The sequence below is a fragment of the Vulpes lagopus genome, chromosome 22 (genome assembly GCF_018345385.1).
Source record: "Vulpes lagopus strain Blue_001 chromosome 22, ASM1834538v1, whole genome shotgun sequence".
Taxonomy (NCBI): domain Eukaryota; kingdom Metazoa; phylum Chordata; class Mammalia; order Carnivora; family Canidae; genus Vulpes; species Vulpes lagopus.
This window is the reverse complement of record NC_054845.1, coordinates 10979678-11101573: the sequence shown is the minus strand read 5'-3', so window position 1 is coordinate 11101573 and position 121896 is coordinate 10979678. Positions and strand designations below refer to the sequence as shown.

Sequence of the window (121896 nt, the reverse complement as noted above, 5' to 3'; positions counted from 1 at the left end):
TTTATGACTGATAAGTATGACTGGTGAAATTTGGCGAAATGCTATTTGACCAAATGCAGAGCCCTGGCTAATGTCATCTGTCAGATACCCTTAATATGTGTGCATGAGGAGTTGGGTAATTGTGGGTGAACTCTTTTTCCTTTGTAGTGGGATTTCTTAAGGGTCTGAGTTAAGATTCTATGTCATCTTCATGTTGATGAAAATTACTGCTGTCATTTTAGGTTTTTCTCAGTTCACTATGTCCTTGTCAATTCTGATGATGAAAAAAGCTCCCTTGAGATTTTTTTTTTTAAACAAATTTCCATAGAACTCAAGCAATTGCTTTTTTTTTTTTACCTTCTTTGGGAGGCTAGAAAATGTTAGTCTGAAACACTTAAGTCTGACTTCAGTTTATTAATTGTAGAAATTACTCGTTTCTTTTTGTTACTTTTAATAAGTTCTAAAACCGATGTCCTTGAAACCAATGATCATGTTTTTCTCCTTTTTTCAAAATGGTCTCAAGAACAGCAGAAATAAAGGGAGAAGTTCTCTGTAATCATTCCTAAGAGGTAATTAAAAAAATCACAGCCACTAGATATGAAATAAGATCTATTTTCTTGTTGATGTTATTTGAATAATTCACATTAAAGCTAATGCACACAGGAAGGGAAGAATTTCCTAAAGATTATTTCTTTAATATACTTGCACAAAGAGATTTGGGGCTGTTAGCAAAGGATGGAGCCTTTAATCAAATGTAGTCAAATGATCTGTTTGCACTGTTCAAGGGGAGGTGATAGGGTCCACTTATCAGAGTTCCCTACACCAAACAGTGGGAGACCTCCCACACACTGCCTTAGAAAAAGAACCCAGTTTGGCCAAACAGTAGATAAAAAAGGGGACTCACCACTGTCTGGGCTGCTGCTGGCTAGGCCGAAGTTTGAAAATGTCTAGTAATATCTCATGTTTACATAGGAACATCTTCCTGGGGGCAAAGTGCTTTACCAATATTATCTCATTAACCTGTCCTCTGACCCTAAAAGCAACCATATTTTATTGGGGCTGGGTGTGAATAGAAGAGAGAAAGAACAAAAGAATTAAATGGCAAAGCTGGATTTGGAATTCAGGTCTCTACATTTCCAGGCTATGTTGCTCTGCTGTGGTTCATTATCACTCTTGGATGAGCCATGGAAGTCCATTCCAAGTGATGGGAATCTCATGGTTTAGCATGGCCTAATTTAAAAAGAAGAAACAATTCTGTTGCATTTCCCTGTTTTCCATGTGTCCAAAGAATTGGTGAAAAGTCCTAAATATTCTACCTGTATCTCTAATTTAGAGTTCTCTTGGTTCAATGAGTTTGGGGAGGTAGGAGCAAATTGTCTGCAATATTGGGGATATATGACTGTAATCTGTGTTTTTCTGGGGACTGAGCCCATATTTTCCAATCAGGTTTTCAAAAGGATCTATGATTTCTTGAGAACCTTTGTGTTCTTAGTTTTGTCCTCTAGCTATAGTGAGGTATTATAGCCAGTTTACAGAAAGATTAGTATTTGGAATTCCAACTATACATTCAGGCCTAATTTAGTTACAGGGTCATGGGGCATTGGGAATAGATTTTGGTTGATAATCTACAAATCATACCTCTAAGGATACTAATACTTTCTTTGGCTCCAAATAATTTTCCACATGTTATCCATTCATTTATTTTTGCATTTATTTATCCAACAGATATTTACTGAGTGTACTATTTTCCTAGGGTTGCTGTAACACACAAGAAATTTATTCTTTCTCAGTTCTATAAGCTAGAAGTCTGAAATAAGATACCAATAAGACCATGTTCTTTCTGAATTTGTTAGAGGGGGACACTTCCTTGCCTCCTGTAGCCTCTGGTGGTTTCCAACAATCCTTGGAGTTCCTTGCCTCATAGGCAGATCACTCCAATTTCTGCCTCTTTCATTACATGGCACTCTGGTGTGACTTTCTACCTCCTCTTAAAAGGACAACATCCTGGGGTGTCTTTCTACCTCTTCTTATAAGTACAACAATCATATTGGATTAAGAGCCTATCCTATTGTCATATGACCTCATTTTAACTTAATTAACTATATCTGCAAAGACCCTATTTCTAAATAAGTTCACATTCTGAGGTTCTGAGAAGGACATGGACTTTGGCAGATGGGGCGGGGGTAGGGAGCACTATGAACCCAGAATACTGAGCATCTTTATGTAGTAGATACTGTGTTGGGTCCCTGGGTGGCTCAGTCAGTTAAGCATCTGCCTTCAGCTCAGGTCATGATCCTGGGGCCCTGGGATCAGGCCCCCCATTGGGCACACTGCTCAGTGTAAAGCCTGCTTCTCCCTTGCCCTCTGCTACTCTCCCTGCTTGTGCTCTCTCTCTGTCAAATAAATAAATAAAATCTTTATTTAAAAAAATAGAGGGATACCTGGATGGCTCAGCGGTTGAGCATCTGTCTGCCTTTGGCTCAGGGCATGATCCCAGAGTCCTGGGATCAAGTCCCACTTCGGGCTTCCTGCATGGAGCCTGCTTCTCCCTCTGCCTATGTCACTGCCTGTCTTTGTGTGTGTCTCTCATGAATAAATAAATAAATAAAATCTTAAAAAATAGATATTGCACTCAGCATTAGAAGTTAAATATAAGACAAATCACTGCCTAGGCCCTCATAGTACTTAATGCTCTTGTTTGATTCTTTTTTTTTAGTCCAGTAGGGTTTCTTCTTTTGGGGTTTCCTTTAGTTGTCCCAGGGTGATATAGGAATGTCCCAGGATGATGACGGAGATATTTAGCCCTTCACCCTGATTTTCTTCTGAATCCACATTCCTGTCTATTTTTGCAGGAGCAAGAGAGCTGGAGTGCATTCAATACAGAGCTTGATTAACTTTCTGTTGTCAAAATGGCTACAAATTCTCCTTTCCCTTAAAAAAATGAATTTGTGTGATACATGAGTATGTAGGGCAACTGAGAGCAGATCAACATTACCAGAGTACTCTCCAAAGAGCAGGAGTGGTGTGAGATGAGGCTGGAGAGCCGGGCAGAAATCATGGAAGGACTTACATGCTTTGCTAATGGCTTTAAACAAAGAAGAGACATAGTCATAATTACATTTACTGTGATTCTCTCTGGGACAGGGTGCAGATGAATTGGAGGAGGGACCAAAATGCAGGCAAGGAGACCAGTTAAGGGGCCATTATCATGGTCTAAGCAAGAGATGGTAGTCATGGGAAGGAATTAGAATCCAAGTTAGTTGGCCAACTGTAGGGGTTAAGGGAGAGGACAGAGCCAAGGATAAATTGCAGTTGCTGGCAGAGTAAAATATATAGCACCAGCTGTTGGATCTCAAACCACTGACCTTGTCTTAGGGGTCCACGGTGCCTCTTAAACACACAGAGCTTCCAGAGCTATAGGGGAAGGCTGACAACTGCAGGGAGAGTGTGATTTCCCTTGTAACCACCCGCTCTTTCCTGAGGCAAGTCCCATAGAAGGAGCTACAACTGGCTCTCTGATAGAAAGATGCCTGCTTTGCCTTATTCTTCCAACAGTGTTGGTAGGGAGACTTTTAAACATTCCGGGATGCCATGGTTGGGAAAAGGGACATCTCAGGCTGAGAGGAGACAGAGCCTAGGTTGGCTATGAGACGTTCTTATTTCCCTTGACCATTTTAGCACCTTGCACTCAACAACTGAGCCGAAGTCTTTTCCCCAAATCAGAATAACAGTGGTGATTTTGTTTCATGCTTAGAGCCATTAACTCATCTTTTCCAAACAACTCCCTAACGTCTTGGAGAATCTGTCATTGTTTCTCAAATCTCTCATCTTCAGGGGGAGACTGGACACAGGGTGAATACTTGAGGAGCACATGCAGTGAGTCATCTGGACTTGGATGTTGACCTTCTTGATTCACTTTGCCCCAGGGAGGTTCTTATCGGGCTCCTCTGCAACCCCTTTTATGTAAGAACACAATGAGATCAGCTAAATCCAAACCCACTTTGGCTCCACAAGTCTATAAGCTTCCCCACTGGTGACCATGATCCTCCTGTGACACCCCGTCATGTGAGGTGAGGTCATTAAATATTGATCATGGAAAAGCAGGATCTAATTCCCTGCTAACAAGTAACACATGACTTGGAATATATGTATTTCACAATCCCAAGAGACATTAATCACAGTTTTAGTGATATTTCAAAGAAACAGTTGATTCTATGGATACCCACAATTCTATAATCAGGGTTGGAAAAAAAAGCAGAAAGAGGTATGCAGTACGATATAGAAATGAAGGGGCCTTAGTCAAGTTACTTAACTTCCTGGTATCTCAGCTTTAGGGAAATGGGGATAATAATATCTCTCTCAGAGAGGTTGGGGAGAATCAGATGAGATAAGAAGTGTACAGTGTTTAGCACATTCTACATATGTGTCTGGTGAATCAAAACCCTCGATTAGTGTTATTGCTTATTATAACTTTGGGATACAGGGAATGGGAGTAACAATGGAAAGTCAACTAATATTTGTCAAAGGAATGACTGAATCAATGTGTCAGGGACTCAAAAGTAGGGCCGTGTTCAGAATTTTCTCCTGCTATCTTGCTCTTTTTCTTTGCTGGATTTTCCCTTTGATCTTTTTCTTTTTTTTCTCTCTCTCCCTTTTTTAAATGCTTTCCATCTTTGTGCTTCCTTTTTCTTGCTTCAGAGTGACAGGTAAGAAAGATCTCTGGGTTAAAAGAAGTGTCCCCGAGGGGAATGAGGCTAGCTCCATTCTAATTTTTCTTGAAGGATGATCCTATGCAAAAGGCTAACTAATTCTTTCATTTTTTAAATAAAATGGCCAAGTTAAACACAATAATGTTTACCTCCATATATGCTGTAACTGCTTTGGAGGTGGAAACTGTTGCATATTTCTATTTTAAGCAGGGTCCAAGCCTGGTGTTCTGACTGGCAGAAAATTGTTTTACAACTTAAAAATAAGAAAAGACCAAAAAAGTAATAAAAATAATAAAAATAAAAATAAGAAAAGACATGGGCAGCCCCAGTGGCGCAGCGGTTTAGTACTGCCTGCAGCCTAGGGAGTGATCCTGGAGACCCTGGATCGAGTCCCACGTCGGGCTCCCTACATGGAGCCTGCTTCTCCCTCTGCCTGTGTCTCTGCCTCTCATTCTTTCTGTGTCTCTATGAGTAAATAAATAAAATCTTTAAAAAAAAATAAGAAAAGACAATTGAGGTAGCTCTCTGGACAGCAAAGATCACATTTAGATTCTTTTCAGTAACCACTTGAACTGCTTGGACAGATTTGAGCAATCCTGAGAGACACAGAGCAGTTATAAATATAAAATAGTGGTGGCGTACACTGAAAGGAGACTTAGTTATCTGAAATAAACATTTTGTACAACCCGTAGACCAAAAGCCACTTAGTGAATAGAGGAATTGTATGTTGCCTTCCTCTCATCAGAGATGAACTAACTGAATTTCCTTGCTGTTCCACTTAACTCTTAACAGTGAAATAGATTCTCACCTTAAATGAAGGATGAATCTACTTTTGTAGAGGGAGCTCCCCCTAAGTGGACCCCGAATGGAGAACTTGAAAGTTTATTTTTTAGCCTTTTTTGTCAGCCACTTGTACTAACAGTAAAATGAAACTTCTTTGTGACTTGAGAGGATGGTTTGGTTTGGAACATTTGTTCTCATTTTCTGGGGTTCTTTTGACTTTATCAAGCCATTTGGCTTTTGAAGAATGCTGCAAGAAGCACTAGCAGATGCATGCTATGCTGGAGGCTGGAAGTACTGGTGGCCAATTAATATGGCATTGACTTTCCCCTTAAAAAGTGTGCTATTTACGAATTTAATTCCTTGGAAATGTTAAGTGCAAATGGTGATAAAAATGGCAACAAATCATCCTTAAAATGAATTATTTTCTGCTAAAAATTAAAGTCTCCTTTTAGGCTGGTATATGTCTTTGTGCATGGGTGTCAAATGACATCCATTTGACATCTATGTCAACCCTCATGAAATGAAACCCAGAAGTTAACAATGAGAAACGCAGCCATAACCGTGGTATTTCAATGTTAATCATGAAGGATAGAGAAAGAGAGAGACAAAGGGAAAGACAAAGAGGGGGGATGCACATATAAGATATAGTCTTTAAATAACAGATTCGATGAGAAAGATCTTGCCTTAACATTTAGATTTTCTCTCCTTAAGTCTGCTTCCCTTTAGATCATCAAAGTCCAGTTTGAACTGTCTCTCTCACACAACACCCCTTTTATTTAAAATAGTCCGCACACACACACACACACACACCACTGCTACCACCCCACCACCAACCTTTCATTTCTTTTATGCATGCCTTGACTTTCTGTGAAAATGCAGAATTCTAAAGCAGTGTAAGCTCACCTAGGCCCATAAACTAAAGAATGGACTCAAGATCCCCATCCTATCTAAGAGACTTTAATTAGCAGATTAGCAAACAGTTGTGCTGGGCAAAACCTTCTGAGATGCTTATTTACCAATTTCTGCTCTCAAGTCTCTTGATTGGACCCTTCCCTCTGTTGGAAATCCAGTTATCTTGCTGGCAAATGTTGCAAGCCTACAGAAATGGAGAAGGGGAAGGTGCACTGAGCTCTGGCACCCTGCCATTCAGCATCAGGAGAAAGGAAATGTCTCACTTCTTTCTCTGCACATGCACTGGATTTGCTCTTGTTGGAACTTGTGAAATTATTTCTTGAGTGTTTTTTTTTAATTTATTAAAGAACAACAACAAAAAGAGTGTTACCTTTAGAATTCACACTTCCTAGAGCCAGGGGTGGGAAGAAGACTTAACTGTGCTCTTGGATTGTTTTCACTTTTTCCCCAAAGTCATTTTGTATTTGTTAAAGAGCACTACAGGAGGTAGACCTAAAATATTCCCCATTCTATACCCTTAAGGCCCCTATGAATTCTCTGTGCCTCAGTTGCTCCTTCTGTAAAGTGGGGATGGTAAAAGGTTTTTTTTTTTTTTAAGATTTTATTTATTCATGAGAGAGAAAGAGAGAGAGAGAGGCAGAGACACAGGCAGAGGGAGAAGCAGGCTCCCCACAAGGAGCCTGATGCAGGACTCTATCCCAGGATCCCGGGATCCTGACCTGAGCCAAAGGCAAACGCTCAATCACTGAACCACCCAGGTGCCCCAGTAAAAGGGTATTTAGAGTAGGGTGCTTGCACATGATCTCTCTTGAGCTCATGTTCAACGCTAATGCGCAGAATGATTCCAGAATTCTATATTGAGGGCCAGTAAAATGGGAAGGAGAATAATTTCTACCTTATAATGTTGTATTGATTAAGTGAGTTGTTGTCCTTACAACACAAAACTTGCACATAGTGAGCACTTATTAAAGGACAGCTATCGGGATCCCTGGGTGGCGCAGCGGTTTGGCGCCTGCCTTTGGCCCAGGGCGCGATCCTGGGGACCCGGGATCGAATCCCACGTCGGGCTCCCGGTGCATGGAGCCTGCTTCTCCCTCTGCCTCTCTCTCTCTCTCTCTCTCTCTCTCTGTGACTATCATTAAAAAAAAAAAAAAAAGACAGTTATCATATTATCATCTAATTATGATAATACTGCTATGATATATATAATAATAATACTGTGAAGATTCTTGTAATTCTCCCAATAGGCCTTTAGGAAGAGTGTTTTCACGGTGCTAGGGTTTGTGGTCCTCATGCTCTTGTTCACTGGATCCTAGTTTGCAAGCAGCAAGAGCTTTCCCGCCAAGTCCATGTCCCGATCCTCAGGCTAGAAAGAGCAGGACCAGAAGCCTTAGCAATGGAGGTAATCTCTAGGGAGACTCTTAAACCAACCTTCCCAGCAGCTCCTGGTGATTTCTGGGAAGCACTTCTTCAGGCTCATTCCTGCTGCCAGGCCCTTGAACCTCAATGTAGAAATGCATACAATAACAGGGAGCATACAGCCTTCTAGAATTTAAATAGCATTTATGGGACGCTTGGGTGGCTCAGCGGTTGAGAGTCTGCCTTCAGCTCAGGGGGTGTGATCCCAGGATCCAGCAGGGAGCCTGCTTCTTCCTCTGCCTATGTCTCTGCCTCTCTCTCTCTCTGTGTGTCTCTCATGAATAAATAAATAATACAATCTTTTAAAAAATAGCATTTATGAGTCTTCTGCTTCTCAATTAAAAGCAAAACAAAACCCCCAAATTTCCTGGGCACCAGCACTGAAAATGCCCTCGTCAATTCCGCTCAGTCTTCATGTGAAATAATCTCCTCACTTATTCTTGCTTCAATTCTGGATTAAATTAAAAAGAATAATAGAGAATGGAAGACATTAGGCCTCCGTAAATATTTATAGCATGGTGATTAGCTACAGCCAATTTTGTGGCTCACCTTTCAGAGCCTGAGTTTCCTAGTATGTAAAATGGGAAATAACGATCCCTGCCTCAAAGGGGGCAGACCTTTATGAAGAATAAATGAGATAATTATGTATTAATAATAATAATGCTGACAGGTATTGATATTTGTTAAATGCCAAGTACTATGGTATGCCTTTGTGTAGATTATCTTAAGTATTAGACAATATCATACCCAGAGCTCAGCATGTCAATGCTTAATAAATGTTAGCAGTTATATAGATAGTGGTCATTATTAATAAAGTAGGAAGAGCCAATCTTCACTGCTGTTGGCAACCTATTTGTACAATCAAGCTCCTTTTCACAAAGCTAGTCTAAATCAGCAGTCACTCCCCTCTGCTTTGTAGGTTCTCTCCTTCTGACCATACCACATCTTCAAAGCACCTTGCTTTGGGGGAGAGATAGCCAGATTCAGTCTTTGGGACACCTGGGTGGACCCTTCAGTGTGGCCTGGACCCCTGTGATTACTCCTGACATTGAACAGGCTGCTTTTAGCCTCACTGATTTCCTATCTTCAGAATGCGATCAAGACATAGCTACTCGGGGCACCTGGGTGGCTCAGTGGTTAAGCGTCTGCCTTTGGTTCAGTTAGTGATCCCAGGGTCCTGGAATCGAGTCCAACATCAGGCTCCTTGTGGGGACCCTGCTTCTCCCTCTGCCTGTGTCTCTGCCTCTCTCTGTGGGTCTCTCATGAATAATAAATAAAATCTTAGAAAATATATTGCTACTCAAGGAAAAAAAAAACATACTGCTACTCATTTGTTGTTATTACTTTAGGACTGTGGGGAGAAAGATAATTTGTAAACACAAAGGATGGTGTTTTTGGTTCAATCCCCACTTGAGAGGCTGGCATGGGAAGTAAGTGAGGTGAGGAACATGTGCTTAGCTCTGGCTAAGACTCAGGAAACACCTTCCAGAAGTCTGTGTGCTAAATCGAGGGCCTGGTGTAGCACCTGACCATGTCCTCGGTCCTTAAGGAAAAATTTGCTGGCACTAAAGAAACTCATGATTTTAGCTCAGGGACTCTGTGTCTGCTGTACCTCGGGACCAGCTACCACCCATCTCTCCTTCCAACTATCCTAGATCTGGAAACTGGAACTAAATGCTACATGCCATTTGTTTTCCTTTGGAAATTAAAAACTATAACTGGTGCTAAGTTATGCCACACAAGATTTCATTGTTGGTACTATATTTCCTATTATTTGTCCTGCCATACCCTTCCCAAAATACTTTTCCCACTGACTGATTGTCTGCTAGAATCTTTAAGGCCAAGCTGAAGTTAGGGGAACAAGTTTTCTAAGGTGAGCAGTATTAGGTTTTTGTCTTACCTACATTGTTTGAGCGGCTTCTTTCCATTCATGGACTATATGGATCTTTATCTCCCCCTGCCTTTGTTTCTGTCTCCTAAATGCCCTCTCGATCCTGAAACGCCCATCTCTCAGAGACCACATCTGATAGTCCAAGCTGAATCTGATGCCAGGGTCAAGCCACAGAAAGAGATTTGCAGTTGCGAGACATTGAAAGAAGCTAAATGCAAAAGAGGTGGAGCTTAGCTCCTAAAAGGACTTCGGAAAGTCCAGTAGACCCCCAGCTAAGGGGATCCCTGGGTGGCTCAGCGGTTTAGAGCCTGCCTTTGGCCCAGGGTGTGACCCTGGAGTCCCGGGATTGGGTCCCACATAAGGCACCCTGCATGGAGCCTGCTTCTCTCTCTGTGTCTCTTGTGAATAAATAAAGAAAATCTTAAAAAAAAAAAAAAAAGACCCCCAGCTAAAGTATCTTTGAACACCTCAGAACAGCTTCCATTTAATTTTGTTAGTTTGAAGTCTTTTTTTTTTTTTTTTTTTTAAATTTATGATAGTTACAGAGAGAGAGAGAGAGGCAGAGACACAGGCAGAGGGAGAAGCAGGCTCCATGCACCGGGAGCCCGACGTGGGATTCGATCCCGGGTCTCCAGGATCGCGCCCTGGGCCAAAGGCAGGCGCCAAACCGCTGCGCCACCCAGGGATCCCGTTAGTTTGAAGTCTTCCGAAAAATCGACTTTAGGGACAACGACTTAGAGAAGCATTTGAGTTTTTGGCTGGGTATCACTGATCCAAATCAAAAGCCTCCATCCTATTATTTCAGCCACGTAAAATGTTGATTTGGCACTGAAATACCCAGCAACTGGAATTCTAAGATAGCAAGACTGCAGCCACCCTGGGTGTGATAAAGACATGGTCTTTGAGAGAAAACAAGATCCCACGTGATAGCACCCTTTGGTATTTAGGAAGGTGAATGATCAGATGGTAAAATGCAATTGCTAATGAGGAGGAGCAAGGAGTGACACAGTAGCCAGTTCAAGAGACAACTCCAAAACTATTCTGCTTCAGTATAGAGTGACATAGGAACAATTTTACTTTCTGAATTGGGCTTGTGAAGGTCAATGTGAAGCTCATTTTCTTTCCCTAAATGCACACTAGCTTGGTTGGCTAAGAAGTAGGACATACTGGCCTACAGGAAAAAACCAAAAACAAACACAAACAAGCAAACCAAAAACCCCAAATAGGGATTTCAAACTAGCTATGGATGGTCCACAAATAGGTGGGTCAGCTTATACTTCCTACTGGCTGCCTGGAATCACAGGACAGTGGAGGAGGTGTTACCCTCTCTAGATGAGGAAAGTAAGGCCCACAGCGGTGAAGAAACCAATACAAGAGTGCACAAATGATGGAGGATAATCTGGGTTCTTGGGAACTGTGTTCTTGCTGGATGGAGTCCTGCCCCTGCAAGTAAATGGTCATCACTACAACTGAACTTCCACAGTACTTTTCAATACAGGTTGCATGGTATATTATAGAAAGTACACGGAGTTCAGAATCTGAGGACAGGAGATTGGTTTCTTCTCTCGGTCACATCACCTCACTGAGCCTCTCAGCTTCTTCATCTTTAAAATAGGAATTGGGGGTGCCTAGGTGGCCTACAGCTAAGCCTAGGACTCGGTTTCCACTCAGAGTTATGAGATCTTGCCTCACATTGGGCTCTGCCCTCAGCTTTAGGTTCTCTTCTCCCTTGGGTGGTGCAGTCCGTTAACACTCCAACTCTTGGTTTAGTTCAGGGTTGTGAACTCAGGGTCGTGATCTCAAGGTTGTGAGATCAAGTCCCACCTGGAGCCCCAGATGGAGCCCAATGTAGGGGTCCACATTGAGCTCGGAGTCTGTTTGGAATTCTCTACCACTTCCTGCCACTCTCCCTCTCTCTCAAATAAATCAATAACTCTTAAAAAAAAAAAATCCTTGGATGCCTGAGTGGCTCAGGTCATGATCCCAGGGTCCTGAGATCGAGTCCAGATTCGGGATCCCTGCTCTATGGGAGCTTGCTTTCTCTTTCCCTCTACCTGCCACTCCCTCTGTTTGCACACTCTTTCTCTTTGTCAAATAAATAAATAAATAAATCTTTAAAAATTTTTTTTATTTAATAAAAAGATTCTTTGCCCTCTCGGCACCCCCCCCCCCATGCTTACTCTCTCTCTAAAATAAATAAATCTTTTTTAAAAATAGGAGAAAGATATTTAGGGCACCCCGGGTGGCTCAGCGGTTTAGCGCCGCCTTTGGTCCAGGGCATGATCCTGGAGACACGGGATCAAGTCCCATGTTGGGCTCCCTGCATGGAGCCTGCTTCTCCCTCTGCCTGTGTCTCTGCCTCTCTCTCTCTCTCTCTCTCTGTGTGTGTTTCTCATGAATGAATAAATCTTTTTTAAAAAAAGGAATTATTATACATCATGGGGTTGTTATGAGGATAGTCAAATAATGAATGTGAAAGCAGCTTTTAAAAACAGTAAATGCCACCACATTTTTTTAAAAAAAGACTTTATTTATTTACTCATGAGAGACATAGTGAGAGAGGCAGAGACACAGGCAGAGTGAGAGGCAGGCTTCCTGCAGGGAGTCTGATGCAGGACTTGATTGATCCCAGGACCCCAGGATCACGACCTGAGCCAAAGACAGAGCTCAACCGCTGAGCCACCCAGGTGCCCAGCCACCATATGTTAAGTAATATTCCAAACAGCACTTGGGTCTCTATATTACATTTGTCAATTTCTGTCTAGAAATATAAGTATTTGCTTATTCCTCCTTGGGCGACACCATGCTCACCCTGAACTATGTCCCCAGTTACTCCAGATGGACTGCCTTTCTTACTTTTATCTGTTTCTCTCCAGTCCCTGTCAGAGCACCTCCAATATAGTTACTGCTTGAGCAGTACTTCCTTTTGTTTTTTTTTTTCCACAACATTCCATTTATACACAGAACTAAACAGACAAATACAGAGTCACTATTGTGGTTAGAATTTGGCAGCATGGGAAAAGGGAGGAACAGGTGGGGAACTGGGGTGTCTTTAAAAAAAATACAGCCATTCCAAACTGGGGTGCCTGAGAGGAACTTGGTCTGCTTCAACCCAAGAGGAATCACAAGATCAAAAGTGGTTTGGGAAGGCCAGAACCGTCAGGGATAGAGGGAGGAGGAAGGTCCAGGGGGTGAGGGGGCTGTTTGGCAACTGGGGTGAAGGGATTGCTCTCCCTCTGCTGGGATCCCCCCAGCCACTCAGGTCTGGCAGGAAGGGGGCAGCCTGCAATACCCATGGGCAGGTCTGGGGCTGCCAGATGCTCCAGGCAGGGGCTGGAGGGGGCTCACAAAGGCTTGCCCTCCAGGGACATGACAGCACTGCCCCCCAGTTTCTCTGCCAGGGTGCAGCGGTCCTTCACCTCTTCATAGCAGTTTGCTTGTAATTCATGCTTGATCCCGGTCAGCTTTTTCTTGATGGCATCCTTGGAGCTGGCATAAATCATTTTGCTCTTAAGGGGGGCAGACTTAGGTGCCCAGAAGGTAAACACCAGGCCCTCCTTCTTGCTCTCCTTGGTCTCATAGGTTGTGTTATAGAGGACATAGCAGTCCTTGTCTGGTAGCATCTTGACAAGGGTGGCATAGGGGTGGTCTACAGTCTGGCCCACATCACCTACCAGGATCTCCTTGCCCTCCTCGAGGATGATGTTCTTCTTGTCCTCGCCGAGGCAGAGAAGTACTGCCTTCTTGTGCTTCTTCACCTCCTCTGGTGTTGGGAACTTACACACCTTCATGTCATTGAACACTTTGATGACACCATTGGAACCGCCACGCCAGAGGCCGTGCTTCCAGAAGCAAAGGGAGATAGCAAAAAGGGTCAGAGGAGAGGAGAGCCGCTGCGGCTGCTGCCCAGATCCGACTGAATCTGCAGCAGTACTTCTTGAAGCAGATCAGTTAATGGTAAACTACCATTGTCTTGGACAAACTTCCTTTTTTCTACCACTGTTGTACTGAGAAAACTACAAGTGACTCAACTTTTTTTTCTGAAGAGAATAAGAGGCACAATGTGTGGTTACCAAAGATTTGACATTTTCATGTGCCCTCTTAACTAGTTCATTTTTGTATAAATGTGAGGAATACAGTTTCAGATGTAAGAAATGTCACACACTGGGAGCAAGGTTGATGAAATCAACTTAATGCCAGTAAGGGTGAAGTAATAGAAAAAGAGAATAGGCCTATGAATTGTTAAGTCCACATTGGTGTGCTTGTGGTCCCTTCTAGGATTTCCTGGAGCCCTATAGACTGTTATGCACCACCCACATATGCATATATAAAAATATACCATCTATAAATAGCCACCTGCCTTTTCAGTGAAATTAAAGATGAGAGAGTTAGAAGAGAATTTCCCAGTGTGATTACAGGGCTCAAACCTACAGCTGCTACACTCCTGTAGTTCTACCAAGAGAATTTCTAATATCACTACTTTTTATTAAGCACACTTAAAAAAAAATCTTTAATGGCAAATGTCATCCACAGGACATTTATTTATTTATTGCCATGATTTCTCACATACCTACTCAAAAAGATTAGGTGTTGCATATGATTATTGTGTAAATAATTTTGTTTTATCAACTACAGAAAATTTTCACAAGTGTTTCTGCTCCTTATCTAGGGATTAACACCAAACTGCTGCCAATGTTTTTCTTAAACCATACACATGCCCTTTCATGAACAGTCTCCCTCACATATTTTCTGCTAAGATGTGTCTCTTTAAAAATCTGCGAGCTTCTAAAATTCTTAGGTAAGAATCAACTGTGTAAGGGCGCACCCCAATGTGAAAGGAATTAGACTGAACACTTTTATCTTTGCTTACAAAAAAGCAGGTAGTAATTTATTCATACAGTCTTTGTTCCCTCACCAAAGACCAAGGCTCTTCAATCTTTGAGCACCCTGAAGAACGAGGCAGCTCCGACAAGAGGGGGGACACATTTATAGGAGCAGTCACACAGCTCTCCCCACACAAGGGTCTAAGTGCCTTTAGCAGTTAATTTGTGAGCAAAAAACCCCATCGGGAGCCTTCGACCTACTCTAAAAGCAAACATTCTTAACAGGCGGTATTAGTGTGGTGTTAAAAGAGGCATGCTTTAACCTAAAAGGTGTCACTTTATGAGCAAAAACTGGATAAACCTAAAGAGCCTTTAAGTCGCTATTTTTTTCCTTCCTTGATGCCAAAATCTTCACAGGTTAAGATGACCTCACAGCCATTGTGATGTTCAAAACCCAGGAGGATCTTAAAAGATGCTCTGCACAGAGTGCAGCGGTGTGGCTTCCTCCTCCTGGTGAGGACTGTCACTGGTTTTCCTTCTGTGTGTTTGTAAAACACACCAGCCATGTGAGCAAGCCTGTTAATTAAAACAAAAACAGAACTGTTTCTGTTGAGCTTTAGAAGTACAGAAGCTTAGAGCTGAAGCAGGGAAGGAGAAACAGCAGTGTCCAGTCTGCTGCTGGGTCTTGATGGCTGCCCAAGAATGAAGCAACTGTTAGGAAAAGCCAGGAAATAGGCACCTGAATTTAAGCAGAGAAACGAGTAGGGAAGAAAAAAAAAAAAAAGGCAAGCGAGTGAGGCTTGGAATTGGAAGTATTTAGAATGCCTTTATCATTTCCCTGAGGGACTGTTTAATATCAAAGTGGCTGGATAGGAAGGCTTCTCAGTCTAATCTGATTCCAAAGTTAGCCTCTCGGAAAAGAGAAAAGAATAGCTTCAGTGGCTTGAGGCCATCCTGGGGTCAGGCTGGAGTCTATTCCTGCCGGAGCTGCTGAGTCACAGCCACCTCGGGGAATCACTTGACCTCTGGTTCAGTTGACCTAGAAGGTAGAGTGAAGCCTACAGCTGAGAAGGCTCCATCCCAAAGGCCTTTGCTATTAACTGGAACCCTCTACTGACTTTCCAGCCACAAGAACCGAAAGGATTTAAGAATGAACAAATTAGGTAAGGTGCATTGGAATACAAAAAGAATTAAAAAAAGAAACATACACAGACAAACAAAATATACTCACTGAATTCTTCCCACGGAAAACATCACCAGAAAAGCAGACCGAAAATATCTTCCAGTCCTCTTTCAAATATGGTCTGCATCTTTGAAGAGTGGTAAAAACATGGATCGGATAAGCACTTCTCTTAACGAGATGCCTATTCTATACCTTCCATAAGTTATCCAAAGCAGGATACGAAAAGGCTTAGGGACGTGTGGAAAGGTAATGTGGTGGTAGGCAGGAAGCAGCAACAGAAAAAAAAAAAATTAAAGGACAGATAAGGCATTCATTACACTGTATTTTAAAGGGCAAGGAGAAAACTTCAAATATAGAACATCTACATGAGGGACAGAGCCAATGGTATCCCTCTATACCTTTTCATAACACAAGAGTTCTGTTCTTTGGCTTAAAGATATATAGGAATTATAAACTAAATAAACATTCACTTTGTATTAAAAAAATTTATTTTGTGATCTGTACATGTGATAAAGTGGGGCTTCCTTGTAGACTTTTAAAGGCAAAACAAAACAAAAACCCAAAGTAAAAATGTATAAATACAATATATATTTTTCTTACAAAAATGGGAGATTTACAAAATATACATACTGCACTTGTCTCTATTTTACAAATTTCACATGCAAGAGATACAACACAAAAGATGCCAAAAACTGTGTAGTGGACGTTTCAAATCTGACAAATGAGACTCATTTTGGAGGTTTAAGAAATACAAGGTCGATGTTAACTTTAATATAAAAAGCAGCTCCACTCAACTGAACATTACATATATAAAGTAACGTGTACTCCTGACTGTACCCTCTATGGTTTAAAAACTGTTTAAAACAGCATTTAAAAATTGTTTTGAGAAATATAATAGTGTTGCAAGATTGGAGGGTGGTGTCAAAGGTGGAATAAAGGTTACCTCCCATGATTCTCTGCTCAGCTTTAGAGCATTATGCAAAAGAATCAGTTCTATTATAGAAAAAAGTACATGATTTAAGATTAATAAATTTAAGTCATGCAGCACATTTCAAAGAACTCCAGAATTACTTTGAAGTTTACCTTCTTTTAATGACTTTCCTTAAAAATGGGACCCATGGTTTGAACTGTCCCCTTCATTCACAGCCGTTTCTGCAGGTCACCTCCCCACCCAGGCACACAAAGACAGGGTCAGCATACACATGAGGTTTTATAAACGGATTTATGGAACTAAGAAAACAGGACAAAATGGTTCTTTACTTTTTAAAAAATTTAACTTCTTTACTATGGAGGCTGAGGGCATTATGCTTTTCCTTTTATCTTGAAGGATTCAAATCAGAAGAAAATAGAAAACCTAAAGGCAGGTTTATAGGAAGAAAAAAATAATAATAAAGGGAGAGATTTCCCTGAACATCTGAACAGAGCCTGTAGATAGGATCGTGTATTCTGAGTTAAATTTATTTAAAACAAATACAACAAAACCCCCTGCATTTCCTTTAGCCAAGTCAGAACCTCTGACTGGGGTATGGAAGCACGGTGCCATTTACTTTTCCTTAAAAAGGAATGTTTATCTCAGCCAAATTAACATCCAAAGGGAAACCTCTGACTTGTGCTACTTTGCCTATAAAAGTTGCTGTCTTCACAGTTATGCCTTTCCACAGGGGAGACACTTTTGTTTCCTCTTTTGTCTCTTACAACAAAGACAAGGGGGAAAATGCACTCCTGTTTTGAAAAGCAACAAGTCATCACTTCTTTTCAGGGTATTAAACCAAATAAAACACCTTCTTCCTTCTGCCTTCCTCAAAAAATAAAAAAGCAGAAATACCTACTACTCATCTCCTTTGCCTCATCTCTAAATGTTTATCTTCATTTCTTTCGCATCCTCACATTAGGATTCTAGGAGGCGGGCCTCCCAAGACCTCCAAATGCTTATTTTACAAGACTTGAAAGGAGTAGGAGAGGAAAAACAGGCGGGAGGGGCCAGGGGAGGAGAGACTGTAATGTCTGACCCTGGAAATTAACCCATCTGGGCTCCAGTTTGGCCCCAGTGAAAAGAGATTATGGTTTGACCACCGCTTGACAAGGACACCACAGGGAGTCCTCCCTTTTCCCAACAAAGCCGCCGCCGCAGACAGAGCTGTACCTTTCACCCGGGCCTCACAGGAGTGAGGACAGGCCACTTGTCTTGCAGCAGGGGAATCGCTCAGTCTCAGTTCAGCCCCGGGGCCAGGAAGAACTCAGAGCCATCTTTGCTGGGCTCAATCTCGATAGGCCCAGGTTGGCCCCGCACGGGGCGTGATTATTAACATCAGCCTTACCATCATCACCATCATCATCATCATCCTCTTTCTGCAAGTCTTTGCCATAAGTCTTTTCATCCAAACCGTCTTTCCACCCAGGCCTCCTTTTCCAAACCCACTCCTCGCCCCAAATCTACAACTATCATCTCTCTTCCAGGTCACTTCTCATTGGAAGGGGGCAGGGGGTGTGCAGGTTCCAGAACCCCACCCCCCTCAACAGTTCTCTCCTTCCCGCGTCTCTCCCCCTGCTTGGGGATGGGGGAAGGGAGGGTGGGGGAGGGGCCGGGGCTCATACCGCAGTCTCCCCCTTGCTGCTGTGGCTGAGTCTGTGGTAGAAGCGGCGCCAAGACTGCAGAGTCTTGCCGGACCAGATCCAGAAGCCGGTGGTGATGCCCACGATCATGGTCATCAGGTACTTGATCATGAAGACAGTGAAGTCGGGGCTCATGGGCGGGAAATGGCCAGGCGGGCAGGGCACCGCGTAGCTCTTGCACGTCTGCAGGAGCCAGGTGCGCTCCCAGTGTTCGCGGAAGGCCTGCTCGTAGAAGTAGCAGGCCAGGACGATGGTGGCTGGCACCGTGTAGAGCACGCTGAAGACGCCGATGCGCACCATGAGCTTCTCCAGCTTCTCGGTCTTGGTTCCGTCGTGCTTCATGATGGTGCGGATACGGAAGAGGGACACGAAGCCGGCCAGCAGGAAGGACGTGCCAATGAAGAGGTAGACGAACAGGGGCGCCAGCACGAAGCCCCGCAGCGCATCCACGCTGGACAGGCCCACGTAGCACACCCCGCTGAGCAAGTCCCCGTCCACCTGGCCCATGGCCAGGATGGTGATGGTCTTGACAGCGGGCACAGCCCACGCGGCCAGGTGGAAGTACTGCGAGTTGGCTTCGATGGCCTCATGGCCCCACTTCATGCCGGCTGCCAGGAACCAGGTGAGCGACAGGATGACCCACCAGATGGAGCTGGCCATGCCGAAGAAGTACAGCACCATGAAGAGGATAGTGCAGCCCTCCTTCTTGGTGCCCTGCGCCACCGTGCGGTAGCCGTCGTCTGAGAAGCGCTCCACGCACACGGCGCGGTCCTCCAGCAGGAAGCCGGCCACGTGCGCCACGGCCACCATGAAGTAGCAGCCCGACAGAAAGATGATGGGCCGCTCGGGGTAGCTGAAGCGCCGCATGTCCACCAAGTAGGTGAGCACGGTGAAGAGCGTCGAGGCGCAGCACAGCACCGACCACACGCCCACCCAGAGACGGGCGAAGCGCCTCTCCTCCTCCTTAAAGTACATCAGGCCGTTGGCTCGGCCCGGCTCGCACGGGGCGCCGCAGTCGCGCTCGCCCAGGAAGCGGTAGCCCAGGTAGGGGGGCACCTTGAGCTGGCGGGGGCACGAGAACGGGAAGGCGGCGCGGCCCCTGCCGTCAGCTGCCCCCGGGGGCAGGGCGGTGAAGGGCAGGTCCGGCATGTAGGGCGCAGTGGGGTAGGCCGTGGGGCCGCCGCCCGCGCCCCCCGAGCCGTCGGACGTGTTCTGGCCCACGCAGATCTCGCCGGCGCCGTGCACGGGGAAGTTCTCACAGCGCAGCCGCTCGGGCCACTGGAAGCCGAACTTGTTCATGAGCGCCTCGCAGCCCTGGCGGGCACGCTCGCACAGGGAGCGGCACGGCGGGATGGCCTGGTCCAGCACGGTGCACACGGGCGCGTACATGGAGCACAGGAAGAAGCGCAGCTCGGGAGAACACTGCACCTTCACCAGCGGGTAGAACTGGTGCACCTCGAGGCCCGCGTCCTCCTGGTTCGTGTGGCCCAGCAGGTTGGGCAGGATGGTCTGGTTGTAGGCAATGTCCGTGCACAGCGGGATGGAGATGGGCTGGCAGAAGCCGTGGTCCGGCACCGAGATGCCCTTCTCGCCGTGGTACGGCTGCGCCCCGGCGCCGGCGGGCAGCGCGCCCAGCAGCGCAAGCGCCAGGGTGCACAGGCCCAGGGGCGAGCGCGCCGCGGCCGCGCCGGGGCCCCGCATCGCCGGCCACGGGTGCGGCGGCGCTCTCAGCCGGAGCAGCGCGACGACGCGGCCGCGAGAGGCTTGGATCCGGGGAGGCGCGGCCGCGCCCGGCGCATGAGAGTCCTCCCGGCGCCGCGGCCGGGGCGTGGGCGGCGCGGAGCTCAGGGCGCTGCAGCCCGGGTGCCCGCGCCGCGGGGGCGCCGCCGCCGTCTCCGCCCAGCAGCCGGGCGGCCGCCGGGAGCCCCGGACTCGTCGGCCCGGGCCGGGGGCGCGGACGGGGGCCGCCGCCTTCTCCCGCTGCGACGTAACGGTGCGGCGTTCTCCGCGGCGAGGAGCAACAAGCGTCTCGGGTTACCCTTCAAAGTTTGCCCAAAGTCGGCCGGCCCACGGCGCACGGCAACGCACGCGCCCCCACGCCGAGTCCGGCCCCCGGCGGGCGAGAGCCGGCGCCGCCGCCCGCGAGCCGAGGCCGCCGCCGAGGCGGTGCTGCTCCGCCTCCTCGCCTCGAGGCTCTGCTCGCCGCCGCCGCCGCCGCCGCCGCCGCCGCCGCCGCCGCCGCCGCCGCCTTTCCTACTCCCCCGCTCCTTCTCCAGCCCCGAGAGCTCGGCCCCCAAGTTTCTGCCAAGCGGGCGATCCTCGCTCCGAGTCCGATCGGCGCTTTGCAGCCAAGAGCTCAGCGACTTCTTTTTGGAAATCCAGTCGCACTGCGTCCGAAGCCGCGAGGGCCCGCTGCCCGCGGCCTGGGCCTGGCCTCTCCAGCCTCGCGAAGCCCCGGCCCGAGTGTCCCGGCGCCCGCCCGCCCGCCGCCGCCGCCGCCGCCGCCCGCCGGGAGGGAGCGCAGAGTAACGCCTCGGAGTCGTGCAACTCGCCAGAAGAAGCGTCGGGCTCGCGGGGCTCCGGGCCGCCCCGCCCCCTCCCCTCCCCCCATTCACAAACCACGCCGGGGGCGGGCCCTCGGGCTCCAGGGCGGCCCAATGGCAGCCTTTGTTTTCCGTGTGGCGGCCTCCGGATTGGGTGGAAGTCTGGAGGGCGGGGCGAGGGAGGCCCGGGGGGCGGGGCCTGCAGCGCTCTGGGCGGATTCCTGAGGGGAGGGGCAGGGGGCCGGGACGGAAAAGTTCAGAAAAACTTTTACGGTGAATTCGCTCGAGGGGTGGGGGGTGGGGGGTAAAACGCACCAGAAAGGGAATTGGCTTATAAAGATGTGTTCCTCTTCCGGGTCCGCTAAAACACTCGTCCCGAGCTGGAGGGCGCAGCGAGGGAGGCTTTCCTGGGAGCCGCGGGGAACAGCGCAGAGGGACGTGACCCGGAGTCCCGGTGGCCCTGCCCGGGCCGGCAGCGCTGGGATTGGCAGGGCGCTTTGGGGGCAGCTGGACCCTAAGTGCGGGCTTCGGTACCGAGCGAGAAGGGTGCGCCTCCCAGGTCGCCCTTTTCTCCCCAGACCCAAACAGACCACGTGAGGCCACAATCCCTCGCACCCCCTCTCCCGGCAGCAGGAGGGAGGAGGGGCCCCGCGTCCCAGAGACTGGAGTCGGGAGGAGGGGGCCGACCAAGGCGGGAGGAAGTGCAGACCCCTCCGAGGGGGCTCGGGGACCCGGGGCCCCCAGGCCGCCCCGCCCGCGCGCGCGGCCCGGAGCCTAGCAATCTGCTGTGGCTTTAGAGCAGTTCCAGGAAAACTAGGGGTTGGCGGGGGGACGCGGGGAGGGATGATTTTAAAGTACCTGAGACCGAACGCCCGGGCACACAGGACGGCTTGAAGCGCGTCTTGGACTGCGGAGCTTTCCCTGGATCTCGGGCGCGTGGCCACCCGGGGTCCCCTCTGCGCTGCAGCAGCAGCGACCTGATCCTGTAGCTGAGACGCGCGGAGAGGAGTTTTAATGCGTGTTAGAAACCAGGGCACTTGCTAATTAAGGAGTTTTCAGAACACAAAGAGAGGTTACCCGTGTGCTCCAGTGGCGTTTTCTGACGGGCTAGCGGTCTTTTGTTCCCGGTCAAATCCTCCGTCTTGCTCGCGGCACTGGGCGCTCCCGTGAGCTCCCCGGTTACTCCGGGAGAGGTCAGAATTCACCGGGGGTGGGGGGGCTCTCCCCTCTCCGGGAAGCAGGGAGTATCGCGAATTCCCATGCAGGAAAGTGACAGTTTGAGAAAGGCTAAATCCGTCTCTCACTGTCTCTGATACACACATGCAAACGCACATATGCGCACATGCACACGCGCACGTGCACACACGCACACGCACACACACGCACACACACATGCACACCCTATACTATGCTTAAGAAAACGTTACTCCTGGCTGAGCCCTTCCTTCTGCCAGCCTCAGTTCCAGGCGCTGGACCCTGTGAGATTTCTGATCTGGTTGCGTGTTTGTAAAAGTTGCTGCTTTTGCTGACTCGGGTGAGCTGCTTTTCCAGCAAGAAAAAACAGGTTCTGAAATGTAAGACAATTCATTGGGTTCCCTTCCGTTGGAGACTTTGGCTTCCTCTGTTTTTCTTTATTTTCTATTACTGAAGTTTACTGAGCATCTTACCTACCACTTCACAGTTCTTTGTCCTTTCCCACTCTTGTTAATGGATCTGGAGAGCGGAATCATTTGGGCCAAGGTAGGGTGTCAGACAGCTCAGATTCTCCATCCGCTGCTCTACCCAGGAATCCCCCCCCCCTTTTTTTTCTTCCCAAGCATCAGTTTACCCCCTCACACCCAGGATCTTATTTGTTTTCTTTCGGGTTATCTGCCCCAAGTTAATACAAAGGATTAATGACATTTACTTACTTTAAAAATATTTTATTCCTTCCCTATATATATTTAAAGGCGTCTCTTTTTCTTTCTAAATTATTATTCTTACTACCTAACATTGGGAAGCATTGATACTGCCTTGAAAGATGTTGTTTAAAGACAATGCTGCTGCTTTGCTTTGTCATTTAAAGTGTTTGTGGTAGGGGGTTGGAAATCCTTTTTTCTCTCTGTGAGCTTCTGGATATCCTCCTTTTCTAAATCAAATTTTCATGCTTATTCATCAGGCCACTGATCTAAGTCATCTTTGCTTATTGAGGGAGAAATTGCAAGCACTGTCATCAAATAAAATGAAAACCGACAGGATAAAATACTCTGTCTCAAATACAGCTAAAACCAGTTTAGTTGATGAGCTTTTACTCCCCATATTATAGCCCGAGACAGCTCCCTGATGATAGGTAATAGGGATAATTAAAAAGAAAAAATGAGAACCCTTTAAGAAAATACAAGAGATGAATGAAATAAAAAAAATAGTCTACAGTCTACATAAGATGCAGAAAACCTATCCCAGATGAAAAGTATCACCGATGTGAATCCTGAGTCCTAGAGCACTGTAAGCAGACAAGTGCAAAAAGCATAAAAGCAAAGACTAATTTTTGGAGTATTATGTTTTCTAAAGTGATTTTTAAAAACCCACTCAAAAATTATTCTGGAAAATAAGAATTCGCTGTTTGTGAGAGGGGTGTGGTAGCCTTCTGTGCCTTGCCCGATACAGAATTCTATGATTTCAAGGAGCTAAGTAATAAAAGGAAGTAGATCAGAAAAGCAAGTTCACAATGTAGGGGGCTAAATAGCCTATTTTAGACTCTATGATAAATGTAGTAATGTTGGTTCACATTCTGTCCAGGATCAATTTAATTTTCTTTTCCAAGCAATTCTTTCCACACCCAACTCCCAAAGCCACTAACTGGTATCTTCTTTGGAGAGCTAAGGGTGGAAAATTTTGTAACTGTCTGCTGCAAAACTTCCAATTGTCCCTGCCCTTTAAAACAACAAAGGCTTTTATTTCTTCACATCATAGTCATATGGTCTCATAGAAAAGTGATGGTATTCATTGGCTCCAGTTATGTAAATGCTACTTATTTTGGCCAAGTCCCAGGTTTATCTAGTTGAATTACATTCTGATGTCAGGCCAGATTTGAAAATGGCCACCTTCGTGGTACCACAACCCTGTGGTTGTAGTGAACTCCAGCTGCAAGAATTACTCATGTGAGACCAGAAAGGGCAGCTTTTAACATATACTTCCTTTTTGGCCTCTCTTTTACCAGACAATTTTTGACTTTATAACATTAAGGACTTGGAATTTCAAGTTGCCAAGTTGCCATTGAGTTCCTTTCATTTTAGTTTGGGGTGTTGGATCATTCCCAGAATGGGAACATTGTTATCCCTAAGCGGACTTCCAACTGTAATGAAAGTTAGAGATGTTTAGATTGAATAAGAGGGCAGCCATGCTGAAGTCCTGATAGGGGTGCTAGGCCCTACCCAGTAGAGGTGATTTATATCGTTCAATCTGTTTGATCATTTCTCTTGATGCTTGAGGGTCGCATTAGTTATCTATGTTGTATAACAAATTACCCCCCAAATTTAGCAGCTTAAAACAACAGACGTTTAATATTTCACAGTTTCTGTATGTTGGGAATCAGGATGGGCTTAGCTACATCCCCTGGCTTGGGGTTGCTCAGCAAACCGTGACCAGGGTATTGGTTGGGGCTGCAGTTATCTCAGAGTTTGAGTGGAGGAGGATCCACTTCCAAACTCACTCATGTGGCTATTGGCAGATCTCACAGTATCTGTTTTCAAGGTCATCACATGGCTGTTGGCAGGCCTCAGGTTCTCACTAGCTGTTGGCCAAAGACGTCAGTTCCTTGCCTTGTGGGCCTCTCCTAAGGCCGCTTATAAAGTGGCACCTTGCTCCCCAAAAGCAAATGCTGAGAGAGAGAGAGACAGAAAACACAGAAGACGGCAATCAAGTCACAGTCTTCGTGTAATCTTGGAAGTGACGTCCGATCATTTTTGCCATATTCTATTCATTAGAAGCGATTCACTAGGTCTACCCACACTCAAGGAGTAGCAGGGATTACTCTATGGCATGAAAACCCTTTGGAGGGTGAGGATCACTAGGATCCATTTTAGAGACAGTTTATCATAAGGGTTATTCGTTTATTCCTAAACTATTATGGAGATGAGGTCACAGAGAGAAACAATTCTTGGGTCCCTGCCCTTGGGGAGTCCAGAGAAGGTCACAAATAAAAACGCATGTTGAGGGCAGCCTGGGTGGCTCAGCGGTTTAGCGCCACCTTCGGCCCAGGGCCTGATACTGGAGACCCTGGGGATCTAGTCCCACGTTGGGCTCCCTGCATGGAACCTGCTTCTCCTTCTGCCTGTGTCTCTGCCTCTCTCTCTCTGTGTGTCTCTCATGAATAAATAAATAAAATCTTTTTAAAAAATGCATGTTGATTGGTTATGATGCCATTTGCATCTGTTCCAACAGAAACCTAAATGTGGCCAGCCATTTTTTCAAATACATGCCATTGGACTTGAGGAAGAAAGAATGTGGAGGAAGTTGATTAATGAACGACCATCAGCAATCCTGAGGAGAAACCTCCAGGTGGAAAGGGTGGGCCATTTTGGGGAGTCAAATCTGTAGTCAAGGACAGAACATTTGGATCATCGTCTCTAGAACAAGACTTTGGCTATTTGGGTTATGAGATGAAGCACTGTTAGTAACTGCTACCTATGCGTTTAATGCCAGTCTGCCCAGTACTGACGGGTAGGAAGGCTGGCAGAGGTGGGTAGCACAGACTGGTGAAGTTGTGCTTTCCACCATTGATTTCCTCTGCAAGTCACTTAACCTCTCTTGCTCCCTTGTGTGCTGGGAGAATTAGTGAGATATTATGCAGTGCTTTGTGATCTGTGGGCAAAAATTCCTGAAGACAGACTCCTAGTTTGGTTATATGGATGCAAATCATAGAAACAAAAGACCAAGTTCAGTGCATATTTTGGGGCTCTGGCTCTTTGCTAAAGTCGTGATTTTTTTTTTTTCAGCAGTATGCTGGTAAATGTTTAAAGACCAGCTCTCTAAGAAAAAAGCCCTGATCTGTACATTTGCCAATTTCCATGGTGTAAATACTGCTACTGTGGCTTATTTCAAGCCAACGTTATGTTACTAAACTTGGATTTTGGAAAAGATGCAGGTAATCAGCTCTCACAAGCCCTGCAGAGCTGGCTTTAGCACACCACTGGGTTTATAGAACTTATTCTCTTCAGGTTATTTTGAGCATTAAAATCGTTGTATTTTTAGTAGAATGATTGTCATTTGTAAAGTACCAGGTGCTTTAGGTACAATATTTCTAATTTTGTAACAATTCTTCAAGTTTCTAGGTACCAGTTCCTTTTTATAGTAGCAAAGTCTGGACTAAAACCTAGATTTATATAACATTTTTCGCTTTGCACTGAACTGCTACTTGATGTCTTCTTGGTAAACATCACTAATTTTTGTCCTTTTATATGTCTTAGCAAAAGCCCTTCCAGGGCAGCCCGAGTGGCTCAGCGGTTTAGTGCCGCCTTTGGCCCAGTGCGTGATCCTGGAGATCTGGGATCAAGTCCCACGTCGGGCTCCCTGCATGGAGCCTGCTTCTCCCTCTGCCTGTGTCTCTGCCTCTGTGTGTGTGTGTGTGTCTCTCGTGAATAAATAAATAAAATCTTTTTTTTAAAGCCCTTCCAAAAATTAGAGGAGCCCCAGAATTTCTGGACTTGAGGTATCAAGCCCAGATTGGTTATGATCCCCGCTGAGTATTATACCTCTACAGTTTTCAAAAACCACTTGGTAATGTTTACTATTTTTTTTTCTGATATTTCAAGGGACAGTTTAATTTCCATTGCTGAAACTAGAGCCAGTAGGGAACTAGATTAGGAGATGTGGGGGCACTGTTTCTGTGTACTATGGTCGGTGGGTCAGGCCCTTCCCATCAGAGCATCTTGGCAGGCCAAGTCAGCAGAGCAGAAGGAGGAGAAGCTGCAGAAACAAGACTCACAATAGTCATGACCTCCAAATCATGATTTGGGGGTTTAGGTTTTAAAAGCTCACTAAGTGATTTTTTTTTTTTTTTTAGATTAGGCAGGTTTGAGAACCACTGACCCAGACTTGTATTCCAAAGCAGTGTACTGTGCCACTGATGCCTTCCTTATAGAAAATCTCTGGTCTGTTGTAAAGTTCTCACTTTACCTGATTGTGTTTTGAACTGAAGGATGAAATAATGAGAAGCATAAGGGAAGATGGGGTATGTGAGGTGTGTGTGAGAGATATAAGAGAGAGACAGAAGTAGTTGGATGATGTGATGTTGGGCCTGAGACTTTATTCATGAGCCTCAAGAAGTTAAGAAGTTCATGGTGGCAATTCTAAAATGTAGCAACTGCTACTCCCACAGTTCATCCACAGCATTTCCTCAGACTGACATTGCCATCCTTGTACCTTGTACCACGTGAACCCTCACCTCAGATGATTGAGCCAGGAATAGGCAAGCATCCGACCCAACCATGAGGTTGTCTGGCATGAGACCTCATCCAACTGGTGTGCCGACTGGGTACAGAGTGGTACCCAATCAGATCCTTTCATCTGGGGAGTCTAAGTGTAGCATATAGTGGCAGAAGTGGAGAAACACTCATTGAGAAAAGAACAAGCAGAAAATAAAGCAATAGAACCTTGGAGGAAACAAAAGCCACGAGGTAGTGAAGTGCATGCAGAGAGCCATTAGATGGTAGGCAACAGGAGCAGGAGACAGAAAGGCAGGAAAGCAGTGTTCTCCTGGTGGAAGACTATGGCAGAAAGGAAGGAAGAGGAGAAAGAACCCATTTCCAAAGGAGAAGACAAGGAGACTAGGTTGCAGGAGCCGTTTCCTAGCTCCTTGCCTTAGAAGCCTACCATCACCATTAGCGAAGCCACCTGACTCCTTGTTTATTCCTAATAACTGGAGAGAGTCTCACTAACTCTCGTTTCTGGTGCCTGGGAAAGGATGAAAGCTCTTCTGACTTCATCCTGGGGGATGGGCCCACAGCAGCAGAAGGCTGACCTCCAAGGACCACCGCCAGCCCATTCCAGGGATCTATCCATTCAGGGTTGGCTAATGACAGTGTTGCAGCCACTGTCATCTTGCTCAATGGCCTGGATAAAGAATTTATTTATTATTTTTTTTCTGGATAAAGAATTTAAAAGGGGACACCTGGGTAGCTCAGTGGTTGAGCACCTGCCTCATGATCCCAGGGTCCTGGGATCGAGTCCTGCCATCGGGCTCTCTGCAAGGAACCTGCTTCTCCTGCCTTTGTCTTTTCCTCTCTCCCTGTGTCTCTCATGAATAAATAAATAAAATCTTAAAAACCAAAAAAAGAACTTGAATGGATACCTCCTAGGACTGTAGTTGACACGGAGTTGCTCTAATGTAGGAATTATCTATGAAGTCATTTAACTGTCTTTTGAAGTGTATGAAAGTTTGTCTTGAGATGGATGTAGTGCATATCTCTATTCAGGATCCAGCAGAGGAAAGGGCCCAGGTACAGCCAGGGAAATGAGAAGAATTCTGAGGATCTTGGTCCTGGCACGAGCCCCTTGGCCTCAGGCAAGTTGGTTTACCTCTCTGGGCCCGTTTCTTCATCAGTGAAGTGAGGAAGCTGGGCCCACTCTGAGGTCTAATGGCTGGTTCTATTTGGGGGTTCCTCACCTGGATTGAGATTTCCCACAGTAGGGGCGTTTTCATGTGTTATGTGGAAGTTACCCAGCAAAGCTGAGCCAGTCTCACCCCAGTTCCCGGGGACTGGCCCAGTGGAAGCTCATGGCTTGCTATCTGTGCACTGTGTCCAATGGGTGCCAGGAAGAAGGCCAGGCGTGCTGTACACTGAATGTGCCCTTAAGGGCCACTTGCCCATGGCTTTTCTTCCCTTTCACATTTCCACTTAGTCCCGTCTCCCTCTCCTGCCTCCTTCTCGTTATTGTAAAACAGTACTTTAACCTCTAGAGCCAGGCTCTTCAATTAAGATGTAGACAAAGTGGTTTGACTCCACTTGATTAAAAACTTTGTGAGGGGACAGGACACAAACCTCAAAACATTTGCCTTTCAAAGCCAGGGAGGGGGTGGGGGCGGGGTGGGGTAGAGAAACTTGTTATGTGATCTCAAATTTGCCAGAGAATTTGCCAGATGTCAGTTTAAAAGGAGTCTAAAGAATTCCTAAGCCTTTGTTTACCAAATCCTCCTCTCCCCAGTCAGAACTTCAGTGAAACGGGGGCCTGTGGCTACCTGGCTGCAGAGGCCAAGGAGAGGCCAAAAGTGGGTGGGAAGGGGCGGGATTGGGGGGGGGGTATTTGAATTTTTGTGTTTTTTTTCCTCTTAATTATCTGGGGCTGCCCTTCGAGAAATCTGTTCTCTTTGCGTTGGGAAATTAACTCTTAATCTCCACAAATGAGGGCAATCAACCCATTTACTAAATAAACACAGATCATTGCAGACTGGCTGCTCCCTCTTTGTGATTTAATTTGAGAATGGCTTCACCTGAGGGAGGAGGCTCAGCTGGGCCCGAGCCACCTGGCGGGGTCCCCAAGGGAGGTGGCAGGATGATGAGGTGGTTAGGAGAGGGCAGGGGAGCTGGCTTGAGACTAGAGGGCTTTAGGTGTTTCTTCTTCTCTAGGAAACAGAAGGCCCTCCTTAGCTCAGGTCTTACCTTCTGAATTTATTTGGGGCCTTTCGTTGTACGGTGTTAATTTTGGCTTTGAAAGTGTGAAGCTGGTTAAAGCAACTGTTATTAGAATGCTGGCTATCAGAAGTCTCTGGGATGGGAACAGAGAAGTCCTTTCTTTCTTAGCTAACTCGTTAATATATTGATGAATTTCTCCTTGCTTTTAGTTCTGCCTCCTTAGTCGTTGTGTTGTTTATAAGTAGTCACAGAAGTTTATTCAAATCCCCAGGACACTGCAGTGAGATGCATGCTAGGCACGGTGGGTCTCCGTAAGTGGCTGAGTGCACGAATGAATAAGGTACATTTTAGGTTGAAAAGGATGAAATAAAACCACATGGCATTCATTCATTCATTCATTCATTCATTCATTTATTTATTTATTTATTTATTTAATTTATTTATTTATCTTTAGAGATTACCATGTGGCAGGTGCTGGGCAGGGTGTTGGGAGTATACTGTGTCCCTGCTGTTATGGAACTTCTATAGTCTTGTTGAACAAACGAATCTGGCTTTGTGTGGTGACCTTGAGTGTGTCTCAAACTTATAATGGGACTTGGGCCCTGGAGCCAGCCCTGTCATGAAAAAGGAGGGGCCGAGTTGAAGAATGGTTTGGGGGATTTTTCAGAAAGGTACATCAGAGGTAATTCTTTTCCTTCATTTTTCAGATGAGAGTACCGAAGCCCAAGATGGTGGATTGAATTGTCCAAGAGTTCACAGAAAGAACTGGAATGAGGATCCACATTTTTGGTTCCTAGAGGTGAGCTTTATCCAAGAGCTTTGCACAGAATGGGGCCACTTTATTTATCAGTTTATTTATTTATCTCTGCTTCCTGCTCACCTCACTCTGGAAACGGGCTTGTGTGAGCTCTGGAGTGAAAAATGAGAGGGACCTGCGAGGCAAGGTGGGTTGACTGGGCCCGGGCGATCTACAGGAAGCAGGTGAGTGCCGCTGCCCTGCTCTGGAGCCACAGCCAGAGCTGACCCTCCCTCCCCAGCTGTGCCTGGTCAGGAAGCCACTGAAAGGGGGGTTGCAGGAACCTCGGCCGGGGGAGGGCCGTGGGGCTGCTCCCGCTGGCTGTTTGAGCTGGGGAAAGGGCTGTCGGCCTGTTCCTGTGGCCTCCAGCAGACTTGTAAAGAGCTGCTACCAAAACGGAGCAGTTTTGAAGACATCCCAGGAGGCGGGAGAGGAAACATTTAGAGAAGAGATAAACAAAATAGGCGACAGACTTCTCACCCTAGCAAAAGGGGCTTTGGTTTACCTGTGAAACTTCACTCCTCCTCTTCCCCTAGCCTTAAATTTATAAAGCTGGTCCTTGGAGCTCAGAGATTACCCACTACCTTAAGGCTTTGGTTCGGAGGACCATATTGGTCTTGCTGTGTCTTAGCACCCAGGGCTGATGATATCCTGACTTAAATTCCAGTTGAACAGTGAAGAGAAAGCCAGCTGTCTGACTCCAACATCTGGTATTAGTTGTATCATTGCTATTTTTGTTAACAGTTCGCATTTATTGAGTGCTTGCCGTGGCCAGGCACTGTGCTAAGAATTTGACCTGCACCATCTCCTTGAATCTTTATTCTCACAACAGCCCTTTGAGTAGCTACTATTTATTGGACCCATTTTTGCAGATGGAGAACCAAGGTATAGACAGGTTCAAAATTACACAGATAATGAATAAAAGAACAGGCCTTTGGAACCCAGTTCTCGCTTTGGAGAAAACAAAAGCTTGTGGGAAGGAAAGAAGAAGAGGGAAGTTGAGTCTACCACTAAGAGCGTGAGTCTCCTAAACACCTAAGTATGTCTGGTCTGGAGAAAGCCCTCCGAGAGCAAATAGACGGGGTGATCTTGTGCTTTCTATGGAAGGCTCTATGAGTTTCTATCTCCCTCCTCTGCTATAGCCAGCTGTCAAGGAGAACATCCCAAGGCCAGGACAGACCTCCATGGGATAGTGGGTGTCCCCAGGTAGCCATCTCACCTTTCTCAGTATGTGGGGAGTGACAAAGTCATTTTTCCATTAACTGTTTGGAAAGCTCTTGTTTTTATAGTGGGAACTCCTCTCCCCTTTCTTTGGAGATGCAGTCTGATAGCAATGGTTGAGAGCACAGGTTTTATGGATTTGAATCCTTGTTAGGTGGCTTCAGACAAGTTCCTATTCTGGGCCACAGTTTTCTCATCTGTAAAATGGTAATAATACTAGCACCCACCTCATAGGATTGTGAAGTACAAATGAGATAATACAATGAACTTAGTACCTAGAATGTTGTAAATGCTCAATAAAGGGTAATTATTACTGTTCTTTGTGCTTTAAAAAGAAAATTTGGTCTAGGCAGACATGGGTGCTGAAACTTCTGGTTTCTCAGAAAGCTACCAGCGTCCAACTATGCTAAGTTGAGAATGAAAATATTGTAGAAATGGCAGGGCCAGGGAAAGTCATGTTTCTGTCTGCATATTTCCAATGAATTAATATGCTGGAGGGGCGCCTGGGAGGCTCAGCTGGTTAAGTGTCTGACTCTTGGTTATGGCTAGGGTCGTGGGATTGAGCTCTGATCAGGGTCCTTGCTCAGTGCAGTCAGCTTGAGAGTCTCTCCCTCTGCTCCTCCCCTGCCTCTTGTGAGCATGCTCTCTTTCTCAAATAAATAAATAAAATCTTTTAAAAAATAATAAGCAAGAGAAATGGATATTTGACAGTTGCTACAGACTACAGGAGCTACTGAAGGGAAAGCTTTCTTTTCCAAATCTGGATGTCTACAACCCATAGGAAAGAGATATTTTGGGCATCTCATGTTTATTCCTACTAATGTCCTTTTTAGGCATCGGGCTTTCAGAACCAAGAACTGTGCTAAGTACAAATGAAATAAAAAGTTATTTTTCATTCCTAGGCAAAATGCACATAGAGTTCATCAGTCTTCAGAAATACTGAACTTCTAATGGAAAATAGGGAGAAAATTAGGTGATTCATTTCCTACCGTGTTTATATTATTATTTTATATTATTGCCCATTTCATGTGGATACAAACCAATGCAAAATGCCCTACAGAGCACTTAAAATTTTCAGAGCCTGTGGAACTCTGTCCATTTTTGTAAGTGGAGGGGTCAGAAACAATTATTTGCTACCTGGCCAGCCCCCAACAGGCAGTAGTTGTTTTTTAAGCCATCCTGGCATTTCCCAAGAAGCTTTGCACTAGCTGGGTGCATAATAAATACCTGCTGAATAAATGAGTTATTGTTTCTTTACCCTATACAGCTCAACTTGTTGGTTTAAGAGAATTTTCCTCATCACAATTTCTAAAAGCTTCAACACTAACATTTGTGTTTATGTATGTATGTAAAATAGCAATTACAAAATTCTGTTTTATGTTGTAGTTGCTGGTAAGTGGTGGCCTCTCTGTATCATGTCTATAAATCAGGAAGAGCTTTGAGCACACAAGGGCTTAGAACACTATCTTACTGTTCAGAAACTACAGATTCTTTTGATAAACACAAAACAAACCCAAACGAAAAACCTCTCACAATTGCCTAGAAAGACTAATGTGTTTTTATCTGCATTTTTTTAGAGAGGCTAAAAAACTTGCCCAACACCATAGAGCTAGTAGGTTTTAGGCTGAGGTTTGAACCCAGGTCGTCTGGCTCAAGAACTAGAGGCACTGCAGGTGTGTGTGTGTGTGTGTGTGTGTGTGTGTGTGTGTGTCCAGCCGTTGCACAGTTCTGGCTGGAAGGATCTCCCCTCTGCCTGAACTCCAGGGAGAGAAGGGTCTTTTTAAGGGGTTCCCATTTTTTGGATAGCTTTAATTGTTAGAAAGTCCTTCATTATATCGAACTGAAATCTGCCTCTCCAAGGCTTTCATTGATCTTCACAGCACAAATTTAATCCGTCTTTCACACAACTGCCCCTCAGGTAAGTGTAAGCCACCCTCCTCCCCCACCTCCTGCTCCTCCAGACTATTTGTGGGAACACTAGAAATGGACCCTCTCAAGTTTCCAGGCCCCCAAAGCGGGCAGCTGGGGCTTCAGGGAGGCGAAATGGGGCTTATGCAGGAGGTGGAATGTTCAATCAGGTGCATATTGTAAATAGCTCCTAGGCAATGTTTAGAATGGTGGGCAAGGAATCCCCTAGGATCCTGCTAAGAATGGCTCACTGTGTCTGAATTATACACTTCCTCATAACGCAGACATTGTCATGAGATATAATTGGTCCTGAAAGTGGTAGTCGCAGTGGAATAGCAATAACTGAGCACTAGCTGAGTCTTTATTCCAACCTGGTGAGGTTCAGTGGGAAAGAGAATCATGCACAAAATTAGCGAGGATGAGACCGAAAAAGACATCGTAACAGGGAGGAGCCTGCATGGGGATATGAAGTAGGTTCTGCAGCAGGAGTGATTATGTGGTCCCTGAGGGGTTTGAAATAGCAGCAAACCTTGCTAAGTGCAAGGAGATAAATGAATTCCCTGGCAAGAGAGCCAGAAATGCCGATTAAAAAAATTTGTGTCCTCTTCATCAATTACTTTGTAGAAATAAAGATGCTTGGGTATGTTGTGGGATGGGTAAAGCAGTAAAGCCACTGAGGCCAGCTTCTCTGGAAAGCTCAGTTGAGAAGAATGAAGCAGAGGCACCTCGTCTCTGCCCCCCACTCCCACTCCGGCCTTGGGTTAGAACATGGCACCTGAGGAATGGGGGGCTTATCCTCGTGTAACCACATGGCCGGATGTCTCTAAATGGTCAGAAGGGATGTGCCAGCCCCAGAGCTCAGCGGACCCCAAATCCTGGTCTCCTGGAGAGGCTGCTGGGAGGAGGAATACTCACAGAGCCCCCTCCCCGTGCCCCCCCACCCCCAGCTTCTAAGCCTATCTTACTCTTGGAGACAAATTCCCCTTTGTCTGAATTTGGATATTGTTCCATCGAATGGAGTGAAGTCTAAGTCTGGCAATGCCAGCTTCCCTTGGAATGTCAAGCCAAGCCTTTGAGCAGACAAGGCAGGCATTCCTCAGCCTCAGTCTCTCAGCATCACCCAGCGATTAGCATAACATGACACCAGGCCCATCAAGATAAGGATCCTAATGGCCACAATGGCTTCCCTTTCTTCCCTCAACCCTCCTTTAGCCTCCTTTAGCGCCGCACGCTCACTTCCAGCAGGGAAGGGTTTATAAGCGTGGGGTCGGCGGGCCCGTTCTGCAGGCAGCTCCCCGCAAGGCTTGAGCGAGGGCTCCAGGGACAGAGATGCATTTCCCTTTAATAAGCTTCTCACACTACATTAAAGATAAAAGGGGAAGGGAAATATTTATATTCTGACAAAGCAGCTCTTCCCTTCAGGCTCTTGTTTTATTTATTAACTTGCTCTGTCCCTCTCTCAGTCTTTCTCTCCGTTTCAGGGCCTAGGCATTTCCTCTCCTTCTCCCCTTTAGTCATTAATTTTGCGGGTGAGTGACAGTGACAGGGGGACTTTAGAATCGTTGTCAAAGAGATGAGATTTGTATGTGGGCGCCATTCCCAGGTGACACCGACAGCTGTTCCGCCGCCCTCCCGGGAGCCGCTCCCCATTACCACCCTTATTATATAGCTCGTGGACCGCAGAGTGCGCCAGGCCAGCTAAGCTGTGTCATTGAAAATGAAGCCATGTCAGTCTAGCAAGTGGTTCAGAGATGCAGTAACCTGGATGCGTGACTGCGTACACCTGGGACTTTTTAGACCTTTTGTTTATTACACATTTTCTTCTTTCTTAGAGATGATCCCTTAAGGATGCTTATTTCCTCCAGCTAATCTGCCCAAAGCCAGTAAAATACAGGTATGCTGTTTTGAATTTCGATCCACCCCGTTGCAGTGATTATCATTAAAGTTTCAGACCCCCCTATTGTTCCAAAGTCTGTGCTGGTTTGCTGAGGAGTTTATCCTCTGGATGCTCCCTTCTGCCTCCAAGGTAAGGCTAGATCAGTGGTCTGGAGACAGGGATGTGGGGGGGGAGGGGGGAGAGGGGGAGAAGTGGTTTAGTCTCTGCTCAGTTGGCCTGCATTAAACCTGGGAGTATTCATCATGTTTTTCCTGTGGAAGCGCTTTTAACGTTTGGTAATGAACTTTTTTTTTTTTTTTTTTTTAAACAATCCGTAATCATCAATTACAAATTCAAAGTACAGAAAAACAACAAATGACTTACCTAGTCGAGAAGCAATGGAGTGTAATGGGGAAGAGCACAGACTGGAGCCTGAAGCTCTGCGCTTGACTCAGCTCTCCCAATCACCATTTATGTCACCCTAGGAAGCAACCCTGTGCCTCACCTGTGAAGTAGGGGTGATGAGAGTACCTATCCTTTAGGAATCTCCTGAGGATTAAACATGGAGATGCATATAAAGTACTTAAGATAGTGCCTGATACATAGTATAGTCCACAATAAGACTTAACTATTGTTACTATTACCATTCAAAAATAACAAATAACACCTAATAGATATATTCCAGACTTCATTTTATGCATATATAAGACAGAAATAATTTTATAGTAGCAGGATCCTATTATGCATGCTTTTAAAAATAAAACATTAGGTTTGGGGCTCCTGGGTGGCTCAGATGGTTAAGCATCTGCCTTTGGCTCAGGTCATGATCTCCAGGTCCTGGGATCGATTCCCACATCCGGTTCCCTGCTCAGCTCAGAGTCTGTTCTTCTCTCTTCCCCTCTGTCTCTCCTCCTGCTTGTGTTCCCTCTGTTTCTCCGTCTCTCCTTCAAATGAATAAATAAAAAATAAATAGGGACGCCTGGGTGGCTCAGCGGTTTAGCGGTTTAGTGCTTGTGTTCAGCCCAGGACGTGATCCTGGAGTCCTGGGATCGAGTCCCACATCAGGCTTCCCGCATGGAGTCTGCTTCTCTCTCTGCCCATGTCTCTGACTCTCTCTCCCTCTCTCTCTGGGTCTCTCTTGAATAAATAAATAAAATCTTTTAAAAATAAATAAATAAAAATAAAACATTACGTTTGGTTTTACCCAAACTTAACAGATAAAAGAAACTCAGGTAAAATTGATAAACTTTGAATGTTCCTGAAAGACAAGATACATTAGTTCCTAAAAGATGACTCCAAGATTAAGAAAAGAAGAATATGTGATGAAAATCAAGGGGCACCTGGATGGTTCAGTCAGTTAAGCATCTGCCTTCGGCTCAGGTTATGATGCTGGGATCCTGCATTGGGCTTCCCGGTCAGTGGGGAGTCTGTTTCTCCCCCTCTTACTCCCTCTATACTCTCTCTCCCTCTTTCAAATAAATAAATAAAATATTTAAAAAAAGAAAGACGAAGAAGAAGAAGAAGAAGAAGAAAGAAAAGAAGAAGAAGAAGAAGAAGAAGAAGAAGAAGAAGAAGAAGAAGAAGAAGAAGAAGAAGGAGGAGGAAAGAAAGAAAGAAAAGAAGAAGATGATCAATTGAAAAGTGGGTGGGGGGCAGCCCCGGTGGTGCAGCGGTTTAGCGCCGCCTAAATAAATAAAATCTTTTTTAAAAATTTTGTTTGGGTTTATAGCACCTAATTCTGATTTATGTCCCTTTATTTCTCTGGATTGAGTGCTGCTAGTTTTTTTTTTTTCCTAAAGATTTATTTATTTATTCATGAGAGACACAGAGAGAGAGGCAGAGGCACAGGCAGAGGGAGAAGCAGGCTCCATGCAGGGAGCCCGATGTGGGACTTGATCCTGGATTCCATGAGCCAAAGGCAGATGCTCAACTGCTGAGCCAGCCAGGCATCCTTGCTGCTAGTCTTTTAATCAAACTTTTACATTACTAATTTTCTAATTTGATCGGTTTCTTGAATGTCTATAATTCACCGTCAAGTAGTTTTTTTTCTCCACTTCCCCTTGCAGAAGGACTCATTGATAGTCCCTGAATTCTTTCATTTTTGAGAATGTCTGATTCCTCCCCGTCTGTAGGACTGTGATATTCCTGATTCACCTTTTCTTTCCCTCAGAACCTTGTAGGCAGTGTTCCATTACCTTCCGGCACTGAATGCTGCTATTTAGAGGGGCGAAGCCAGGCTTATTATCTTCCCCTTGTAGAGCTCTAGACTTTATGCTTGCATATGCTTGAAGAACTCTTTCTCTATTCTTGATATCTTGGGGGGAGTTGTTTAAATATTTTTTTTTGTTTAAATATTTTACTTAAACTTAAAAAAAAAATAAAATAAATATTTTACTTAAAAAAATAAATATTTTATTTTTAAATAATCTCTACACCCGACATGGGGCTTGAATTTACAGTCTTGAGACCAAGAGTCACATGCTCTACTGACTAGAGGAAGCCAGCCAGGCGCCCCTCTTGATGTCTTGTTGATGGTTCTATATCAAATTTTCCTAGTTCATAGTGAGCTTTTTTAATCTGAAGATTCAAGTGTTTCTTGGGTTTGGAGAAATTTTTCTGTATTCTGTTCTTTTTGTGTATTATGTCCTATTCAGTTCTATTTTTAGGGGTGGGGAAGCTTCTCTTTCATGTATAGACATTAATTTGTCCTTTACTTCTATTCTTTTTTTTAATATTTCATTTTTAAGTAATCTCTACACCCAATGTGGGGCTTGACCTCACAACCCTGAGATCAAGAGTCGCATGCTCTACTGACTGAGGCAGTCAGGCACCCTTCTATTCTGTTCTTTATGGTTGTTTTTACCCTTGTCTTGTCCCTCTGTTTTAAATTTTTATTCCTCAAGTATGTCCCAAATGTGTTTGGTTCCCCGCCCCCTTTTTTTGGTGTGAATGGGGGTGCTGAACTTTTTATTTTTTTAATTTTTTAAAAAGATTTTATTTATTTATTCATGAAAGACACACACACACACACACAGGCAGAGACACAGGCAGCGAGAGAAGCAGGCTCCATGCAGGAAGCCCGATGTGGGCTCCATCCCAGGACTCCAGGATCATGCCACCAGCTGAAGGCAAGCGCCCAACCGCTGAGCCACCCAGGAACCCCCTGAACTTTTTAATGTCTTTATTTTTTCTAATTTATAGAAGGTGATGATGTTTGGTTTTTAATGGTTTCTTTAGTGGCCTTATCTATCCTTTTATCACATTCATTTGCTTTTTTGTTTCTTTGTTCCCAACTTTCAGCTTATTATGTGCTTGTTGCTGAGGTTACTCAAAGAGGCAGAGGGAAGTTCCCACCCCCTATTACTGATACTATGACTAGGAGAGAGAGAACAAACACAGAAAAAGTGAAATGACAATCAAAACCCTCTATAAGCTTAAAATGAGTAATCTAGACACCAGCTGGTATGGGTGTTCAGAAGGAGTGGTTACTAAGAATTGGTGGCTGGGATGGTCAAAAGACTAGGATAGAGAGCTGAGCAGCCTTTCAGGGAAAGCTGTGCAGGACAGGTGTGGGGCACGGTGAATCCTACAGTCTGAGAGAAGACAGAGGTGGACAATGGGAATCACAGTGTAGATTGGAGGCACCCTATGGAGTGTTCATTTAACACAGTGGTTAGGTCCCCAGACTTCAGAGTCCTGCAACCTGGATTCAGATCTTGCTCTACCATCCACTAGCTAGGTGACCTTGGGCAAGTACTTCTGAGCCTCACTTTCCTCATTTCTAAAGTAGGAATAATAATATAAACCATCTTGTGGCATTGTTAATGAAGATTAAATGAGATACTCCATGGAAAGCGCTAGGCAGCACATTGTAACAAATCCTCAAAAAATGGTGACTATCATTATGGAAGGCTTTGAATCCTTGGGGAAGGGATTATATCTTATTATTTATTGTATGCATAGTGCACAGCAGACTATCAATAAACATATGATGACTTTATTGTACCAAGTAGGTGTACTTCACTGCAAGTAGCAGAACCCTAATTCAAACTGGCTTAACCAGGTGAACTAGAGTCTGTAGGTCAAATCTGGCGTACTGCCTGTTTTTGTACAGTCCATTGACTAAGATGGTTTTCACATTTTTAAAAAAATATTTATTTATGATAGGCACACAGTGAGAGAGAGAGAGAGGCAGAGACACAGGCAGAGGGAGAAGCAGGCTCCATGCACCGGGAGCCCGACGTGGGATTCGATCCCGGGTCTCCAGGATTGTGCCCCGGGCCAAAGGCAGGCACTAAACCGCTGCGCCACCCAGGGATCCCTGGTTTTCACATTTTTATTGAAAAAATCAAAAGAATATTTTGAGACATGTGAAAATGGTAGGAAGTTCAAATTTCTGTGTCTATAAAGTTTTATTAGAACATATTCACATTCATTCATTTATATATTATGTATGTCAGTTGTAGGTAAACTTTTCCTGTAAAGGAGTACATAGTAAATATTCTAGGCTTTGTGAACTTTATGTCCTGTGTTGTAACTACTTAATGAGAACAGCCATATACAATAACCTTAGAAGTGGCTCGAGGACAGGAAATGGTGAAAAAGTAAAAGACAGGGAGCCAGGTCTTCTGGGTTCTGGGCTTGATTCTCATCAACCAACGTTAGGATTTTGATCACGTCACTTAACTTCTCTCGGTCAAACTGTCTGCAAAATAAAAGGGTTGGACTAGATTTTGAAGACTTCTTTTAGCTCTGAAAATTCTCTTTTTCTATTTTGGTGTCCCAGTTTACTTACCTGGACCTTTTCTGAAGGTGTGTACAACAGAATACTTCAGTTATAAGCACAACAGAAACCAACTCTAGTTAATTTAAGCACAAAAGGTATTTATTTAGGATATAAAGGTAGGTCACAGAACGAAATGGAAAGCAGAAAATATAGGCTCAGAGAGGATGGGAGCCAGGGCAGGTCTTGGGATCCAGACAACAGGAATTAAGGAATAATCTCTTCAGGATACTTCAGTATCTGTTGAACTCTGACCATCCTCAAGAACATTCAAGATTGTTATGTTTCTCGCCTACCTTAGGTTTGTATAAAGGAACCACTATGATCATATCTAATAAGAAGGTATAGTTCCCAAAGCCATATTACTAGAAAAAGGAGAAATGGATCATGGGGCAGATGTCCATGACAGAGGGAAAGACAAAGTTGTTTAAGTGCTAGACATTGTTAATGTGAGGATCCAGCAAATGATCAAAAGAAATCCAAATGATTCTTGAGTCATTTGCTCATTTTCTTACACATACTTACTGAATTTGTGAATGACATTTTGGAGGACACCAAAGAAATAAAATAATGACCTGTAAGACTGGTGGGAAAAGGTGCTTGGATTTTACTCAAGATGACCTGGGAACAGAATTATATTCCCTTTTAATTTGAATCATTAACATATATCTAGGTATATGCAACCTTAGCTCATTATAGGAGAGATGTTAAGTAATTCCTAATTATATACATTACACTGTAGGCAGAGAGGATCCTGAGACTAGTGACTTATCTCACATGTCAAAGGGCAGAGCTAAAAGCAGGACTTGACTTCCCAACTTGAATAGCTATTCTGGACCAGCTGCCTAGCAACCATGGCGCCCCTTCAGGAGCAGCTACTATGCGTGCATCCTCTGGCCTGGCTCCCCTACTACACCATGAACTTCTCAAGGGCAGGAACTGGGTGCTGTTCCTCTGTTTGCCCCAGGGCCGCACCCAGCACAGGACACGCAGAAGGCAGATATTCAGTAACGAGTCTGTTGTACCGCTTTCCTAGATGAAGCTAAACCTGTCTATCTTCCCTTTAGATGTAGCCTTGAGCTGGAGAGGATTGAAAACATTCCCTGCTGCTCTCTGAAAAGCCTGGTCTAGAGGCATAGGAAGGAGTTGTGTCAGAGCCAAAGAATTTCAGAGACTTCTTTTCTAACAGGAGATTGAGCTGTAAACTCAGTGGTGTTCGTGTTAGATGGCTTATCTGTCTCAGTATGTACATTATTACTTCTGGCAAATAATGAAAAATCATGACCTCACAAAAAAAAACAGTGAGTCCTGATGGAGTAATTGTCTCTATCATCTCTCTCCTTTTCTGTTGGGGGAAAGGCTGGCCTATGCCTTGAACTTTGCTCAGAAGGAAACATTTACAGAATTTTGTCCTCAGTCAAGTACTTGTGCCTGTGTGTGTTCTTTGTTTAGGAAACTTACCAATTTGCTTGATTTACCTTTGAAGGCTCTTAGCCAGGCCTTTATTCTACTGTCTCCACTCACACAGCGGAGGCAGCTAGTGCTAGGCCACAGCTGGATGCTGGAGGGCAGATCTCAGAGGCCCTGAATTCATTTATCAAATAAGATTGTTTTTTCTTGGTGTGCCTAGGTGGCTCAGTCGGTTGGGCATCTGCCTTTGATTCAGGTCATGATCCCAGCCTGGGATCAGCCCTGGGATTGCACCTGCTTCTCCCTCTCCTTCTGCTCCTCCCCCTGCTTGTGCTGTCTGGCTCTCTCTCTCTCTCTCTTTCAAATGAATAAAGAAAATCTTTTTTTTTTTTTCAATTTACCTGTATCTGGGAAAGGAGGCTTCTCTTATTATTTTTGTTTTGCCTGAGGCGATTAGTCTGCACCTCTGGGCCTAGATTTGTAGAATGGCAGGGACTTCCAGCTGTAGTTTCACAACAACCTAGAGTGTCCAATGATCTGAAGCCTGTTGAGAAATCCTCAAAATTAAATTAACCTCAGTTCACATAGGCTTTTTTTTTTTTTAAAGATTTTATTTATTCATTCATGAGAGACACAGGGAGAGAGAGAGAGGCAGAGACACAGGCAGAGGGAGAAGCAGGCTCCATGCAGGGAGCCCGACGTGGGACTCGATCCCGGGACTCCAGGATCACGCCCCGGGCCCAAGGCAGGGGCTAAACCGCTGAGCCACCCAGGGATCCCAAGTTCACGTAGGCTTAATAAATTAACGTCACTCTGCACTGTAAGGAAGAGGAGAGAGAATATTGGGAAATCAAACAGATTGGTGCTCTTGGAGATGATTTTGGGCATCACTACTTTTCCTATCTTCTTTTTTTTTTTTTTTAAAGATTTTATTGATTTATTCACGAGAGACACAGAGACATAGGCAGAGGGAGGAGAAGCAGGCTTCATGCAGAGAGCCTAATGTGGGACTTGATCCAGGGACTCCAGGATCATACCCTGAGCTGAAGGCAGATGCTCAACCACTCAGCCACTCAGGCATCCCAGCTTTTCCTATCTTCATGGCAGGAATATGTTGTTGATTTGTTTAAAGAAAATTTCTTTTCTTTTTTTTTTTTTTCTGAATCTCAATAACAACCAGCCCTCAATGTTTGCTCTGCAGTCCTTCATGGGATCGTTATATCCATGTAACTCTGGTGACTTCACTTCTTCACTTTCCCTCTTTGCCTTCACCTCATTTTCTCCATTTCCTTGTCACATCGATCTGCCTCGTGTGTGCCAGTAAATCTGAGTTCTTTATTAATAGGGCCCTTGCGGGCTGACTTCCTCCATGACAATTTCTCTGGCAATGTCAGTAGGCACTAAAGATCTGGCCCTTTACTTTGGAGAACTTCCTAGTGGGCCACAACTGTCTTCCAGTCCAAGAGATTCTCCAGGGAGCCCAGCTCACCTTCTCAACTTCCTTGTTTTTCAGTACTCACTTAAGGCAAAACTACAAGAAGATCTCTCTACTTCTACTTCAGCTGGACTTCATTTTTCTCTGTGTAGCCATGGAGATTTAGAATCACACCAATCTGGAGTAGTGTTGAAGAATGTTACAAGAAACATACAGGGGCACCTGGGTGGCTCAGTGGTTAAGCAACCACCTTCAGCTCAGGTCATGATCTCGGGGTCCTGGTATTGAGCCTCACATCAGGCTCCCTGTTCAGCAGGGAGCTTGGTTCTCTCCCTCTGCTACTTCCCCTCTTTGTGTTCTCTCTCTCTCCATCAAATAAATAAATAATCTTAAAAAGAAAAAAAAAGAAAGGAAAGAAAAACGTAAGGACAGAAGTGTGGCAGCTGTATTAACAATCATCATAGGGCAGCCCAAGTGACTCAGCAGTTTAGTGCCGCCTTCACCACCGGGTGTGATCCTGGAGACCTGGGATTGAGTCCCATGTCAGGCTTCCTGCATGGAGCCTGTTTCTCCCTCTGCCTGTGTCTCTGCCTCTCTCTCTCTCTCTCTGTCTTTCATGAAAAAATAAATAAAATCTTAAAAAAACAACAACAACAATCATAGTCTCTGATGGGGCCATCCAAATGTAACTCACAGCACACTTGCTTTCCGGAAGACCACTGTATGGCTTACTGTATGGATCTGCTCTGTGATAATGTAGATTCACCTACTTTTTTGATAGAGAGTTCCCCTCTTTGCCCTCACCTTCTTCCCTTTCTTAAAAAAGTTTCCAAACTTTTTAATTTTCAACCCATTTAAACAGTGATTCAAATATCAGGAGCATCCAAAGAATGTTTGAAGTTTCCATTCATCAAGCGTCTTTGACTAAAGAGCAGAAGTTCAGGCAGGATGCATCCAAGGCTGTGGGTAGAATCTGGGGTTTATCAGCTCTGTAGCTGGGGGCTTAGGGAGTTATTTGAGATACAGTCCTGAGGGTTCTCCAGGGCGAAAGACGTATGACGGTGCATAAGGAGAAATGAATAGCAATAGAAAGGACATAAGTGTAGCTGATTCTAGCACAGGCTGATTTCCCTTCGCTCTGGCTAAATACTTTTTCTGAAGCTGACTCACTGACAGTCCATTGCCTGATACTTAACATTCTGTGCAATGGAAGCTGTTGTTTAGGGCTTTTTCTTCTAGGAAAGTTTTGGGTAGGGCAGCCCAGGTGGCTCAGTGGTTTAGGAAAGTTTTGGGGAAGGTTTGAGAAAAGGGAATATTTTTGGCAGGGATAAACTTATAGAAGAGAGAGCTATAGAAAGCAGGAAAATGCAGGACTATTTTTTGTGCAGTGTTTTGCTGATCAAAAAAAAACCTTTGCCCCAGCCTGATTCCAATTTATGTTATATCAGAGGATAGGCAGCTCCTATGTTATGATTGGGGGGGAAAATACCCCAAATCTTGTTCCAAAGCTTGTCAATGAATATAGTCCTTTAGTTTCACCTGACTTGGTGACCACCTAATATCTCTGTGAAAACTGTAGTGTCCAGAGTCCTGCTTGTAGCCAGCCTAGTGAGATTATTAAAACTCACCCAAGGGCTGCAGACAATTAAAATAATGATGTGCAGCTTCACAAATTGGCATGAGTAACTTGGGTGATACCAAAGAGGAAAGGAGGATTTTGAGCCTCTCCAGTAAATCAGCTTTAATGAGGATGTTCTTTGCTTTTCCTGCCACCCTTTCTAGTTCTAAAATAAAGCTACCAAGATCTGCGGATGTAATCCTCACAATGATCCTGTCCCCAGACAAGATGGCCCTCTGTCTAAAAGTCACATTCTCTGTCTTACACTCTTGTTTCTCTTTTACTGAAAAGGTCAGCTGGAATGAGGTATTGCATGTAACCTTTGCAATTTCCATTTGATCTTATGAGGAGAGAGGAAAAGATTAGATTTGAGTTGTGAGAAAATTCAATGCTTGCTTCGCGGTCTCTCCTCTCCATCATGGGGTGGTTTGTTTTCCAACCTCTTGGGGAGTCCAATTGATTAAACAAGGCTCATTCTGAGCTTGAATCAAACATGAGTTGAGGGCTGGGGAGGCCCCCAGCCGTTTGAAGGACCACCTGTTTGCAAAGAAACCTTAAAAAAGACAGTAAAAAGATTTTTTTTTTTAAATAGAGCTAGCTCAGGCAAGGTAACATCTTAAGGGAATAAGCTGTAACTGAATTAGAAACAGGTGGATTAACTTTTCTTGAAAAGATCCTTCGTTAAAACAATTAGGAGGAAATGTTTGGCATGATGCATTTCAGATCTGGTACAACTGAGACCGTTTGCAGGCAAGGAGGCAATTCACTGGAGCTAGCGTGTATGTATCATCTAATGATTGATGTTATGGTGCATGAGTATACACAATATACATATTATATATATTATTGATAAAAGCCTTCTCATTGGCTAATGTGTCTCAGTGATCAGTAAATAAATAAAACTCTGTTTACACTTCTATATTTTAAGATTAATTTTTTAAAAATTTAAGTTTATTTATTTAAGCAATCTCTACACCCAGCACGTGGCTTGAACTCACAATCCAGAGTCACATGCTCCACCAACTGAACCAGCCAGGCATCCCTACACTTCTGGTTTTGAATCACTAGTTTGTACTAAAAAGCCACCACACCAACCACTAAATCTCCAACTCTATTGATAATTAGTTCTAAAAACAGAAATTTAAAAATAAGTGTCTTATTATCTCACCTCTTAAATTTATATCATTCGACATCCTCACAGTTCCTAATAGAGAAAGTGAAGATTAGTGAAACAAACTATCAGGTTAGAAAGAACATGTCAAGATTGGCCCACTCTAAAAAGTATGACTCATTCTCAGGTTATATGTGTGTATGTATATGCATGTGTGTGAATAAACTTGTTCTTATACTTCTAAAATGCTCACTAAGCGAACTAGGAATTTCCCCCTGTAATTTGAGGACAAAACTTTGTATACAGCAGGTGTACTTTACTTACCTGCATTGTATCTACCACAAGGAGTACAGCAAATAAACCTTAGAGTCAAGATTATCCTTGATAAACCCCTTTAGTGTTTTATGAAATGGAATATAGGGACAGCCCTCGCTGGGTCCAATAGAGCCAGGTTTTTCTCCAGCAGTGGATCAGACTGCTTTTTTGTTTGATTGTTTTTTGGCTGGGAACCAGATGAATCAGCCCTTATTTAGAGGCCCTGATGTACCCCCAAACACTTCACTTTCAAGCCCTAGCCTTACATTCACCCTTACTTCTGAGAGGTACAAGGGAAGTAAAACCAGCCAAGCTGACAGCAGGTCTACTCTAGGTCCTGTTACTGAGTGAGTGGATGGGTGGTTGGATTATCCACACTACTGAAAGTGTTATCTTTCTCTTTCTTTTGGGGATAGGGAGTGGGGAATGGGCCAAATGTGCATAGTTGAATCTATGTCATATGATATGTTATGATTCTACAGTAAATATTTATTGAATTAATAAATATTTGAGATGGAAGTAGACATTATTTGGTTCAGTGGCTCTATTGACTCTTGTATGAATATAAGCTGGAAAAATGGTTTAAATGGCTTTCAGAAATAGCAAAGCATGTGAAAAGGCAAAGGAGAAAATATCCATCATTTTAAAAAGGAAAAAATATAGTAAAAAGGAGGAAAAAAACCCAACAGACTACTTAGATGAAGGCCTTGCCATAAATATTCTAAATTCTTGGGGGTACAATATATGGCTATACTGGCAATTTTAATACCATCACTAATCATTTGGAATATCTAACATCCTTTCACTGTAGTATTTGTGTATTTAGTGGAAACTTTTTGAAAAGTCATTGCACTAGCCAACAAAAGCCATTTCATAGTTATGATGTAATGGTAAGGTAGTATTTCAGGGCTGTCAAGATCAAAGACTTGAAATATGACTTATAAAAAAAAAGCAGCTCAGGAGAGACCCCTCCAAACAACCTTTTAAAGGAACTAACCAATAGCACCTCATCTTCTGTTTTCCTTCGGTTTTTTGGAAATAAAATTGTACAAAAGGTACATTCTCCAGAGGCACATGAATTAAAATTAATGAGTGAAAATAATCCTAGATGAAACTTCTCCCTCTGATTTAAATGGTGAAAAATATACATATGAATGTATTGGCAATAAAAATAGAAAAACTCTACCCAAATTGTGAATTGGTCTCAATACCAAATCTAAAATGGATGTCATGAAAACCACTTTATGGTTATTGTGTTGATTGAAAGAAATTGTTTCATGCATGTGGGGTAACTGTCTCATTTATCTTCTTGGGCCTAATAAGCCAAAACTAAAGTTTTTACTTACATATTTTTTTTAGAGAGGGAGGGAGTGGGGTGGGGGTGGAGAGACAGAGAGAGGGAATCTTAAGCAGACTCCAAGTGTGGAGCCTGATGTGGGGCTTGATCTCACATCTCTGATCATGACCTGACTTGAAATCAGGAATCAGGACTCAACTAACTGAGCCACCCAAGCACCCCTAAAGATTATCTTTAAAACTGAAAATCCTTTCTGTATAATTAAACTCAAGTCAACATATAAGTTTTTCTCTATTTTTGTGTACTAACCACTGTGTAGGCTCAGCTATAAACTATTGATCTGGTGTGAGTGCACGATTCCTGGGTGAACTCAAAGTTATTTTTTCTGCTTGTCTAGGGTGATGAAGAAAGGAGAAAAGTTGTAATTTTCCCTTGTAGCACTCTCTGACTTCCCCCAGCTAAAAACACAAGGGCAGCTCCAGTGGGTCAGTGGTTTAGCGCACCCTTCAGCCCAGGGTGTGATCCTGGAGTCCTGGGATCAAGTCCCACATCGGGCTCCCTGCATGGAGCCTGCTTCTCCCTCGGCCTGTGTCTCTGTCTCTCTCTGTCGCTCATGAATGAATAAATAAATATTTAAAAAAATAAAAATAAAAATAAATTAAGCAATCTCTATACCCAAGTGGGGCTCAAACTAAATAATGATCCTGAGATCAAGAGTCTCAGCCTCCACTGAAGGAGTCAGCCAGGCACTCTAACCCATGTCTGACTTTAAACACTCTAAGAAATTTTTTTTTATTGAGGTGCAATTGACATAGTGTTAGTTTCAGGTGTACAACATAATGATTTGATATTTGTATTGTTTGCAAAATGATCACCACAGTTAGCTTAGTTACCATCTGTCACTATGCAGAGTTAAAATTTTTTTCTTGTGATGAGAACTTTTAAGTTTACTCTTAGTAACTTTCAAATAAACTCTGCAGCATTATTAACTATAAACAGTCGTTTGTACTCTTGTTTTCTAATACTCTAGCCAACTGTTGAGGGTATTTACCTTTGTAGGAGAAGCCAAATAAATGTAGAGAGAGCATCTGGGAATTTTTCAGGAAGATTGGAGAATAAATGACTAGCACCGTTCTGGACATTCCTTTGCTAAACTTTGAAGGCCAGCCTTACTAACTATTGTATTCCCATTGGCAGGCATGTAGATGATCGATAAATGTGCAGTGAATTGAGGTAATTGACGCTCATTCAATTGTTCTGAATTGAATTGTATTTTATTTTTAAAAAATTTTATTTATTTATTCATGAGAGACACACAGAGGGAGGCAGAGACACAGGCAGAGGGAGAAGCAGTCTCCCTGCAGGGAGCCCAATACAGGACTCTATCCCAGAGACTCTGGGATCATGACCTGAGCCCAAGGCAGACACTCAACCACTGAGCCACCCAGGTGCCCCTGAATTGAATTTTAAAACCACCACCATACCAATGAATGGCCATCTGGTTGAAAGGGGGCCCAGGTGGGACTGTCTTGGAGCATATCAAGGGATGGGGTGGTTTCATAACAGTGGTAATAAATGGTAGTGATGGAAACACGGGGCACACCGAAGTCTTCCTGAGATTGCTCAGCATGGCATCTGAGGACTGCTTCAGCCCAGCGATGGGTCAGTGGTCTCATGGCCAGTGAAGAACCTGTCACTTAGCACAGGCATCACAGGCAGGTTGTGAAGGACAGGAAGGCTTGGCTGGGTGCCTTTCCCTCCATGGTCAGCTCTCTGCTGCCAGCAGTGCTGCAGCTGGGCTGCTTGGGGTGTTTCCTCCACTGCGATGACAGTGTGATGGAAGAGCCATCGCCTCGAAACGTGCAGCCCTGCCAAGCCTTGGGAATGCTCATGTTCACATTTGCCTCAGCTGCTCTCCGGAGAACCCAACCAGCTTTGTGGGCCCCACGAATGGAGGGGAGGGAGGGGCGCCTTCCCTAATGTAACATCTTAGCGCATTAATCAAAAACAAAATAAAAGCAAATTTCCCCCAAACATAAACCCATGTTGATGACATCTCCCTCTTCAGAACAGAACTGTGGCAGGGTCCAGCTGGACTTGCAGGCTTCATGTCCATGGATGTAACCAAGAAGACTGCAGAGGATGTAGGAGATAAAGTTTCTGGGTCAGGGAAGAGATTCGAAACTGGCTTCAAAGGAAAGAGTGGGGCGTTATTGTTGAGGTTTCGGTCTCAGAGGAAGACATCTTTCCAGCTGAAACATTTAACAAACCAAACCCAGAGAATTGGAAATTCTAGACTCTTTGGATGGGCGCACCTGGGGGCCCGGGTCTCACTGATCTCTCTTCTCTGGGCTGCAGCACTTTTGATATGTCTCTCCCGGGTCAGACCTGGATTAAGCGAGGCCTTGTACCATTCTCTGGAGGGTTCTTTTCTGCAATACGAGCTCCCTTCCCAAACTAAGCATTTTAAATCCAGAGGACATTTTTCCCTCTCTCTTGGCATCCGGCTGAGTTATGGCGAGTGAAAGCATGTTGTAAACGGGAATGTAGTCCACAAACATTAGTTCCCTTGAAGCCTGCTAGATCCCTCTCAGGGCCCGGAACTGTGGCGGCCTGAAGCAGAAACTTAAGGAACAAAAGTGAGGCAAAAGACCGATGAGAAACGTCCACGACGGCCGGGTGTTAGGTGTAATCTTTCCTTGAGAAGGACAGGACAGCCACCACCCAGGAAAAGTGTCTGCCTTTTCCTTCTCTCCTGGGCAGGCTAGTTGTTGTGTTTTTAGGGAGAAAAAGAGGTATTTTCTCCTCTTTTTCTGAAAGAGCCAGGAGAAGAGGTTCAGTAAAACCTGAGCCTCTAGGTACTTTCAACCAGTCTGTTGGACTTTTGACCCTTCAAATATTACCCAAAGCAAAAACAAACAACCCCCCCCCCAAAAAAAAACCCAGCTCTTGTACCTTCTCCTTTATGAAGTATATCAAAATGGACAAATCTAAAATAAAATCAGCCTGTAAAGTTAACAATCACACTTGCTTGCTGTTAAAAGCCTCTAAGAATTTATGCCCGAGTTTGTATTTTATCTGTTAACTATGAGTTTGTTTTCACTGGAAGAAGTTCCTCCCGCACGGAGGGTAATTTAATTTTGTCAGTAACCAGACACATTCTGTTTGGATTTGGAAACCTTTTTAAATGGGAGCTTTCTATCAATCACCTGCCCCAAGCATGTTTGGATTAGGGGCTCTTGGAGAAAGGGGCCCTCTGCTTTCTGATGACGTGGTGACCCCAGGGGACCCGCGGCCTGATCCTGGGCAGCTTCCTAGAGGGAAATATTACCGATATCCAGGTGCTCATTAGCAGGCAAAGGCCTGGCCACAGCCCTCCCACCGGGTCCCCTTGTCCCCATCCAGCCCACACTGCCCTCTCCACCAGCGGCAGCCAGACACTGCTGAGCAGAGCCTATTCCAGACAGTGAAAACCTAACTTTCTACTTCATCCCAAGAAGCCAAACACAGAAACCATATTCAAAGAGTTCTTTGTCCACAAGATAACATTTGAATCGGAAACTTGTTGAGCCAGATTCTCTTGTTACAGTTTACTGCTCCATCAGGTGGGGGCAGGGACAGGCCCAATCCATCCTGTAAGTAGTAGGATGGTTCCCACAGGAAGGCTGGCAACGCCAAACGTGCATTTTTTTTTTTTTTTTAAAGATCCCTCGTCTATCCACACTGCATCCTGCGGGTGTGCACAAAATGTGCCTCCGGTCTCCGAGGGTGCTCGCCCGGGGAGGGAGGGATTCGTGCACAAGCAGCAGTCACACACGCGGGCGTGCGAGTCCCAGCTGGAGAGGGGACCTAGCCTCCTAGGCTCCCTTCCCTCCCAGGGATCCAAAGTGGGGAAAGAGTCAGGGGAGGGGGGGGAAGGAGGGCAGGGGTGGACACATGTCCCCCCCCCCAACCCCCGCGGTCCTTTCCCGGGAGAACAATCGCTTTTGTACCCGCGGGCGGAGGGAGCTGTTGGAGAAGCGCGCTGGGCGCAGGGGCAGGTTCGGGCCTGTGCGCGCGCGTGAGGTCTCCCGGTGACCGGGGCGCCGGCGCTGCAGCAGGCCCGACGGGGACTCGGCCCCTTGGCTGCCCACCTCCGCCCCAGGTCCGACCGCCTCCCCCCTGCCGCCCCCTCTCGCATTCCTGAGGGGGCTGGAGGGAAGCGCAGATTTCCTGCCTCCCTGGGGAGAGCCGGGTTGGCCGGTGGGGAGCCACGGGGGTGGGGAGGTGTGTGTGTGGGGGGGTAGCTCTGGTCCTGGCTGGGCCACAATCACCTGGGCAGTTAAAACCAAACAGAACAAATTCCTGGGCCCCCTAAGATCTTTTGAATTCAAATCTCCGTGGGGATTAAGTTTGAGAATTTGTTTTCCAAAGCTCCTGAGATCTTTCTCCTGCTACTGGTGAGGAAACTGATGGCTTACAATGACTTATAAGGTACCTTCTAGGATGAATACAGGCTTTGTTTCGTTTTAAACCTGCTAATACACGTGAACCAGTTGGGATTTCCAAATCCAAAACCTGGCCCAACTTCTAAGGGGCCTGAGCAGACCCCAGGACAGTCTCCTACAGCTAACTCCTTTTCTAAAATAGGGTTGGGGAGAGCCATTCACCTGGAATCTTTCTGAATGCTAGTCTCCCAGGACAGGACTCTGTATCGTCATGAGGCTTATGTTTTCAAGACCTGAGGTCTTGGAAAAGTTAGGCATGGTTGATCTCAAGTCCAGGCCAGCTGAGGGGAGGTGGGAGAATGTAACTAAGAAAACACGGATATGCTCCATCATCCAGGATGTTCTTCAGTCATGAGAGACAGAGAGAGAGAGAGAGAGAGAGAGGCAGGGGGAGAAGCAGGCTCCATGCAGGGAGCCCAATGTGGGACTTGATCTCAGGACTCCAGGATCACACCCTAGGCTGAAGGCCGCGCTAACCCGCTGAGCCACCCAGGCTGCCCTCATCCAGGATGTTCTGCACAGCCTGGCCCCTCCAGTCTCCATCTCATCCCTCCTGCCCCTTCTGCCTGAGGTCTTATTTAAGCATTATTCTCATGTGCTTAAAGTGGATCTTCTTTTGGTTTATATGGTGTTCTTGCAAAATGTATGTTGTTGTCCTTTTCGTTGATTTATTCAAGCATTTGTTGAATAGCTACTGTGTACCCAGCATTTGGGGATACTTTAGTGAACAACACACCATCAGGGATCCTTGCCCTCAAGGAATGTATATGCTAACAGGAGATGAGAGACAATAATCTATATGCATAAAAGAAATTATCAGTATGTTAGAAGGTGTTAAGTGCTATGGAAAAAATAATCCAGAAAAGGGGGATCAGAGGGATCAGGGGTTGTGAAAGTTGCAGTGTTAAATTTTCTCAGCATGTATTTATTTCTTTAAATGGTATTACTACGTATCTCATGTTGCCTTTTGCTTTTTTTTTTTCTTAGCTCCAAAATTTTATGTGTTACAGAATATTCTGTGGTGTGTGTTTACCACTCTTACTTTTTCACTCTCCCAGTATGGACATTCAAATTGCTTCTAGTTCTGCGTTGCCATGACTAATACTGCAATCAGCGTTATAAGTTAGAAATGTATTTGGGATTTAGACCCAGAAGTGGAATTTCTGTTATAAGGTTTACCTCTACTTAATTTCACCAAATGTGCCAGATTGCTCTTCAGAACTACTGCAACAGCCCACACTCCCATCAGCATGTATAATGGTCCCTAAATCCCCATACCTCTGCCAACATCATCCAGCTTCCTCGATATTTTGGCAGAGCATTCTATCTTCTGCTTCCCCCTTTTCTCAAAAGGTGGTTTTGGGACAAGCTCATCCATTAGCCTGGTATGTGATCACGGTCAAGTCATTCCATGTCCTTGGATGTCAAGCTCCTTGAGGGTTCAAGGCTGGTATTGAACTAGTATGCATCAGTCCAGGGGTCCAGCTGTCTTCTGGCCTGACATTCCAGTTGTCAAATATCTTAAATCTGGACCAGATAATCTCAACATTCTTGTGTATCTGTGATTGTATGATTCTAGGCAGGGAAACCTCATTTTTTAATAACCTCTGATATTCTGATCCAAGTACACCTTGTATAAAATGCAGGATGAAGCATGGTGTACTAAAACCAATAAATAGCATATTTATGCTCCCCATAAATTATTTTTATCCTCACCAGGTTTCCTTTAGATCCATCCATCTTGCCCCAGTAGTATCTGGTTTAGGAGAAAGGGAACTAGGAGGTCTAGGCCTCAGCCTGGAGTGTGACCTCAGGCATGTAATGTGTCTGTCATTATGCTATGGGTAGAAATGACAAAGAGGATAATTCACAGTGACATCAGTAATCAAGTTATGAGGCTTTTCTGGTTTTGTTTTCTTTTGCTTGTTTTGCCTAGATTCTGAAACAGAATGAAATTTCCCCTTCACGTGTTTAGATTCTTAAAATGTTTTCTTTTAAAAAACAAGTGTTTTCCCATAGTTTTTATTATTAGAAAAATCATACAGCCTTTACCCCACAATTTCCATTGGTACTTTTCATCGATGTCCTCAAGTTTAGCAGCATGTTTTCCTAGACAAGTTAAATGTTTCTAGGCCTACTTATCTCAAGGTAGCATACAGAATAAGCAAATTAGTAATGGCATTTCTAATGAATGAATCTGTGTGGTCCTAACCTCTTGGGTCTGGCTTATGAGAAACATGGTCAAGGGGAGCCTGATTTGGGCATATAACTAAACGCTTATTGCTGTAGTAAATCTAAGAACCCATGACTAAAGAACTGAATAAAATTAAGGAAAGTGAATATATAAATTAAAAGCCTCCACAGACATTTTTCTTAGCTCAAAGAGGTCTAATTGGCTTGTTAAGAGATGTTTTTTTTTTTTTTTAAGATTTTATTTATTTACTCATGAGAGACACACAGAGAGAGGCAGAGACATGGGCAGAGGGGGAAGCAGGCCCCATGCAGGGAACCTGATGTGGGACCTGATCTGGGATCCCGGGATCACGCCTGAGTGGAAGGCAGCGGTAAACCACTGAGCCACCGGGGCTGCCTGAGAGATTTTGTTTTTTAAGTAGTTTTGATTCATTCATTCCAATCTGTTGGCAAATCCTATTGGCTCTACCTTGAGAGTACGTCCCGTGTATAACTGCTTCTTACCCTCCACAGCTTCTACCTTGGCCCAAGGTACCCTTATTTCTCATCTGGATTCGGTCATAGCCTCCTATTTTTTTATTTTTTATTTTTTAGTCTCCTATTTTCTTTCTTTTTTTTTTTTTAGTCTCCTATTTTCTATTCTTATTCTCCTGCATTTTATTTTTTAAAGTTTTTTTTAAAATTTTATTTATTTATTTATCGGAGAGAGAGAGAGAGAGAGCATGTGAGCATGAGCAGGAGAAGGAATAGAGGAGAGATAAGCAGACTCTCCGCTGAGCGGGGAGCTTGATGTGGGGCTGGATCCCAGGACCCTGAGATTAGGACCTGAGCTGAAGGCAGAGGCTTAAGGGATTGAGCCACCCAGGTGCCCCTCTCCTGCACTTTATTGTCCACAGTGTGATCACATATCACATCCCTGCTCAAAACCCTCCCATGGTTGCCCACCATACCCAGTATAAAATTCCACAGCCTTACCATGGCCTTCAAGACCTAGCCTATTCTGGCCTGTGGCAGCCTCCTCAATGCCATCCCTTCTTACTCCTCTTTCTTCCAGCCACTGGCCACCTTACTGTTCCTCAGAAATGCCAAGCACATTCCTACTTCAGGGCATTTGCTCTTGCTGTTTCATCTTCGTGGAATGCTCTGTCTCAGATTTATTTGCAACTTCCTTCTTCATATCACTCAGGTCTTCACTCAAATGTTTTCAGAGTTTCCCTTATGAATCTATCACCATTTCACTCAAGTTTACCTTGTCTAATTTATCTTCATATAGGACTTCATATATTTATTTGTTTATTGGTCTCTGATGTCAGGAACTGTTGTCTGTGTTATTCACTGTAGTGTCCCCTAAGGCTTAGAATAATGTCTGGTACCTAGTAGGTGTTCAGTAAATATCTATTGAATGAATGAATGAATTTATTTTTATTTATTTTAAAAAGATTTATCTATTTATTTTAGAGAGAAAGAGAGAATGGGACCGGATGCAGGGGTAGAGAAGCAGAGGGACTGGGAGAGGAGCAGACTTCCTGCTGGGCATGGAGCCTGTCATGGGACTTGATCCCACTCCCCTGAGATCATGACCTAGGTCAAAACCAAGAATCATACACCCAACCAACTGAACCACCCTGACACCCCGCCCCGAATGAACTTATTTAAAAAATAAGTATTTATTTCATATCTACTAGTGTGTTGGGCATTGGTCTTGGGCTTTTAATATATACGAGCAAAAAAACCCAATTTTTAGATTGTAAAAGAAAAAAACTCTAAAAACAAATTTATAGAGAGATGCCAAAATCTGTAAAATAATTAAATGAAGAGCTATAGTTCCAGTCTGGGTGGTCAAGTGTCTTTATCTAATGGCTTGAGTGGTGACTAAGTATGTCTTGGGACGTGTTAGTCTTAACCCTGGGGAATGGCTGCTCAGCTTCGTTGATTACCGCTCAGCTACGCCTGAGGTCTCAGGTTCCTGCCCCACATGAATCTGTCAGCTTTGTTCTTGCTAGGACTCTAGGTCTGTGGCTCTTGCCATGACCAGCCTTGCCTGGCTAAATCTGAGTATGGCCTCCAAGGAGACCACCTGAGAAGAGCTGAATGGGTTTGCACAGAACCATCACTGGGTCTAGAAACCCCACTTGAAGTTGTCTCAAAGCCACCTGCTATATCTGAGGATCACATAGTCATGGTGGAAGGCGAGGTGTGATTGCATAAGGATGGGGTGCAGGGTGATATTTTTGTGGTAGCAGAATTTGGTCAGTGAAGCCTCCTGGTAAAGGAAAACTATCCAACTGACTTTTGCCAAATCCATACAATAGTGGATGTCCAGGTAAATTTGGGCACAAAATAATAATTTTCTCTTGTGAATTTATCAAAGGAAAACAACTTTTTTTTTTTTACAACTTTAAAATATCCCTCCAATCCTCAAGTATGTTTAAACTTTATTGCCCAAATGCTTGCCCTGGTATCTCACGTTTCTCTATCATCCCAAAGAGCTAAGGAAGCACATCTCCCTTTTTACAGATGGAGAAAAATGAAGCAGAGATAGCCACATGAATCACTTGCTTATCTCTGGTTATCAGCCCTGGCTGTCCTCATGCCCACGGAGATGCTTTTTTATATAAATAGTGTCTTTAAATCCTTGGACCCCACCTGGTAATACACATTCCCATCTATTAGCCAATGGAGAAAATAAGGATTGCTTAGAAGCAAGAAGGTGTGATTGGGAGGAACCTGAAAAACATTCTAGGGCCTGTTTTTTTCCCTTGTCTTTGGGGAGAATTGCTTATGCATGTAGAAGGAAGCAGGGGATTCTTGAGAAGCTCTGACTCTGTGGGTGGTGGACTAACTGGTCTCTAGGGCTGTCAGTGAAGACCTGGAGTCTCCCCTGCACTTTACAAGTGGATTGCAGGGGGTGCACAAAATCAACACCTCTCACATGCAGTTCATCTACCAGCTGCTGCAGGGAACAGGTGGTTCTGTTGAGGTTAAAAAAAAAAAAAATCCATTTCCTAAGTTGGATCAGGTCTAGAACAATGCTAAGGCCTTCTCTGTTCTGACTCTCAGCAACTTGGTGTGGATGTACATAAGTCATGAGATCAGCGTCACCCAAGAATTAATAAATAGAAAAAATTTTTTATCCTATAATTAGATCTAGAAGGAAATCCTGCCGTTTGTGGCCAGTTGGGTAGACTCTGAAGGCTTTATGCTAAATGAAATAAGTCAGAGACAGAAAGATAAATATAGGATGATACCACTTATATGTGGAATCTAAAAAAGACAAACTCAGAGAAACAGAGTGGGGGTTCCCAGGGTTTGGAGGAGGGGGAAATGGGGAGATATTGGTCAAGGGGTACAAACATCCATTTATAAGATAACAAGATCTGGGGATCTAATACACAGCATGGTGATTATAGTTAATAATACTGTATCATACACTTGAAAGTTGCTACAAGGGTAGATCTTACATGTTCTTACCACAAAAAAGAAATAACTAGGAGGAGAGGGAGGTGGTGGCTACTACTATGGTAGTAATTATTTTGTAATTTATAAATGTATCAAATCAACACATTGTACACCTTAAACTTACACAATGTTATATGTCAATCATCTCAGTAAAGTTGAAAAAAAATTCAAGTCTTCACGTCAAGAGTCATGTTGTATCTGGTAATACAAACTGAAGTCTCAGAGCTACTCCCACAGTCGGGCTGGCCACAAATTGGACTGGGCCTCATTTTTGCCCTAGGGGAAACTGAGGCAAAGAGCTGCTGAGGTCTCCTCTGGAGGTTGTGCCAAGGGAGTCAGTTGATGGCTAAGTTCTCTTCCTCTCACTGCAATATGACTCTCCTTTCTGGTATGTTTATGGCACCTCAGAAGGTAATCTCACATGTCAGCATGAGCTTTCCGGAATACATGTATCTCATATTCTGGGAAGAGCAGGCAGCGGGGGTGAAGGTGAGACAGGAAATCTTTCTGGAGGCTCTGAAGCCATTCCGGTTTTGGAGCCTCCCCAGCAACTCCCACAGAGTCAAGCCTTTGAAATCACCCTGTGGAGAGACCGGACTGGGAGCGGGATTGCCTCAATCTGCTCTAGGCTCGCTTCCTTTCTCGGGACCCTGTGAGAGGAACGGAGCAGCGCCCCAGGGAAGATGTGAGGAGAATGGGCTGATTGAGGGCTGTGGGCACCAGCTGGCTGGCTGCCATCACAATGCCTGTCAGCAGGCTGCAGGGTGGCTTTTCTTCTGGGTTTGCTGACAGAGCCAGGGAGGCTGGGTGCCAGGGAGAGTATTTCCTCTGTTTGGGAAAAGCCGCATCCATCTGGCTGGCTCCGCAGCCCATGGTCTCTTGACTGAGGAGCTTTCCTGTCACTGGGCATGGACCCCACAGGCTAGATCTCTGCTGTAACCGACAGGAGCCACCGGGCCTGGAAGATGCAGCCAAGGAGGCCCTCTTGGGAGTAGATGCAGCCAGGGAGGGCCTCTTGGGTGTAGGTGTAGCCAGGGAGGCCCTCTTGGGAGTAGGTGCAGCCAGGGAGGCCCTCTTGGGAGTAGATGCAGCCAGGGAGGCCCTCTTGGGAGTAGATGCAGCCAGGGAGGGCCTCTTGGGAATAGGTGCAGCCAGGGAGGGCCTCTTGGGAGTAGGTGCAGCCAGGGAGGGCCTCTTGGGAGTTGATGAAGCCAGGGAGCCAGGGAGGGCCCTCTTGGGAGTAGGTGCGTGCAGCGGAGCTGACCCTGCCGCCAGTTCGTCCACCCCACAGACATCCGTTAAGGATGTCCATGGGTGGCGGGCTTGGCCTGTTGATAGACTCCAACAGAACTGTTGGGAATGGCAGTCCAGTATCCTTAGGCCTGAAGGGGTCTTGTCGATCATCCTACACAGTTCTTTTATTTGCGGCAGATGAGGAAACAGGTTTGGAGAAGCAGCTTGCTCAGGGTCACGCAGGAAACCCAGGTTCAAGACCTGGCGCCACGGCCACCTTGTGTGGCCTTCGGCCAGTTACTCAGCCTTGCTGGCCTGTTTCCTCACCATGTGAAGAGGGAGTAAGAAAAATTTGTAATCAATAGGCTGCTGCAGGAGTTAAATGAGATAGTCCAGGAGAAGGGCTCATCAGGGGGCCTCTGCTCGTGCCCGGCTCCGAATCCGTGTTATCATTTGATCATTGCCATGCCATTGGCAACGAGACAGCATGAAGACTTTGGGAGCCAGGGCTTTGCAGCCGAGGCACGACAGGACTGTGTATAAAGGCCTCCAAAATCACTGCCACCTTCTATCCTACCCCATTTTTTGTGAAATAGAGAAGGCAATTCTCCTTTCTTCCATTTTTCCAATGAGCAGACTTCAAAGATGGGTCTCAGCACTGAGTCCTCTGCTTCCCAGCTCCCCCCACTTGGTCTGTCCTCACTTGCTGCCAGTGAGAATACCCCTGCCGACAGAACACTTCACTGACTTTGGGAAAGAGGGGATACCCTGCCCCCATGACTGGAAATCACCTCAGCCTCTCACCTTTGCTTCTAAGTTCATCCTGGGGGCCTGGGCCTTCCTGGCGGGAGGTTGTATCTGAAGGAAGGATACAATGTTCTTCCCAGCTCCACATTTGTGGACAGTGGCAACTTTCACAGCAGACAGAGCATTACTATCAATTATGTTAAAGCAGCTAAAGGGATTTATGAACATTTTCTGAGAATTTCTGGACGTAGACCCAAACTGAACAGAGCCCAGAGGAAATACGACCCCTGTTAAACAGGGAGATGGGTTTAATAAATACAGGGTGAGGCTAGGGGGCAGGGGGAAACAACAGAAGGGAAGGAGATTCCCACTGTTAAGTTTGTACAGTCTGAGCCCTGAATCTCCAAAAGTGGTGGCAGGAGGGTCACTTCTGTAACATATTCCTTCCAGGACAGCACCTTGCCCGAGAAAGCACCACAGCATAAGCACCGTTTGGAATATTAATCTGTAAGCTCCTCCAGCCACTGGGAACCTGGGGGCTGGTGCGAAACCACTCCCTCCACAACCTGCAAAGGCAAACAGCCCTCAAGGAAAACCCACTGGCTGAGAGAGCAGAGGTCTTCCGGGCAGAGGGGTCAGAGGGCATGGCCAGGGGAGGGGTCAGCTTTGTTTCCACTCTGTGTTGGTGAAAGCCAAACCTTTATGGAACTTTTCTAGCTGCATTTTGGGCTATTTAGCTTCAAAAACAAAAGATTTATTTTTCTCCTTCTCCTTTTGGGTTTTGTCCTCTGCTGACAGCAGTGACATATGCAGGTCTGGAGGCTGTTAAGGCCAGGCCAGGCTCTCCCCCATCCTGAGGAAAAGAAAAGATAGGATCTTAATTAAAAGAGAACCGAACGTGTGTAAAGCCAGCACAAACATTCCCATCATCCACCGTTGCTCCTCTGATCTTTTCAATAGAGAAAGGAACAAGAGTGGTGTGGTGGGGTAAGCCTTTCATAATACATAATAACACCGTTTGCACAACCCACTACATGTTCGAAAGCCCTTCCACAAGCTACAGTACCCCATATAATCCCTGCATCTCTTCTGTGAGATGGGGCTTATGGCCCCCTTTTACAGACCAGAAAACTGAGGGTTCTACATAACGACACCAAGGTCAGAGAGGCAGTCCAACCCAAATCTGTCTCCAAACACAGGGACCTTCCCAGTAGATATTGTACATGATATTATTTGACTCCCCTGGGTCTCAGCTCCCAAATCTGTAGAAGAAGGCTTTCTCTAGGTTTTGCTCAGATCTTCTAAACTATTCTCTCATTTTGGTCCTTCACAAGGGAAAGTCAATTAAGGGGTATCAAGAGCATGGGAAGAAGTCAAGTTGTACATCTGGATACTTCTGGGTTTTTCCATCAAGATCCCAGCATGGTGACAAAGATGGGTTTTCCGTGCTATTCTCATATGTCAATCAGAATGGTTATAAAATAAAAAATATCTGAAATATCTTCAGAGAATCCCTCTGGCTTTATTTCTTCTTTTTTTAAGTAAGCTCTATGCCTAATGTGGGGCTTGAACACATGACCCCAACACCAAGAGTCATGTGCTCTACCAACTGAACCAGTCAGGCTCCCCCTTCTGGCATTTTGGATGTGGAAGCTTCTGCTAGCATTATCAGGTGTCTAAAAGTATGTGAGTTTGGTAAAAAAATATAGTCTTGTTGGGATGCCTGGGTGGCTCAGAGGTTGAGCATCTGCTTTTGGTCCAGGCCTTGATCCTGGAGACCTGGGGTCAAGTCCCACATCGGGATCTCTGCATGGAGCCTGCTTCTCCCTCTGCCTGTGTCTCTGCCTCTCTCTCTCTGTGTCTCTCATGAATAAATAAATAAAATATTTAAAAACAAAAAAATATAGTCTTGTTTACACTACCATGATATTGCTGGTAGAGATGTGATGGTGAAATGAGCTATTTATTGGTCTTCTGTACCTAGCCTGTACTTGAGGGGGTGCACTCACAGCTGGAATTTGGGGCAGGAATTATAGTTAGGTCCTTGAAGTGACAGGTGTCTTAGGACATAATAACACCTAGGCTCAGCTCATCTTCTCTTTTAGTTCTTGGGTGGAAAGCTATATCTCAATTCCATCACTCAGATGAAAGTGTTCTGATGCCTTTTTTTGGTGGCCACCAGGGTATGTGCTTAGAGTCTTGATGCCTACTGTCACATGGGCCACTGTGGAGCCAGTGAAGAGATTGGCCTGCAGCCATGAGAAGGTACTTTCATAAGGAGTGGGTCTGGGTGGAGAAAGGGGGGGATGAGGTCCCCTGGTCTGCATCTGGAAAGCCTAGATGTCCTAGTTTGGTAGAGAAGTGAGCCCTTTGACACTGAGGTCAACACCCATTCCTCTCTTGTGCCTTTTGTTTCTGGGTGGGAGGGACCAGAGGGCGTCAGGGAAACTACCCTGCTCCCCAGTTCCTTTACTAGATTCACTTCTGTTGGGAGTGTGACATCATGGAGAGGATGCCAGAGGTGAGCACTGTGGGAAAGTTTATTTTTTCCCGTTTTCCCTTCGCCACTTCTGTAATAACAGTGCTGAGGCAAAGGATAGCAGGGGTGGTACAGCCTAGTAGAGGTTAGCAGTTTGGGCTTAGGAGGTAGACTCCCTGGGGCCAAATCCTAGCTCTTGCATGCTGGGATCTTGGCAAGTTATTTTACCTCGGTGCTCCTTTTTTCTTATCTATAAAATGAGGATAATAATAGTTTCGACCACATAGGTTGTTGAGGGAATTCATGATTACCATGGCTTGCAGCAGGGAATGGGCACCCTGTTTATGTCAATTAGCACTGCGAGCTTCCACTTGGGCTACGGCGTGGGTGAGAGCTTCCATTCTCCCCAGCACCTGGTTGGGGCCAAATACTTCTCTTTGGCTGTAGAATATTCGGGAATTGGCCCATGGTTTTTTTCCACCCCCAGTCCTTCCCTCTCCACGAAATGTAGGGTAGTTAAGCAAATCTGAAAATTGTGCAGACAACTGAGCTTCTGCAACTCCCTCCTGCTGCTGGAGGAAGAGGGTGTGTGTGTGCACCCCACTTGGCCCTCTTTGGGTTCTCTGCCAGAATCCAAGGTCTAAGCAGGGACAAGGGGTGTGTACCGGGCCTCTCAGTCCACCCAGCTGGCTGCATGCAGGCCACCAGGGGAAGGCCTCGCGGATCCGCAGGGAAGCCAAACTCCAGTCTGCTCTGCAGGGAAGGGCCGTGAAGGGAAGCAGGTGCCAATGCCCCCCATCTCCTGGCACAGGGGGGCTTCAGGGGGCCCAGACACCAGTTGGAACAAAATTGCAAAGAGTTTGTCTCTTTTGCCAGATTCCCAAAGCGGTCTGGGAGCCTAAAAAGGGAAAGAGCTGTTATCGGAGAGGACGATGGGTTGGCTGTGGCTGAGAGCAAGAACCTGGGTGAATATTTCAACACAGGCTGGTCATTAATGAGTAAATTGGGGTCCCGCCCAGGGCTCAGTTGTGGGGAATGGTCTTGCATGAGAACATGGTGGGGGCTGGTACTCTCTGACCATGTGAAACAACCACATTGTCTCCTGCTGACAGGCAGTTGGGATAACAAAGCAAGGATTCTTCTGGTCAAATAACTGTTTGGGTCAATAATATGACACTAGTTATTGCATCTACTAATGGCTGTCCCCCTTTAAGGACTCAAGGTGGGGATCACGACAGATGTAGTTTTCTGAGGATGCTATGGAAAGCATCCTCAGAGGAGAGGACACAGGGTACTGGCTTCTTTCTGGGGTGGGGAGATTGCCCTCACTTGATGGTTCACTTGGGTCTCTCCGCATCCCTTTTCTTTCCCTGTGCCCGTCCTCTTTTCAGCAAGAGCGACAACCACAACCGTTTCTCAGGGCAGGACTGCAGACCAGGCACCTCTGTCGAATGTATTCCAGTTATTATCTAAGTCAGTCCCAAGGATACTCTTTGAATGTAGGCATAATTTGATTTTGTGGACAAGGCATTATTATGAAGTGTGGGGTGATGAACTCCCTTTTCCACAGCTCGTACACAGATGAACCCAGATCCATGTGGTCCCTCTAACTCCGATGAATGCGCACCATCCTGCCACCTTCCTTCACCTTCCACTTTAGTCCTACATCATAGATGAGAGTTAAGAGTGCTTCCCTAGGGGCACCTGGGTGGCTCCATTGGTAGAGCATGCTGCTCTTGAGCTCAGGATTGTGAGTTCAAACCCCACGTCGGGGGGTAGACATTGCTTAACAATAAAATCTTTTTTTTTTTTTTCAAAGAGTGCTTCCCTGTTCAGATCTGTCCTAGAGCAAATGGCAAAGAGAACAGGACAGCTTTGTCAGCATCTCTGTATGTTGAAATGTTGTGTGGTGTTGAGGTGAGGTGAGGTGTGTTGGGATATTAGCTACCGTTGGGGCCATCGGTGTTGGGTATTGTATAGTGTTGGGAGTGTTGTGTGTTGTTGGGATGTTATGTGTGTTGATGTATTATGTAGTATTGAGGGTGTTGCATGTGTGTGGTACGGTGTGGCGTCGTATAGTATTGGGAGTAATGTGGTACGTGTGTTGGGGACGGCGTGTGTCTGTTGGGGAGTTATATAGTGTGGTGAGTGTGTATGCTGGGGGTTGTATATGACAGGAGGAGAGCAAGACTCTGTCTCATGCTTGGTTGGCCACTCCTTGGCTGGGGACTTCACTCCTCCTGCCAAAGCCCCAACTGTTGCTGCTCCCTGCTGCCATGTCCCCCCAGACCGAAGGAGATGAAGCAGCTGGCCTTCTGTTGCTTTCCTCTCTGACCTTGAGGTGGGGCTAGGACTGGCCGCCAGCTCAGTGCCAGCAAGCAGGAGGACAGGCCCGCAGTGACAATTTAGGATTCAAGCATCTCGGCATGGGCTGATGGATTCATAAAGGCTTGGCACTTGGGGCCATGCTCTGTGCATGGAAATATCTGAAGAAATGAAGGATTTGCCCAAACCTTGCTTTGTAGAGCCCATTGGAGAAACGTGCTTTTTATCTACCATCAGATTATTACTGCAAAGATAATAATAAAAAATAGCAAATGTTTATATAATGCTTATGATACACCAGAAACTATTTTATTTTTTATGATTATATTTATTTATTTGAGAGAGAGAGCACAGACAGGGGAAGGGGCAGAGGGAGTGGGAGAAGCAGACTCCCCACTGAACAGGGAGCCAGGTGGGAGGCCCCATCCCAGGACCCTGAGATCATGACCTGAGCTGAAGGCAGACACTTAACCAACTGAGCCACCCAAGTGCCCCTCCAGGCAGTGTTTTAATTGCTCTACATATATTATCTAATTTAATCCTTGTAACAACCCTAAGAGGTAGCTCCTTTTATTATCCCCATTTTATAAACAAAGAGCCTGAGGCGCAGATATGTTAAGTAACCTACCCAAGCTAACACAGAAGTTGAGGCACTTCGTAAGCCAGGCACATGCTTTATAAACCTGCATCCTTGCTCTTAACTTCTAGATTGCCTGGCCCCATTATACCGGGCATAGCAAGCGGCAACTCTGACTACTGTCCCCAGGAAAGGCAGCTGTAACTCCACTTCTTATAGGTCTCGAGATCCTTGAGGCTGGTTGGCTAGCTTTTATTTAGACCAGAGTTTCCCTCTCAGGGCTGAAAAATCCATTTCTCAGCCTGCTGGTCTTCGGTGTTTGTAACAAGAACATTTTCTATTGAAATACTTAGGGACGATGGTCGAGTAGAGCCCCAGATAGAAGACAAAGGAGGTAAAAGGCCACAATCTTTCCCTGCTGACTCGGGAATAGTCATCTTTCTCCCCAGGACTCAATCTCTTTGCATCCTGAATGTTGAAAGAAAAGACTTATACCATTAAAAATAAAATTTTTAAAGAAAAAAAAGGTATCTTTGTCTCTTTGTGCATCTCCACACCCTCTTAGATGTGTCTTTAGAAAACCTCAGTTATGAGTGCATTCCAAGAGTGGTAAGGAGTAAATGGAACAGTAAGTGGACCAGCTACTTGGTTATTTGACAATTCTCTGTGGGGAAATAACTTAGGACAATGCCTTGTAAAGATCTCAGAGATGCAAAAAGAGAAGGATGTCAAAAGGTAAAGGATTCTTGGTTGAGGGTAGCAAGGCAGGAATGAAGGAAATGTATCTAATGAAATTATACCAGCCTGTAAAGAGCAGGAAAAAACAAACCAACATTTTTAACCGCTGAGGAATTCACATTGAGCTCAGACAAGACAATGGTTTTATTTACAGGTGCCCTGTAGTGCATGTTGGGGCGGGGTGGTGGAGCGTGCTTTTGGCTCCGAGAATTTTCCTTGACTAGAAGGTGGATTTCTTGGCAGAAATGGAACCTGTCTAGTTTCGATCTTTAGATTCCTTAAGCACAGAAGAAATTCTCTGGAACTCACATAAAAGTCTGTTTCTGTTGGATAGTCAAGAAGATCTGTCACTATATTTGTCTCAAGACCAGGTCCATGAGGGACACCTCAATCTTTATGCTGGCACATGCTCTTGGGCTCTCTGCTGCTTCCCTCAGGGCAGCAGGAGACAGAAGGCCATTAGAAATCCCAGTGGTCTGAGTCTCAACCCTAGACCCAGTTTGAGGCCGTTACTGATCTATTTCAGGCAAAGGAACTAAATTCAGAAACAGATGTAGAAGAAAATAAAAACAAATTCCCCAAAGGAAAAACCCAGAAGGCTTGGGCACAGAGTCAACTGGATACATAACAGGAGTGGGGAATGAGTGTCATGCCTATCCACGGTGGTTTAGAAGCACCTCCCCATCCTCTCTTGCCCCCTCCCCAACATTTCTCAGCCAAGAACTAGAGGGGGAAGGGTATTTTGAGGGTTTTTCTAGAGTAGCCCAGACACTAGCCTGCCTCCTCTGTATTCTTATCCTGGGATTGGGCTAGAACCAGGTGGGTTTTGAGCAAAATACCAAGAATTTGGGAAAAAAAAATAAAGCTTTTGAAACTTTCCTTCATAGTTCCTGAACCCCATATGTCCTAGTAATGTATCCCACTTTCTAAGAGCCAGGGTTTTTTCAGAGTTAGGGAGCTTTGTGTAACCTAGGCTACCTCATACTGCAGATAGCCACCCTATTAGTTAATATTCTTCTGTCTGGGGTCTGATGAAGAGTCTCTCCCAGTCTTTTCCCAATGCCACTATTTCTCCTTGGGTGACTGCTTATTGCTGAGGCAAACCTGGCTGACAGTCACAGTGGGTGGTGGTGGGCACAGATAGTGCTCTCTTTGTCATAGAACCTCAGGATCATGTGCTTCGAGGGACCTAAAGGAATCTACATCTTGAGGCTCAAGATAGTGAACTTCAGAGTAAAACCAAATTGAGTTTTCTTGACCCCCTCTCCACCATCCCCATATTACCTCTCAGGCATCATCTTCCACTACTTTCCACATCTCTTGTTTTTCTCCAGCCACACTGACTGCCTAAGCTATTCCTTGAACATCCCAACATGCTTCCGGCCTCAGGGCCTTTGCACTGACCGATTCCCTTTGCCTGGAACCCTTTTCCAAAATACACAGCAAACTCCCTCATCTCTTTTGAGTCTGTTCATATGTCACTTCCTCAGTGAGGTTTGCCTTGACCATCCAAAAATTCCAGCTCCCTCTCCTTACCTTCTGAGGGTCTAGGGATCTTTTTTGTTCATAGTTCCAAGCACTTAGAATAGTCCTGGCACATAGAAGTCCCTCATTACATATTTTTTGAATGAACAAACTTCACTAGACATACTTTTTTTTTTTTAAAAAAAAAGATCTTATTTATTTATTTGACGGAAAGAAAGAACACGAACGGGGGAGGGACAGAGAGAAGGAGAAGCAGACTCTCCATTGAGCAGGGAGCTTGATGTAGGGCTAGATCCCAGGACCACGGGATCCTGACCTGAGCTGAAGGCAGATGCCCAAATGACTGAGCCACCAGGCGCCCTAGACATTCTTCTTGATGGAAAAAAAGAGAGAACACATAATTAAGATATGGGGACTCTTGAGGTGGTCACTAGTCAATATTACGTCGTTAATCAATGCCACAGACAGGGTTTGAACCCAGAGCAGTTGAAATCCTGGCTGTCTGCCACCTATTAGCTCTGTGACCTTGGGCAACCTGCTTAGCCTTGCTGAGTCTCCATTTTCTCACTTGTAAAATGAACATCAGTTGCTCCTTCCTCACAGTTAATTGTAAGAATTAAGGGTTATATCACCCCATAAACCAGTTTTGTAGTTCAGGTCTCAGCTCAAATGCCAACTCCTAGAAAACCTTTCCTAGCTGCTCATTCTAAAGTAGCCCTAGTGCCTCGCATTCAGTAGGCACTCAATAAATATTTGCTTAACAAATGACTCCTCCACTGAAAATCTATCACTGAGCTACAGGTAAAGTCCAAATTCTTTTCCAGGGTTCACAGGGTCCCACCTTGTCTCACCTCCTTCTCTGCCATTTGTAGGCCTTCCCTCAGCTGGGAAACCCTGAACCCCACCCTCCACCTCTGCACCAATACCTTTCATCTATACCAGGGGTTGAGCAGGCAAATGTCCATGGCCCAAATCTGCCCCATGAACTGAGAATGATTTTTACATTTTTTAATGGTAGACAAAAAGTCAGAACAAGAAGATTATTTTGTGACCCTGAACAAAATGTGAAATTCAAATTCCAGCATCCATAAATAAAGTTTTATTGGAACACAGCCAGGCATATTCAACTTCCATTTTTGCCTGTGGCTGCTTTTATGCTACCACGCAGAGTTGAGAGTTATGACAGATCCTAAAGCCTAAAATATTTACTATCTGGCTGTTGTACTGTCATGGGGCTATAGGGAACTTTACAGAAAAAAATTTGCCAACCCTTGATCTAGATATTTCCTATTTCCTCTTTAGTCACACCTGAACCATTACTTTCTGGGAAGCTTTTGTCAATGCACCAAGATTGGGGTAGGGAGACCCCTGAATGTGCTCCCAATTTTCTGTTTACTCTTCTGTCTTCCCCAGGGCAGGGACAGGTCCATCTTGTTCTTTGCTGCATCTTCAATGTCTAGAACAACGCCTGAAGCATGGCAGATGATCAGTAAATATTTGTTGTATGAATGAATGGCATTTAAGTCTTCTTTTTTCCCAGTTGAAGAGATAAGATGTCTAAACGTGCAGCCCAGAGACAAGGCTCAAGGAGATTTGTGCAGGGAGACTTTGCAGAAGTCTGGAGTCCCAGAGAAAAGCCTCCAGCTATGGAGTTTGGGAGCCACAGGGACCTTTGGGGAATGAGCAGTCTATGCGGATGGGAATGGAGGCTCAGAGTTGGAAATACACCGGGTGAAATAAATGCCTCCCACAGAGATAGCAATTGTAATGCTTCAGCTGAACATTTGCTTGATGGTGTTTGGAGATTTTGGCAATGCTTGTTTATTCACATTCTTAATTACTTTATGCTCAAGCACAAAGCAACAACCCCATGGAGGCCGCTGTTCCCTTCATGTCCTCAGTCTTGTAGGGCATTTCACTGTAAAAATTACCTCCAAAACGACCTTCTTGTTTCCTATGAAGATTCCGTGACTCTTTTTCATGATGTCAGTGGGGCCACTTAACGTCACTCTGAGGGGCACCCTGAGGGATTCCACATGAAGTCTTAGCTACAGGCCATGCGTTGCGAGCTGAGCCCGGAAAGACCTTGTCCTCATCCTAAATTCAAAGACAGCAACTGAGTTACAGCCAGCCAGACCACGTTTTCTTTGTAAAACTTTGCCTCTGACACCTATAGGTTGGTGTATATATTGATTGGATCAATATATATATATATATATATTGGTCCAAGTAGAGCAACCTAAAACTTAAAAAAAAAAAATCAATCCTAATTTGCCAAATGTTTGCAATAATTGTGCGGAAGGCATGGTTCAACGTGTAGGCTAGAGTGACAGTGCAGAGATGGGACAGCCAATGATGGACAGTCTCTTCACACTGAGAATTCATTCTTTGGGTCCACATAACACCTCGGTTCCCGAAGGAGCTTAGAGGACAACGTCTCTCCAAGGTAGTAAGATACGTGTAGATGTACAGCAAGACCATCTATGCTGTAAAAAGAATGCTACTCACCCTGCTACTTGGCCCCCATGAGATGTTGGCTTCAGTTTTTCTGACTGCCCTAGAGGTTCTTGGAGGGCTGAGCTCCTGAGTCTGGGGCAGTGGTAGGCTGGTAAATGTTTAACAGCTGGTTGGGGAGAAGGTGGAGCTGGCCTGTAGTATTTGCCGATTCACGTGGCTTCAGTACTTCCACTGTGGCAGACTTCAAGCCACCAACATGACTTCAACATCTCACAAAATTCCTGGAAATGTAACGATCGACTTCGTTGAGCCAATCTAGGCTGGGTCCAGGGCCAGTTGCAGGGGGCTTTGTGTGGGGTCAGCACTTCGGACTCTCAAAGCAGGTGTTTGCCCAGGACCACCACCCCAGCCTTGATTCCAAAGGCCAGTTTCTTAGGGGCTGAACTTCCATCACAAATGTGAGGCCCTGGTGTGGGCGAGCAGGCCTTAGAAGTCTCCAGCATGGAGCTCCAAGGGCGGGACGGATCCCCGGAATTTGCAGGGGCTCCTAGGTCCCAAATGCCTTGAGAAGGGTTATGCACAGAAGGTCCCCTCCCAGGTCTGGTGGAAAACCCCAGATTGGCCTGCTTTGTGCCCGATCTTTAGCTCCATGTGCATGAGAATGGGTCCGTGGCAGGTGGCCTCGGGGTGCGTATGAATAGCTGTAATTGTCCCCGTGTCAAAAGGATGAGCCAGGAAACCGGAATGGGACTGGTGGAGGGGCGGGGGGTGGGATGCAGGGCTCAGTGAATTAGGCCTTTTCTATTGATTCCATAAGGCTACATAATGAGCTGCTTTTGTGGCCTCCTGCCTGCCCAGTTACAGCTCTGACCCCCTGGGGGCCAAGGGTGGGCGTCACCCTCTCCCTGGCTTAACCTGCTCTGCCTTTGTTTACCTATTATTGCTCTGGGAAGGAAACCTGATTTGGGGCGGGCTCCTAGGGGTCTGCCGGAAGGCGAAAGGGAACTGTGGAGCCACACTGCCTCTGATACCATTGGCAAGAAACCTTACCTCTCTGAGCTCAGTCTCTCCATCTGTAAAATGGGAACCACAATAATCCCAGCCTCACAAGGCTGTTGCCAGGACTGAGGGAAACCGTGCCCAGGGCCGCCCGGTGCAGTCCCACCAAAACCCTTGATTGAGGGCAACAGGACTGTTATATTTCTGACTCCTGGCCAAGGCCCCAGAAACCAAGTACTGAAGCGTGTGACCTGGGGCGAGCACCTTCTCCCCCTCTTTCCCTCCCTCTGCCCTGGCCCTCCGTGAATTCGGTCACCCGCCAGGCCCTCCCTGCCTCCCAGGGACGGAGGATTAATGAGATAATGTGAGAAGCGCTGCTCTGGGGAGGAAGGTGTTATGGGCCTATGTGGAAGGTATAATTATTATCCTGTAACTACATGAATGTTTCTATTGTGCCTACCCCGGCAATTCCGAGGGGCTTTAACAAGTGTCTCAAGCTGGAAACCGGTCCAAAGGGTGGGGACAGCAGGGAGCTGCCCCTGCTTCGGCCTCCGGGCCCCCTGGAGCCTCAAGGGGAGGCCGTGCCCCACCCGCAGGCGTCAGGGCCTCCGTGGGAGCGAGGGGACCCCAAGTCCCCTTCTGGCTCCACACCCAGGGCATCGGCAAGGCCCCCGGATGGCCGGGCAGAGCATCCGGCTTGGAATGGAAGTCCAGGCATGAGCATAGCAATTTTGTGGCTGGCAAAGATCTTGGTGCAGGGTTTAGCAAATTATAGTCTTCCTCAGTTTGTCCTGCCCCATCCCTAATGTTTCAGCCTCCTGTTCCCCTCCAACTGTCATCACCACCAACACCATCTTCATCATCACTTAGGAAGTCCCCAGGGGGGCAGGGTCCTGTGAGGGGTCTGGCTTCACTGCTTTAGAGTTCAGAGTTGAAAACAGCGGCTCCCAGGCTCCTCTATAATTCCTCCCTCCAGAAATAGCATGCCAGGCTGGGGGTGGGGGTGTGTATGGGGTGGGGGACAGATTGGAGAAAGAAATGGATGTGAGTCATTGCTTGGCAGCTCTGTGGGGAAGGGGAGGTGAAGGGCGAAAAAGGAAAAGGGGGACCCAGAATGTTCTGCATCTGTTCAGAAATGCAGACCAGGATTAGGAGCTAGACCTGGACTCGCATCCTGGATCTGCCCCTTATCAGCCTCTTGGCCTTGGCAAGTTATTTATCCTCTGTGCACCCCAGGCCCCTCATCTGTAAAACAGTAGTGGTTGTGAAGGGTCAGTGTGATGACCCAATGAAATAGTGCTTCTAAGGCACCAGTGTCTGAAATGCGGTCAGTGCTCCACTGGTGTTAGCCACAAGTTAAAGCCGCCTGGCCCTACCTACCTCCTGCAGCATTTCCCACGATGGTCCAGAGATTTGGACTCCCACTCAGAGGGATTTCTTGGGTACTGAGCTTCCCCATCCCAGTTGTTTACAGACGGGGGAGTTGGAGGCCAGGGCATCCCATGGCTGCCCAGGAGTCAGCTCTCAGCATCTCAAGGATGCTCCTGAGCTGGAGGCTATCCCCCTTCTCAGTCTAACAGCCAGGGGAGTTTGTAGGGGCTCCACAGAAGGGGAGGGGAGAAAACCCAGTTTCCTAGAAAAGACCCTGAATGAAGTGACTCCCCAGTGGATGGTGGAACCCAGGCTCCCAAATCACGGTGGTGGTGGTGGTGGTGGTGGTGATGATGATGATGATGATAATTATGATGAAGATGACAATAACACCAATAATTATACACAAACTTTAATTTTTCAAACTGTTTTTACATTTTCCCCATTTGTAAAATGAGGGGGCTAGATCAAATGAAATTGAGGTCTCTCTTCCTTCTTTCAACTTTCTCATTCTGTAGTTCTATCTCACAGCCTGCAAGAAAGGTTTCCACCTCTGGGCTAGGTGGACCCCCACCCCCATTCTCCTACCACCCCCTCTATCTGCAACAAATGCTTGTGCCTCCCCTAGACACCTGTGGATGGAGAAAGCTTCAGCATGTGCTTTGCATAAAAGTACATGGGCCTTGGGCACCTGTTCTGAGGTGTATCAACAGGATAGGAAGGAAGAGATCACAAGTTTGGGGGCATCTTGGAGCCATGAAGGGGGAGAGGAAATCTGTAGGAAGCACTTATTCAGATACTCAATGGGAACCTCTCAGGACACTTAACAAGAGTATTTGGATGCTGGGAAATTGTGCCATCAAGCTTCCCTGATGTGATGGGAACAACCCCACCAGACAACTGAAGTTCTTTTTCCTATGGGTCTATGCTCACCAACCAAACAGCCTTCTAGCTCCGCCCTGGGAAATAGGTGTTCTGATGTGTGGCCAATCTGCCTTGTCTCTTACATTAGCAACCTGACATTTGGGTGAGTTTTAATCTCTCAGGAATCAGTTGCTTTGGATGATTGCATCATCATGGTCACAAGTATTGAGAAATGGGATCCTTAACCCTCTGTGATGTCTTCCTCCTGAGGTGTAAGGACACAGAGGCTCAAGGGATATAGCCTGACCTCAGCCATCAGTGGCAGCCCTCTGTTCCCATGGCCAGTCCTAGGTCTTGACAACATATACCACATGAACAGGCATCCTGGAAAAGGTGCCCAGTGGGTCCAGAAAGATACCTCGGAGTCTGCAGATGCTGATTCCACACTGGGTGGGCTAAAGGATAGGATTTATTGTGAAGGAGAAGTGAGGTGGGAGATGGCAAAGAAGGTTGGGGGAGAGGGGTAGCATAAATGTTATAGAGTAGCTTCTTTTCCCTGGGAAGTGAGGAAATAAATCTAGGGGTGTCAGAGGTAGAGTAATGGTCTCCCAATGTACAGGTCCTAATTCCTAGGACCCAGGAATATGTTGGATGGCAAGGGGAAATTCGGGTTGTTAATTACTTGAAATTAACAGAAAAAGATAATCCTGGGCTACCTGGGGGAGCCCAGTGTAATCACAGGGGTCCTTGTAAGTGAAAGAGAGAGTCAGGTGGGTGAGAGTCAGAGTGATACAATATGAGAAAGACCGGCCATTGGTGGCTTTGAAGATGGCAGAAGGGGCCATGAACCAAGGAATGCAGGCAGCTGGGGAAGTCAAGATCCTCCCCTTTGGTCTCCAGAAAGGAATGCAGCGCTGCCCTCACTTTGGTTTTAAGCCATGGGCTGTGTCATACTTTTGACCAACAGAACAGGAAGCTAATAGATGTGTGTTGGTTTAAGCCACTAAATGTGTAGTAATTTGTGGCAGCAGCAGTAGGAAGCTTATACAAGGAGGCTGGGGCAGAGTGTCAGGAGTGAAAAGGCAGCAAGTCTTGGAATTCCAAGTCCATGTTGCCATAGACGCTAGGAGGGACATGAGGCAGGTTCTTGACCTGGCTGGGTTGGCATAAATGTCACTGAGTTCCGGGGCCTCAGGCTAATGTCTAGAAGTGGGGGAGGGGAGAGAGAAAGCCAGGGTGGCTGATGAGGTAGGAAAAGAGGCCACATAGGCAGCTCTGAAGCCTGTCCTATTCGTCACCACCTGCCTGCGCTTCTCTTCTCTCATCTCTATCCTTCCAGAGACTTCCCCAGCACCTGCAGCAGCCCTGCCAGAATGATGACTGTCCTTCATATTCCGTTCCAGGACCTCACACCCTCTGCTCTGCACCAAGAATTGTTTTCTCTCAGCACAGATCCCACACACTGCTTGTTCCAAAGGGACCATATGCATCTGTGGTCCTGTTGGCTAGAAGGAGATGGGGCGTCTTCTTCCATCAGGTGAAGTCAGGGGCCTCAGAGGAGACCCCACTCCTGAGCAAGGATGTGAGGAGGGGATGGTGTGCCCCAGGGCCACCTGGTAGAAAAAGGCCCAGGACCATAGGAGTGGGCCCAGGACTGGGTCACAGTGTGGCTCCCTGTCTCCATTCCTCCTGTCTTTCCCCCCAGGTTTTCATTTCTCCTTTGGGGGCTGGTCAGCCTGTAGGGCCAGCTGGAACAGTGACCAAGGTTTGAGCCATCTTCAAAAGAAGGTGGGAGGCAGTCGTAGAAGTTTGCTAAGGTTGTCATAACAAAATACTACAGACTGAGTGGCTTCAACAGCAGACATTTATTTTCTCACAGTTTTGGAGACTTAGAAGTCCAAGATCAAGGTGTCTGCAGGTTTCTTCTGAGGCCTTTCTCTGGCTTGCAGATAGCTCTTTTCTCCTTCTGTTCTAGCATGGTCTTCTTTTCTGCATGAGCATATCCCTGTTGTCTCCCTCAATTCTTACAAAGGCACCAGTCAGATTGGATTAGGGCCCAACATAATGGTCTTTTTTTTTTTTAAGATCTTATTTATTTAATCATGAGAGACAGTGAGAGGCAGAGATATAGGCAGAGGGAGAAGCATGTTCCCCACGGGGAGTTGCTGTGGGACTCAATGGAATTAATATTACCTACTCAGATAATTTTTATGGGGATTAAATGAGATGAGGACGTGACTGCTTGGCATAGCGCGTGGCGCACAATAAATGCCAGGGAACTTGACTGTTATTCCTAGATAGTAAGGAGTGTTCTGTAGGTCCAAACCCCCAGTGAAGGAGGGAGTCAGGCAGGCAGTAGACAGAAGCTCCCTGGACCCACTATAGACAAAAGCAGCAAATGGAGATTGGTACAAATTGCCACACCGCCCCCCCAAACTCCTGGGGTTGTTTGAATCATTTATAACAAGCGTGTATTACTTTTTGGTGAGAAACAATTCTATGGAGTAGGCTGGAAGGGTATTTGCAGATGTAGAAACAAATTCAGCATCATAGGGATTGGGCCCAAGGCCACATGGATAGAGAGCTGACTTGTGTGGGGCAGTAGCAGCATCTCCTCTTCCCAACTCGTGTAAAGGTTGAGGTCACAGGTAAGGCTTTGACCCTATGGGCAAAGTGTGTGTATAAGGGGGATGCTTATGGGTGGATAATTGGAGAGAGGCTTAGGGGATGGGCTGAGGGTCTACTTGGTATGTGGCAATGATGGGAACCAGGCTGATAACTTGGTGTTGGGTGGGGGCTTGAGTGGAGGGCCATCCAGGGCCCTCAGTTTGGGGATGGAAAAAGTCAGGTACCGTGGGTGGCTAGGGGTGGCTGGGGGTGGCTCTTGTCGCCTGGGCAATCAGCTCCTCTCACATTTTCACAAGTTCCCTTCTGTTTTCATTAGGATCAAGGCTTCCTCAGCAAGTACACACCCAGAGTGAGCGCTTTCTCCTTTCCAAAGCAGCTGTGCCAGGCCCCTTGCAAAGGATGGTTCTTTGGTCTTCTTTAAGGCCCTGGGCATATGTAAACTAGGTCCTGGCATTTGTCTTTGGAAACCTGAGGAGGGATGGTCAGGTATTTAGAGGCCACATCAGGCAGTGGGGAAATTCTAAAAGTAGCCAGAGGCCTGCAAAACAAGCAGGAAAGAGGATAATGGTAGAGCGGGCGGTTTTAATTTCATTTTAGGCTGACCTGGGGATGTGGGAACGGCCGGTGCTCACTGGCTTTGTGTGGGCACTGCCTGGGTTTTGTAGCCACAGTCGCTTGCAGTCCTGTTAAAACAAATGACTGTGATTAGGAGGGAAAAGTGGAGAGGAGCCGAGTGAGCTCCCACCCACCACCCACGGGAAACAGGAGAGAAATAGAAACAGATGCTTTGGGCTGGCACTGGCTCTAATGGGCAGACTGTTGTCATGCTCGACTGGTTTGGCTAGTCAGCCAGAGGGAAAGAAAAGGGAAGGTCTCTTCTCACACTGGTTTGTGGAACAGCCTCTGGGGCTCTGGGTTCCCTCCTGTCCCCGGGGAGCTGACTTTTGGGGAGGGGGTTGATGGCCTAAGAACAGCAGCAGTTGCTGGGGGCTGGGAGAGAGGCTGGCTTGAAACCTTGCCTCCCTGCTCAGCAGGAGTGCCCACGCCAAATGGTCCAACAGAGCAGAGCTGGCTCCCCTCCTTCCTTCCTGAAGACTCTGCTGTCAGCCTTTCATTTCCTGTTCACCATGCCTGGATTCTGGCCTTCATCTCTGGGTTGCCCAGAAGAAGCTCCAAGCCCATGCAGACCCTCTCTCACTCATGCCAGAAGGAACTAAAGCAGAGTAGGAGTTTTTATATGAAGGAATACAACTTAACAATGACAAAGACCATGCTACCCCTCCATTCAACTACATGAACCAGTGTCCCAGGCAAAATGTTACATAAAAAGAAGCCAGATGCCAGAGCATGTACTGATTGCACTCATGTGGGGTCTTAGAATAGGCAAAATTATCTATGGTGACAGAAGTCAGAAGAGTTGTTCATTTTGGAGCTTGATGTTAACTTGGAAGGGGTACAAGCGAGCTTCCTGGAAATATGCTATGGTTGATGTGTGCGTGGGGGGCTACATATCTGTACGCATCTACAAAAATTCATCAAACTGTCTATCTAAGGTTTGTGTGCTTTATTTTTTTTTAAGATTTTATTTATTTATTCATGAGAGACACAAACACACACACACAGAGAGAGAGAGAGAGAGAGAGAGGCAGAGACACAGGCAGGGGGAGAAGCAGGCTCCATGCAGGGAGCCCAACATGGGACTCAATCCTGGGACTCCAGGATCACGCCCTGGGCCAAAGGAAGGTGCTAAACTGCTGAACCACCCAGGGATCCCAGATTTGTGCACTTTAATATTCTACCTCAATAAAAAAAATCAAAAAGCATAAAGCAAACAAACAATAGGCTGTGAAACAGGGTAAGCATTGCCTTCTACCACCATCTTGAATCACTTGTCCTGACTCTTCTCAACTTCAAGATGAGTATGAACATATTTCAGAGATTACTGTTCTAGGCAATCTCTTTATTATTTTTTTTTAATTTTTTTAATTTATTTATGATAGTCACACACACAGAGAGAGAGAGGCAGAGACATAGGAGAGGGAGAAGCAGGCTCCATGCACTGGGAGCCCGAGGTGGGATTCGATCCCGGGTCCCCAGGATCGCGCCCGGGGCCAAAGGCAGGCGCTAAACCACTGCGCCACCCAGGGATCCCTAGGCAATCTCTTTAAATGTACTTTTCTTGGGGTGCCTCTGTGGCTCATTCAGTTAAGCATCAGACTCTTGGGATCCCTGGGTGGCGCAGCGGTTTGGCGCCTGCCTTTGGCCCAGGGCGCAATCCTGGAGACTCGGGATCGAATCCCACATCGGGCTCCCGGTGCATGGAGCCTGCTTCTCCCTCTGCCTGTGTCTCTGCCTCTCTCTCTTTCTCTCTGTATGACTATCATAAATAAATAAAATTTAAAAAAAATTAAAAAAAAAAAAAAAAAGCATCAGACTCTTGGTTTCAGCTCCAATTGTGACCTCAGGGTCATGAGATCCAGCCCCATGTCAGGAGGCTCTGTGCTCAGTGAGAAGTCTACTGGAGATTCTCCCTCTCCCTCTGCCCCTCCTCCCTGCACTATCTCTCTCTCTCTCTCAAAATAAATTAATTTAAAAAATAATAATAAATTTACTTTCTTAAGAGTTCTGACTTTCCAGGAGCACCTGGGTGGCTTTGTTGGTTAAATGTCTGACTTCAGCTCAGGTCATGATATCAGGGTCCTGGGGTGGAGCCCCATGTTGGGGTCTGTGCTCAGTGTGGAATCCTCTTAGGTTTCTCTCTCCATTTCCCCCACTCCCATGCTGCGTGTGGTCCCTCTCTCTCCCTCTCTCTCTCTCAAATAAATAAAATCTTAAAAAAAAAAAAAAAGAGTTTTGACTTCCCGGCAGCATACTCTTCAAAGGAGTCCTTTTGTACTGCTGGATGTGTGAGGCGGGCCTCTAGGAGTGAATCCAAGTGAGGAACACACAAATCCTGTCTTCTAAATTGTCACTCCCTCCTCTAGCCTGGGCAGAAAATTGTAGTGCAAGGAGAGGAGTCCTGGGTATCTCTTGTAAGGGGGAATTTGTGGGTTCCTGGTTATAAGAACAGCTACTTGTGGGGGTCGCTTGGGCATTTTCAATTCTCAAATCCTTGATCATTGCTAATTCACAGACTTCTCACTCTCTAGGTTTTCTTTTCTTTTCTTTTCTTTTTTTTTTGAGAGAGAGTTACTGAGCAGGTGCAAGCCATATTGCTACACGGAGTATACATCTGGCTTCCTCTCCTTGGCCAGCTTTTGGTGGGGCCAAAAAGAGCGAGACAGACGGGCAGCTATTAGAGTTGGGGTGGTTATGGAGAGAGTACAAGAGGCTCAAGTGATCATTCCCAGGCATTCATTCCTCTTGAGTAATTGGGTGCTCCGTGATTAGGAGGGAGAGAAGGGGATCTGTCATTAACTTGTGTTTCCCAATAGCTGACCCTCTCATGGCTGCCGCAGAGGTATTGGGAGGGCAGCGGAGCTTCAGGTGAGTTCCTGCCAACTGTTCTCTTGGCTGATCCTGTGGGGCAGAAGAAGACTGTAACAACCTCTTCTTCAAAGCTAGAATCCAACTAACTCTGCCTCAGAAAAGTGCTGACACACAGCCCGGATGCGATCAGACACATTTCTCCCATTTTCTGCTGCTCTCGGTGAAAGCTACTGGTGTTTGATGAGCGGAAACAAGCCGCCCTGCTGAGATTTCCTGCCAGTGCCAAGTGTTTCTGCCAAGAGTGCTGAGCCTCCGCCATGGTGAAGAGGTATCTTTGTGCGGTTGGGCTCCATGAGACGGCCTCCCTGCAGGCTGGTAGGGCTGGTGGCGTTTCCTGACCTCTGTGTAGATGCCGGAGCTAGAGTGGAGGTGTGCATATGCGTGCCCATAACACACACACATCACGAGCCCCAAGGCTTGGGTGGAGGGTGGAGAGTCTGACCCTTTCAGGGCTGCCCTAAAGGTTTGCTTGGAAATACTTTCCTTACCTGTCACATACTTTGCTTGGAAAACCTAAGACCTGGGAAAAGAATAATTCCCCATCGAACTGTATCTTCTCTTTATTTTGGGGGTTTATTTTCCTTTATTTCTGAAGAACCAACCCGCAAGACTCCTACAACCATTTCTTTCGCGGCATTTCTTCTATCGATAATTCTGTGCAGCTTTCTGTTGGAGACAGGAGATGCTATTCATTATCTTTACAGTTCTGTGGATAACCCAGAGGCCTCCTGCTGTCTGTGGCAAAATGAAAACCAAAGCAAAAGAACCCATGGATGGGGCTGGACTCATAGTCTCCACTCGCATAGTTGGTGGCACATTAATAACTGTGCTAATTGCACCCTCAGTAGTCCCAGCAAAAGAAATTTCTCTGGTGCACCCTGGGCAAAGCCTACTAGTACAGTGATAAAATGCTGTACAATTGCAGACTTTTCTGGGACTTCTAGGCCGGGTTGTTGCAAACCTCTTCCTGCCAATCCTGTCCCTCCCCCACACAGAACTGCCTAAGTCCAAACTGCCCTGAACCACACTGACTTTTTCTTTTATCCCCTCTGATCCACTTTTCTTGAAGAGCCATAAAGGGCTGTGAAAAGAAGACCTTAAACTCTTTTCCCTTCATTCTATCACTGTAGTATTATTTTATAATTCCTTTAGAATGGCCCAGGATGGCAGAGAGAAACAGGGAAGAGCTCTGCCCTTTATCTTGGCATCACAGGAATTTCCCTGTGGAACTTGGCTTATGCCAAAGCCCAAATGAAGAGGACAAAGGCCAAGCCACACAGCAGCAGCACCACTCCCAAACTTCCCAGAAGTTACCATGGATAGAAACTGGAATCCCCATTGGTTTTTCTTTCTAAAACACAACTTTCACTAAATACTATGAGTTGGCCGCTGCTAAGACAATGGACCTGTCCAAGCATCTTGTCTAGGAATCAAGGGGAGAAAGACACTGTGGGGCCCAAGAACAGATGAATTGCCCCTGAGAATGGAAAACAAATGAGCCGAGGTACAAATGGATGGAAAAACAAAAGGAAGAGATTCCCTGAACAATGCTGACCATTGAAGGGAGGGGGGCCGTGGACGGAGGCCCAGGTCGTGGGACCAGCTGAGGAGTGGTGGGGAAGGCTAGGGTAGCTGTCAACACACAACGGAGGAGCAGTGTCTTCTCACCCTTGCCTCGTCATCCATGAAAACGCCGTGCTCCTCTTTCTTGCCTAAACCAGTGTCTGCCTGTTGTTAGAAGTTTTTGTAGCCCTAAAATAGATAGTGATGCCAGTTTACCTCCTGCCCCACCTGCTCCCTCTCCCAGCTGGCTTGCGTCATGTGTTTACAACGGGTACAGGTATTTTCTGATATTGGGCACCAGGGAGGCCTGTGGTGATTTTCAGTGGAACATAGGGACTCCAATGGAACTTGACCTCTTTGTCTCTGTGGACAGGTTTATAATGGAGCCAGTGGAGACACAATGGTCCTGGCCTCCCGCACCCCCCAGCAGGCGTGGTTGAGGGTGTTTCTTTCTCTCTAGAATACATGATCACCTTGCCCCTGGGGCACATTCACAAAAGTCATGTGGGGATGCTTCTGTAGATGTTGAGGAACGGGGAATGCAGGGAGGAGTCTCTTCCACCTGGAAGCCACTAAGACTCAGTCCTCTTGCAGAGAAGTGGAGCCCAGATAGGGCAAGATTTGGAGGATCCCCTCCTTACCACCACAAGATTAGCCCTGCTGTCCACTAACAGTTTCTGGAAAGTTAGCCCGGCCTATGGTGTCTTCCTTTTGTGGTGGTTGTGGCCTTGGGATTCTTGTTCTGTAGTTAATGCAGACTCTGGGAAGTCTCATGTCTGGGACAGGAGTTCAATAGAGATAAGGTCAAGGCTTCTCATTTATGGCCAGAAGGATTGGAGGTCTGAGATGGAGGAGACTATAGAGAGCTCCTGATTCCAACATCTTATGTCACTTGAAAAAACAAGGCCCCGAGAGGAGGGTAAGTGAATGATCGGGCCATGGTCATACAAGGGGTCTCAGAATCCGGAGTAGGGCCCAAGTGTCCCTTCCAGGGTACCATGTAAATCCCCATGTAGTGGGGCAGTTGTTGAGGAGGCTGGCATCAAGCTGTCTATAATGCGGGTGGAGACTAATGGTTTATTCTTGCTTATGTGCATATAAAGTGACAAATGCCTTTTTTTTTTTTTTAATAAAGAAATAGCTGTCCATCCAGGGAGAATTATAGACCTAGCCTCAGAAGGTTAGACTAGAGCCTGACAAAATTAGAGCAAACTTGTCAAAGGGCAGTTACTTTACCCAGCTAGTTCTTATTGTGTGGCTGTAGCTAATACCCACTATGTAGGATTAGCTTTCTTTTTCCCTTAATGGGATTAATTTTCTCCCTGAAGGCAGAATGAGCTTCCCTTATTTTACTACAAACCTTTTCTTCCCAGGCTTCCATATGCATTTTTTCCCCCTCATGATCATTCCTTCTCCACAGAAGAGGCCACTGGGGCCCAGAGAGGTGACTTTCCCAAGGTAATAGCAAGAAGCAGCGTCAAAATTCAAATCCAGCTCTGTCAGACTCTACCACCTGGGTGTTCTCTGTGACATTTCTTTGTGGTCCTGCTGCCTTAGGCTACAGAGGCATTGGGAAGCCAGGCAGGAGACAAGAAACCTGAGGCAAGGAGTCCTGGAGGTTCCACATACCAGTGCCAAATGGCAACCTGGGCGTTCCCTGCTATGTGACCCAGCTTCCCTTTAATGCTGAGCCATCCCCAGTGTTTCTTCCAGGTCCCCTGGGACACCTTCTCACCTCCACTTGTCTCCCCCATATGTTGTTACTCTGTCCAGGCCTCAAAGCTACTCTTAGGAGAAAACAACTTTTCATTATAACCAAATGGGTTAAGTTTGGTTCTGTATGCTCATTATACAAGCTCATCCCCAAGTGACCCAACTCCTGGGTATTTAAAAATACACAAGTGGACATACACACACACACACACACACACACACACACTCCAAAATGGCATCTCTGCTCGGAAATAACAAAAAATAAAAGAGACACAGCAGTGTTGGGAGCAAATTTTGCTAATTCCTACCCCATCGGAGAAGCAAGAAGTTTTCTACACACAGAGAATGGGAAACTGCATTTCAGAAAAACTGAGCGTTCAAAGAAAACCAAGGGAGCATAGGGCAGTGTGAACAAGGGAGTTAGTATCAAGAAAAGGAGAAAATAGAGGTGTGAAGGGGAAAGATAGTGTTAGAAGGATGGGAATAAGTGGAGGAAAGCCAGTGAATGTTTATGTCTTCTCAAGTTAAATCAGCATCTGTGATCATAAGTGTGGACAGGATGACTGGGATCCGGAAAGCAACTCTTAAATGTTCCTCTTTGGAAAGATGATGGTTATGGATGAAATATCTTAGTAATGAGTCATGAGCAAGAAAATCTGAGAGAAATCCCTTCTAAGGCAAGAGCAGCTGGGTCCTACAGCCATCATCACTTTTTGGTTAAAAGTTAATCGAAGTGTTGGCTGGAGTCCCATGTGGAGAAAGACCAGCAGTGAGCTGGTGCAGCTTAGGGGCCTGGTTGGCTGTTCCTCAGTCTATGTGCAGGAAGGCTGTGGGGCTGGGGTGCCTGGGTAGCTCAGTCAGTTAAGCACCTGCCTTCGGCTCAGGTCATGATCTCAGGGTCCTGGGACTGTGCCGGGAATTGGGCTCCCAGCTTGGCGGGAAGTCTGCTTCTCCCTCTGCCCCTCCCCGCTCAAATAAATAAATAAAATCTTTTTTTTTTCCAACTGAGAATAAATAAAATCTTAAAAAAAAAAAAAAAAAGGAAGACTGTAGGGTTGAGGAGGGGCAACATGACTGTGGGCCTGGAGGGGAACAGAGATACAAAGTGTAACACATACACACAGACGCTGACTTTTCCAAAATCTATTAGCCATTTAGCCATTTAAATTGGTAGAATGATTAGAAGTTTGCAAAATACTTTTATATCATTTCACTTAAAAACCTTACCATAGGGCAGCCCAGGTGGCTCAGCAGTTTAGCGCCGCCTTCAGCCCAGGGCGTGAACCTGGAGACTCGGGATGGAGGCCCACGTCGGGCTCCCTGCATGGAACCTGCTTCTCCCTCTGCCTGTGTCTCTGCCTCTCTCTCTCTCTCTCCCTCTCTCTCTCTCTGTCTGTCTCTCATGAATAAATAAATAAAATCTTAAAAAACAAAAACAAAAAACCTTACCATAGGAGCAGGGCAAGTGTGGGAAGGGAAGGAGCATTTTTTAGTTGAGAAAATAGGACTCGGGTCGCTAGAGTGACACCCAGCTCACATAGTTTGGAAGAGTTGGGGACCAGGGTGGAACTGGAGATTTCAAGTCCACCCCACTTTAGACTAATATAGGTTTTCTCCTGGAGCTGGAGCTACAGATCTCTCCTCCCTGCAAATGGATACCTAAAGGAAATTGAGTTTCTGTTAGTAAGGAAGAAAGGGACAGATGGTGATGAATTGGCAGCCAACAGATGCCCAGCACATATTCAATCAGTCCTATACTGAGGTCGTCAGGCTGTTTCTAGTTTTTTGCTTGCACACACAACACTGTAATAAATACTCTTGCACACGTGTTATCGCCCTCAGGTGCTCTCACTTCTGTGGGTTAGGTTTCCGGGAGGGGGACAGCTGGGACCAAGAGCATGTACATTTGAAGTTTCATTAGGCACTGCCTGATTCTTGTCCGAATGATGTAGCATTCACGCTCCCCAGCAATGAGTGGGAAAGCCAGTCTCCCCACATCTCCAGCTTCTAACTTATTTTCCCACCCTTTTGGGCATCATTTGCTGATTGCCAATCAGACATGCTTATAGTGGCCCACTGAGTTACTATTAGCTAATTGCCTTCAGACACTTGACTTCTAAAAGACATCTGTTGTTTAAAAAAATTTTTTTATAGATTGTAACTTATTTTATTATCTATTATTAAAAAAATCTGTAAATTCCAGGATAGTTAGCTTACAGTGTTATATTAGTTTCAGGTGTACAATATAGTGATTCAATCATTCTATACATTACTCAGTGCTCATCATGGTAATTATGCTCTTAATCCCCTTCATCTATTTTGCCCTCACCGTCCCCACCGCCCTCTGGCAGCCATCAGTTTATTCTTTATAGTTAAGAGTCTGGTTTTTGGTTTGTCTCTTTTTTTGTTTGTTTGGTTTCTTAAATTCCACATATGAGTAAAATCATACAGTATTTGTCCTCCTCTGACTGACTTACTTCACTTAGCATTATACTCTCTAGATCCATCCATGTTGCAAATGGTAAGATTTCATTCTTATTTATGCCTGAGTAATATTCCATTGTGTATGTATGCCACATGTTTATCCATTCAGCTGTTGATAGATAGTTGGGCAGCTTCTACGTTGGCTATGGTAAATAGTGCTGGAATAAATTTAGGGGTTCATAAATCATTTCAAATCAATGTCTTCGTATTCTTTGAGTACATACCCAAAGTAGTGGAATAACTGGATCCTATAGGAAGTCATTTTTTAATTTTTTGAGGAACCTCTATACTCTTCCTTAGTGGCTGCACCAGTTTGCATTCCCAACAACAGGAGGACACAAGGGTTCTTTTTTCTCCACATCAAAAGACATCTGTTCTTTTTTTTTTTTTTTTAAGATTTATTTATTTATTTATTCATGAGAGAGAGAGAGAGAGTGAGACATGGAGACATAGGCAGAGGGAGTGGGACTTGATCCCAGATCCAGGGATCATGCCCTGAGCCAAAGGCAGATGCCCAACCGCTGGGCCAGCCAGGTGTCCCAAAAGACATATGTTCTTAAACAACAAATGAAACTGGCCTGGAGTTGAGAGATTTCACCAAAGCTGCAACTGCCATAATCTCTGGAACTTGAGTTTAGATTCTCCATCTGCTGTTGAGGTGGTTCTTTCTCTTCATTTACTGGTATACACACTATAATGTGGCTTATCCTTGCTCTGTGGTCCTAAGCCACTTCTTAAAACATTCCCCCTATTTCTTGCATTTACCCTTAGAATATCTAGGAAAGTTTTTGTTTTCTTTCTGTTTTTGCCTTTGACCAGTTCAGAGAGAGATGCCAGGCCACTGCCATGCTGGTCACACCTGTCTGGCCAGGAGCAGCTGGCCTCAATAGTAATTGCCTCAATGTTGGGGGAATTAGTTTAAGAGAAAAGACTGAAGTTTAGACACATATCTATGTTGCCAATTCAAAGCCTATCTTGTAGGCCATGGCTAACGGTCCTTTTCAGCAAGATGATACAGCTTCTACGTGTCATTATGCCTCTGTTCCACACAGCAAGTGACAATGATGACTGCTTGGTAAACCACAAGCCATTCAAGATCCCAACACAGTTCTCCGATATCCTTTGCCTCAGCACCACAGCCTGTATTTGCATGCTTATGTTAACAGTGGATTTCTTTATCACTGGTATTCTTGTTCCAGGGATCAGTTCTTGGATGCAGAACACATCACATTTTCTGGGATCATATTAAGAATCTGAGTTTAAGAAATTCCTGGCAATATTTGCAAGGCTGTTTATTCCAAGCGTGTTGTTGTTGTTGTTGTTGTTTTAATGAATGTAAATGCACCAACTGCTGGAAATTTATGTCTGAATGGGCATAGATTACAGTGTCATCAACATTTTACCATCTGTTAATTCAAGTAGAACAAAAACTTTGCTTTTCAAATATGCACACTTATGCCTTTCATCCAAGTTTCCCTCTTCCTAGCTATCTCACTTGTGGAGCTCGCTTCATGAACTTGAGGGTCTTAAATTTTATGCACAAATCAGATTTTGGTAATTTAAGTACTTTCACTATATCTTTATTGAGTTCCTCCTCTGTGTGAAGCCCTCAGCAGGTTATAGTGAATCACAAGAACTTTCTAGGTACAAGAATCCTGCCACTGAAATCTTAGGAAAACCAACACCTATTCCATGTAACTTGGCGGGGGCAGGGGTTGAGAGTTGTTTGTGGCACTAAAATAGAATAGATTTTCTTTAAATCTTGCCTCTAACTGCATGACCTTGGGCAAGTTCCTTTCCTTTTCTGTGCTTTGGGGTAATAATTGTACTTAACTCATGGGTTGTGAGGATTAGATGAGATAATCTACATAAAGTTCTTAGAATAGAATAGTATCTATAGTCAGCGCACAATACCAATTGTTATCATTTTTGAAGAGAAGGTAGTTTTGCATAGAGGATATTTCCTTCCTCTGGTTTAACTGTGCTCATTGGTGGGAAAGAAGATCAGAATAGAAGGCAAGTAGAGCCCAGAGAGGTGTCCAAGTGTATGTGTGTATGTGTGTTGAAAATGTAGACCAAAGCGGGATATTAGACTGTATAAACTATAAAGAGCCAACAGTGGTGAGGAAGTGGGGATATGGATGGTGAGTGAGCAGACCATGTTAAGAGAGCACCATGCTCAGTGTCTTGGGAGGAGACAACTGAAATGTGGTCCAGCTATAGCTACAATACTGGAGAAGAAAGGTCATCAGTGTGGAGGAGAGCATAGAAGAGGTTGGCAAGGGACTGAACAGGTTTTTTTTTTTTTTTTAGTTTGTTTGTTTGTTTATTTATTTATTTATTTATTTATTTATTTATTCATGACAGACACATACAGAGAGAGGCAGAGACACAGGCAGAGGGAGAAGCAGGCTCCATGCAGGGAGCCCTACGCAGGACTCAATCCCGCAACTCCAGGATCATGCCCTGGGCTGAAGGCAGGTGCTAAACCACTGAGCCACCCAGGAATCCCCTGAACAGGTTATTGACATGAAAGTTGAGGGCACCAAGGATGACAACAGGGAAAAGAGAAAATGTGAACCAGGAAGAATCAGAGACCTGGAGAAGGTGGTGTGACCGGATGATAAGGATTTGGCATGACTGACTGCACAGACTTTTTTTTTTTTTAATAAGATTTTATTTATTTATTCTTGAGAGACAGAGAGAGGCAGAGACACAGGCAGAGGGAGAAGCAGGCTCCATTCAGGGAGCCTGATGTGTGACTCGATCCCGGGACTCCAGGATCACACCCTGGGCTGAAGGCAGGCACTAAACCACTGAGCCACCCAGGTGTCCCACGACCACACAGACTTGATGTGCTTTTCCTTCCTCTGTGTGTTGAGGACTCTGGCAAAGGAAAGGCAGTGAGAGGCAGGATGTTGACTAGTGTAAGCAGGTTGCATAAGATGAGGGAAAAATCCAGAATAAATGGACAATGAAGTGGTTTCTACAGGGTACTATGGAAAGGTGGGGAATCAAGAGATTTCCCCCGCCTAAGAAAAAACAAGTGGGAGATGAAACACAGCTGGTTGGGCATGAAGATTTGTGTGGGGTGGAGATGCCATGGGGGTTCACACACATGCAGTCAGCAGAGGTGGAACAGCTGAGACACAGTAAAGGGAGAGGTAGTTTATTATTTATTTATTATTTATTTAAGATTCACCTATCTTTATTTTATTTTTTAAGATTTTATTTATTTATTTGAGAGAGCGAGCATACATGAGTGGGAGGGAGGGGCAGAAAGAGAGGGGGAAGCAGACTCTTCATGGGGCAGGGAGTCCCAAGCAGGATTTGATCACAAGACCCTGGGATCATGACCCGAGCCCAGCGTAGACACTTAACCAACTGAGCCACCCAGGCCCACCCCCCCCTTTTAAGATTTTAATTATTTATTTGAGAAACAGCACCTTTCTTTATTTTAGAGAGAGATGTGGGTGGGAGGAGAAGGGACGGAAGGAGAGGCAGGGAGAGGGTCCTCAAGTAGACTCCCTGTTGGGTGGGAGCCCTGAGATCATGACATAGAGGAGGCCGCTCAGCTGACTGAGCCACCCAGGCACCCTGGGGAGAGGTAGTTTAAAAATCTCTCTCCTTGGAGAGTCTATGGCTCTGCCACAACAGGCATGAACAGCACAAAAAATAAAAATAAATTAAATTAAATTAAATTAAAAGGAAAAGAAAGAAAGAGGAAATGAATCTACTGGATTACTTTCAACTCCAACGAGGAGAGGAGTGTTTTGTTCCCTGGCGGTCTGTGCAGCCGACCCAGCCTCTCCCTCCCCACAGCCGTGACCCCCACGCCACCTGCCCTGTGTGGCCCTGCAAGCCCGGGGCTCCCCGATGTGGGACCCACCTGGCCGCGGCTCAAGCAGTCCTGGCACCAGCGGGGATGCGAGCTCATCATATCATTAGAAGAAGGGTAGGGATCCCTGGGTGGCTCAGCGGTTGAGTGTCTGCCTCCGGCTCCCAGGCGTGATCTTGGAGTCCTGTGATCGAGTCCCACATCGGGCTCCCTGCATGGAGCCTGCCTCTCTCTGTGTCTCTCATAAATAAATAAATAAATCTTAAAAAAAAAAAAAAAAGAAGAAGAAAAGTAAACAGGGATAGGGGAGGTGAGCAGGCCTCTGTGCTTGCTGCCTCCCACGCGTCTCTCCCGGCTCCCCCCTCCCCTCCTCTCAGCCTGTCCACGGCCACGGCTGGCTGTGGGCCAGCGCCTCCCCAGGGCCCTCCCGCTGCTCTTTCCCCAGCATCTGAATCGGAATCTGCAGCGGCTTCCAAGGGCCTTTAGCCAAAGATAAAATCGTCCTTCCTGATCTTGATTTTCACACTCTTCCTTCCCGAGTCCTCTGTTTTCTCTGGCTCAGTTTAACTCTCGCTCTTCTAGGGCCCAGTCTGGGAAGCTGCTTTCTGAACCCGCGGTGCCTTCTCTCCCCTCTGAGTCATCGCCTGTCTTGTGGCACCTGCTGGGAAGGTACTCTGGCTTCACCCCCCAACCCGCCTCGCCCCCCAGGGACGCCAGAGAGCACATCAGTTGCTCGCCTGTTTCTGGTCCCTACAAAAACCGAATTGGTGACACCCTTCAGCTCCCTTCACTGCTGGCTCCGCAGAGACACAGCCTCTCTCCTCTGTGTTGTGTAACTGCCAACTCCTCAGTGTTTCTGGGTTTCTCTTGTCAGTGGCCAGTTAGGACCTCGCTTCCAGGTTACTCTCTTAGGGAGGCTTTCCGTTTCTTATACAAATCAAGCCATTTAAAATGTTTAACTGCCCCCCAACATTTTTATATCTTCCTGCCTTGCTTTATTATTTTTTCTTAGCATTTTCTTCTTCTGAAGAAGAATTTAGACATTAGGGTCTTATTTTACCACACATTTTTCATTTATTTACTTGTTTATCACCTGTCTCCTCCACTGGAATACAATATCTGTGAAGACAAAAGATTTTCTCCATGTAGTTGTCTGTGGCACTTCCAGTGTCTAGAAGAGTCCCTGGTCCTTGTAGGCACTCAGGAAATGTTTACTGGATTTACTGGATGGATGGATGAATGGATGGACACACCCATGCCTTCTCCCAGGATGGGGCCCTCATACCTGTTAGCTTAAGTTTTGTCTCTAGACCCTCCTCTGGGGTTAATGGGTTTGTAAATTTGACTCACTAACTGGCAGGGCAACTGAGGACTTGGTGCAGAAAGGGGTCTGAGGTCCAAGAGGAGCCCCTTTGAGGGATGAGGAAAAGCAGGCCCAATATTACTTGGGAGCAGCTACTGCTCTGAGAAACAAACTGGGTGCTGCTAGGATGAGACTGGGTCCTGGGGCAAGTATCCACATCTAAAGAGAGAGCCATCAACCTGTCTGGGAGGGGCCATTTGGTTCATGAACTGTCATATGTTGGCTTTAATTTTTAAAAATATTTTATGTATTTATCTGAGAGAACAGGGAGCAGCAGGCAGAGGGAGAAGGAGAAGCAGACTCCCCACTGAGCAGAGAGCTCGATGTGAGGGCTCCATCCCAGGACCCTGGGATCATTACCTGAGCCAAAGGCAGATGCTTAACTGACTAAGCCACCCAAGTACCCTGGCTTTAATATATTCTTTTTAGATTTATTTATTTATTTGAGAAAGAGAGTGAACACCAGAGGAGGGGCAGAGGGAGAGGGAGAGAGAATTTCAAGCAGACTCCCCGCTGAGGCATGGAGCCCCACACAGGGCTCAATCTCATGACCCTGAGATCTTGACCTGAGCCAAAATCAAGAGTCAGATGCTTAACCGGCTGAGCCACTCAGGCATGTTGCCTTTAATTTTAATAATGTTCAAGGTCCAGATTTTTTAAAAGATTTTATTTATTTTTTGAGAGAGAGAGAGAATGAGGGAGAGAGGGAGAGAGCAAGCACAGGCAGGGGGAGGAGCACAGGGAGAGGGACAATCAGATTCCCTGCTAAGCAAGAAGCCTGACTTGGGACTTGATCCCAGGACCCTGAGATCATAACCTGAGCCAATGGCAAACACCTAACCTATTGAACCACCCAGTCATCCCCAGTCACCCCCAGGGTCCAGAATCTTCATTTCAGGGTCAGATAAGTTGCAGATGGCTTGGTTTAGCTTCTTCTGGCCTCTGGAAGCCCACCTGGCTCAGGCTTGGACCTTTGTGGAACCAGAGACAGTGTGGGTTAGGCTGAGAAGGAACCAGCTGGAAAGCATGTGTACTGCAAGGGTTGGGGCTGGGAGGGACAGGCGAATAAGTATGGTTGCAGGCTGGGAGCCAGATGGGACTCATTATTCAACAGTTCAGGCTGAATCCAGGATGAGGGTGGAGCAAGCAGTTGACAGAGAAGCAGACTAGGGCCTGGCACAGCACCGTAGCATGAATTAGAAAAAGGCGTTGCGCTGTGTGTGTTAGAAGAAGACAACAGGAAAGGATGTCCCCTCACAACTGCTGCAGGTACCCTGGTAGGGACAGGAGAAAGCCAGCCAACCCCCAGGACAAGTCAAGGACCTGGTGCGAGATTACCCAGCTGGAAGACACTGAGCCTGGAGGATGAGAACTCTGGTCCGTCAAGGAATGGAGTCCAGGTGAGGAGCCTGGTCATGGCAGAGCGAGGCTGGGCCCAGTTACCAGGTAAAAAGGCACCAGAAACCCAATTTGTGGGAATTGATGTATGCCCAAGTATGTCAGCAGTGGGAATAACTCTAGGGTAATGAAGAGATCCCAAATCCCTGCCCGCACACAGATGGCTCTCCGCACGGGAGAGCTGCCGCCACAGCCACAGGCAGCCAACAGGCGGGGACAGCAGTGCTGGCTTCTAGGTTTGTCCTGCAAAGATCCACTTGTGTGGTTGACTGTAGTTTGGTGACTCTGCAAGTGTAGTCCCAGGATTAGCAGAATCCTGTCATCTGGGAACTTGTTAGCCACAAATTCTCAAGTCTGCCCCAGGCCTACTGAATTAGTAACTCTGGGGGCGGGGCCCAGAATCTGTTATTTCAACAAATCTCCCAGATAATTCCGATACACTCTAGTTTGAGGATGCTCCTATAGCAGGAGAGCTCAAGCTCCTGTTTGAGAGGCTGAGGGAGTAGGAGACTACCAGGTCTTTGCAAGACCAGTAAGGCAGAGGTTTATGGGAAATGTCTCCCCTGCAAAACAAAGGCAAAGATTCTGGGTTGAGGCTTGGAGAACAAACTTGTGGCTAGAATTTCTTCCCCCTTAAATAGCTCTGGGGGAGCTTTTCCGAAGCCCTGATTCTAAGCCCAAGGTATCATTCCTTAGAGGGAGAGGCTTAGTATTGAAGGCTACCAAATCACTATTGTTTATTTTGTTGGGCATGATAATAGTATTGTGGTTGTATAAGACATATCTTTATTTCTTTTGGAGATGCAGATTGAAGTGTCTAGGACTGAAATGACATGCGATCTTGGATTTGCTTTAAAATAAAACATTTCAGCAAAGGTGCAAAAGGAAAAAGCAAATGTGGCAAAATCCTGTTAATTGTTGAGTCTGAGTAATATAGGGGGGTTGATTATATTACTATCTCTACTTCTTTACATATTTGATATTTTTCATTATAAAAAGCACAAAGATCTAATGTAAAATATGACGATGATAGTCGATAACACTATCATGTGATTGAAATTTGAGTAGAGAGTAGAACTTAAATGTTCTCATTAAAAAAAGATAAATATGTGATGGGGCACCTGGGTGGCTCAGCTGGTTAAGCGTCTGACTCTTGATTTCATTTCAGATCATGATCTCAGGGTTGTAAGATCAAGCCCCTCGTTGGGTTCTACTTTTAGTGGGGAATCTGCTTGAGCTTCTCTCTCTCCCTCTTCCTCTGCCCCTTTCCCCACTTGTGTGCACTCTTCCTCAAGTAAATATGTGAGATGATTGATATGTTAGTTAACTAGCAGGGGGAAAATCTTCTCATAGTTTATTTGGATACCAAATTGCCATAATGTACACTCTAAATACTTTACAATTTTGTCAATCATACCCCAGTAAAGCTGAATTAAAAAAAAAAATCATGAAATAGGGACACCTGGGTGGCTCGGTGGTTAAACACCTGCCTTTGGCTCAGGGTGTGATCCTGGAGTCCTGGGATCGAGTCCCACATCAGGCTTCCTGTATGGGGCCTGCTTCTTCCTCTGCATATGTCTCTTCCTCTCTCTGTGTGTTTCTCATGAATAAATAAAATAAAATAGCATGAAATAAGCTAAGAGGCAAACAATTGTTAAATGCCCAGCTGAAACCAACCTCATTTTTCTCAGCTGGCTACTGCCTTAGGTTGGGTGCACTAGAGAGGCCTGTCTTCTGGAGTGCAGTACAGTAGCAAACCGTCAGCCTCTGCTGCCCACTCAGCCTCTTAAACCCAGAGGCCCCTGTTCTGCTTGTGTTCCAAATCCCAGCCTGAAGCTTTCACAGCAGCACAGAGTGGCTCAAACCCGCACATGCCTGTGGGAACTAGAAATGGCCTAGCTTGAGCTCAATATTAGGGGAAAGGGAAGTTCTGCATCATTAAATTACTTAGGCCCCAGGGAGGTGGTCAAGTGTTGTAGAAGGAAAGGAAAGGAGACCTGTCTCCCAGCTCCTCACCCAGCTGCTGGTAGCAGGGTTGCCTCCCCTCAGGAGAATGCTGGCCGGGCTCAGCCTGGCTTTTGGGACTTTTCTGAGGGTTGCTTAGTCTTTCATTCCATGCCATTTAGTACTCATTTATTTATTTATTTATTTGAGACAGAGAAAGAGGGATAGCACGAGCAGGAGGGGCAGAGAGCGAGGGAGAGAGAGAATCCCAAGTAGATTCCACGCCGAGCACAGAGCCTGACACAGGCCTCCATCCCAGGACCCTGAGATCATGACCTGAGCTGAAACCAAGAGTGAGACGCTTAACTGACCGGGCCACCAAGGTGCCCCGGGCCCTTTAGGATTTTAACATGTAGGGCTTTGTTGTTGTTGCACCATACAAAGTGGACTGCCTTATTTTCCTCATTCTCTAATTTCTCCTTAGGGATTTCTTGGTGGGTAATTCAGAGGCCTGGAGGGAGCTCCAGAAATTGAGCAAAAGCTCAACATTGGGTCCTCCCATAAGAATTTCTACTGTCTTCTGGAAGAGCCCATCTTGTTACTGTTGACTGGGAGAGTTCATTTCCTTCCATACACTGCCTGTGCTACAAGCAGAGTGTGAGCTTTATCCCAGTTCTCCAAGTCTCTCACAGGCACAATAAATCTCACAGAGCACTTATCTTTATAGATTGACCCTAGAAACCTCCAGGCTGAGAGACCATTTTCCATCTTGACATCCTGGGCCGCTTCAGCATTTGCTCATGGAGTAGAACATCCATGCTGGTTTGATGGGGGAAAGCTCTTTATTTTCCCATTAAAAAAAAATTAAGGATCTTCTTTCATTATGGAGGTCAGGGAACAGACCGCAGTTAATTACATTGGCTGCATTTTTGCATTCTCTGAGCATTTTAGAGTTCCCATTGCTAATTGCCCATGATGTTTTGGTAAAATAGGCCACAGGTTCACCCCTTCGTCCCAGAAAAAGAAATAGGAGCATGAGATTAGCCAACAGAACAAGGACGCCAGGAGTTCTTAGGCAGGGATGTCTGGGGGCTCACATTCCTTTGTGTATTTCTTCGTTTGCTTATTTTATATTATTATATTTAGTAATCTCTACACCCAATGAATGCTCTTCTTACTGAACCATCCAGGCAAACCTGTGCCTTATTTGTGCCTTATTTGACACAATTTTTTATTGAGTTTCCACACAGGTCGGTCTCTGTGCTAGCTCTCAAGATGCCCAGGTGAGAAGACGCGGACTCTGCCCTCAAGTTGTTCCCAGCTGAGAGAAAAGGGAGAAGCCAACACTCAGGATGTGCTGGGATGGAGCTGGCTGTGGAGTGGGTGGGTAGACAGGACTCCCACCACACCTCCCTGGGAGAAGGGTATGTAGGATACCACCTGGACTCTGAGCTCTGCTTTTACTAGTTTCTTAACCTCTGTTTCTCCCTCTGTAAACTGGGGATAAAGTAACGGTGACCAGATAGGCGTGATGGGAGGATGAAATGACATCATGCAGGTAAAGTGACTTTGTATTATTATTAATTAATTACTGTATTTACTACCTTGTGTCTTGTTCTGTGTGCATGATTTAAGAACTTACTAGTTTGTAAACTCCTTGAAGACCACCATCCCAATCCAACCATGTCATCCTTCTAAAAAACCCTGTAGGCTCCTCCTTGTCTTCCTAATTAAGTACAAATGTCCCTCACAGACCTCTGAAATATAGTAACAATGACTAACATTAACTGAATACTTACTGAGTGTCAGGTGATTTCTAAGCACTTTCACATGCTTGTTTCGTCCTCTTTCCCCCTTTCGTGTATTAAAAATCTTAAATTTCCAATATGCACCAAACTTTCTACAGAAGTGGGTTAAGGGAAAAGTCCTTAACAGGGGAGTTTGAGAATCACCTTGGGCCACCCCCTACCCCAACATTAAAGGACCTGGCTCAATTATTCTCCTGTATCCATTTGAATGGCAGTTAATACTGGAAAGAATTTGGCTTCAGTGGCCCCATTGCCCCAGGCGGGTTCAGATAAGAGATTATAATTGTTATGGAGCCAGCCAGTCCCCAAGATTGAAACAGAGATAATTCTTTGCTCTTTAACATGAAGCTGGAGTCCTTTGGAGACAAACTGGAGAAAGAGGAGTGAGGAGCAGGGGAGAAGAGAGACCTGTTTAATCTCTTTATTTTCAGGAAAACAATTCTTTTAATGATTTGCCCCTTTAATTTATAAAACAAACACAGCTGTGTCTTGATGCCCTTTATCTAATTTCAAAGGTGCTAACCTTTCAGCACGGGGCTCCAGAGGGACATCCCAACGGGGAGACTCATAGAGGTCCCACCACGAGCTCAGAAATGCTGCCAGGAGTTGAGGAGCAGGGGCTGGGAAACCCATCCACCCCAGCACCAAGACGCCTCTCCCTGATAGCCAGTGAGTGTGCACCAGAGCTGGCACGTCTGTTTGCAAAAGGATTCAGACTCAAACCCACAGTCCTTGGTCATAAAGACTCCTCACATCTCAGTAGGACAGGGCAGACAATAAGCCACTGTCCCCACAGTGTCCTTTATATGCCCATAAACCAGGGCTCTGGGGTTCAGGGGCTCTCCAACACATAGGATGATGCCTGGCACTTAGGCCTCATGAAAGATTCTTTCAATCAAAAGGCATGTATGTTGGGGCATCTGGCTGGCTCAGGTGGGAGAGCATGTGACTCTTGATCCTAGGGTTGTGAGTTCAGCCACATTGGGTGTAAAGATTACTTAAAAATAAACTTTAAAAAAAACTGGCATATGTGTTAAGTGCAATGTGGAATCATGGATTGGATATTGGAACAGTAAAAGACATTGGTGGAAAAATGGGTGGCATTTAAATCAAGTCTGTATTTTAGTTAATATCAATGGCTAACATTAATTTTAATGTTTTTTTTTAAAGATTTTATTTATTTATTCATGAGAGACACAGAGAGAGGCAGAGACACAGGCAGAGGGAGAAGCAGGTTCCATGCAGGGAGCCCGATGCGGGACTCGATCCCAGGACCTGAAGACCACACCCCGAGCTGAAGGCAGGTGCCCAACCACTGAGCCCCCCAGGCCTCCCAATTTTATTGGTTTTAACCAATGTACTGTGGTTATGTAAGATATTAACATTAGATGTTCCTGTGTGGCTCAGTCAGTTAAGTGTCCGACTCTTGATTTTGGCTCAGGTCATGATCTCAGGGTTGTGAGATGGAGCCCTACATCGGGCTCAGTGCTCAGCACAGGATCTGCTTGAGATTCTCCCTCTTAACCCTCCCCCCACTCACACCTGCTCAAGAGTGTGGTCATGTGCTCTTAAATAAACAAACAAATAAATAAATAAAATCTTTAAAAAATGATGTTAACATTAGTAGAAACGGGGTATACAAGTAAAGGATGGGGGATCCCTGGGTGGCTCAGCGGTTTAGCGCCTGCCTTTGGCCCAGGGCGCAATCCTGGAGTCCCAGGATCAAGTCCCACATCGGGCTCCCTGCATGGAGCCTGCTTCTTCCTCCTCCTGTGTCTCTGCCTCTCTCTCTCGGTCTATCATAAATAAATAAATAAATAAATCTTTAAAAAAAAAAAAAAACAAGTAAAGGATGTACAGGAACTCTCCATACTATCCTTGCAATATTTCTATAATATTCCAGAATGAAAAATTTGTCATTAAAAAAATTTTAAGGTTAGAAAAAAGACAGTTATGGAAGCACATGAAGAAATAAAACCTGACATAAAGATAATATGATCCCCGTGAAGCTTTAATAAAAAACATGTATTATCAGAGTTGCTGTAGGAATTCAATAAAAGAATAAATAACTTCTCAACTTCTATGGAGATACCCCAAATGATCCAGAGAAACAGGTTCCTATTTCAGAATCCTACGTCAAGGATGAACTCTTTGACGATTTTACCTTTAAAATCCTAAATATTTCAATTCTCTTCTGTATTTGTTTTATGTAAAGTAGTGATTCTGTCCCCACAATTTCAAGTAAAAATAGATATTTGGGGAAGCCTTTCCAGTTAATTTTGTGGTTTTAGGTACCCCTTGGTTATACACTTGCGCATCCTGGAAGTATGCAGCCCTGTGATGATATTGAACTTAAGTGAAGCCCCATGTTCCAGGAAACAGCAACAACTGAGAAATCCCTTCCCCACCCTGTGCCCTGGAAATGGCTAACTGCAAAGGATCACCCTGTCTGCCCTCGAATATTTCAAATAATTCTTCTGCTTGACTCCTGTAAGACTTGGGGTTGACTCCCTTATCTACCTGCCTGTAAAACCTCAGGCCTCTTCCTTTTCTTTGATATATTCCTCATTAATAAGCTTTCTCCCTGTTTCAGTAGCCTGAATAAAATCATCTTAAGTGTTCCCTGCAGTTTTTGGATGCCTCTTTGAAAAATTAGAGATGTATGAGACAGCCTACCTCAGTGGTTGGTTAATAGTAGGATGGGATGCCCAACCCAGGTTTTCCTTTACCTGCTGAAGCATCCTTCCCTCTTTATCCCCTTGCATCATATTCTGGGACTGGCAGTGTCCTGAGAGCAGGGACCCCTGAAGCCGAATTATCATCTCTCCAGGACCCAGCAAAGTGTGTGGCATGCACTAGGCCCCTAATCATTGTGTTTCAAATGAATATGTGATCTAAATTCTTACCTTCTTCTAGAAGTTTGAAGAGTGATGTTTCTAAAATTCTTCAAAAAAGACTTCCAGCTAGACTGTAAATCAGCACACTTTATACTGTCTCTGGCCCATGGGAAAGAAAATGGGCTGACACAATTCTAGTGAACAAGTTTTCTCTGGAATTCTCAGGGACTTGAGAGCAATATGATACCCTGTTTGGGACTCAGGAGGTCTGTTTCCTCTGGCTTGCGTGGGATAGGGGCCATCTGAAAGTTGTGTGCTGGCTGCTGGATGAGTTTATAATACAGGGATAGGAAACACAAACTCAGAAGCCAGACTTCCAGGGTATGAGAGCCACCTCTGCCACCTTACTAGCTGTGTGAGCTTGGGCAAGTTATTTATCCTTCATGAGCCTCAGTTTCCTCCTCTGGAAAATGGGGATAATGATAATATACTTATCTATTGGGTGGTGTGTGTGTAAGTGCTTGGAAAAATATCTGACACTTGAAAAGTCTGTACAAATGTTAGCTTTTATTATTATATTTTATATGGAGACAAAGCAAAATGACCTCCCCTATGTATCTTTTTTTTTTTTTTTAAACTTCTCTGTTTTCTCCTAGAAACATGCAGAAAGCCAGTAGAGCCTTGGCTCCAGAACCAACCAGCAGAGAAAGTATCTCCCCTGACTTGGGATATCTTCTATCTCACAGGGAGAAGACACTTTGAAAGTTCCTCACAGACCTGTCTATTGATGTTCTTGGTTCCACTCTTCAGATCTCAGCCAGTAATCAATCAGGAGTCCCCACTGGTAAGAAGGATCACCTGTGAGGAAACTCCACCCTCTAATCCTCTCATCTTTCTCTGCTGTGGCTGGGGGAGCATCCACCTCCCCAAGACCAGGCTTTCTCTCCTCTCTTATAAAAGTCAGCTTGGGAAGGTAGTGCCCCTCTGGACCAACATTCCCTTTGGTTTATGTCAGCATCAGAACTCCAGAAGAAATTGAATAAACACAGGGACCCAGGATGTAATCCAAGAAGAGAAGTTTCTATTTTAACTAAGAGCTCCTGCCCCAAACCAAATTGCCTTCTGTGGCAAGGCCATTTATAGTTGGGACCAGGAGGGGTAGTTAACAAGCATGAGAGAAAATGTCTTAGACTTGCTTTTATATGTGAAAGGGATAGAATAAGTGGCTAGAATGAGACAAGTGTCCTGTAAGGAATGATGTATTTATGAGGCACCCATTTGCTTCCGAAAATGACTTTAGGATGTTTAATATTAAGGAAATATGTACAAGAAAATCATATGTAGAAAGATACTTATACATAGATAACCATAGAGATATGGGAAATGATGATATATATAAATAGAAGAAAAGCCAAATATATACATAGATATGGTAGATGGAGATAAAACAAAAGAACCATCTATGCTAATATATTTGTTGCGATTGACATATTAAGTAAATATGGCTCTGGAATTTCTTGCAGCCAACACAAAAAAGGAAATACAATGGGATATATAACTTTCATCTAGTAAAAGAAGTATGTGAAATAATGGGATTGCCAAGACCCACAAAGAGGTATTAGGCAGAACAAATTTCTATGTTGCCAAATAATCCTACTAAAAGAATTCGGAAAAAATAAAAAATAAAAGAATTCGGGTCAGAAACACCTCTGTTTGTACCTTCTTGTCACATTGATTTTTGTGTTTATAGTTGATAAAGTACCAGATATACTATGTCTCAGAGTTAGAAGTGGCCAAGGTGAGAGGTGAACAGCATCGAAAAGGATAAAAACCTGAAGGCATCCCTCACAGGCCAAACACTGAAGATATTAGCAGAAACATATCATCTTTCTAGAATGGCTTCAGCAATTTGTCCATTTAAGCAAATAATAAAGTCCTTGAGATGGCTTTGAATTCCATGAAGGATCCATTTCCAAAGACATGGATATCTCAATGTAGGCTCAGAAATGCATCCTTTGCCCAAAGAGAATACAGAGCCAGTGTAAAGTACTGTCCACTCAGCTGAACAAGCCTTAAAAGACTGGTAAATGTTTTTTCTTTCATAAAAGTGAGAAGGGACACCAAAAGGAATTCTTCTAAAATAACAACTTATGCAGGCCAGGAGTATAACCTATACGGAGGTCAGCCTGACTCACATCTACACAATTATCTTTTGACCTCTGCTCACCTCCTAGGTAGACCTAGATCCTGCCTATGTTCTCATGAACCATGGCCATTGGCAACTGAAATACAGCTTAAGTGCTTGCTAATGGAGGAGCCCACCCGCCTTGGCCCAGACCCTCCCCCACCCCAGGGGCTACAGCGCTGAGAATCTATGAAGAAAGGCCAGCTTGCCCGCTCACCTCAGTTTGGGGGGGAAAGAGGTAAAGAACATTATCAGGTCAACTGAAGAGAAGATTGTATTAATACTAAATTTACTGAAGTTGATTAATATACTGTGGTTATGTAAGGGAATATTTTTGTTCTTAGTACATACACACTGATGTATTTAGGGGTAAAGAGCCATGATGTACATATTTTCTTTCCAAAGATTCAGAAAAATGTTTTATATAACATATGGATATTTGTAAACACTTATTTACATATATGTCTACGTATATATAAAGAGAGAGAGCAAATGGTGAAACAAATGGGCAAAATGTTAACAATAGGTGGATCTAAGCAAAACGTAGGTATTCTGTGTCCAATTTATATTTCTGCAACTTTTCTGTGTATTTGAAGTTATTTTCAAATAAAAATTCTTAAAATTTTATGTTCTTAGATTAACTCTTGAGGCTTTGTTAAACTGCCTTCTCTCCTTTTGATTTTTTTTAAAGATTATTCATTCATTCATTCATGAGAGACACAGAGAGAGAAGCAGGCTCCATGCAGGGGGCCTGATGTGGGACTTGATCCTAGGACTCCATGATCACACCCTGGGCCAAAGGCATGCGCTAAACCGCTGAGCCACCCAGGGATTCCCTCCTTTTGACCTTCAAATGTCCTGAGAGAGGAGTCAGCCCTCCCTACCTCATTTCCCTGCCTGTAGGTCCTACCTCAATCCAGCAGGACTGTCCTCGGCCCACAACTCTCACTTCCCTGTCACATCTTTGGTCCTACCCCAATGTGCCCCCACCCCACCCTGTAGTCTCTCAATAATCCAGATCCTTATCCTTTGTGAAGTGACCTCTCTATAGCATGCACTGTCATTGTCGACCATCCCTTCTACTTAGAACTCTTTCCAGAGCTTCTGCCCCATGATGCTCTGATGATGTCCCCTCAATCATTCCCTGGACCCAGTTCCAGTAAATGGAGGCTGCCTCAAGATTTGGTTTTGGGTTCTCTCTTCTCTTTTCACTTTATCTCCCTTCTTTTTCAGCACTTGAACCGGAAGTGTGAAGATGGCAGTAGGAATGACTTCCAGAATCCTATCTTTAATCTTACTGTTCTCCCAGACTTCAGAACCCCATATCCAATTGCCTTCATCTCAGCCCATACTCTTCCCTTTTGACTCAGTCCATTCTAAGGTTATTTTGTAGATCATTCAGACTCATGACCCCAACATTTTCTCTGTATCCCCTTGTCCCATGTCAGATCCTATTGGTCATTCTCCTCTGTAGTAAATCTCTGACCTCACCCTTCTTTTTCATAGCCTCTTCTCTGATCTAGTCAGGCCCTTATCATTTCTGTTTTCACTGTTAGAAAAGCCTGTAACTATTCTACTCACCTCTTATCCCTACATTTTTGACCTGCTAAGAATTTGTATTTCTAAATCTCTGATTGGATCACTCCTATGGAGGCATCCTTTCATGGCTTCCCAATACCAACAAAATCCAAATATTTTAGCATTCAAAGTCCTCCATTATTTAGGGACACCTGGGTGGCTCAGCGGTTGAACGTCTGCCTTCCGCTCAGCGCATGATCCCGGAGTCCCCAGATCGACTCCCATGTCGGGCTCCCTGCATGGAGCCTGCTTCTCCCTCTTCCTACGTCTCTGCATCTCTCTCTCTGTGTCTCTCATGAATAAATAAATAAAATCTTTAAACAAAACAAAGTCCTCCAGTATTTAAATACACTCTGTCATTCTAACCTTGTCTTAAAGCACCACACACTCCAGGCTGCTGGGCTTGTCACTGTGCCTTGAATCCCCTTTGCTTCTTCCTTTGCTTTTAATGCCCAACCTTCCTATCATCCAAAACCAAACCCCAATGCTGCCTGTATTAAAGAGTTCTCTGGGGTCCTCCCAAGTAGAGATAATCTCTCCCTCTTCTGGGTTTCCTTGTCTGGTTGTATCTCTGGTGTTTCTATTCTCCATGTGTCTTCATCACCCAAACCCACCTTCAACAGACTGCTCCCAAGGTAGGCTCCACACCTCTTACCTTTGGCACCTCACTCATTGTGGAGGCAATCAGTCTATGTCTATGCCTTGTCAGAAACCTCTGCAGACTTAGAATCTACGTTTGAGAAGTAAAAACTTTCTCCAGCCTTTTCCCCTTGTTGTTTAGAACATCTCAAGTTTGGGGATCATATTTGCTTTTCTGGGAGTCTGGGATTTGAAGGTAGAGACTTTAAGGAGGTAATTAAGGTCAAGTGAGATCATATAGATGGGGCCCTGGTCCAATTAGGCCTCTTATACGAAGAGAAAGAGCCTCTCTCTCTCTCTCTCTCCCTACACAGAAGAAAGGCCACATGAGCACAAAGTAAGAAGGTGACCATCTACCAGCTGGGAAAAGGATCTTTACCAGAAACCAACTCTAATGGCACCTTGATCCTGAATTTCTAGCTTCCAGATCTGTAAGAAAATAAATGTCTTGTTGTCTAACCCACCCACCCCCCACACACTCCCCAGGCTATGGTGTTTTTTTTGACAGCCTGGACAGACTTGACAGACTCAGGGGAAGATAAAAGGGTAAGGAAGCAGAATTGGGTAGGGAGAGCCTTGGAACATAACAGACCTGGCCGAGTCTTAGCCAACCCAACAGGGAGCTCTGCAGCAGAGGCTGCCTGTGAGGGGAGTCCCAACTTAGCAGAGTCCACCAGGCCCTAGTATTCCTGGGTGCTCAGTCACTGCCTGAGTTGGCCTCAGAGCTGAGGTGGGGCCTGAAGGCTCTAACACCTAGAGACTGTTGGCTCATGCACTCCTTGCAGCTCAAAGGCAAGTTGTCTCTTGAGGGGGAGCTCTGGGAGGCACCCTCACAGCTGCTGCGGATGCGCTGGTGAGGTACACTGGCTGGAGTCCAGCAGGTGGGGAGGCATTTATTGTCTCCTCTGCCCCCAGAGCCTCTGATCCCACTGAGTTCCTAGGCTCGTCTTCTGAATATGGTGCTCTAGGTGCTTTAGGAAGAAAGTGTGGAGGGGCCCAGGGCTCCCTAATCACGCTGGTGGCATGCTGGTGGCATGCGTAGAGAGGAAAGGGACATTTTCAAACTGCATGAGCTCTCTGTATAGAGTGTAGCCCAGGCTCCTGGCTCTGGCACTGTCCCCCAACCCGTTAATGATAGGGCCCCGAGTCTGGTTCTCTGGCCTGTTTGGGAATGTTTCATTTAACTGACAAGGCCCTGTCCCTTTGTCATCTGCCTGCTGCCTTGGGGCTACAGCCAAGAGACAGACTACCCCTCCCCAACTGTGCTGTGCTGGAAATCACTGAATCCTTGATGTTACTGTCTCCTTAAGAAAGAAAGAAATGGGAGTCTCCTCTTGCCACTCACCCTCCCCTCACCGTCCCATTCTTTCTCCCAAACCCAGACTGGTGAGAAACTGCTGAGAAACAACATCCACAATTAAGTACGAGGTCACGTTTAGTTCAGCACCATTGGCTGCTTAATTGGCTGATTCTATTGCTGCTCCCCTCATCTGCCAACACAGCCTCTAACGAGCTGCTTGCAGGGCAATTAATCCTCAGGTTCCTGAGACCCGGCTGATGTAAGGATCTATTCCCTTCCTGGGCATCCATTTATCTGTGAACCTGTTGGGTGGGGGTCGGGGAGTAGGTTCTCATCCAGAGGTCCTGCGTTAAACTTAGTGGGATCCAGGGGCCCAGTCATCTCAAGGAGGAGGTGCCAGGATCCAGGAAGGAAGCTCTAGCCTTTCTCTAGGGCCCAGAGAAGGTAGGCCCGACTGTCCCTCTTAACCTGCTGGAGTCTTCCCTGCAATCTGGGCAAAGGGAACAGAGAGGCAGTAAAGTTCAATGGTTAGAGAATGCACAGTTGTGCAGGACCTGGCAGTTTTGAAACCTGGCTCTGTCTCTTATTAGCCATGTGATCTTGGGAAAGTTATAGTTACTAATCTTTTCTGGGCCTCAGATTCTTTCCATGTTAAAATGGGATAACAACAACAACTCTTATTATACTGTCACCTACAAATAAGGATTACATAATGTTGTATATGTAAAGCGCTTAGCACAGTGCCTGGTGCTGATCATCAGGGTCATAATGAGACCGGAGAAGCGAATGAAATCATACAGCCAAAGACAGATGTTTTCAATCCTCAGCTGGCAGAGGGAGCTGTAAATGATGGGCAATGGGAAGATGACATGTCCCTCAGTGGGGATGAGAGGCAGCTGTGAAGTCAACCAAGTTTGAGCAGAGTTGGAACTTGGATTTTTATGGAGCCAATTACCCACACGAGGGAAGGCATCCATGGGTGCTCCAGTATGGGATGTGCCCTGCTCCCAAGTTGACTCACTTACTGTCTGTGGCCATTAGAAGGCAGGCATGTATGCTGGCATCGTGATTGTCATTATCAGGATCCAAATTTGGAGCACAATTTGCATACATTTCTGTGCATTAGTGCATTTGATCCTCAGATCAATGCTGTGAGGTTCATTGGGGTTCACATTTCCAGATGAGAAAATTAAGGCTCAGAGAGGTTGTCACTTGCCTCAGTTGGCCACAGGGCTGATGCAGAAGTGTTCTGGAGTCCATTTTTTTCTGTTTTTGAGCCTAGCACCGCATTATGCTGCCATGATAACAATCCCCACTACGTTGCCAAGAACATGGGTTGCTTGAGACCCTTCCAAACATTGCTAGGAGAGGTTGTTAATGTGGGACTTAACTCTGCCTATAAATGTGCTGCCCACTTGGGCCAAGCCACATGGCCAGGAAAAGGAAGTGGCAGTCCCGCTACAGACTGTGCATGTTGCAACAAAATTCATAGGTTGAAACCTATTCCCAACGTGATGGTATTTGGAGGTGGGGCCTTTGGGAGATGATTAGGTCATGAGGGTGGAGTTCTTATGATGGGATTAGTGGCCTTGCAAAAGAGACCCCAGAGAGCTCCTGTCCTCTTCTTCCCTGTGAGGACATAGTGAAAAGCCAAATAGACGACCATCTATGAACCAGGAAGTGGGCCCTTGCTAGACACCAAATCTGCTGGTGCCTTGATCTTGGACTTCCCTACCTCCAAAACTATGAGAAATAAATTTCTGTTGTTTATAAGCCACCAGTCTATTTTGTTATAGTTTCTGTTCCACCAGGTATGGTTAGGAGAAAGACAAATCCCAAAGAGAAATAATGTGTTTTTAGATGTTGGGAAAATGTTCTTTGAAAAATAGAAAAGATACCCTTTTCCTTTTTGTTTAAATTCTGCTGAGGAGACCAAAGCCCTAGGAGATCATCACCATTCTAGTCCAGCCTACCAGAGTTAGAAGGGATCAGTTAGATGTGAGTGGTGAGTGGAAATGGTGGCCAGATGCTTGGTGCAGGTGATGGGGGTACTCTGGTTTGCTGGGAGGGGTGCTCAGTGGCCCCACCTTGCCCATGACCTCCTTTACTTTGTTCACCTGATTTAGCAAGGACTACTATGCTTATCTGATTCTTATTCTCTAGGAAACTGAGACATGGGGCCTGAATTCTCAATTTAGGCAGCAGGGTTGAGTTTATCCCTCCAACAGATCTCAAAAGCAAATGTCTTGATTTAAAAAAAGAAAAAGTTTATTTAAAGAAGTTATTGAGATACAAGGGAAATGAGAGAATAGGAGTAGAGCTATTTGAAATGTCTGGATGTCTAAGGAATGTGCCTGTTCTGGAGAATTCAGCTTTTTTCACTGTGTCTAAGGAGGATGAGGGTAGAGATGGAAGGGCCTTTGAGAAGGGGTCAATAAAATTATCACAGATCATAGAAATTCAAGATAATCTCATGCCATCATTTCTTTTCAATTTCCTCCTCAAAAAATTTTCCAGGGTTGGTAAGTTGCTAAACTGGCTGATTTGAAGTTCTATTTTTTCTTTTCTTTCCTTCTTCCTTTTTCTTTTCTTTCTTTTTTTTTTCCCTATCTTTTCAGGCAGGCTTGTTAATGAGCAGGGGGATGGCTAAAAGGCAGAGAAGAGAAAGGAGGAGTCCTGATAATCCACAAACTAGATAATTGGCCTGTGATTAATCAAGGGCAATATTTCAGCACTACTTCTTTTAGGGGAAGCACAGAGAGGGAACAGAGGGAAGAGCTGACATCTAAAAGCTCTGTCGCCTTAATGAAGATGAAATCTGTTCATTGGAGTGTTAAGGAGTATGTGATATCATAAGTACCCAATTAAGGAAGCCCTTGCAAGATTATTCATTTCAAGGAAGTATTAAGAAGGGTAGAAAATTTGTTCATTTAAGATCAAAACAACAACAACAAAACTCTATCAGTTTTACAGACATTTCATAGACATTTTGGTTGGTTCCCCAGTATCTATCCATTCTCCCCTTCCCTTCTTAGTAACATCCCCAGTTTCTCGCTGGGACTCGTCTTTCTTCCCCTTAGCTGTGTGCACCTAGATGATTCCACCTCCAGTCCTAGATAGGGAGTGTGTGATCTGCTTTCAACCATCAGTGCGTTACATTTCTCTTGGCCTTCTTGGTTGGCTCTCAGTTGGGAACATCATCCTTGTCAGAACATTGAGGCCAATAAGACTCAGTTTGGGGTACTAGCAGCCCTCTTGGGGGGTGATGAGAAAAAGTCATGTGGGAAGAATCTGAAGAGGAAATGAAGATGAGAAATGAGAGGGAAAGAAGGTCTGGTTGCATCTTTTAAGGCACTAGAACAAGCCTCCCTAGAAGCCAGCCCTACTCCTAGACTTTTCAGTTAAATGGAGCCAATAAAATGCCTTGGTAATTTGAGCTGATTTGGATTGGATTTTCTGTTATTTGCAACTGAAAGCATCCTATCTGAAATAACAACAGACCACAGGGGACACAAAGTCAGCATCATCTCTGGGCAAGGACAAGAAGAGAGGAATATCCAGTAAGAACCCAACAGAGCCTGTCTGTTGCACCCCAGGTACAGAGCAGCTGATGTAGGCCCAAGTTTTAGGTCCTGTTCTTGCCTCTCACAGAGCCTGAGGTGATAGAAGTTAGTCCATGCTAAACTTTGGATCAAGTTTAGCAGAACTGTTCCCGGCCATAGCCTATATCCCTAAATTGGCATTAACCAACACTCATCCTTGGTGTTCAGGGTGTGTTGGGGCCCAAAGGACATTTATTTATTTACACCTCCAGGAAAACTCTCCGATTGCAAACCAGTGGTTTCCCCTTGGCATGAAGAATCTTGATTCCTCTTCCCTCTGTTCTGACAAGTCACCAACAAGGCCAAGCCTTAATTCCTCCTTGGCAAAATAAATCATTCTCATTGTGGTTGTGCACAATCCTCTGTGCCAGTTGTCCTTGCCTGTGGTGAGTGATGGGCCTTTTTTTTTTTTTTTAAGATTTTATTTATTTATTCATGAGAGACACACAGAGAGAGGCAGAGACATAGAGGGAGAAGCAGCCTCCCCGTGGGGAACCCGATGTGGGGCTCCATCCCAGGACCCCGGGATCACGCTCTGAGCTGAAGGCAGACGCTCAACCACTGAGCCACCCAGGAGCCCCAACACGGTGGCTTCAAATAGCACACATGCACTGTCTCAGTCTCCAGGTCAGACGTGTCACAGCTGGGGCCTCCATCCCAGCTTCTGTGGGCTGGATTCAAGGTGTTGGCTCTTAACTGGGAGGCTATGGGGAGGACTGTCTTCCAAGCTCACTCATCCATGCCCTCGGATGAATTTGATCTCCTGTGGTTGAGGATTGAGGGTCCTTTTCCTTGCTGGCAGTCAGCAGGGGCCACCTTTTTGCCTCCAGTCCTCGCGCCTGGGTCCCTACATGCGGGAACCAGCAACACACCAAACCCTCCTCACAGTGGAGGCTGATTCCTCTTGGGGGGAGGGAGGAGCCGATCTCTCTGATCCCAATCAAAGAAAGTTGTCTGCATCATCCAGAATAATCTCCACATGGGCCCACTGCTTAGTCACCTTAATGCCATCTGCAAAGGTCCGTCTGTCAGGTAAAGTAACAATTTCTTAGGCATAGCCCCAGAGATTTGGGTGTGGGCATTGGGGGCTGTACTATTCTGGCTGGTAGAGCTTCTCTGCTTCTCTACAGGAAACCTGTAGACATCGCACAATAAATAATAAGGTGTGGGGACCATCATCATAGATGGGAGCACTGGGTTCTAAGAAACCGGGAAGAGGCCCAGCCTCAGTGAGCAGGTGTGGGGAAAGAGAGGAATATCAGGAAAGACTTCCCAGAAGAAAAATGAGATTATCCAATGGAACCTAAAAATGAGTGAAAGTGAATGGAAGTGTCACCATCAGAGACTCTTAGAATGACATGTTCGGGAGAGGCCAGAAGCTACAATGAACTCCAACGAAGTTGTTCTAAGATGTGGACAGCGTAGCAGGAGCCAGCCTAGTGATGGGCTTTTTTAGAGGGAAATGCCCACATAACTTGTCTTGTGAGTGTTCCTGGCTTGTAAGTGACCTGAGGCAGGAGGTCATTCTTTCCCCATGGCACAGGACCTAATACTGGGAGGTGCTAATTCATTTAGTGAATGAATGGATGGATGGATGAATGGACTCCTTGGAACTACAGCCATAGCAACTGCCTCATCTAATCTCTTACTTTGGAAGATTCCTAAGGAAGGAGTACGCAAGGTCGGGTGTACAACTGAACATCCCTGGGGAACTGCTGACCAACTGTGTGACATTGGGCAAGTGAAGTCTCTGAGCTCAATGTCTTCATCAGAAAATGAAATGCTAGCATCTTTGCTTTGAGGGTTAAGTAAGAGAATACGTGAACAGTGAAGCACACATAGGTGCTTGATAGAGGACAGTGTCCTTCCACCATCCCTGCTGTGAACATTCCTAGCATTGCCCAAAGATGCGGTGCTCAGGCTGTGGGAATATCTCCTCAGACCTGCACTGATGCTCCTCTCTGTCATTCAGGAGTCCCTCTGCCATAATGGGAGACCTTGCAGCTGAAGCATCCCCCTGACCTCCACAGGAACTTTTTGAGTTTCCTATTACTACTGACACAAATGGCTACACACTTAGTGGCTTAAAACAACATACATTTATAATCTTTTGGCACTTACTGGAGGCCAGAAGTCTGAGATCAGTTTCACTGGATGAAAGTCAAGGTGCTAGCAGGACCGGTTCCTTTAGGGAGCTCTAGAGGAGACCCTTCCTTTGCCTTTTTCAGTTTCTCTTGGCTGCCTTGTCATTTGGCCTGTGGTCCCTTCCTCCAATCTGCTTCCGTCATGGTATCACCTTCTCGTCTGGAGTCAAATCTAGCTCTGCCTACCTCTGATAAGGACACCTGTGATTACATTTGGGGCCCACCCAGATAATCCAGGATAATCTCCCCATTGCAAGATCCTTAATTTAATCACACCTGCCAAGTCCTTTTTGCCATATGAGGTAACATTCACAGGCTCCAAGCGATTAAGATCTGGATATCTTTGGGGGCCGTTATTCATCTCCCACAGGAATCAAATCCTGGGAGCTCCTGGTTGGTCCAGGCTGCACTCCGGGGCTTGCTTTTTTCTCTCTGGGTGATAGCTGTGCTACTAGGAGAGCCAAAATACACTTCTCAAAGGGCTCCATGGCTGCCCTGAAGGTTGTGTTTTCTTTGCTGGTGAACTCATTCTGCTAACCATCGTCATTTGTCAAAGGCAGCAGGCAATAAAAGTCCTGGCCACATTCATCTTGCCCTTCTCCTCCCCCTCCAGGATGCAGGTCCTTGCAAGCTACTGCCCCCCCACAGCCCCCCAAAATGCCTCTGCGGATGATCAGTTGTTGGACCTGGCTCTGCTCCAGGCTGCCAGCCCATCTGCTCCTGAGGGGCAGGTCAGAGCTCTCTCCAAGACTTCAAAAACATTGTTCTACTCTTTGGGTGGGACTGGCAGTGTCCTGAGCCTGTGGTAGGTGTCCACAGTCCAGGAAATCTTTCTCACACAGGCCTGGGCTGGGCCTCACGGAGGAAGGGCACTCCTGTCAGTGAAAACAAAGTAAAGCTGCAGGCCCTGCTCGGTGGGACTTTGTTCTGCTAAATCCTTCAGGCCACAGGTCTCTGCCCTGCCTCCCTTCTGCTGGGACATTCTGGTGTGGCTTTGCAAGAGCCATACAGCTGGTTTCCAGGAGGTGTGAGAAATGGCTCCAGGGGACCATCCTCCCCCAAGGGTAGGCTAAAGGGACAGCAAATTCTCCTCCGTCCTGAAGGTGGGAGATAGTTCTTGTCACCATTAGGATTAAACTGAGATGTTGCTCTGGCTGTTATTTCTGAGTGACTATTTGGACTAAAATATTAATTTTTAATAGCAAGAAGGATATACCTGTTATGGACACCTCAAAATAAAACAGACCTAGGAAAGAATAACCCCAGATGCTGGGAAATGGCATTTTAAAAATTCTATTTCTCATGGATGCATAGAAATCTGTGTGTTTTAGCCAATGTCCTCATCTGAGCAGAAATGAACATGTTTTACTAATTCAGATTAATTGGGTGGGAGGCTTAAGTGAGATGTCTGAATTACTGACTTTTTAAACAGAAATACAGTTTTATTATTTTCAAGAGCTTTCAGTAAGGAAGCTAACAAGATGTTACCTAGGAGACATATTTACAGATTTATTCTTGAAGTAAAAAAGGCTCCAATTTAGAATTCAGCTATTGGGAGGGCAACATTGGTAAATTGAAGTTCTTACTGCAGGTGGGGATGTGTTGGTGTGTTTTGATCTACAGTAAACATGAACTTGTTTTGTTTTAATCATCCTAGACACTGGTGCTGCACATTGAGGCCCTAGCCACTGGGCACACACATGCCGTACTATATAATTCTGTACCACAGAACAGCCGAGGGCATATTAGAGCAGAAAGAGACCTCTGCAGTCATCTGGTCCACCACTGTCTCTCAATCCACGAGGAGCTTGAAGGCCAGAGATGTGAGGTGACATATCCAGCAGGAGCCTACCTGGAGTGGGTGCAAGAACCAGAATCGGCATGTGAATTTCCTGCTCCCAGGTCAATTCTCTATCTTCCTTGACTACTACCTCTCAGGCATCCACAGCCACATTAAGGAAGGGGAGATAGGAAGGGGTGAGAGAGAAGAGATGAGGCACAGATTCTGATAAGACAATAGATCATCTGACTGCAAATTCTAACTGGATTTGGAGCATGGCGCTGTTTATGTTTGCTCCTCTCTGCTGGGAAGCAGACCCGGGAGCCCCAGTAGTTGCCATTTACACAGTGCTTGCTCTGTGCCAAACATTTCTAAACACTTTACATGGATTAACTCATTAAATCCTTAGAACAGCCTCATGAAAGGGTGCTTGGCTGGCTCAGTTGGTGGAGCATGTGACTCTTGATCTCAGGGTTGTGAGTTTGAATCCCATGTTGTGTGTAGATTACCTAAAAAAATAAAATATTTTTAAAAATTTATTTATTTATTTAAAGATTTTATTTATTAATTCACCAGAGACACACAGAGAGAGGCAGAGACATAGGCAGGGGCAAAAGCAGTCTCCCTGCGGGGACCCCGATGTGGAACTTGATCCTGAGACTGGGATCAGGCCCTCAACTGAAGGCAGACACTCAACCACTGAGCCACCCAGGCGTCCCATATTTACTTTTTTTTTTTTTTTATTAAAGATTTTATTTACTTATTCATGACAGACACACAAAGAGAGAGGCAGAGACATAGGCAGAGGGAAAAGCAGGCTCCATGCAAAGAGGCCGGTGTGGGACTTGATCCAGGAACTTGGGGATCACGCCCTGAGCTGAAGGCAGACACTCAATGGCTGAGCCACCCAGGCATCCCAAAATCTTTTTTTAAAAAATGACTTTATTTATTTGAGAGAGAGAGAGAGAGCACAAGCAGGAGGAGCAGAAGATGGAGAAGCAGGATCCTCACTCAGCAGGGAGCCTGATCTGGGGCTTGATTCCATGGCCCTGGGACCATGACCTGAGCTGAAGGCAGATGCTTAACCAACTGAGCCAACCAGGTGCACCCCCCATCCCCAAATAAAATCTTAAAAAAAACAAAAAAACAAAAACAGCCCTATGAAGTACTGTTATTAACCCCTTCACATCTGTGAGCAAACTGAGACAGTGAGAGATTACATAACTCAGCCAAGGTCATAAGTGATGAAGCCAGGACTCGAATCCAAGCTATCTAACTTCAGAGCCCTCTCCTACCGGGCCTGCTCTACCCTAGCCATTTTGCTCTACTCTAGAGCCTCTCAATATGTGCTACAAAATATTGGCCTTTCCAGCTACTGCATATCCAGCCAAGGTCTGGAGTGGCTGGAGTCACCTGGCTGGTGACAAATAACCTTATCTATTTATCCCAGATTGTTATCTTTGTGTTATCATTATATTGCATTGTTGTATCCAAGTGCCACGTATGAGATGTTGGGAGGCACGGCTCTATCCTGTAATATAGTCTTGATGGATGATTCAATTGCTTATTGTTCATGCTGTCTGGCTAGCTCAGGATGAAATAAGGTCATAGGCTTACCCGTGCAGGCTGGTGATTCAGTACCCCCAGCCTCCACTCACTCATCTGGGAGCCATCTCATAAACATAAGGGAGAGAGGACGAGAAAGTACGTCTGGATTTGTGTAAACCCATTGCCTCCTAGAAAGGCTGGGAGCACATGCCCCCTGGGTACGAGTCAGCAACCTCATCTGCATACATGAAGGACAGGATCTTCCAATCCACAATCCACAATCCACGGAGGAGAAAGCTTCAAAGTTCAGGATCACAGAATGTCCTTATTTCTCTGTTTCTTGGGTGTCATTTCCATTTCTTTAAACTCCTCTCTCTGTCATATAGGGGCACCTGAATTTTGTACCAATATTGCAATGGTATGTTCTTTGAAGAAGAACTACCTGTTCTGGAGATGTCGGGGTTAGAGGAGTCAGCAATTATGAGCTTATGAGATAATAACATGTGTGTTTAGTATGATGGCAAATTATAACATAGAAAAAATTTTAAGATTCAGAGTAAACTATTTTCCCATATAAACTTACTGCCTCAGGAAAACTGTGGTTAAAATTATAAATTACCAGGAAACTTCAAATTTCCCCCTGGAGAGTAAAAATAGAAATACAAGAAGGGGCATTGTTGAAATCATCCCAAATTGGAAGCAATGATTATTCAATTAAAAATAAGTGTAGTTACACTTTCTGTTTATATGGTGTCTTCTAGCAGTTTTTAGCCACAAGGCTCAAAGGGAAATCTAGTAATCCTACACCTCAATCTTCTCATCTTCATGATGGGTATGCTTCCCTACCCAGCGGCTAACCTCTTTCCTACAGCTCTCCAAAGAAGTAGCTTCCTCTCCTCTTTCATATGAATCTGCTTCAGCTTCTTGTGGCCTTCATGGTTAGAAAGTTTCTTCTAATGCTAATCCTGAATTTTCCTGCTAGGATTTAAACCCACAATTTCTTGCTAGTCCTAGGGGGAGATGACAGACATAGTTAACCCTTTATATCCTTAGAGACTATATAACTAGGTCAATCCCTGACCTCTCCCTCCACCTACAAAGACAGCTAGCATTTGCTTCTCCTTGCTTCCATATGGGAGGGAGTTGTCTCTGGGTTTTCTCCAAACCCACATCATAGCGGAGTTCTAGGGTCCACACCCGAATGCAACGTGGTAGTGGACAGGGTGGTCTCTGTGGGTTCTTCCAGTCTCCATGACTTACTGCTTCAACTGCAGAGTCAAGGGTTGGCCAGTGCCTAGCGTTATGGGAGGATAAACTTGTAGTTGCTTCATTCCATACACACCCAGGAAGTGCAGGGTCTGCAGGAAAGAGTAGAAATCCACCATTCTAAAAGGGAAGGACTGATCTGGATACCAGTGCGTGCTGGCCTGGGATCCTGGGCAACTTAGTTAAGCCTTCTGGATCTCTCAGCATCCTCATCTGTGTAAGGGAAAATGGTACCTAACTCATACAACCTCACAGGATGTCGTTAAGAACAAATGAGATGCGATGTGGATGTTATTGAAAAGATTATGGTTCCTTTAGCTCAGCCCGGAAAGGTTAAACTCACTCCCTTTGGCCAGATCCCAGTGGCTGAGCCAGCTGGAAAAGAAGATTGGGTTAAGTCTGGAACACAGAAGCCCAACCACTGGGCTATGTCCTACTGAGTTAAAGATCTATGACAAGTTTACAATTGTGTGATGCTTCCCCTTTATTTCATGTGGCCGTGTGTGTGACAAGACTTCTACATAGGAAGGAAAGGCAGTCATCCAGGGCATTAAGGTAATTCACCACACGAGACCTGAAAGTCTCCATTATAGTAAATCCTCTGGGTCAAGGCTAGTCAACAAAAGCCCCCCCCCCCCAATCCAAATACAAATGTTTTATCTGGGAGAGGTAACCCACTGATAGCTGTTTCTACATTGTCACAGGTAATTAAGCTAATTCCCTAGCAGATAGCCCTGGGACATGGGGCATGGTAACTGTTTAGGGGGCATGAGGGTGCTTACCCTCAGAGTGCTGGGTAGCAGGAAGTTTGGAGAAGGAGAATGAATGTTGAACTTCAGTCCCAGATCCAACATTTGTAAATTGTGTGACTTTGGGTACCTTGCTTAACCCCTCAGGGCCTTAGCTTTCTTTTCTGGAAAAAATGATACTACACACACACCCTACAATGTGGATTGAATAGAGCGTGGGTGTTTGTGCTTTATAAACCAGGAAGGAAAATGCAAAGTTTGGTTGCTGTCATTACCATGACCTCCATCTGGTGTCCCAGGATCCAGGGCCCATGAGAAACAAGAGTAAGTTATAAGCTAATCACTGTGCTAAGGGACTAGGTGTGTCTGGCATGGTGTGTGTGCGCAGGGCGGTCTGTGAAGGGCACCAGACACCAGGATCAACATGACTATGATCATTTCATTATGGAGCCCCCCCTGGTTGCCAGGCACTGTGCTAATCACCTATCCACTTTCCTTTGAGCCCTCATAACAATCCAGTATTATTAGTATTTGTGTTTTTTGATGAGAAAACAAGCTCAGAGAGGGCAAACCATGGGCCAAGTTCACACAGCTAGTGAGGCATGAAGATAAGACTCAAACGTGGGCTCCAAGGCATATGCTCTTTGTATTCATTCCCTATACATCTTTTCAGATTATGTACCCCAAAACCTTCATCAGCAAAGCACCCCTGATTTAAACAGGAGACAGGTTTTTTGTTTTGTTTTGTTTTGTTTTGTTTTGTTTTTTAGGGCTCTTTGCAGGTGGACTTGATTTGAAGTTGCATCAAACCAGCAGCTGTGGTTGCTTGATGATGTTTCCTTTGGCCAGAAACGCTAAGTCACCTCCAAATTCAAAGCTTTCGGCAAACGACGGCAAGGCACAGCCAAGGAACTGGACCTCTGATTTCCACAAGTAGGAGGAGGTCCTGTTAGCCAGTAGAGCCCTTGCTGTGTTGCCACATGGACATATATACACAGCGATATGAACTGGAGTAGGATGGAAACGGTCCCCTGTTGGCAGTCACCCCAAAGCACTGGAGAGATCGGTAATCATCCCAGCTGGTGTAATACTGAATTGCTTCAAAACCAACTCGTAACTGATGCCAAGTAAAAGCACTGGGTGCCCATTAAAATACGCTATGATCGGAGAAATAAAGTACATTTGAAATCCTCAAGCAGGAGATGGGCAGATCCTGGCCCCTTTGCCACCCTGCCAACAGAGGCAGCAGCCTGACCCGGCCGTCACTCTGGCCTTCCCCGGATGTGCACTGGGAGGGCTGGGAATGGCAAATGAGAAGTGACCATCCTATGTTTGATGTCACCCCGAAGCGCCTGTTCCTCATTTGGGGCATTAGTGGTTGCAACGGAAGTAGTAATATTTCAACAACAGTGGTGATTAGTTACAGAAGGAGCCAAGTGGCTGCTCATCTCCATGTAAAAAGCATGCGGGGCCCTTGGGGCACCCGGGGCAGTGCTGTCCCCTGTCAACGGGGTGCATCGTCCCTGCCTGGAGCCCAAGGGGCAGCAGCAGTCACACTTCGACACAAACTCCTTCAAGCTCAAAGTGTTTGGGGGCAGCCCGGGTGGCTCAGCGGTTGAGCGACTGCCTTCAGCCCAGGGCGTGACCCTGGAGACCCGGGATTGAGTCCCACGTCAGGCTCCCTGCATGGAGCCTGCTTCTCCCTCTGCCTGTGTCTCTGCCTCTCTCTCTCTCTGTGTGTCTCTTGTGAATAAATAAATAAAATCTTAAACAAAACAAACTCAAAGTGTTTTGTTTTGTTTTAACTCAAAGTGTTTTAAATCAGCCTGCAAGAGAGAAGAAAGTGGCAGCAAGGGGAACACAGCAGCCAGCGAGTGGGGGCGGCCGAGGCCCCCCAGAGGGAATTGGCCCTGTAGGCCACGGGCTCCAGCTCCCTGCTCCCCTACTGAGAAGGTGGCAGCAGGGAGGGGGCGAGGAGGGGGAGACACAAGCAAGCAGTTGGAAGCCCGCACCCCTATTTGCAGATCCTGGGGGCTCAGGCCAGCCTGGACTTGCTGCCACTGCTTCCTAACTCTGCTGGGCTGGGCTGGGCTGGGCTGGTGTGACCCGGGAAGTGGAAGAGGGTATGATCTGTTTCAATCGCATAATTCTTCACCCACAGGAAATGGAGAGCCTGCGGGTTTCCTCTTGGGGCCCCCCGAACCAGAAGGCCAACGTTGTAGGTGTGCAGTTTCACACCCCGGCGTCTACCATCGGGGGACCAGCGGGGCAGACAGCAAGGAAAACATCCAGGCCTCCGGCGGGGGTCGCCTCCCGCTCCGTGGGAGGGTTGGGGACCAGCCAGGGCGGGAGGGCTGTTCCTGTTGGCAGGAGCCAAGAACAAATGTGGGTGAAGTAGATGAGGTTTAATTTAGGAAGGGAAGGGCCGTAACTGTCTCTGCAGTAACCACAAGGTACAGACTCTGGGAAAGATGACTGTCTGCAGGTCCTTATTTAAAGATCCGTGTGTACCCAGGAGTATTAAAGTATTAATAATGTAAACAGGACCTTTTTTTTTTTTTTTTTTTTTTTGCTTTGGTGCTAAGATTTTTGGCCTAAAAATCACTTTCATATTGGAGGTTTTTCTGAAGTTATCCCATTGAACTCGAGGGTGAAAACAACAACTTTTTTTTAGTTTCCTAACCTCTAAGCTCCCTCTTTTCCTAAAGCTCAGATCATGCCCATGCTATAGTTTCTGCACATTTTTCTGCAAGTGAAGACCTCAATCATTCAACAGTCTTTATTGATCTAATAGACACCTCCAAGCCCATCGAGTGTCAAAGCCGAGGGTGTCTGCATTGACACCAAGTGACCCCTGTGCTCCAAGCGACGAGATAAAAACAATGTACACAAGGTAAATGCTGAGATGACCCCAAGTCTGGCAAGACCCAAGCTCCCTTCTCTGACCCCCAGGTGCTTTTTCTGTGACATTCTTAGTGACTTCTCACATTTCGTCTCATTTATGTTCTAATGTTTTATAATATTAATGCTCATTGCTAACATTGAGTGATCACCTGTGCAAGGCCTCCCACTGAGCCGATTACTTACATTTTTTCTCTTTATGTTTTCATGGTAAGCTAGTACTACTTTCTCTTTATGTTTTCATGGTAAGCTAGTACATTTTTCAAGTGAGGAAATAGAGGCTCAGTGGCATCAACTGACTGGTTTCAAGGCACATGGCTCATAGTTTGGTGAGGCCTGCACTTGATCCTCCTTGGCACCTACTCTCCAAATCCCATGCACTTTTTACTGCACAAATACCCCTCTGTAGCAACTCTGTGAAGCAGGTATTGTTCATCTTGTTAACCAATAGGGAAAAACTGAGGCTGAGAGAGTCCAAAGGATTGATGGCCCAAAGTTTTACCCCTGGGTAATAGCAAAGCTGGAACTGGAACTTGGGTTTTTTGACTCCAAAGTCAGTGCTCTTTCACTGACCCTTGCAGCAGCCCTGGGTCACTGGCAAATTAAGAAAGGAGAGAAGGGTGAGTTTGTAGTTCCTCCAGAGACTCTGGCCTTGGGCTGTCACTACTTATGCCCTGAACTCAGGTACCTGGGCCTTCTTAGCCCTTGGCTGAGCAAGCTAAGTCATAGGACCTTCTAAGGCACCTCTAAGGCTCAAAAACCACTTTTTAGTTCAATTTACCCACAAGCATTAACCTTGGTTTGGCTCTAGTATTTATTTCTTAGGGTCCCTCCAGAGTCCTCTCCTTTTTTTTTTTTTTTTTTTTAAGATTTTATTTATTCAAAAGAGACAGAGAGAGAGAAAGAGGCAGAGACATAGGCAGAGGAAGAAGCAGGCTGCTCACGGTGAGGCTGATATGGAACTTGATCTCAGGACCCAGGGATCAGGACCTGAGCCAAAGGCAGATGCTCAACCACTCAGCCACCCATGCACCCCACTTCCTGGGTCCCTTTCCATTAAGATTCCTCTTCAAAGTCCCACTTCTCCTGGGGGCCTTCTTTCTCGCTTTGGCTCAGATTACTCTACTTGAAACCATCTTATCAAGTTGGCTGTTGCCCCCTTCACTTTTCTTTTTTTTTTCCCCCTTTACTTTTCTGCCCTCAGTCATCCATGAGATTCTCTGCTGGACGTGGCCTCTGCACACTGCAGAAGGCCCCAGCTGCCCTGTGAAGACCTGCATCTCTGGTGAAGTAGATAAGCCAGTGGCATTCTCCCCTGCACATGCTCTGGCCTGTCCGCTACTCCTGTTACTAGCACTCTGGGTTCACCATCCTCCTGAAAAGGGTTGGAGGTGGTGATAGAGTTAACACAATCCAACTCTTACCTGGGAGGGAGACCTGGCACTGGTTATAAACCCCCTCACTGCCAGGGCAGCCCTGTTCTCCATCATTCCTTTCTCCCTCTCCCTAATAAAATGACCCATTGAAACCAGATTTTTCTTATTAACAAGCTTCCTACTAAATGGCTTCAGCTGTGCTTGTTGATTTATAGGGCTTAGAAAGCAGTGCTCAGCTGTGCCCCTCCCTGTTGGTCCAAGGGCCTGACTGAATCATCTTGTCCTGGTGACACTGTGGGAGGGCAGAAGCCATTCTCCAAGTGGCAGCTCCAGAAGAGCCTTGGTTTTTTATTCCTTAATATTTTAATTTTGGAAATATTCAAACACACAAAATTAGAGAAAATAATATAATGGAGCCCCTTGAACTCTCATCTTGCCAATCTCGTTTTATCTCTTCCCTGTTTCCAAACTGCCCCCACCATCAGCTAGATTCTTTTCAAGTAAATCCAAAACATTTTATTAATTCACCCATTCCAGTATTTTTTAAGAGATAAAGTCTATCTGTTCTTTTAACATAACCACAATACCATAGTCATATCTAAAAATATTGATAATTCCATGCTATTCTCAAATATTCATTCAGCATTCAAATTTTCTTGATTGTCTCATAATTTTAAAATATTTGATCACTTAAGTCAGGATCTAATCAATGTTCCCAGGTGCATTTGGTTAATGTGACTCATGTTTCTTTTTAATCTGTAACGTTTCCTCTCCTTTCTCTTTTGTTTTTTTTCAGGGTATCTTGATGTAGACAAGTTCCTCAAACCTGTGTACACAGTGCCAAACCCAATAAGGAGATCCTAAAAGCATGGGTTAAGTTATTTATTCCCTTGGGTATGACCCTCTGCTCACTATCCCTCCGAACATCTTTTTTTTTTTTTTAATTTTTAATTTATTTATTTATGATAGTCACAGAGAGAGAGAGAGAGAGAGGCAGAGACACAGGCAGAGGGAGAAGCAGGCTCCACGCACGGGGAGCCCGACGTGGGATTCGATCCCGGGTCAGGATCGCGCCCTGAGCCAAAGGCAGGCGCCAAACCGCTGCGCCACCGAGGGATCCCCCCTCCGAACATCTTAAAAACGTTAAATCATCTTATCCCAATACTGCTTGCAATAATGGGAGCCCCAAGTACTGAGCAGTTACCAACCCATTCACCCCAATAAAAACTCCTATTAGCACATACAACCCACTAAGATTGGTCCTTTACTATCCCTATTTTCCAAATAAGGAAATAGAGAGATAGAAGAATCAGTGGATTGGGCTTTGACCAGGCTGTCTGAAGGGTACACCCACTCGTCTAACCATGGAGAGCCCATGCGCTGTGGTGCCAGGTTTTATTTCCTACCAGGGGCTTTGCTGGACTTTCAGGCTCCTCTCAGGCAGCGCCAGCTGTGAAAGAGAAGTGTCTTGATCTGTAGGATGTGCTTGCAGTTCTGGGGAAGGTGTTGGGGCAAGGAGGCAGCAGAGAGAGCCAACAGGGAGCTCGGGATCTTCTGTGGATTCCCTTTGTCCAAGCTGGGCCTGTGCTCATCGCCATGGATTCCCAGAGGGGGCTGTGAAAGGTCTCTCCACCTCCTCTCTTTCACAAGTCCACACAAACCCTCATTACCACACACTCTCAAGCCCACACAAATACCGCATCCACATGCCCTCAGACCCACACCACTCACCTCCCAGACCAGCCCCCACAGGGCTCATTCCTACAAGCACATACTTGCCTGCACACACACCTCATTGTGCTGAGTAAACACAGACCCTGGAGGTGGTGGGGGAGGGAAGGTGGGCTGGTGTTTTCTGAGAGGCAGCCAGAACTGACGGCTACCTGACTTTATTTATTTTTAAAGATTTCACTTATTTATGAGAGAGAGAGAAAGAGAGAGAGGCAGAGACACAGGGAGAAGCAGGCTCCATGAAGGGAGCCCGATGCAGGACTTGATCCTGGGACTCCAAGATCACGCCCTGGGCCGCAGGCAGGCCCGCTGACACCCAGGGATCTCCGCTACCTGACTTTAAAAGATAGAAAGGTTGCCTATCTATTGTCTATTATCTATGTATCATCTTTATTTTTTTAAGTTTATTTATTTAGTAATCTCTAAATCCAATGTGGGGCCTGAACTCAGGACCCCAAGATCAAGAGTCTCAGGCTCTTCCAACTGAGCCAGCCAGGTGCCCCTCTAGCTATCATTTCTAAGGGATCTTCTTTAGTTTGGGAAGATGCAAAGGCTTTGGAGCTCCTGGTCTCTGCAAGTCCAGGGAGTACGGAAGGAGCTTAAGGGTGAGTGAAGCCAGGGTGGGGAGGCTGGAGTGGGGTGCACAGCTGGCCAGTTAAATAGGGATAAACCAAATTCCCCCCATCTGAAGGTGGGGAGCTCTCATCTGTGCTTTTAAGAGATAGAAAAACACCAACTGCTAGCTAGATAATCCAATTTCCTTTCCTCCTCCCTCTGAAGGGGACTGCCCTGGCCCTCCCGCTTCAACTTCACGCTGGGTCTCAGTCTGGCTGGAACTCTTTACCCCTCCAGCAGAATTCATATCAAAGCCTCAGCCCCCCAGGGTTCATTAGGAGGCATTTATTTCTGCATATTCTTGGAGAGCAAGAGGGAGGATAACTTGATTCGCAATGCAAATTGCTTGGCCGCAATTTCAACTCTCCCTCCCTTCTCACAGGGAGGTTTTGCAGGTCATTAAAAATATATGATTGCCTCCAAAATAGCAGTGACAGCCGCTCTGCTGGGCAGGGCCAGGTGCTGGTGCCCAAGGGCCACTGAACGCGTGTTCCAGCCCCTGTGCTCCAGATGGCGGGGATGGTGGCCCGGTTCCGAGGCTAATCTGGGGACTCAGACCTACTCCGTCCGTCTCCAGTTCACTTCTGCCTTCGACTGCTGTTGGGCATCAGACTCTTCCTTTTTCCATCACTGAGCTCTTGGTTTCCTCCTCCCTAAAAATGGGGATAAAGGAGGAACTGGACCTAGAGCAGCTGGTATATGGTGGGTGGGCAGTCAGCTCTGTACGCTAAGCCCTTCCTACTCCAGACTTGCTGGCTGCCTCAAT

General features: G+C 45.7%; 3 protein-coding genes and 1 long non-coding RNA gene across 7 annotated transcripts; 1 reads left to right on the top strand and 3 right to left on the bottom strand.

Moving 5' to 3' along the window:
- Positions 1–12268: 12268 nt before the first annotated feature.
- LOC121480661 (cofilin-1-like) lies at positions 12269–14379 on the bottom strand. Its single transcript, XM_041737403.1, has one exon. The coding sequence runs from the start codon at positions 13482–13484 to the stop codon at positions 13038–13040; it is 447 nt and encodes a 148-aa protein (XP_041593337.1). The 5' UTR covers positions 13485–14379; the 3' UTR covers positions 12269–13037.
- A 197-nt stretch (positions 14380–14576) lies between these two features.
- On the bottom strand, positions 14577–20016 carry FZD7 (frizzled class receptor 7). 2 transcript variants are annotated; one of them, XM_041737400.1, is made up of 3 exons: positions 18295–20016; positions 15748–15826; positions 14578–15092 (listed from the first exon to the last, which is right to left on the bottom strand). In XM_041737400.1, the coding sequence occupies exons 1-2, from the start codon at positions 20011–20013 to the stop codon at positions 15770–15772; spliced, it is 1776 nt and encodes a 591-aa protein (XP_041593334.1). In that variant the 5' UTR covers positions 20014–20016; the 3' UTR covers positions 14578–15092; positions 15748–15769. The 2 variants fall into 2 exon arrangements, with proteins under 2 accessions (XP_041593335.1, XP_041593334.1); XM_041737401.1 differs by lacking the exon at positions 15748–15826 and having other exon boundaries at positions 14577–15092.
- Positions 20017–20147: 131 nt separating this feature from the next.
- LOC121480660 (translation initiation factor IF-2-like) lies at positions 20148–22246 on the bottom strand. Its single transcript, XM_041737402.1, has 3 exons — positions 21933–22246; positions 21714–21844; positions 20148–21262 (listed from the first exon to the last, which is right to left on the bottom strand). The coding sequence occupies exons 1-3, from the start codon at positions 22187–22189 to the stop codon at positions 20157–20159; spliced, it is 1494 nt and encodes a 497-aa protein (XP_041593336.1). The 5' UTR covers positions 22190–22246; the 3' UTR covers positions 20148–20156.
- On the top strand, positions 21229–102566 carry LOC121480662. 3 transcript variants are annotated; one of them, XR_005985045.1, is made up of 7 exons: positions 21229–21401; positions 30175–30266; positions 90999–91175; positions 94322–94495; positions 98463–98560; positions 99951–100139; positions 102433–102566. It is a non-coding gene; the product is annotated as an uncharacterized LOC121480662 (long non-coding RNA). The 3 variants fall into 3 exon arrangements; XR_005985043.1 differs by lacking the exon at positions 102433–102566 and having other exon boundaries at positions 99951–100432; XR_005985044.1 differs by lacking the exons at positions 90999–91175; positions 102433–102566 and having other exon boundaries at positions 94311–94495; positions 99951–100432.
- The last annotated feature ends 19330 nt before the right edge of the window (positions 102567–121896 follow it).

Excerpts from the sequence above, each read along its gene's own strand:
- LOC121480660 (XM_041737402.1), bottom strand. The coding sequence starts at position 22,189 with ATGTGCGTTTGCATGTGTGTATCAGAGACAGTGAGAGACGGATTTAGC. Across the intron at positions 21,845-21,932 it reads AACGCCACTGGAGCACACGG|CTACAGGATCAGGTCGCTGC; the intron begins GTAACCTCTCTT and ends CGCGCGTCTCAG. Across the intron at positions 21,263-21,713 it reads GCCCGGGCGTTCGGTCTCAG|GAAAGCCTCCCTCGCTGCGC; the intron begins GTACTTTAAAAT and ends CGCGGCTCCCAG.
- LOC121480661 (XM_041737403.1), bottom strand. The coding sequence starts at position 13,484 with ATGAAGGTGTGTAAGTTCCCAACACCAGAGGAGGTGAAGAAGCACAAG.
- FZD7 (XM_041737401.1), bottom strand. The coding sequence starts at position 20,013 with ATGCGGGGCCCCGGCGCGGCCGCGGCGCGCTCGCCCCTGGGCCTGTGC. Across the intron at positions 15,093-18,294 it reads GCAGCAAGGGGGAGACTGCG|GCTTGCTCACATGGCTGGTG; the intron begins GTATGAGCCCCG and ends TTTAATTAACAG.